The sequence below is a fragment of the Bubalus bubalis genome, chromosome 22, assembly GCF_019923935.1.
Source record: "Bubalus bubalis isolate 160015118507 breed Murrah chromosome 22, NDDB_SH_1, whole genome shotgun sequence".
NCBI classification, from domain to species: domain Eukaryota; kingdom Metazoa; phylum Chordata; class Mammalia; order Artiodactyla; family Bovidae; genus Bubalus; species Bubalus bubalis.
In genome coordinates, this window is record NC_059178.1 from 5,269,395 (window position 1) to 5,389,262 (window position 119,868).

A 119,868-nucleotide genomic window follows, 5' to 3' on the forward strand; every position below is an offset into this window, starting at 1 on the left:
TCTACCCTGACTACATTATTTAAAATTGCATCTCATTCTCCTACTTCTAATTCTTAAGCCTATTCTTTTCTTCCCCAGGTGATGCTCTTTTTTTTTTTTTTTTTAAATTGAAGTATAGTTGATTTACAGTACTATATTAGTTTCAGGTGTTCAACATAGTGATTCAAAATTTTTATAGATTAAACTTCACTTAAAGTTATTACAAAATGTTTGACTACATCCCTTGTGCTGTGCAATATATCCTTGTAGTCTATTTTATTTTATACGGACTAGTTTGTACCTCTTAATCACCTTCTCTTAGCTTGCCCTTCCCTCTTCCTTCTCCACTAGTCTGTTTTTTATATCTGTGAATTTGTTTCTGTTTTGTTGTATTCATTCCTTTTTTTTTTTTGATTCTACATGTAAGTGATAATGTACCATATTTGTCTTTGTCTGACATTTCATTTTAGCATAAGACCCTCTAGGTCTATCCATGTTGTTGCAAATAGTAGGATTTCATGCTTTCTCAATTGCTGAGTTGTATTCCATTGTGTGTGTGTGTGTGTGTGTGTGTATGTGTATATATATATATATATATATACCGCTTTTCCTTTAGTAATCTGTTGATGGACACTTAGGGTGCTTCCATGTCTTGGCTATTATAAATAATGCTGCTTTGAACATTGGGGTGCATGTATTTTTTAAAAAATTAGTGTTGTTTTTCAGGTAAATACCCAGGACTGTAATTGCTGGATCATATGGTGACTCAGATGATAAGGACTCTGCCTGCAAGGCAGGAGACCCGGGTTCAATCCCTGGTTTGGGAAAATCCCCTGGAGAAGGGAATGGCAACCCACTCCAGTATTCTTGCCTGGAGAATTCCATGGACAGAGGAGCCTGGAAGGCTACAGTCCATGGGGTCGTAAAGAGTCGGACACGACTGAGCAGCACTAACATGGCAATTCTATTTTTAGTTGTTTTTTTTTTTCTTTTTTCAGGAATCTCCATACTGTTTTCCATAGGAGCTGTACCAATTTATATTTGCACCAATATATACAGGGGTTCCCTTTTCTTCACGTCCTTGCCAACACTTCTTACCTGTGGTCTTTTGCTGATAGCCATTCCAACAGGTGGAGGTGGCACTTTATGTGGTTTTAATTTGCATCTCCCTGATGAGTAGTCGTGTTGAAGATCTTGCCATGTGCCTGTTGGCCATCTGTATGTCTTCTTTGGAAAAATGTCTCTTCAGGTATTCGTCCATTTTTAATCAGGTTGTTTGTTTTATTGATATTGAGTCATATGAGCTCTTTATATATTAACCCCTTTTGGTCACATCATATGCAAACATTTTCTCCCATTCAGTACACTGTCTTCATCTTGTCAGTGGCTTCCTTTGCTGTACAAAAGCTTTTACATTTAATTAGGTTCCATTTGTTTATTTTTGCTTTTGTTTCCTGCCTTAGACCTAATAATATATTGCCACAATTTATGTCAAAGAGTGTTCTGTTAATGTTTTTCCCAAGGAGTTTTAAGTGTCTGATTTTGGTCTTTTTTATTATTTAATTTTTTAGTATACAAATCTTAAGTACACAGTTCAATAAACTTCTCTCTCTCTATATATATATATATGTATACACACATACACACCCACCATTAATAGAAAAACTACCACCTGATCAAGATATAGAACTTTCACAGCACCCTAGAAGGCGTCCTCAGTGGCCCCCCTCCCAGCCACCGCTGCTCTATGTTTTCAAAGCATTTGTCACCTTTTATGGTACAATTTGCCTGATTGGTTCACTGATGTACCCAAGCCACTAGAACCATGCCTAGCACATAGTAGGCACTCAGTAAACATTTGTTAAGTGAATAAATCTTTGAAACAACACCCGTCATGTTGCATTGTCCACACTTTCCCATCCCCACCTCCTACCCCCTCCCTGGGGCTTGTAAGAGAAGCAACCTGGCTTGAAATCTTCAGGGTCTACTTGTCGTTTAGACGGTGTTGTGTTCAACTATTTTTTCGAGCCCGTGGACCCCTCAGGGACCTGGGCGGAGATACTGTGAGGACACTTGCTGTCCATAGGTCACTGCCGTGTGTGTGCATGTATGTTCAGTTGTGTCTGGCTCTTTGTGACCCAAGGGAGTGAAGCCCACCGGGCTCCTCTGTCCATTGGATTCTCCAGGCAAGAATACTGGTGTGGGTTGCTATTTTCTTCTTCAGGGGATCTTCCTGACCCAGGGATCAAACTTGCATCATCTGCACTGCGGGTGGATTCTTTACTGCTGAGCCACCTGGGAAGCCCCGACACAGGGAAGTTAAATGCAGCTGTGGGAATGGTGTTTATCAGATCTGGGCATGGGACTGGAGCGATGTGTCTTAGTATAGTTTATCTCTTATGCACTGTTTTCCTGGACAGATTGAGCTCTTGCTGGGATGTCTGCAAGGAGGAAGGGATCCCTCTGTTAGTCTGGAGTCATCTCTTGATTCCTAGGTTTACTGGCATTTGTCTTTCTCAGCGCCTCTCTCTCCTCCACCTCTCTTGTTCTTACTAATACCATCACCCGGTCTGGAGAACTTGGCTCATCTTCCGTGCTGCAGGTTCTGGCCTCTCTGCACCCTGGCCGTTTCTCTTCCCTCCTGTTCCAGGAGGCTTCTCCTCCTTTTCACCCCACTGGCAGCTCCTTCAGGCCCGCTTTATGATACAAGGTACCAAGTCGCACCCTAATCCTCAGTCTTATTTTTCCAAACTATCCCTGTTACTTCCCATAAAACACACCCTGATCATGTCACTGCCGTGGCCATAAACTTTCAATCACTTGCAGGTGCTGCCAAAAGCAAGCCCCCAACTCAGCCCCTAAGTTGTGTCCAACTCTTTGCGACCCCATGAACTAGGCTTCCCTGGCCTTCACCATCTCCCGGCGTTTGCTCAAACTCATGTCCATTGAGTTGATGAGGCCAGCCAACCATCTCATCCTCTGCCATCCCCTTCTCCTCCTGCCTTTAATCTTTCCCAGCATCAGGGTCTTTTTCAATGAGTCAGCTCTTCACATCAGGTGGCCAAAGTATTGGAGCTTCAGCTTCAGCATCAGTCCTTCCAATCAATATTCAGGGTTGATTTCCTTTAGGATTGACTGGTTGGATTTCCTTGCTGTTTCCAAGAAACTCTCAAGAGTCTTCTCCAGCACCATAGTTCAAAGGCATCAATTCTTCGGTGCTCAGCCTTTTTTTTACTGTTCAACTCTCATATCTGTACAAGACTACTGGAAAAATCATAGCTTTGACTATATGGACATTTGTCAGCAAAGTGATGTTTCTGCTTTTTAATATGCTGTCTAGGATTGTCATAGCTTCTCTTCCAAGGAGCAGGCGTCTTTTAATTTCATGGCTGCAGTCACCATCTGCAGTGATTTTGGAGCCCAAGAAAATAAAGTTTGTCACTGTTTCCATTGTTTCCCCATCTAATTGCCATGAAGTGATGGGACCGGATGCCATGATCTTAGTTTTTTGAATGTTGAGTTTTAAGCCAGCTTTTTTTTTCCATTGTCCTCTTTTACCTTCATCAAGAAGCTCTTTAGTTCCTCTTTGCTTTCTGCCATTACAGTGGCATTATCTGCATAACTGAGGTTATTGATATTTTTCCTGGCAATCTTGATTCCAGCTTGTGATTCATCCAGCGCAGTATTTCGTATGATGTACCCAGTTCTTTAGCCTGCATTCAATCTTGGCCTGCTTCCAGGCTCCAGCCCCCTCCTTAGTGCTGTTTTACCCCGGCACTGCCAGTCTGGTCTACCCCATTGTCACTAAACAGTCACTGTGTTTTCTGGCTTCTGGACCTTTGCTCTATTGTTGGGGTCAGAAAATCAGCACTGAAAGGAACCATTTGAGATCATCTGTTGCAGACTCATTCTAGGGATGAGAAAACTGTGAGCAGGAAAGATTAGATGACTGACCAGCACCACTGAGTCAAAGATCAAATGTAATTAATGAAAAAGAAACAAAAGGCAGTCTAGTGTTTAACAAGATCAGTAGAGTCTTTCATCTGCTGAAGATCAAATTGGTGGCCCACTTTTGGAACACCCTCCCCATGCTGCCCTGATTCCTGAATATGTGGATCTTTGAGTCCCCACTCAAGCCTGCCACTTCAATGACATCTTTCTTAAGCTCCCGGTTGGGAGTCTGAACTCGGCCTCTCTGATCTGCAGATAACTAGTTACTGGTGTCTGAGTCCTATCTCCTCTACTATACTTACAGCAGACTCTTTGATTCAGCTTTGGATTTCCTCCCTGCTTATCCCAGAGACTTGCCATAGCAGGTGAGCAGTAACATCCTGCGGAACCGAGTTTCTGATGTAAGAGAGGGGTGATTCAAGCGCCCAGACACCAGCCAGAAATCATGCACGTGAGTCCAAAAGTTCCAGTTGACACCAAACCATTTGCACGCTGCACTCCGGCTCGTTTTGACTCCAAACCAGTCAAGTCTTTTGGCGCCGTCTCTTCCCCCACCCTCCGCGCGGCGAGCCGCGACGCGCATTCGGTCACCGGTCCTGGAACGTGACTTGGCATCGAGAGGGTACAGCTCCCCTTACCGAGGGAGCTCAGGTCCGGGTCGAGCTGCGGCCTCGCCAGCTTTCCAGGCTGGCGCGGTCACCGACCCCAGGCGGCGGCCGGGCTAGCCGAGGGCAGCGGGAAAGTGACGCGGGGCGGACGGGGCGGGGTGGCAAGCGCGTCCCCAGGGAGGCGAGAGTGGCCCGGACGAGGCGGGGTATGCGCTCCGACCGCGGCCAGGGTGCCCACCTGCCGCCGGAGCGCGCAGGGCGGGGGACTGAACCCGGGCCGCGTCGGCCGGTCTCGGGGCTCGGCGTCCGGCTCCTCTCCGCCCCCGGGAGGGACCGAGGGAGGGCCGACGGCCGGGCCCGCCCCCGAAGCAGCTGAGGCTGCTAAAAGGAGACCAGAGGCACCACCCCGGAGCGGAGAAACCAGTTTGTCCGGTCCAGCCGAGCGGAGGGAAAAGGGCGGCCGCAGAGGAAGGGGGCGCGGACGCGGGGCGGGGGAAGGCGGGGAGCCATTGGAGAGCTGCGAGAGCCCTAGGAGCCGCCGCCAACTGGACACGCTTCCCGGGGCCCCGGCCAGCCCCGTGCGCCATGAAGCGCTAGCGCGGCGGCCAGCACTGGGGCCGGCGGGCGGCGGCGGGCAGGTGCGCACCGAGCGCGCGGGGAGGCGCGCACCCGGCGGATGCCCCAGCTGGGGCCCAGCGAGCGCCAGGTGAGGAGGGGCGCGGCGGCCGGACCCTCGATGTGCCCCGCAGGTCCCCTGCCATCCCCCGGGGCGACGAGCCCCGGGGAACCCGGTGGCGGGGGCAGCAGCTTTCGACGCCCGCGGGCTCCGGAGCCCACACGGGTGGAATCAGGGTGGAGGTGCCGGGAGCCTTCGCGGCCTCGGGGATGGGAAGACACAGCTGGCGGGGCAGGCGGCACCGCGGGGGCGGCCCTGGGCTCTTCACCCGTGCGCCAGGCGTTCGGGTTCTGCGCTCGTTTGCTGCGCTCAGGTCCCGGCTTAAGCGCCAAAGATCCAACCTGGCCCGGCTTGTGGCTCCTTGAGGGGCGCCGCTGGCTTCCCTGCGACGTCTGTCGCCCCTCGGGTAGCCCCCGTTGACAGGGTTCTGCTGGGGGCCCCGTTGGGAGCCGATGCCCACGCATCCGGCAAAGACCTCCAGGGCTGAACATACCGGCCGCGCCTTCGAGGACGGATGGGGAGTGAGCTCGTCGCCACCGCGCCTACTGCGGGACCGGCGCCCTCCAGACGGCTTCCGAGAACCTTAATGCTGTTTGGGAAGTGATGGGGAGGAGGGATCCTGTTTTCTGCCGGGGACTGTAGGGGCTTATCCACCAGCTCCCATGGCACCTCCAACAGCCCAGCTCCTTCCCTCTCCAGCTTGGTGCCCGGCGCTGTCACCTCTCTGATTGAGTGCGGAGTGCCACTTGCGGGGAAGGGCTGTTGCAGAGAAGGGCGAGAGTTTTACCCGCCCCTCTTGCCCACCCCTCCCCACGTTGGGGAAGAGTTGTCATTGTCCCCTCAGCTTCTCCGAGGGAGTGTGCGCGCCTGGGCCCCGCTGGAATGGGGTGAGGAGGCTTGGGACGCTGATCGGTGACAGCTGTGGGGGAGCACGAGGTGCCCGGGGGATGCCGAACGCAGGAGGCGGGTTGACAGGTTCGGAGAAGGGGAACCAGAGTTCCATTTCCGCTGAGCGAGCCCGGCTCAACCCCACCCGGCTCCCTCGGCCCGTCGCTCTCCAAGTCCTTCTTGGGTAGCTCCGGACGCCGCCAGTTTCCCCTCCCGGAAACTGCCCGCCCTGTGGGCCTAATAAAAGATTTCCCCCATCTTCCTGGTCGCATTGCCTGCAAGTCTCTTGATTCCATTCCTCGAGAATGAAATGAGACAACGCAGGCGACGCACTGAAAGACCACCCGGCGCGCCGCAGGTTAGAGGAGGGTTAACCGCGTTTAGAAACGAGCTTAAAAGGGTGTGTGATCAGTCTCCAGTGATGGTAAACACAAGGCAGATAAAGAGAGAAAACAGCGCAAAGTAGGAAGTAGAAGTTCTAATATTCATGTCTGGGGAGTACTTTTATGTTAGACCTTAAAATGCCATTCATTAATTCCGGGCCTATTGTTGAAGGCTTTATTAAAACCTGTTATAAATGCATGTACTGTGCAAAAGTTGATGAATGGTTATTAGCTGACGCTGATTACTTCTGGGGGAGACGTCTGCCTGCCTGCAATTACTCCTCTAAATCCTCTTGATAATATTCATTAGTTAGTGGAGGCTTCCTTGTTCTAATTTTAGGAAAGAAATCTTAACCTTTGTTCACTTGCCATTTTCTAGTGATCGCTTGGATAATTTTTAGGGATTCTTTGGTCTGGTATAGGGCGCCAAACAAGACTCAGACAGCTTAATACTAGTGAACAGGAACACCATGTGTGAAAGCAGCCTTGGCCACTTTCGAGTTTTCCTTCTGTGTTTTTTTTAAGGAAAATGCATATCGGTGTGCACTTACTGTGGTTCAGTGGTGAAGAATCCCCCTACAATGAGGGAGATTTGATTCCTGGTGGGTGGGAAGATCCCCTGGAAAAGGAAATGGCAACCCATTCCAGTATTCTTGCCTGGGAAATCCCACGGATAGAGGAGCCTGGTGGGCTGCAGTCCATGGGGTCACAAAAGAGTCAGACCGGACATGAGCCACTAAACAACAATGCTCTTGTTAGTGATAGTCGTTAGTGATAGAGCTTGGAGGGGTTCTTTTTATTTTTGTAATAATTGAGGCTTTAAGACAGTTTGGTAAAAAGTTGCAGGTGTAAGTAGTCTACAGGCATAAAGCAAGTTCAAGACTGGTTCTGTTTTGCCTGGGTGTCTCTCCGGTCTTGGCACTAACAGCTCCGACCACAGCCAGCTGTGGAATGTTTCTTTCCCCATCCCTGGCTTGTCCCTCATTGCTTCCTTCCTTTTTCCCCTTCTTACCTCCCTCCTCTTCCCCTTTTTCCTGGAGCAAGGAGTTGTGGAAAACATATGGATTTAGATTCCCACAGATTTCAATTCTTTTACTTTAAATTGTATTTCATCTTTACAGTTTATTCTTATCTTTATTTTTGAAATTGTGTCACTTTAGATGAATTCCTGAATTTTCTGAAAAAAATGTTTTTCAACCTCCTTGGGTTGCGAAAGATTAAATAAGAAAACAAGTAAACCTTGCTTATACATAGTAGGTGTTTATTCTTTTCTTAGTTTTCTTTATTAAATGGATTAAAAAAAAATAGTATGATGCCCAGGTATTTAGTGTGTTTTTTGTATTTTATTGCCTTACTGAAGCTTGAATCCAGTGTTGGTGTTCAGTAGACTCATGGACTCCAGGTGATTCTTACAGCTCACCTGAGATTGTAATCTCCTAGTTACCTTTGCTCTTTAGTTTCAATCATTGTGTTAAAAAAAAAAAAAAAAGCCTGTTCGCTTATGAATGCAGAGGAACTTGCTTTTTAGATACCAGAACAAGTTTTATGGGGTCTGTTCATGTTTTGTGTCTCTAAAGAGGTGCCTTTAAAGTTTCTCAGGCAGTTAATTTGAGTTTACTTCTATACCTCCCTCTAGGTTAGTCTCCTGGGAAGTTTTTTTGTGTGTATAGGTGGTATCTTTAGGTGTCTTGTGAGTTTTCAGGCCTGTTTGTTGGCATTGTTCAATTAGATTAATTGTATTCATGCCTGTAGGTGTTGTTTTGTTACCTACTAAGATAAGTAAAAATTAATTTGCTACCAGAGGAGTTTTAAGCCCCTGGTGGCTCAGCAGTAAAGAATCTACCTGCCAAGGTTCGATCCCTGGGTCAGGAAGATCCCCTGGAGAAGATTTCCCACTCCAGCCTGGCATGCTGCAGCCCATGGGGTCACAAAGAATCGCACACAACTGAGCGACTGAACAACAGTTATTGCCCGAGAAATCCCATGGATAGAGGAGCCTGGTGGGCTACAGTCCATGGGGTCACAAAAGAGTCGGACGCCACTTAGTGACTGAACAGCAACAGTGAAAATTAATTTGCTACCAGAAGAGTTTTTATAACATGAAAAGAAGATAGGTCCTCCCAAATCCCCATCCTTGTGCCCAGCTAAAAATCATATCCAGTATGAGATCTTCAGAGGTCCCATATTGCTGAAGAGCTGGCATTATGGAAGAAGAGTCTAGAAAGCACACACACACACACACACACAATTAATAGTATATATATAAAACAGTCTTGTATCTCATCTTTATTAGAAAACGAAGGATTTTTTTTTCTCATCTGATCGTTAAGGAACACATTAATACTTTTCCTAATTGTTAAAAATTTGTTTAGTCGTATCTGACTCTTTTGCAACCCCATGGATAATTGCACTTTAAATTGTCACCAAAACCATGCACAGTGGGAACTATGTTTGTTAAATGGTCCCATGGACATTGAGCCCAGAGGCAGCAGTTAGGGACTGGTGCAAGTGTGCTGGGATACTGTGATCTGGCTTGGGATCCTGGCCTCATAGCTCCTTAGGTGTATAACCCATGGCCAGTTGTTACCTTGATTGCTCTAGGTTCAGTGTACTCATCTGTAAGCTGGAAGGGGAATAGTACTACCTCAGAGTGTCACGTGATGAGTTCCAACTGAGAGAATTTAAAAGGGCTTAGCACAGACCTCAGTCAAGGGTAGTCAGTGTTACTACCGTTGTGCTGTTGATGGCTGCTTAGTCACTCAGTCATGTCCGACTCTTTGCGACCCCATTGTCTGTAGCCCCACCAGGCTCCTCTATCCATGGGATTCTCCAGCCAAGAATACTGGAGTGGTTTGCCATGCCCTCTTGCAGGGGATCTTCCCAACCCAGGGACCAACCCCAGGTCTCCCGCATTGCAGGTGAATTCTTTACTGTCTGAGCCACCAGGGAAGCCTGGTGTGCTGTTGATACTGGTCAGATCAGTAAATACTCATGGCTCAGGCCACCTTTGCCTTTCTCCTAGACAGGTCAGGAAATGGGCATCACTCTGTATGTTAGTATTCACTTGGCAAACATAGGTGTGTATTTGCACCAGGCAGTGGCAAGAAAAAGTCCTCTAGAGCTGGGGTGCGGTTCTGAACTTCTAGACCCAGGGCTTGGGTTCCGAGTCCAGGTGTCTAAGGACCAGGGGGCATGGTGACCTAGGGGTATGCGTTCCCAGTCACAGCCGCGAGGGATGGCCGCCCCCACCTGGGTGCGCCCTCCTCCTGCAGAGTTGGCGGGTGGCCCTTGGGACACAGCTCATCTTCTTCACCCCACTTCCTGACTGCTTTCATCTCCCTCACCTCTGTACTCTTATTCTTTATTTAAATTTTTTGATCATACCCCATGACATGTGGGACTTTAGTTCCCTATCTGGGGATCGAACCTGCACCCCCTGCATTGGAAGGTCGAGTCCTAAGTGCTGTATTATGGAGAAAGCCCTGTATTCTTGCTTAAACAAAAAATGAAAACTCTTCTCTGTTCCAAACTTGGGTTCTTTTTAAAGGATCAGTGCTTTCTGTTGGTTTCTGAGTTGTGGCCCCTGGTGAGCATCACTAGTGACAGAGACCACTGGTACAATCCCATTTACCTATCTGTCCACCACCCACCCGTCCATCCCATACATTCATCTAAAACATGGCTCGAGCATACTCTCCCAGCGCTGGACTGGCTATGTGGAAGCCTGCGAGGTTCCTGGAGGGCCTGACTTGTGTTTTTGTCTTTTCCTCTTTGGTAAGGCAATAGCAACCCACTCCAGTACTCTTGCCTGGAAAACCCCATGGATGGAGGAGCCTGGTAGGCTGCAGTCCATGGGGTCGCTAAGAGTCAGACACTACTGAGTGACTTCACTTTCACTTTTCACTTTCATGCATTGGAGAAGGAAATGGCAACCCACTCCAGTGTTCTTGCCTGGAGAATCCCAGGGGCGGCGGAGCCTGGTGGGCTGCCGTCTCTAGGGTCGCACAGAGTGGTACACGACTGAAGTGACTTAACAGCAGCAGTAGCAGCAGTAAGACAGTAGAGTGCATGTTTTCTCTCTTTCTGCTCTGGACTTTGCCCCTCTGTACATGGGGAGGTGGTTGCCTTAAACCATGGAGGGTGGCCTGGGCCTCTCCCAGCTCTGAAGCTCTGTGTTCATTATCAGTCTTCAAGTCCAGTGAATTTACACTTTATAAAGGAGAGCTGGGCCTCGAGGCTCTGGCGGATCAGCAGTAGGAAGCTGGCTGTCCGTCTGGGGAGAGGACTCCTGGGTTTGGGGGCCCCGGTGTCAGAGGTCACCCTTGCTCCAGGGCCACCCTTCGGTAGTGATGGCCACCTTCCCTCGTGTGGCTGAGAAACCTGGTGCTTCTCATCGAGTACATGTGTAGCCTGACCTTTGGCTAGCAGCTATGGTCCTTATTTACAGGGCTGTCATTTATGGCTTTGTCTCTCTGCTGAGTGGCTTTTGTTCACCAGAGTTGAAGTTTGTTTGATTTAGAGCAAGGAAGCATTGGAAACCAGTTTTCTAACCTTTACTCAGATGGGGCCCAGTTGGAATATCCTCATCGGAACGACTCGGGCGCTGAGCATGATTGGCTCACAGCCCCTGACCGCCCGTTCCTGCCGTTTGGGGAGGCTCCTGTGGTGGGTGCATTACTTATTTTATGGTGTGATATGAAACTGTTAGTCACTCAGTTGTGTCCAACTCTTTGCGACCCCATGGACTGTAGCCTACCAGGCTCCTCTGTCCGTGGAATTCTCCAGGCCAGAATACTGGAGTGGGTTGCTATGCCCTCCCCCAGGGGATCTTCCTGACTCAGGGATCGGACCCCGGTCCGATCTGAGCCACCAGGGAAGCCCATGGTGTGCTGTGATTCATGTACAAACCTTTACCCTATCTTCTTGTGATGCAGTGAACTACTGAAACCACTCTCTGAGACTGGTATATGATCTGTGGATCCAGAAGAAACATTTAATATTCTAAGAAAACATATAACCGTTGAACGTGGGTGGTTGAAACACGCACTCATGTGGGGAGGTGGGTCGGGGTGTGTGTATTTCACCCTGGAACAGATCAGCCCAGCCACCATGGTGGAAATCATACGTGTGGGTCCCTAAGCCAGGCACTAGCAGATGCTGTATAAGCCTTCAGAACTCTTGATAAAACAGTGAAATTAAGTGTGTGGGGTCATCAGCTGCTGAGACGGTGAGAATGAAGTGAAAATCTACCCTCTGTTTTTGGTACCAGAACAACACTGGGAGGAGAGGAGGTTCCTCATGATGTCATCCTAGAGCAGTAGTTTATTTCATGGGAGTTTTGTTTTAATCACTGTAAAATATTTATAAAATTTGTCATTTCAGTCATTTTAAAGTGTGAATTCAGTGGCATTAAGCATATTCAAAATATCTTGCGGCTCTCACCACTGTCCATATCCAGAAGTTTTTTACCATCCCATTTGGAAACTCTGTACCTATTAAACAGTCACTCTCCGTTTCGCCCTCACTGTATCCCCTAATAACCTCTGTCCTGCATGGTCTCCATGAAGTTGGCTGTTCTGAGGTCCCTCAGCTACGTCACACAGCACGAGTCCTTTTATGATGCTGATTGCGCTCAGCACAATGTCCTCAAGGTTCATCCACGTTGCGGCATGAGTCAGAATTGCCTTTCACTTCCTTTTCAAGGCTGAATGATACTCCCCGGTGTGTGTATACCACATTTGGTTTATCCAGTTGTCTGATGAAGGGCATTTGAGTTGTGTCCACCTTTGGCTGTTGTGAACATCTGTTTCTTCCTGGGAGCTGTTGAGATGTGATTCAGTTTTGTGAGATTTGTCATTCGTAGAACATAGAACCTGGCTAAGATGACCAGGGACATGGAGAATTTAGAATCATATTTTCCTCCAAAGCATCTTGGAGATGAGGATGTGGGACACTGCGTGGAGGCTGGTGGCATGGAAGACACGTGGCAGCAGCCACGTTTCTCTTTTGCACCTGAGGCTGCTCTCACACAGCTGGCGGTCCTTTAGAATTTCATCACCCGCTGACCTGCGGTGTGGATGACACCGTGCTCTATACCAGGGTGGGCTTCAAAGCTCAGAAGGCCTGGCTCCACCATCTGAAGGTTTCTGCAGGCCACAGCTGCCCTCCAGGGAGGCTATTTCCTAGTAAAGGTAAAAATCCATAACTTTCCTCCAGAATTGACTTGAATTAAAGAAAAAAAAATTTTTTCTTTTTTTTTGGTGGATGGAGGGAGGGTTAGAATGAGAGAAAAACTTATATGTAATGTTTGAAAATGGGATGCTTAAAAATCAGATTGTTTTCTACCTTAGGGTAGAACCCATGGTTTTCAAAATAGGTTTCAAGGCAAGAGATCACTCACAGGGTGGCAGAGTTGTCAGATGCTGCGTCTGTGTACTAATGTGCTTATTCATGGAGCAGGATCAAAACCAGAACCCTTTCGATCATGATTAGATGTCTATTAGGCTAAAAACATCTTACTGGGAACAATAGACTCTTACGTGACCTTTTGCTCATAGGGTGTCTTGAAAATTAGCCTAGGTAAGGATTTGCATATTTTAAAAGCAAGACTTTTTTTTTTTTTTTTAAGTAAAACATACACACATTTCCCACTGACTCCAATGTCACTATCCCTGGATATCATTCCATCTTCCTATCCTGTGCCAGTCCCAACCACAGAAAGGATATTAATCTATCGGAGCTTTGCTACTTTATCTAGTTCAACTCGGTTGAGATTTAGAATATTTTTTTAAAATCAGTCTTAGCCTTCCCCTCTTGCATAGAGAAATATGGTGAAATTTCTCAAAGGTCACATAAGTAGCATCCAGTGTGACCTGGATCCTTGAGATCATTCAGAGCAATACTTGGAAAAAAAAAAAAAGCTGAAGAAAGTTTGCTCAGGCCCTGTGCTCTTAGTCACTACTGGTCTCATTTCTTGAGTTCTAGCAGGTGGCTCAGTGGTAAAGAATCCGCCTGCCAATGCAGGAGACAAGGGTTTGGATCCCTGGGTTGGAAAGATCCCTTGGGAAAGGAAATGACAACCCACTCCAGTATTCTTGCCTGAGAAATCCCATGGACAGAGGAGCCTGGCGGGCTACACAGTCCATGGGCTTGCCAGAGGCAGACAGGACTGAGCAAGCTTCTTGAATGGCTTCTCTTAGGGAATTTCCTGTCTCCTCAGTCATTCCACAGCATGGAACTCCTCCTTAGCCTTACAAAGTCTACAACAGCTGGCCAACAGCTACTTACAAACCACATCCTTCATGCCAGGCACCCAGCGTCAGTCAATTAATCAAGGAGGTGAAGAGCCTGCCCTTAAGGAGCTTACATTCTATCGAGATGAGGACAGTGGATAATAAAGATAGTGAATAGGTAAATTACAGGCTTCCCTGGTGGCTCAGACGGTAAAGAATCTGCCTGCAATGCAGGAGACCTGGGTTCAATCCCTGGGTTGGGAAGATCCCCTGGAGAAGGAAATGGCAACCCATTCCAATATTCTTGCCTGGAGAATCCCATGGACAGAGGAGCCTGGCGGGCTACAGTCCAAGGGGTTGCAAAGAGTCAGACATGACTGAGCGACTAAGCACAGCGCACAGGTAAATTACATGGTGTGTGTGAAGATCAGTGCTACAGGGGAGGAAAAAGAGGAAGCTGAGCAGGGTAAAAGAATCTGGGCGGGGGCTGGGGGGTAAGGCAAGGGAGCAGGATGCAGTTGGACAGTGGACAGGGTGGCATCTGGGTGAAGACTCAGCAGGGAGAGAGTGAATTAGGAAGATCTTGGCAGAGCAGGGGTGGGGAGAGTGTCCCGGGCACAGATGACTTGGTGCTTGGCTGGTGTGGTGAAGGCAAACAGGTCATTGGCTGTTCCTCAGATCTGGAGTGTGGAGGGGCAGCGCCAGGAAGACAGAGCAAGGGGGTATGGCGCCCCTGGTGCAGGGCTCCCTGTGAGTGTGAGGGTTTTGGCTCTGACTTTGTGCAAGCTGGATGAGGGCGTTGGTGGAGGACATTGCCCCCTGAGGGTCGTGATCTAGCCTCTGACTTGTGTTTTAGTCACTCCAGTTGCTGTGTGGAGGCCACGCCAGGGGAAGGCTCATAGACTGGGAAGGTAGTTAGGAAGCGGAACCAGGTGAACTATATTGGAGTCTGGGACCAAGGTGAGACGTCTGGGACCAAGGTGAGACGTCTGAGAGAGAGAAGGCTGTGGATGTTTTTTCAAGGTAGAGCCAACAGGATTTCCAAATGGACTGAACTTGGGATGTAAGAGAAAGAGGAGCCAAAGATAACTTTCTTGGCAGAGTCTGGGTCACAGATGGAAATCTGAATTTTCAAAATGTGGTAAATTCAACAGGCTGTGTTCGGATCACTCGTAATAGGTTATAAAAAGGCTCTTCAGAAGACACATTTGTATAAGATTTTCATTCACAGAACTTCAGCAGAGAACTTTATCGTCAGAGCATGTCATTCTTTGCTGGGGAGAGGGGAGGTGCTGGAAAAGACGATTTCCATGAAGCAGAGGCCTTTGCTTGTATTGGAAGGAAAGTGACTGTGTTAGGTGCTCAGTTATGTCTGACTCTGACCCTGTGGACTGTAGCCCACCAGGCTCCTCTGTCCACGGGATTTTCCAGGCAAGAATACTGGAGTGGGTTGCCATGCCCTCCTCCAGGGGATCTTCCTGATCCAGGGATTGAGCAGAGTTTTTACCCTAGCTCCACCTGGGAAGGAAGATGGTCTGTATTCCATGGGGGGGGGCAGGGCATGGAGACCTCTCCTGCAAGAGAAAACAGGTGAAATTGCTGGTAAGGCCCTGATCCCTGCTCCCACCGCTCCCAACTTTACCACGCATTGTCTAGTGGGTAAGCTTCTTCTCGCCCGCACAGGCTGGCCACCCCTATCTCCACACACGTGAGTTATCTTTTTTCAAACAGTTTTATTGAGATATAAGTCCTGTAGTGTACAATTCACCCTTTTACGTGTACAATTCTATGGTTTTTAGTCTATTTACAGAGTTGTACCATCAACACTACAGTCTTTTTTTTTTTTTTAATATCTGAATACTTTTTTGGCCCCACTGGTCTTAGGTGTGGCATTCAGGATCTTTGAACTTCATCGCAGCTTGCAGACTCTTAGTCATGGTGTTGGGCTCTAGTTCCTTGACCAGAGATCAAACCTGGGCCCCCTGCGTTGGGAGCACAGAATGTTAGCCACTAGACCACCAGGGAAGTCCCATCACAGTCTATTCTGGAAGCTTTTTATAACCTCAAAAAAGGAGTCTGGTCCGCTTTAGCTGTCACTCATAGTCCTGCTCCCCTTAGCTCCTGGCAACCTCTGCTTTCTGAATCTGTGTGTTTGCAATCTGGACCTTTTCTCTAAATGGCAGCACACAACATATGTTCTTTTGTGAGCTGCCTTATTTCACTTAGCATGATGTTTCTGTGGTGTTTTGTTTAGCGTAATCATCCACATTGTAGCATTTAGCCGAGTTTAAGTCCTTAATTGCTGAGTACACAAGTTACTTTTGCATGTGACGCATTCTTGAAAGGGTCACAGGGAATGGAAATGTGTGTTAGCCACAAATAGATCGATTAACATTGTTCGAAAAGGAATTGTTTGTGCCCAGAGACCTAAATATTTCTCTGTGAAGGTGTATGTGTGTGTATATGTGTGTGTGTGCATTAACTTGTTCTTTCATAGCTAACTACAAAGTACATGGAATTTGTGGCTGACTCTACAAACTGGTGGCTTTTGAGTGGCCTTATCATTTTCTTTCATTTTAAAAAGTCAACATTTACTTATTAAATGCCGACTACATTCCAGACCACATGGCAGGTGCTGGTGGCTGATGCCAGGATGAACAAAACAGGGACCTTCCCCTGCGGTGCTCACAGGGTTGCTGGAGGAGGGTTAGCAGGAGTCAGTATTGAACCAAAGAGATATGAGATGCACTGATATTAGGATCTGTGATAAGCACTTACAGGAAAATAAGACATGACTAAGAATAATGACGGAGAAGGCAATGGCATCCCAGTCCAGTACTCTTGCCTGGAGGATCCCGTGGACGGGGGAGCCTGGTGGGCTGCAGTCCATGGGGTCTCGAAGAGTCGGACACGACTAAGCGACTTCACTTTCACTTTTCACTTTCCTGCATTGGAGAAGGAAATGGCAACCCACTCCAGTGTTCTTGCCTGGAGAATCCCAGGGACGGGGGAGCCCGGTGGGCTGCCATCTATGGGGTCTCACAGGGTCGGACACGACTGAAGTGACTTAGCAGCAGCAGCAGCAGCAAGAATAATGAGGGCTGACTTTAAAATGGCCCCAGAGGAACCCAAATGGTCATGGAAGGATGGATGGATAAATACACAGTGATCATCCATATGATGGAATATTATTCAGTCTTGAAACAGAAGGAAATTCTGACACACACCACAACATGAATGAACCTTGAAGAATTATGCTGAATGAAATAAGTCAGACACAAAAGGACAACTACTGTATGATTCCACTTCTGTGAGGTACACAGAATAGTCAAATCCATAGAGGCAGAAAGGAGAACAGTGGTTACCAGAGGTGGAGGGAGGGGGAATGGGAATCACTGTTTAGGAGGACAGAGTTTCGGTTGGGGAGGAGGAGAAAGTCCCCAAGGTGGGTGGCGTGATGGTTGTACAATGTGAATGCACTGCACACCCCTGAAGCATACTCTTGGAAATGGCTAAAATGGTCAATTTTAGGTTGTATATATTTTACCACAACAAAAGATTTAGCCCAGGAAGATGTCTTGAAGGAGATTATTCTTGAGACCTGAAGGATGAGAAGGCATCAGGTAAGGCTTTTCCTGGCCCAGCTCATGGCAACAGCATATGCAGAGACCCTGTGGTGAGAGCTTCCTGCTGTGTCCTGGGACCTGTGAGAAGGCCAGGATAGCTGGGGGGGTGGGATGGTTGGGACCAAGAAGCATGGGGTGAGGTGGGCAGGGACCAAGCTGGTTGGAAGACATCCATGTATTTGTAAGCTGTGGAGTGACATGATTTGATTTTGAGTTTCAGTTGAAAACTCAGACTATGATGTGGAGAATGGGCGGGGTAGGGAGCCAAGAGCAGAAGCAAGGAGACCAGTGAGGAGGCTGCTGCCAGGGTCTGAGAGAGAGAGATGAGAGGTGGGGCTTGGGCCAGGATGACGGTGGAGATGTGAAGCAGGGGGCGGAAGCTGCGGTTTGGTTGTGGAGTCTCCACCTGGGCGTCAGATCAGATTCCAGGATCTCGTGAATGGGAAGGAGCAGTTGATTCTTAGGTTTCTGACATAAGGGATGGGAGACGAGGATGTCAGAGACAGAGGAGCAGGATGGAAGATTACGAATTTAGCGTTGGTTGTATTCACTTCCACCCAGGAGTGGCCAGAGGTCAAGCTCTAATAAATTCAGGAATTTTGCCTGGAGACATGCAACCATGGGAACCGGTAGCGTGGAGATTGGTTTAATGAATTCCATAGGGACATTGGAAACTTTACGAAACTGAGCACTTCCATGATGGTTCAGTGGTAAAGAATCCACCTGCAGTGCAGGAGACATAGGAGATGTGGGTTTGATTCCTGGGCTGGGATGTTGATTCCTGGAAGATCCCCTGGAGGAGGAAATGGCAACCCACTCCAATATTCTTGCCTGGAAAAATCCCACGGACAGGGGAGCCTGGTGGGCTGCAGCCCCAAGGGTGGCAAAGAGTCAGCCATGGCCGAGCACAAGCACGGGTGGGCAGGGGTGCTGGAAACCTTAGGAAACCAATGCTTTCCAACCTTAGCGCCATCCTTGTAATTTTTATGGTTTTTTTGTGAAATAGTACATTCAACTATTTTTTTAAGCAATAAAGCATTTAAATTTGAGCAAAGAAAGCACTTGTGGAAATGCTCTAGTGTTGCCTTACGGACGAGAATGACAGAGGAACGCTGGTACAGTGTTATCTAGTTGGCAGGACCACCATACACAGGTCAAATGTTTGTATTAGACATGGGAAGGGGGCAGCTGGTATATTTAATGGGAACTCACTAAAGTTTCGGAGAAGGCAATGGCACCCCACTCCAGTACTCTTGCCTGGAAAATCCCATGGATGGAGGAGCCTGGTAGGCTGCAGTCCATGGGGTCTCGAAGAGGCGGACATGACTGAGCGACTTCACTTTCACTTTTCACTTTCCTGCATTGGAGAAGGAAATGGCAACCCACTCCAGTGTTCTTGCCTGGAGAATCCCAGGGATGGGGGAGCCTGGTGGGCTGCCGTCTATGGGGTCGCACAGAGTCGGACACGACTGAAGTGACTTAGCAGCAGTAGCAGCACTAAAGTTTGGGAATTTCCCATGGACAGTTGGGTATTTATTTTTTTAATTACAGATATTTATTGCAGTTTAGTTGATGTACAATATTGTGTTAATTTCAACAGTAGGGTATTTAAATTGGCTTATGTGGCCTTGTCTAAAAACCAAATTGTGCTTTTAAATATGCGTATGGGGTGTGTGGGGCTTCCCTGGTAGCTTAGCTGGTAAAGAATCCACCTGCAGGAGACCCCGGTTTGATTCCTGGGTCAGGAAGGATCCCCTGGAGAAGGGATAGGCTACCCACTCCACTATTCTTGGGCTTCCCTGGTGGCTCAGACAGTAAAGAATCAGCTTGTAGTGCAGAGACCTGGGTTCAATCCCCAGGTTGGGAAGAACCCCTGCAGGAGGGAACAGCAACCCACTCCAGTATTCTTGCCTAGAGAATCCCTATGGACAGAGGAGCCTGGTGGGCTACAGTCCATGGGATCACAAAAAGTCGGACACAACTGAGGGACTAAGCACAGCCCAGCACACAGGGTGTATGACAAAGTGGTGTTGCCTTTGTTGACAGAGTTCTATGCATTTACCCACTCAGTCCTGTGCTGTCTCTACTTGTTGTTCACTTGCTAAGTCGTGTCCTACTCTTGTGACCCCATGGACTGTAGCGCACCAGGCTCCTCTGTCCATGGGATTTCCCAGTGCAAGAATACTTAAGTGGGTTGCCATTTCCTTCTCCAGGGGAGGTTCCCAACCCAGGATCAAACCTGCATCTCCTGCATTGGCAGACAGATTTTCTACCACTGAGCCACCTGGGAAGCCCTGACTGTATTTACTGGCCTCTTTTTTTCCAAGTGAAGGAATTGTAGGTGGCTTGAAGTCTCAGAACTAGTAATTGACAAAAGCAGAAATTGAGCTGATTGAGGATTTCAAGACACCCAAGGTGAGGGTTCCCTTCAGGACCTTGCAGTTAATGGTTGGAAAAGCAGTACAAACAATTTTGAAACACAGAAGCAAATAAAAACACACAAGGCACACAAGTAACTTTGAATCTTAACTAGACAACAAATACACTTTTAACATAAGTATGTCCTTCCCATGCAATATTTGAGACATATTGAGACTAAAAAATGATTTCTCTAAAATTCAAATTTGTGCATCCTGTGTGTTTTATTTGGCAACACTACTCAGAATAAAAATTTAGGAACAGAAAGATGTTTGGAATTTAAGGACTATGTATATATTCAAGCTCCCTTTGACAACTCCTGGATCTTCCATGCATTTTAAAAAATCTGGAGCTGGGCATGAGAAGAGAATTGATTTTTCTCCCCTTAGTCTCTTGAAATGTCTGTGTTGTGCTACTTTCCTGAATTTTAGTGAATATTCCTTATTTGTGATTAGCAGCAGCCTGGTATTGGGGACAAGCTCTGAGTTCAGGAGCTGGCAGATCTGACTGAGTCCCTGACCAGTTAGTTCTTTGACCTTGTCTGGAAATAACAGTGTTTTGCAGTTTTAGATCACTTTATAGTTTTAAAACCTTCTCAGTTGGGAGTTACTAGGACAGGTATTGCTTCCATAGCACAGACGAGAAACTCAAGGGAAAGTAAGGTTTGGGTGGGTGGCCAAAACTGGGCTAAGACACTCTTTTCAACTTTTGGTTCAGTGATCAGCCCATTGTTTTGTTAAGATCCCATTTCTTTGTGATTCAAATCATGGCTCTGATGTTTTATGGGCTTCCCAGTGGCACCAGTGGTAAAGAAACCCCTGCCAATGCAGGAGACTTAAGAGATGTGGGTTCAATTCCTGGGTTGGCAAGATCCCCTGGAGAAGGGCATGGCAACCCACGCCATTATTCTTGCCTTCAGAATCCCAAGGACAGAGGAGTCTGACAGGCTGTGGTCCATAGGGTCACAAAGAGTCGGACAAGGATATCTTCTTGATGTGATTCCATGACTCTGCATGATCTCATCTGTCATAAGATTCCAGTTTTGAAAATTTACTTGGTAGAAACAATGTCAAGCATGGTAGGTTAAGAACACGATGAAACATATGCTTCTTGGCAGCCATGGAATTTGGCAGCCAGATTTCCAGGAATTATGATATTGTGGGTAGTATTGGGGAAGAATTAGGGTCCAATATTCTGAAAGGGCAAGCTCAGTTTCTTCCAGGATGAAGCATTGTCTTAATAACGATACTCATTCAGATATTTGAAATCCTGGTCCTTAAAGTGTAGCAGTCCCAGTGGATACCGCTAATACCGAGATCTGGATGGATCATACTCTATTTTGAAGGGAGTTTGTCCTTTGTTTTTCTTGGAATTTTCTGTGTGCAGTCTGTGCTAACCACAGTTCCTTCTACATGGAAGGAGCTCAACAAATGTGTGGTGACTGGATGAATAGAACACCCTATCCTTGATGACCAGCTTGGATGGTCATTAATTTCACTTTCCATACTGACTTTAGGGAGCCATGACTGTGTTAGCAATAGTCCTTGCCCTTCAGATATTTAATATTTAATAGGGGAATCAGACAAAACCACATCTAACTAAAGTACAAGGCAGTATGGTCTTCACACAAAGAAAAGAAACATGCTTTTCATCTCTTTTTAAGAAACATGTTTTTCTGGTGGCAGAGATGCCTGGTGGGTTCTGTTTTGTTCATTACATATTCGCTTTTATCAGCTTTTTTTTTTTTTTTGGTCTACATAGTGAATACTACATGTTCCTTTAGAAAGTTTATAAAATTCCAGATGAGGTCTTTTTATCTTAAATGCTTTTTCCTTCTATTTTGAGACATTTTAAATCTTCAGAAAAATTAAATAATACCAACATTTGTATACTTCACCACTGAGGCTAGACCATTTTTAAATGAAGAGACGCCTTTTTAAAAGTTGAAAATCAGTAAAGTTGTGAAATCAACAAGTCACTAAAAACCAGTTTGGGAGAAGAAGCTCAGGGCAAAGACTGAGCTGGAATAAGAAGATGACATGCCGCCCAGTCTCAATTCTAGCTGGGACTTCATGCCCACCTCTCATCTGATGAAGTGAAGTTACATCTTCTTATATATGGGCTCCTTAGCGTGTGTCATAAGGAAATAAGTAAGCATAATGTGTCTTTTATTGCACTTGGCACAGAACTCAGGGAATATAAAGGCTGGCGACATTGCAAGAACTACAGTACATTTTATTTGCTAGTAAAATTTAGTTTGCCACGTTGTCGTAGGCGTTGTGCAAGGATTTCCAGTCCAGAGCACTCCTAGAATTTAATGTTAATGTCTTAATTTATTGTCTTCAAACTTGTATCCTTGAATACTTCAGATCTTTTAAATATTCTAACATCCTGTTGGGCAGTCCTTGTATACTTTAGAATTTGTCTGACAAGCTCTGAGTTGTTGGAGAACATTTTTCTGCCTGAGCATTTTCAAAGTCAATGTTCCCTATCTGGCTTTATTTTAACCCCACTTGATAGTATCTTTCCTTTGCATTCAAGCAAATCTTGATTTTTAAAAAAGTTTAACATTTTTTGGGAGTTCCTAGTTTTCTTGAACTTTAGACACATTTCTGAAATGAGGATCTTAGATTAGAAGATATCCGGGGCTTCACTGGGGGTCCAGTGGTTAAGAATCTGCCTGCCAACGCAGGGGTCATGGGTTCGATCCCTGGTCCCAGAAGATCCCACACGCCTCCGGGCAGCTAAGCACATGCGTCACAGCTACTGAAGCCCTTGTGCCCTAGAGCCCTGCTCTGCCACGTGAGGAGCCCCTCCCATGATCAGCCCACACACCGCAGCTAGAGAGTAACCCTTGCTCACCGCAACTAGAGAGAACCCGTGTGCAGCAACAGAGACCCAGCACAGCCAAAAGTAAATAAATAAATAATATGAGTAAAAGTATCCCGCAGAATTCCCAGCTCTAACATTCCTATATTAAATTTACTAGATCCTTCCCTCTGCCTCTGCCCAAGCGCTGCTTAAAAGGTGTTCCTGAGATGTTTCTGTCTTTGTTTCAGGTCCGTTGCAGGCGCCATCTTTACACTAACTCGGGGCATGCTGTATTTGCCCATGTCTTTAGTGATGTTAAAATGGCAGGGTTATTCCTATTTAATAATCCTGGTGTTGTGATACACTTTTTAAAAGCATGGCCTGTTATTTAAGGAGGAAAGCATTCGTTGCAAAAGGAAAAAGGATGATAGTGAAATATTTGATCATTAAAACACTTCCCATAGAAAGGGAACGTTTTCATTCCTGATGTTAATTGTGTAGTTGCTTCTCCTAACCACCTGATAACAAACGGCACTCCCCTTTTACCTACAATTCTGTAGGGACGGAGCGCCCTTCCTGTGTCTCGGGGTCTTTGCCATACTGTGTCCTTCACCTGTGACATTTTTTCCCACCCCGCCTCCCCCTGCTGACCAGGTGTCCCCTCCTCCTGGATGACTTCCTGCTTCTTCACGCTCCCCGGTCAAAGTGAGCGGCCTTTCCTTTGCTCAGGTCCGTCTCTGTCTATTCCGGTCCGAGCTTGGATCACGCCATCTCAGAGAGAGGCCAGCTGTTTATTTCACACACCAACGCGTCTTGATGTGTAGTAGTTGTCTGGATACTGGTTTTCAGAGTATGGTCCCGGAGGCAGCAGCAGCAGCACAAGTGAGAGCCCCCTCCAGATTTACTGAGTCAGAAACTCAGAAACTGGGACCCAGCGTTCTGTGGCTGAACAAAACTTCCGGATGGTTCTGATGCCTTCCACAGTTACTTCTTCAGTGTATTAAGTTGGTTGTTTTTGCAGTGATCCAGGAGGTAGTGGAGGACAGGGAAGCCTGGCGTGCTGCAGTCTGTGTGGTCACAAAGAGTCTGACATGACTTAGGGACTGAACCACAACAACAGCTGGGGTGGAAAGGACCCCCTGTGGACTGATCGAACCAACTGTACGGCTTTCATTCTTTTAGAAAGATGCCAGATGAGACGATCCAAGTTCTTAGGCCTTATTACTTAGCACAACAGTCACAAACAAAAATAGATATTTTAAGATTTTGGTACCAGCTTTTGTTTCTCATTGCCATCCTTTGCAAATGCCACATAATACTAGGGATTATTTTTAGTTAACTCCTGTTTGGGAAAAATGGACTCTTGTGACATCTTGGTTTGGGTTAGAGATCTTTTTACTAATGGTACTTGGAAACGTCTAGATCTTTCTGCAACTCTGAGCTAGAAGATATTTGCATCCAAGGGAAGACAACTAATGCCTATATTCACTCACTATTCCGGTTTGGGTTTATGTTATTGTCAAAAGATGATAATGAGTTTCCAGGATCTTGAAAGTATCTTTACTTAATTAGTATAGTGTAACTACATTTGTTTCCTAGTAGGTGGAGCAAAGTCAAGTTTAATACTTGGTCCAGTTGTATTCAATTTTATGTGCTTGTCCACAAAGTCAGAACCTGAGAAAGTTGATGTTGTTTGTAGAGCCCTTATCCTGAGTTGGCTGTGAACTTGTTGAAACAGAAATGAGCACCAGGTTTCTTAAAACATTTTGCAGAAATTTCCCCAACCTAATCAACCACAGGTGATTTGGGTCACAGGGGGACATTTTTGGTTGTCACAACTTCGGGGTTGCCACTGACATTTAGTAATTGAGGCTGGGAGTGTTGCTAAACCTCTGACAGCCCCCACCACGAAGATCTCTCCCACCCAAAACATCAGTAATACTAAGGCTGAGAAATCCTGCTCTGAACGATGGACAGGAATGGCATAAAACCCCGGGGTTCCTCTGGACTCAGTCCCAGCCTTGTTTTCCCCTCCGTGGGGTAATCGCCTCTGTTTCTGTGGCTTTGTTAGTTAGTGTTAGTCACTCAGTCGTGTCTGAATCTTTGTGACCCCGTGTAGCCCACCAGGCTCCTCTGTCCATGGAATTCACCAGGCAAAAATACTGGAATGGGTTGCCGTTCCCTTCTCCAATAACTAACTAAATACTATTAGTTAAATGTGCCGATTTCTGCTGACCTTCATTACAGCCACCTTTTTCTCTCTGCCAGCCTGTTCTCTCCGCTTGAGCATCTTCAGAGTGCCCCCTCCCCCGCCCCCAACCCCAGCACATCCAGCCCTGAACCCCAATCAGTTTAGACGACGCTTCTCTACCTGGACTTGGACTTGACCTGTGACGCTTTCTCTCCCACACTCCACCATCTTGACCTCCACTTCCAGTCCATCTCCAGATCTGCTGCTTCTACTCCCAGAAGGTCTTGAATCTGCCTGCTTCTCTCCATTGCCGTCCCCTTAGTTCCAGCCCCCACCCTCCTTTTCCTGGACCACCTCAGGGGTCTCCTGACGGGTGTCTCGTCTCCACTCTGGCCCTTCCGACCCAGAGCAGCCATTCATCCTGAAGCATGTCCACACCCAGCTGCAAAACCTGTCTGCAGCTCAGCATTGCAGTTTCAAGAACATTTCCCTTCTTAAAGGGCTCACCAGGCCCGGCCCCCCCACCAGGTCCGTTCTTGTCCTCTTTCAGTTCGTGGAGCACGACGAAGCCCTTCCTGTCTCCACACCTGCGCATTTGTTGCTTTCTCATCAGGAAAGCTCTCCCTGCGAATGACTCCTCCTTATGTTACTGAAAGCAAGGTCTGGCTGCCTGCCACTCAGAGCCATTAACGAGGCCAGGTTGGTGGAAAGGAAAGTTTGCTTTATTTTGAATGCTGGCAACTAGGGTGGTGGGGGATCTTCCCTGGTGGCTCAGAGGGTAAAGAATCTGCCTACTGTACAGGAGACCCAGATTCGATCCTTGGATCAGGAAGATCCCTTGGAGAGGGAAATGGCAACCCACTCTAGTATTCTTGCCTGGAGAATTCCATGGACAGAGGAGCCTGGTGGGCTACAGTCCATGGGGTCGCAAAGAGTTGGACATGACTGAGCAATTAACACACACACAGCCAGCAAGGGAGGGTGGTTGTCCATCCAAAGGCCTACTCTACCCCATCTCCCCCCTGCCTGAAAATCGGTGGGCAAGAGCTTGTATAGACAGAGAGAGGGGTCTACATGCAGAAACAGCACAGTCAGTTCTGACCGTCGTCTTGAGATTGGTCATCGATGGTCTGACCAGCATCATCTTGATTGCTCTAGGTACAGTTAACCTGAAGTTCCAGCATCGGTTTGTTTCCATTTTTTTGAGGCCAATTCTCGGAATGATGGCAGTTTATGTATGGCTACAGTCTAGTCATCATAGTTAACTTCTCCACCTGGCATTTCAGTATCTACAAGACAGCTCACAGGATATGGCTCGGAATATTATCTGTAGGCCTTGAGGAGGAACTAAAGGTCCCTGACTGTGTTTAATGGGTACATTATCATTATTTGGCCTGCTTTGACCGTTTTCCTTTGTTTATGCATTTTTTCACGTCTCTGATGAAGCTTGTTCTTGGGCTAGCATTTTTCCACAGACAAAAGGCAAGCTGAAAATGTGGGGGGTGGGCAACGGCCGTGGGGTCCTGCTCCGTTTCACTTATCTCTTGCTTTTTGGCTGAGTGTCGTTTCTTCAGAGTGTCCTCTGACCACCTGAAGGAAATAGGCTCTCCTGAGGGATGCCCTCTGCTCTTTCTCTTGAGAGGGAGACCCCTTGTTTGCGTGTGCGGTGATTGGTGTGCTGCCCTGTGAGCCTGGAATCTTCTGTCCTGCTCGCTACAGCTCAGCGGCGGGCAGAATGGCTGAAGCTTGTGGTTTGATGACTCTCGGTGGAAGGTTAGTGGGAGCAGGTGTTGCCTGAGTGGGGAATGAATGGAGACCAGTCTGCAGGGGTGAGGGGAGGGGGACTGAAACTCAAGGCTGTGGGGGCACAGAGAAGGGAGTTATCAAACAGTAACTCAGTTTAGACGGGTTCAGGAAGGTTCCCAAGAAGAGGTTACTTTGGAGGGCCTCTTGAAGAATGATTGGTGTTCCTCAGAAGAATGACTTGGGAAATATTAATAATGAAATTCTGATTGGGGTGGGGGTGATGCTGGGAATTAAATGCATTTTAAAGACAATCTGCTGCCTGATTGCGCCCACCCATGGCTGAGAAGGACCTTCCAGAAAGTGACTGCTTCTACAATGTATACCAATGGCTTCTCAAACATAGATGTGCATGTGAATCTCCAGGGGGTTCCTGTTCATAAGTGGCTTCTGGGTTTGATTGGTGGCAAAGTTCCATAATTCTCATGAGCCCTTGATCGTGAGGATGGGGAGGACCAGACATATTGATGAGAGAACAACCGCTCTGGCATCAGAGCCCTTTGATAAACAGTAGAAAAGATGACTTTTGTATTTTCTCCAATACTTAATTTTCTTTTAGACTTTCCTGTGAATTGTGAAATACTCAAGAAGTATTTTAAGATTCATTTTCAGCAGCATCTACCAGGTGTATCTGATATTTTTAAAGTTCTTATTTTACATGGGCCTGCCTATACAATAAAAGAAATGGAAACATAAAATTGTTTTGAGACAGATGCATCCATCCTGTTTTATGACTGTCATCCTTTTCAAAGGACCCCAATAAATACAGTAGTAATTCTGTTAGATAGGAATTCACTTTGATATTGTTTTCTCCATGATTGCATTCCTCCAGGAGCATTTTTTCCCCACTCTCCACTCTAATCTGACCATTATCTATTTTATGACTGCTCTGTAGAGCATTTTTAGCCTGGACAGTCTGTTCTCTGCCACTTGTCATACTTCTGGGCAATTCCCCCCTCCTCCCCTATCAACCCGTGTATCTTCAGAAAAGACAGACTAGTATTAATCTAAGCCAGTCATCCTTCAGGGGGTAAACTGCTTTCCTTAAAGAACCACGTTGTAGTCCAGACTCAAATGGATTTCATGTTCTCTATAACCTTCGTTAAGATGCATAAACCAGAGGTGACTGTGGACTGTCTGTGGGAGGGAGGGTACAGTCCATTCTTGGTTTTGCAATGCATGAGACCGTGAAACTTGGCTACAAACTAGAATCACTTGAGGAGCATCAAATATACTGATGCTGGAGATTCTGATCACCCAACTTAGGTTCCCCTGGGGTCATTCTAATGCGAAGTCAAGGCAAAGAACTGTTCAGAAGGTAAATGCTGTAAAAGTCTGCTGTTTACAGGATGTCTTTTTAGCATATCAAAATTTACTCAGGCTTACAGAAATGTCTAGATATAAAGACAGAGGGAAGTGATTGAAATAAACGAGGGGAGTAACTCAAGGACGGTCAGACTGGATTCTGTAAAGCATCAGCTATGAATGGCTTTGATTAAATCCCTTAACCTCAGAGCTCACATCTGTGTAGTGATTTGCTGATTACCAAGCCCCTTCACGTGCTGGACACTAGATTCCCAATAATTCTAAAAGGAGGGCAGGGCCCCTTTGCCTTCTTCACCCTTTCTTTGAGGGAGCACAATGCTTTATTGTTTTCAGGTTCAGGTTCAGTGTTCTGGTCTGGAGCCCCTCCCAGGTATGTACTGGGCTGGGTCAGGTACCAGGCTGCGTCAGGTATGATTTCTTCCAAGACTGCAGTCCACCCTCTAGGGCATGCCACCTTCTCCTGCACTTTGCATATTGAACTATGATAATCTCTGTGATGGTTTCATATCTTATTCACCCCACATTGTCCATAGCCTAGTAGACATACAGTAACTATTGGAAATTTAGTTCATCCATTAATCACCACTTTACTGATGGAGACGCTGGAGTTGAGCGAGACTCAATACGGGTCCGGCACTGTCCCTTCCCCTAACCTTTCTGAGCTCCGGATTCTTCTTGTAAAAATGAAGAGTTTGGGCATTTTCTTTAACAATCCTCGTGACTCTAAAACAGGTGTTTCTATTTTAAGATCTTAACTGCTTGATAGTGGTGTAAAAACTCAACAAAGCTCTCCAGATGTGTAATGAAAGTCTGAAGGATGAAGAGTAAAGAATATGATCAAGGTACCTCATCTATTGGCAAGAACGGAAATTCGTATTAACATTTCAGCCTAGGCCAGGAACGCAGTCCTAATTCTTGTTCATCAACACAATCCGCTTTCTGTGGAGGCTGAGAAAGTTGACTGTCGTGAGTCCTTGTCCATTTCTTTTTCTGACGTTCCCCACGTGATTTCAAAATCGATTGAAATCAAGGCCTGCCTCTTGCTGTTTGGGAGATTGCTCACATCTGCCAGCAGTGGTTATGTGAATAGTCTGTAAGTCTGTCTTCTGAATTTTAGCCACCTGGCTGGCCCCAGAGCGGCCTGTTTACACAGCCAGCGTTGGCCAGGCCACATAAATTGTGCTCGCAATCCTGAGACAAGGAAGTTGTCTGTCCAAATCATGATGTAATCAGGGACGCGCCTGCAGAAACTGGACTCTTGGCCACTAAGAGATCATCACCTCCTCGTCAGTTAGGCTGAAGGAGGAGGGGCGGGTGTGCTGGAAAAGGAAAGGTGAAACCACATCTTTCTCTTAGGATAAAAGTGTTCACAGGAAAAATAAGTTGTTCACATTTTGTGTGCAATATCACTTCTGTCAAGCAACCCCTTTGGCTAAAACCAGTGAACAGATGTGGAGGGTTACAAAATGTGAAGCCTGGGCAAGCATTTCTGAAAGCTTAAATGAAATAATTTCTCACGCCAATGTAGAGGTAAATGGCCGATATAACTGTGACGCCTGCTCCCACCCATACACAGCTTCTGAGAAGTTTTCTTGCTTCACCCAGCACTGCCCTGAATTGGAAGCCAGCCTACCGTATTTCTGCAGGATGATAAGATCTGACTCTCTTAATTGTTATATTCCCGAAGCTGTTAATATATGTCAACATACAACAGGATGTTTGTGGCAGCTGCGCATGATGACCTGGGAGCTGGGCCAGAGGGAGCCGTTTCCAGAGTGAATCTTGTAAAACCCTCAGCTTTGTCTCGAGTTAAGGCAAATTTAGACATTTTCATTTTAAAAGGACTTTTGAAAGAAACTGACAAGTTGAATATTTAGTAACCCTTTCAAGGATTTACTCAAGTGAGTAAAAGAAAAAATCTCGTTTGCTTTCTGTTTTAACCTGTTTTACATAGACTGATAGACTTGTGATTTTGAGATTCATTGTAATCAAACATGGCGATCAGAAATGTGGATTTCAGGATCACTTGATTTTTTTCAGCATTTGAACTCTAGCCTTTAAATTCCACAGTGGTTTACAGTGGGCTTCCCAGAAAGATAATGTTTGGCATTATTTCTAAGAATTTTCTTTCTCTTTCATTGCACAAGGTAAGTTAAGAATTGGTAGTTAATCATCCCCAAAAGAATAAGATATAAACATCATGTCCGGTGCTGTGAACATAAATTGAACATTGGACCATAGTTGATATCAACTTTGATGTGAAAAATTAATTGTAAGTTTTATTTTTGCCTCTTCTGGGATAACCCCCAGCTCCATCCTCTAGTGCATCTGTGTCTCTCATCTCCCAAAGCTGGTCTGAGTGAAGTGTCTCCCTGGTCTGGTCTCATTTCAATTCGAGACCTCACACTTATTCCATGAGAGCTGTCTTGACCAAGTTTTGACTAAATTTGGGACCCGGCTAACACACCTCAGGATTCTCATTAAGTGTAATTTGTGGCTTACGTTTCTGGGCATCCTCTCTCCTCGTGTGTGGGCTGGACCTGGTGATGTGCTTCTAATGCATAGAATGTGGTAAAAGGGGTGGGATGTCCTGTCCAAGGTCAGGCGCAAAAAGACCCCCCTTGGATTTGCCCTGAGCAGAGCCAGCTGCCGGGTTGTGAGCTGCCCTTGGGAGAGACACATGGCAGAGAACTTCGGGTAGCCTCTGTTCAGTAGCCCTGAGGAACCAAATCCCACCAACAGCCCTTTGAGTGAGCTCAGAGCCCTCCCGGGTGGGCCCGGAGGACCGCATCCCGGCTGACACCTGGACAGTAGCCTGTGAGAGGCCGTGAGCCGTTACGGAGTTCCTGGGCTACGGACACTGAGCTAACACTTGGGCTTTTCACCGCTTCATTTAGGGGACTGTTATGGCGACTGAACTGAATGTAGCAATTGATAATTAGTACAAGGACAAAGATTTCAGGTGCAATTTAAGCGTCCCCTGCCTGCAGGGAGTTAGTTCACCATTTATCCAGTAAGCTCTTCAGGTGCCAAACTGCAGGTAAACCAGGATGCCAGGTCGTCGTCTTTGTTGTTTTCTGATGAAGGGCTCCAATGAGAATGGTTTCCAGGCTTCAGTTTTTGTCCCACGAATTTGTTTGCTTTCCAATTTAATTAACCTTCAAAAGGTATGAGAGAACGTGAAGTGTAAAAATAATTACCCTGCCCCCTTCCACCCCAGTCCCCTGTTCCCTGCCTCCAAGGTAACAGGCATTATGAGTTGATTGGCATACCTTCTAGAGCCGGTCTTGGTCTTTGCATTTACAGATGTGAACACCCATATTTCTTTTTTCCCCCAACACAAATGGCAGTGAGATTTGACTTTCAACTTCTTGAGATGGGAGTATGGTTGATACACAGCAGATTGAAAACTTACATAATTTCTGCCAGTGGCTTCTGCTTTTAATAGATAAGAAATTAACTTGAGGAAATAGTTGAGGACCTTTGAGAGAAAGGAAGATAACGTATTGCATAATGATGGGAGAGATAGGGGCCTAGAGAAGCCATCTGGTTTGTCTTCTTGCCTGTGGGTAGCATGTGTGCTTAGGTGCTCGGTCATACCCGATTCTTTGTGACCCCCCCGGACGGTAGCTTGCCAGGCTTCTCTGCCCAAGGGATTTTCCAGGCAAGAATACTGGAGTGGGTTACCATTTCCTCCTCCAGGGCATGTTCCCGACCCAGGGATCGAACCCACACCTCTTGTGTCTCCTGCATTACAGGTGGATTCTTTCTTTTGCTGCTGAGCTACTGGGGAAGCCCTGTGGTTAGCATAGTAAATATTTAACACAGCCAGGTAAGCTGCTTTTGAGAGACTTCCACAGGGAGGCATCTTGTTGATCTGTGGGAAGAGGAGCAGTGAAAATAACTCTCCATATCAGAAAATAAAAAAATACAAACAAAAACAGAAAATAAATATCAGAAAAAAATCAGTTGTTCCAGCCTTTTCTCTCCTTATCTTCCAGTCATTTTCTTCCCACGAGCCCTTTATGTTATGAAAAGTTAGATTGTGTATATGTGTGTGTGATTTGCTTCTGATCACCTTAGGGAACTAAGATGACCCTGGGTTACATGTGTAGTGAGTCTTTTTTTTTTTTTAATTGGAGGCTAATTACTTTACAATACTGTGGTGGTTTTCACCATACATCGACATGAATCAGCCACAGGTGTACATGTGTTCCCCATCCTGAATCCCCCTCCCACCTCCCTTCCCATCCCATCCCTCAGGGTCATCCCAGTGCACCAGCCCTGAGCACCCTGTCTCCTGCATCAGACCCGGACTGGCGATCTGTTTCACATATGATAATATACATGTAATGAGTCTTGAGAACAGTTAATGAAGAAGAAAGTAGCGGGGTTGTTCCTGCTGTGTTATGCCTCCTTCTTGCTGTCAGCCCCGTGGTGGTGGTCGTGGTCCTGATGGTCGTGGTGGCTGATGGAGGAGGAGGAGCCTTGGTAACTGTGTTGGTGGTGCTCCAGGCTGCCAGGACAGCGGGTAGCGCCTTCCTGGCTGGCCCTGAGCCATTGACCACACACCTTAACCCGATCACATCTCCGTTTCCGTTCTGCAAGGGGAAGGTGATTACACCGTAACTTTCAAGAATGGCAGAAACCTAATTAACTTGGTATTGGAAGACTAACCGATGCCTTAGAAGAAAGGCGCCTTATGAATTGGAGGTAGCAGCATCATCCCAGTCTTTCCCTTTAAAATTCTAGATGGCCTGTCAAGTTGCCATGGAGGCAAAAGAACAGTTGAGCAGGAGTTCAGTTGAACACAGATGTGTTCCCCTAATGTGTAGCATTGACTTTAAATGGAATTGAATCATCAGGTGTGCTGACCTGGTTTGTTATGCTGACTCATAAGACTGGCCAGTTTTTTGCATTAATTGCTCAGAGCACCATAGAAGGATGTGGCCTATTTGGTGATGCATGATTCCTTTGATTGGGATCCAATGTGTTGTCTATTTTTGTCTTGACATTGTTACTAGATACTCATTTTCAATGAATGCTTAATTATCTCACTGCTCCCTGACAGAAGCTGTTTTTCTAGGTAGAAGGACCAGTTAAGGTTTGTTCTAGGCCCCTCACCTGGACCCTGATGATAGATATGGAGTGAGAATCCATCCCTCCCTCCTTCTCTCCGTCCACCTCCACCTCTTTTTTCTCCCTTTCTTCCTTCTCTTCTTTCTTTTTCCCTTCCCTTCTTTCATTCCGTCTCACCAAATGCTATGTAGGAGCCACTAGCTGGAAGTTCTGGATGCCATGGGGAGAACAGGAGATACAGTCCCTGGCCACACGGAGCTTCCTTTCTCGTGTGGAGAGACAAAGTGGAATGTCAGCTGTCAGTGATAAATGCAAAGAAAACAATAAATTGGCATGAGGGCAGTAAAGACTTAGGGTGGGAGAGGCGAGGGCTGCCTGTTTCATACAGGTGACTGGGTGCCTCGTTTACCAGGTGACCTTGCATCCACTCAGCAAATATCCAAACCGCTCTGACCGGCAAGGCCTTCACAGCCTTACCTGGGTCGCCATCTCCAGCCCCTTCCAGCCATCTTCTTCCTACACCTGCCTTCGCTTCCGTAACTAAACTAATCCTGAGTCCTCTGGGCTGTAGAACCTTCTTGCCCGTGGTTTCCTCTCCTGAAACGTCTGGCTTCTCCTAGCCCAATCACAGGCCAACTTGACCTTCAAGGCCCCGCTCAGTCCTCTTCTCTCCTCTCTGTCCTCCCCAGAAGCCCCTGCTCTCCAAATGGAACTGTAACTGACCTCTCTCTCCCATGGATTCCCCTCCTTGCGTCTGTCACAGTGGATTACCTTCTGGTAAAGTGTGTTTTTGCCCCTCTTACTGCATGGGCTGTAAGCTTGTGAGGGCAAGGCCTGTATTTTATATCTCTGTATACTCTTCATACTTAGATAAGCTTCATACGGTATATGTACTTTACATCTTTTTATAGCTCTATCTTTATATACTTTATATATAACTAATAGCTTGTTTATTGCATTAATTTGGGGGCTAATAGAGGAAATGATCATCCCATGGACACAAGAACTTGGCAGGCTAAAGTCCATGGGGTTGCAAAGAGTCAGCACCACTGAGCACACACACACACACACACACACACACACACAGAGGAAATGGTGCAATTTTGTATTTCGGGAGGCATGTTGCTTATGATTAATCTTTACAGTTTTCGTAAAGCACTGACATAAGGAACAAAATTTTAAGTGTGGCATCAGAGAGCGCAGGAAGGTTCTTTCTGATCTTGGGGCTCTAGGATCTGGCTTATTTATCTCAAAGCCAGAGGTCTCCCCTCCCAGCTATTTATCATGAATTTCTGGGCGTCAGGCTGTGTTCCCTTTCAAATGTGGTTTTTCTGGTTGTTCCAAGCGAAATACTCAGTGTGCCTCTTAACATTACCGGAAAACGAATTTATCTTGTTTGATGACACTCAGATCTTCAGAAACTGGGTATGTTCTGATCAGCTCATTGGTTTCCATCATCAGAGATTGCAGTAAAATTTAGTCTTGAGGCCAGTACTCCAGGGCACACAGCTCTGCGTGTGGCCTGAGTGACTCAGGAGGCCCTGACAGCTCACCACGTATTAAAAAGGAAACTGTACAATGGACTTTTAAATTGCGCATGCCTAAAAAGGACTCCTCAGCTTGATTCTTGGAAGTTTAAGTAATGGAAAACTGGTTATCTCAGATCTCTTGGGAACTGTAAAGAGGCAAATTGGAGAGTCAGAATATGCCACAGAAGGCATTATCTCACAATATGAGATGATCAAAGTCCACTGCCAAGGGTGAACTGTGTCATGCTCGGTGAAACCACCTTCTGAGCACGTGAAGGATGACTGACGTATCCTTTAAAGGAGGGAATTGACTCCAATAGAAATAGTTCTATTTTGATTCGATGGGGTAGTTGTGAAAAAAGATTTACCATCTTAATACTCCCATCAGTTGTATCAGCACTGAATCCACGTTTCCTGCTGATAAAAATGAAAATTCATATTCTCAGTGGAGGGAAGACACTGAGTAACCCACATCTGCCTGTCCCTTTTCTCTCGCTAACGTGTCCAGATGTTGTCACCTGTAGGCGTGTTTCAGGGAGGGGGACCCCTTCCAGGCCCTGAGAGTGGGCTCTTGCCAAACACTCAGAAATGAATTGTCTGAGGAGACACACATGGCTGACAAAGCAAGAGGCTTTATTGGGAAGGGGTGCGCGGGCGGAGAGCAGCAGTACAAGGGAACCTAGGCAAACTGCTCTGCCACGCAGCTCACCATCCTGGGTTTTATGGTGATGGGGTTAGTTTCCGGGTTGTCTCTGGCCAATCACTGTGACTCAGGGGCCGTCCTGATGGTGCGTGCAACACTCAGCCAAGATGGATTCTGGCGAGAAGGATTCTGGGAGGTTGGCAGGACATGTGGACTGAAGTCTCCTTTTGACCTTTCCCCAGTTTTTCTGGTTGGTGGTAGCTTGTTAGTTCTGCATTCCTTACCGGGACCTCCTGTTTTAAGATAACTCGTGCGAGTGGTTACTATGCTGCCTGGCCAGGGCGGGTGGTTTCAGTCAGCGGTTCCCCCAGGTATATTGCCATGCACTTGAAGTGTGCTACGGGAGGCAGACTGTCCCTCACACCTGGCTTCCCCTGCTGGTGGTGGTTTAGTTGCTGAGTTGTGTCCAACTCTTGTGACCATAGAGGAGCCCAGTAGGCTCCTCTGTCCATGGGATTCTCCAGGCAAGGATACTGGAGTGGGTTGACATTTCCTTCTCCAGGGGATCTTCCTGTCCCCAGGGATTGAACCTGCATCTCTGGTGTCTCCTGCATTGCAGGCGTCGTCTTTACCACTGAGTCATCGCAGAATGCCATCCTGTCTTATTTCCAGACGACAATCTTACAATGTAATTCCTGTAGGCAGCATGGGTAGGTAGTGTACTGGGGAGGACTGCTGGGCTAAGGTGCTTCTGCCTGAGAACAAAGACAGCAAGTTCCAGACGTGCTGATTTCCAGCATTCTGGAACCAGACTGACTCGATGTGCATTAGGTTCTACCACATAAGGGCTGTGAGATCCTGGCTGAGTTCTTGACCTCAGTGTCTTCATCTGTAAAATGGGAATGACAGGACCAACCTCACTGGGTCTTTGTGAGCTCTGTATGCATTTATACATGTGAATGTTTAGACCAGTACCTGGCACCAAGAGTTAGTTCAATAAATGCTGGCTAGTGTTATCATTAATACATTACTAAATCAGAATTACAAATAATCTATTCTGGGAGAATACTTGCCACTTGCTGTGCATCTGGAATGCTGTAGGCATCAGACTATGAATCAGTTTCCTTCTTTGACTCCCATCTTGACTGTCTCTTCCAAGATCCTGTCTGACTTTTCCCACTTGAGATAGTCCATGTAATGACTGCCTCTTGCTTTACCCCCGCACCTCCAAGGAGCCTTACGCCATTTCTTGATGGTTGTTTCTGGTTTTAACTAAGCCAGGAATTGGTAAATAAATGGCCTTCCACTCATGGTGGCTTGTTGTAGGAAGTCTCATGGGCAGCTCTGGAAAGGCTTTAGAGCTGGGGTCCCCAGCCTCCTGGATCTCATGACTGATGATCTGCGGTGGAGCTGATGCAATAACGCGAGGGGTAGAGTGCACAGGAAATGTGATGTGGTTGAATTATCCCGAAATCACCCCCCTCTGCTCGTCTGGTCCATGGAAAGACCATCTTCCGTGAAACTGGACCCTGGTGCCCACAAGGTTGGGGACCTCTGCCCTAGATAACTGGTTTTAACGTGAGGAAGGATTCTAGTCACAGAGTGTGAAGGAGGAAACTGATTAGATCTGTCTCCGTATCCCCGCAGGACAGATCCCGACAGACGGAGCGCTGAGGAGGAGGGAGTTGGATGTTGTTGTTGAGTTGCTCAGTCATGTCCGACTCTTTTGCAACCCTATGGACTGTAGCACGCCAGGCTCCTCTGTCCATGGGATTTCTCAGATAAGAATACTGGAGTGGGTTGCCATTTCCTTCTCCAGGGGATCTTTTGAACCCGCATCTCCTGCATTGGCAGGCGGATTCTTTACTGCTCAGCCACCAGGGAAGCCTGGAATTGCACATAGGCTGGAGAAAGCAGGGCTGGGGATGTGGGTTTGGCTGCCGTCTCCTGGGCTGGTCAGCGCTTTTGAGCAATGAATTAATTGATACCAGCTCCTGTTTCTTTGTGACATGCCTGGGCCTGGAGAATGGGGAGCAAAGAGGCCACATGTGGGCTGCCTGGTATGCTTTCCAAAGCCCCCCTCCCTTGGCATCAGAACCAGAACACTTGGTGACCTGGGAGGACCCAGTTCTTCACTGGGAATTCACCCACCAGATTCTCCAGCAGGTTTGCAGGGTGGGCTCCTGGCCATTGCCTCTCTACTCAGGCTGATCAGTTACATCCTGGTCAGTTTCCCAGCGGAGAAAATAACAATGTCTCTGCATTTTTGTTTGCAGAAATTATCACCGACCTCTGGCTTCTTGGGCTTTTTAAGTGGCAAACAATAATGGCTGTTATGATTAACGCAAGGGTTAAAACTTTCTGCTGGGCGTGTTTCATTTACAACCTAACTCATTCTCTCCGTGCATCAATTTCCAGTTCTGTCCTTGGCTTGGGATTTGTTACCAACTTGGCAGACAATGCCTCTTGTTCTAAGTTATTTTTAGAACTTAGAGTAAGGATTAGCAATGTAATATTAAGAATCTGGTGAATTGAATTAGGTAAAATACACAATAGAGAAAAAGCTGTAAAAGCTTGACTTTTTTTGACACATAAGCAGTAAAAACAGCCTTTTAGAATTTTAATCTAGGGCATGTTATCAGCCCTTCAATTCCCTTGGCCAATGACTCTGAGGATTTCAAAATGGCTTTGGGGAATACGTGTGATTCTAGGATTCTTCTTAGTGACTCAGGAAAAAAGTTTCCTTGTCTCTTCTTATGGAAGTGATATGGGTATTTATAGCTTGAATATATATTACTAAGAACTGCTGATTGTCTAAGTTTTTACTCTGTGATTAAAAAAAATCAATTTAGAGCTATATGTGTGTGTGTTTTCATGAATGAAGGCTCAAACCAGTTGTGTGCTGGTTTCCTACAATAAATCCAAGTTTCTGGCAAGCTCTGGATCCCGTCCTGCCTAATCTCCCAGACTAGTGTGTCTCATCGAGCTTCCTGTGGTGATGAAAATGTCCTTTATTTAGTCACTAGACACACATGGCTACTGGGCACTTGAAGTGTGGCTCCTGCAACTGACTGAGGAACTGGCTTTTAATTCGGTTTGAGTTAATAGCGTGTAAATACCCTCACATGTCCATGTGGGATCTCGCCCTGGGCTTGGACAGTTCCTATCAGAAACGGCCTGTAACTCAGGCAGCAGCCGGCTTTCTGAGGAACTCGAGTTCCCTTAGGGGTGGGATGAACCAAAAATCAGGGGGCAGGTGCCACTGTCCCCTCCGCAAACCCCTTACTTCTTTGCTGGATGTAAGCCTCCTTGGGAAGTGCTTTTCTACCCTTAGTCCTCTGAGCTTTAATACTGAAAGCCCTCCTAAGGCTCCGCACTGCTCTGAGGATAAGCTCTAGGCTCCTAATGACTTTTATTATCTGCTCACCTCTCACTTTGTTGCCCATCACTTTCCCCGTCATCTGGTGATTTCTCATCACATGGATAGACTACCGTTCCACCATCGGGCTGTGTGCATCCTTACCGCTAGAGCTTTGCAGACACTGTGCCCTCTGCCTGGAATGCCCTTTCCCTCCCCTTCACCTGGCTCACTCCCCCCTGTCCTGTGGGTTTCAGATTGGATGTCAGTTCCCATAGCATCTCCTCTGGGAAAAGCTTTCTGGAGCCTTCCTCGGACAGGTAGGTGTCCCTCCTGGTATGCCTCCTAAGTGGATCCCCGTCATACCACCTACCACACTTGATTGAAGTAACTTATTTTCCTGTAAGTCTCTCCCTTTATACTGTGTGTGCATGCTAAGTCACTTCAGTCATGTCCTATGCTTTGTGACCCTATGGTCTGTAGCCCACCAGACTCCTCTGTCCATGGGGATTCTCCAGGCAACAATACTGGAGTGGGTTGCCATGCCTTCCTCCAGGGAATCCTCCTGACCCAGGGATCGAACACAAGTCTCTTACGTTGCCTGCATTGGCAGGTGGGTTCTTTACCACTACCACCTCCTGGGAAGCCCCCGCTCACACTAAAGCTTTGCAAAGTGTGGTCCCTGGACCAACCATATGAACATCACCCAGGCATTGGCTAGAAGTGCAGGTTCTCAGCTCTCAGCCTAGATCTCCTAAATCAAAAACTCCAAAGACTGGGCCTAGTAAGCCCTCCAGGGGAGCCTGATGCCTCTTCAAGTTACTGAACCACTGAGCTAAACCATACGCTTCATGAAGGTGATGACTTCCTATTCGACACTGTGTCCCTTAGCACACTACATGGCTTGGAGGAGTAGATGTTCAGGAAACACCTGCAAACACGGTACTTTGGTTATGCTTTGGGCTGCTTATCCTGTAAGGAGATCTTACCTGAAACCAATTTAAATCTCTTCTCCTTTTGCCAGAGGAGATGAAGAACTGAGTACTTTTTCTAAAAAGAAGTACATTCTATATATGCATTCTAATATATTCAATGTATATGTATATTATTTTTCATATTCTTTTCCATTATGACTTCTCACAGGATATTGAATATAGTTCCCTGTGCTATATGGTGGGATCTTGTTTATCCATTCTATATATAATAGTTTGCATCAGCTAATTCCAAACTTTCAATCCATTTCTCCCTCATACCAACACTTGTTATTTTTTGTTTTCAATACTTGAGTACTTGAAAGAGAAAGTTAACCAGGATAGCGTCAAAGAAAGAGCCTTTAAATTCTTTAAATGTATTTCTTTGATCAATTAAAAGTTATACATCGAGTACCTATTGTATAATAAATTGCTAAATTGAAAGAAATAAAATCAATAGAATTTATTCCAGTTGCTCCTTGAAAATGTTTGAATTTGATTAAAAAAAAAAAGGCATGTGTGTTTGTGCTCAGTCACTCAGTAGTGTCTGACTCTTTGCAGCCCTATGGACTGTAGCCCACCAGGTTCCTCTCTCCATGGGATTTTTCAGGCAAGAATACTGGAGTGGGTTGCCATTTTCCTTCTCCAGGGACTCTTCCTGACCCAAAGATTGAACCTGCATCTCCTGTGTCTCCTGCATTGGCAGGTGGATTCTTTACCATTGTGCCACCTGGAAAGCCCCCTTACCATACTTGATCTTAGCCAAAAGGTCGAGAAATGAAAAAAGTATATGAAAATGTAAATGCTGACATGTTACTACTAGTTCCTGATACAACCGGTGGCAACAGAACTCCATCTTTAGAGATTTTCTGGACAACTATTCCGGCCTTAGAATTTATCCTAAGGAAATAACTGGATAAGTGACTCTGTAGAGGATGTAAGAGAATATAGAAAGATTCTCTGCTTTTAAGGCCTGAAAATGATTAGGGTATTTATGATGTTGACCACTTCTGCCCACTCTTCAAACAGTTAAAAGTTAGACAGTCCCTCTGGGAAGTTGCCTGTGTAAACAGGTGAGTCCATGCAGCTGACCAGGGAGGGAGCCCCGCCTGGGATCCATAGATAGTGAAGAAATCAATCATTAAACATGTAAATAATCAAGGATTAACTTGATGAAGTGGTTGACGTGAAATTGCCAAAACCATAGGAAATTTTACCAAGGATTTTTATCTTGGTAGGAAAAATAAAAATTAGAGGAGTCAGCCTGTGGTCTAATCTTTCCCTTCCCCAAAGAAGGTATGATTATATAATGCGTGAGTTTTACTACTGAAGTAGGATGCTATCATAGGAACAGTCTAATAAAGCAGTTCCGGTGCGAGTGTAATAAGTGAATATAAGAATACATTCAGCTTGGGGAATCTCCAATGTACGATTACACATTGTTGATAAACAACCCGAGACTATTTTGGGCTGGCGGGTATAGCCTGTCTCTGGCTGGCAAGATACACACCGTATATGGTGGCAGAGGTGTCAGATGTCAAGACAGCTTCTATTTCTGAAAATAACACTTTCTCATTCTGAAAAATCCCACTTTTATCCATTATGCAGAGATCCAGGCTGGAGGAAGTATTGCCGAGATTATTTTGGGTTCCAGAGTCTGGTTTCTGTGACATCTTTTTCATTTCCTTGGGAGAGTTGAAAAAGCGGGTAATGGATACGCCCTAGGCTGCTTTGTTGTGAGCGGCTGGGAGAGTGAAATATTTAATGTCTCCCTCACTACTAGGGTGACATTTTCCTGCGGCCTGAGCACGGCAGGTTACGAACTAGGCATTCCCCTCCCCATTAATGATTCAACAAATGAAGGTGAATTTGAGCCTCAGCCTGGGCTGTAGTAACTGCTCAGCTGTTCCTGAACTGTTGCTTTCGTCGCACGTTTCTTCCAGCGTTTACTCCTCTTGCATAAAAATTAGGACAGCTAGTGTTTATTGCACCCTCCCTGTGGGTCTGTTCCTGGAATTCCTATTCCGGGAATTTCTAAATATTCTCTCATTTCAGCCTCATGGCAACCCCCAGAGGCAGACGCTATTATCTGGCCCATTTGACAGATGAGAAAACAGAGGAACAGCAGTATTATTGATGAGCTCTTCTGAAGTCTGGCGGCTGCAGGAGGTGTGTCTCCGGAGCCCACGCCCTTTGCTATGCATGTGGTGGGGACGCTGGGTCATGGCACCGGGACATGACCTTGGCAACTGAAGAAATGGGACTTGGTTCCAGTGTCAGCCCTGCGGCAACCAGCTGTGGACCCTCAGTGCTGCCTGTCACCTTTCTCAGCCTCTTTGTGAATCCTGGAAATGGGGGTGGTGCTGATATCTACTCAGTTATGGGGGAGAAAAAAACTAATAAAGGGTGGGACAGTGGTCAAGAGTCTGCCTGCCAGTGCAGGAGACCCAAGAGATGTGGCTTCCATCCTTGGGTGGGGAAGATCCCCTGGAGACGGAAACAGCAACCTGCTATTTCTTGCCTAGAAAATTCCATGGACAGAGGAGCCTGGTGGGCTACAGTCCACGGGGTCTCAGGGAGTTGGACATGACTGAGCAACTGAGCACATGGTATTTGAGCTAAAAGTGATTCTTTAAAAAAGTTGTGCAGGAGGGAAGGGGTAAATTGGGAGACTGTGATTGATAAATACACACTACTAAATATAAAATAGATAACTAATAAGGATCTATTGTATCACACAGGGAACTGTCTTCATTACTCTGTAATGACCTATATGGAAAAAAAGTCCAAAAAAGAGTGGATATATGTACATGTATAACTGATATACTTTGCTATAGAGCAGAAACTAACACAACATTGTAAATCAGCCATTCTCTAATAAAAATTTTTTTAAGTTATAATGCACTAAAGCAAAGTAAATGCTAAATGTTCTTAGTGATCCAAAGAGCACACGTGCCTCTGCGGGTCCCATACAAATAGGGCAGCCCCAACCTAGAAAGAGTTCTCCGTGACATTTCACTTTATGCAATATTCAGTGAAATTCACTTTTCTCTTTAGGAAATGTGAAATATTCAGCTTGGCTTAAACATACTCTCCCTTTGACCATGAAAAGGCTTCTTTCATGAGTTATTTAATACGTCTGAGTTCTCATGACTGCGCTAAGCATGCGGTCCCTTCAGAGCCTATGTTATGAATTAGGACACGATGCACTGCATACAATGGTGACTTAATGGTAATACATTAATTTTAAGGCTTTTTTGTTTTGTTTTGTTTCTTTACTTTTAATTGAGGAAGATTGTAAACATGTAGAAAAATAGAGTCGTATAATCAACCCTCTTTGTACATGGCCGTGGTCGGTGGTCTTTCATCTATACCTCTGTTTCCTCCCTTCCCGATGTTATTTCAGAATAAACTTAGTCAATGTATCTTTCCATCAAACCTCTTTTGAAATGTGTTTGTTTCACTTTTTCCTATCATGGTTGTTTGCCACTCAGACTTTGAGAAAAGCAAACATCTGCATTAAAGGTAAGTAGTTAGATTACTAGCTGTAGCTCTTCCCTAGATGGTGCCAGAGTGATGGTTTTGTTTGTTTCAATGCAGTCCACTTTTAGGGGGTCTTGGAGTTATTATCCTCTAGAAAATACTTAGTGCCTTGAAAGATCATAGTTTTCTGAAACCTTACCCCAGTGCCCAGGGACGAGGTGATGAGGGGAAAGGATACAGGATTTGGATTCAGATAAGATCTGGTTCTGGGCCCCTGCTTGCTACAAGCTCTGAGAGTGTGGATATAACTGTGAACTCTTAGCTTGATTCTTTATGTATAAAGTTCATTCATTTGGTAGTTCTTCTATTCAAAGGTCCACTGTATGTCAGACCCTGTTCTGGATCATGGCAGTATCACAGAGAATAAAACAAAAATAATTTACTTTTCAGCGACGTTGTATAGCTCAAGGGCATTAAGAGTATGTGAAAACTTGCTGCACACTCTCAAGTAAAATATGATGGTTATTATTACCTTTATTTTCTTGGATTGCTTTTCACTTGAAAACTTCAGTTCACAAGTATTCTAGGCTTATAGTAGTTTTTAATAAAGAAGTTTTATTGACGAGAAAAATATTCATTCTCTCATAGCTGGAATGTCTTGCTTAATTTGTTACGAATGGTTACTTGAGTCTGAGCTACTGTGTACTCGGCTAAGGGTTTTACATAAGATCAAGATTGAGCTTCACAGGGACCTGTAAGGTAGGCCTTGCCTTTACTGTACAAATGAGGAGACTTAGGCCATTTTCCCCAAGGTCCCAGGAGCATAAGAGGTGGAGCCGGGATGTTAGCTGTGTCTGTCTCTTGGTCTTCAGACAGAAGCCCTCAACCGTCCCTTGATCCTGCCTCACTTGGGAAATAAGAGAAAGAGGGCTTGGTCCTGAGCCTTTGGAATTTGCTTCTCCATGTGAGACAAAAGCAACCACAGTACTGGGCGGAATACAAAGGAAGGGTTGGGCAGACAGCAAGTTGTTCCTAAATGAAAAAGCCACTGCCTCAGGATTTGAGGATCTGCAAAAGGGATGGAAGTGCTCTGTTGCCTTTGCGAGTGTGTGTGCCTGGGTGCTGGGAGGAGGCCGCCATGGGGTTGGGGGTGGGTGGGCCCGATGGGTGAGGCCCGAGCAGACAGCCACACAGCCTTTCTCATTTCTGGTCTGATGTGAAACTGATCATTTCCGGAACAGAGCGTGACAGAAACCATTGGTCCACAGCTTTTGAAGACAATCTGAACGGTGGCCCAGATTCCCCCACTGGACCTAGGACAGCTGTTTCTTGAGAGTTACTCATGCAGATTTCAGAATGTATTTTTGTATTTGGTCTCAATGCCAAAATTTTCATCTCTAGAAATGATTCCTCTTACTGATAGCCTAAGTGTTTAAACTGTGGCAAGCATTCATAAAGGTAGATCCTCATTGGTATGTGCAGACATACTCAGAATTAGCCGTATCAGGGCCGGGCAACATTGTTTTCTGTGTGTGGTGTGTAGACTTTGGAAATCTAACACGCAAAGTCACCATCGCCAGGTATCTGAGGTTGGAAAAAGCAGAGGAGGAGAGGGCGTGGCCTCCGAGTCTGCCTGCAGCCAGCCCGGAGCCCTTGGGCTGACCTGCTAGGCAGGTCCACCTGAGGAGTGTTTGGAGGTGGCCTGTTTTGTGGCCAACAACCAACTTTGGGTCTTGAGCGTAGCTTGGCTTTTTGTTGACTGTAGGATGACAGAGCATGTGTGTCACAACTCAAATATTAAGGACTGGCTGATTGTAAATCCAGAGCACAGGCTTTTAGAGTGCTTTAAAACACGCTTTGAAAAGATCTTAATTTGTTCCAGATATCTAAAGTTCAAATCCATGTAGTACTGAAAGGCTTTTGTGTAGTTTTTTCTTGGATTGTCTGCCACATGCACATATTCATTCCTGACTTGCCTATGGAGGTTGGTGGATTATTTAAGCCTCTCATTTACTGATTGATTGATTGGTGCTCTTCTCTTCATTCTTACACTGTTTTTTCCTTTTCTTTTAAAGAGCTCTGGGCAGTCAGGAGGATTATTGGGTTGAAATGTTAAGTTCAGGACAGTGAGGTTTGCCACTTGTTGGGTGTTTGTCCTTGGCATTGGTTGATGATGGACAGTTGAGGATCTACTCTGGAGAGTGGAGGTGAGGGTGGGAGGTGATGGGGAGAGTCCTCTGGACATCTCAGTCAGAGGCTGCTTGCTCCCTAGACCCAGAGGCGACACTGGCCATGAGCCTTCTTTCCTAAATAGAGGAACCATCCTCCCGCCTCAACTCAGAATTCCAGAGCAGGCCTGCACCTAAAGCAGGGGAAGTCACACATTAACTATTACAAAACTTTATAGCATTTGTAGCCGTTAGGATAAAAGTTGTGAATAGTATGTCGATAACAATAGGGCTGAGGAAGTCAATTTTCTGTTTGTTAGGGCAAGTCCTTGCAGGAGGTGGGAGTTGAACTCTGGGCCCTCAGAGCAGGGGGCATGGGAAAGAGCAAAAAATACTCAAATGTATTTACTTTTTATTTCACTTCAGTGTTTTAAAAAGGAAATGTTATCTCTGTATTACAATGCCTTTCTGTTGGGGGTGAGGCTGGAGTGGGGTCAGTCAGTTCAGTCTCTCAGTAGTGTCGACTCTTTATGACCCCTTGAACTGCAGCACGCCAGGCCTCCCTGTCCATCACCAACTCCCGGAGTTTACTCAGACTCACGTCCATTGAGTCGGTGATGCCATCCAACCATCTCGTCTTCTGTCGCCGCCCCTTCTCCCGCCTTCAATCTTTCCCAGCATCAGGGTCTTTTCCAGTAAGTCAGTTCTCCGCATCAGGTGGCCAGAGCGTGAAAAGGCAGAAAGGGAGGGGCAGGTATTGCTCAATCCAGCGCCAGCCTGGCCACTGAGTGCTCACGCTCCCAGAAGGCACACAGGGACTTTAAAGAGAAGCAAGTATTGATCGAGAGGGGAAAGAAAAGCTCCAGAATGAATTGGCATTTTTCCTGGGGCCATGTTTTTTACGAGATGGAGTGGAGACCTTATTTAATTGGTACTTTTGAAAACCTTGGAGCATTTTGAGGCTGTTTTAATAAATGTTGGACGTCTCTATGGGTTGGTGTTTTCTCTTATAATGCAAATCAGAATAGCTGTTTGTGCAAGGCCTGCGTTAGTCATTTCTGTTTGCGCAGGCTGCCCTTCTTTACATTAAATACCAGTTGGGGCACATGGACATAGTTGCTCTGCGGCATAAAGAGTCTTCCCAGATCAGGGATGGAGCCCATGTGCCCTGCACTGGCATGCAGATTCCTTACCACTGGGCCATGAGGGAAGCCCCCAGAATCCCACATTTACTGAAGAAAAACTTTTTTTTAAGTTTACTTCTATATTATTGGGGGCTTCCCTGGTAGGTCAGCTGGCAAAGAATCCTCCTGCAATTCAGGAGACCCAGGTTCAATCCCTGGGTCAGGAAGATCCGCTGGAGAAGGGAACGGCTTCTTTACCACCAAACCACCAGGGAAGCCCCCAGAACCCCACATTTATTGTAGAAAAAGTATTTTTTAAAAGTTTACCTCTATATTATTAAAATTGAGCAGGAACTACAATAGAAAGATCTTTGAGGAGTATTTTATCACTGACATCCTTTCATGGCAATAATAAAGTAATAAAAATTATGACTTTTTAGTTGGTTTTGCTACTGTTTTTGAATCTTCTACAGGGAATACACTTCCTTATTACCTGAAGGCTGGGCCAACCAACCCATCCCCTTTGTAGGTCTCTGCGGTTGCAGCCTGCCCCTGACTAGCTGTGAGAACTTGGATGAGTCATATTAAACGATTCTACACCCAATTCTAATGTGTGTGTGCTTTCTCACACCACCAAGCAATTCTCTGACCCCAGGTGGCTGTCCTGAAGTTTGGCATAATTCTGACACTATCTGCCTGGAGAGAGCCTCAGATCCCGTGGGTTACGGGCTCAGCCCTACAAGGCGGCTCTCTCTCCAATTCAGACACCAGAGGCAAGTCCAGCTTGCCACCTGTGCTTCTGACCTTCCAGCTGTAGATGGGAGGTTCCAACGACCTCCTTGTGGGGTTCAATTAATTTGCTAACACAGCTCACAGGACTGAAATGATTTACTTATTCTAGATTACTGGTTTATTACAAAAGGCTGTAGCTCAGGAACAGCCAGATGGAAGAGACGCACAGGGCAAGCCATCCTCCCCCTGTGTCCACCTGTTTCCCAACCCAGAAGCTCTCCAGACCGTCTCCTTTAGGACTTTTACGGGACTGCATCTTAACGGCGTGATTGGTAAAATCGCTGCTGGACAGGGAGGCCTGGCGTGCTGTGATTCACGGGGTTTTGAAGAGTCGAACATGACTGAGTGACTAAACTGAACTGATTGGCAGTTGATTCGATCAATAGTCCCTTCCCCAATCCATGGATGCTTTCTGAAAGTCACCCCATTAAATAGCAAAAGATACTTTTATAACTCTCACCACTTAGGAAATGCCAAGTTTTTAGGAGATCTATGGAAAATCCCATGGACAGAGGAGCCTGGTGGGCTGCAGTCCATGGGGTCACTACGAGTCAGACACGACTGAGCCACTTCCCTTTCACTTTTCACTTTCATGCATTGGAGAAGGAAATGGCAACCCACTCCAGTGTTCTTGCCTGGAGAATCCCAGGGATGGCAGAGCCTGGTGGGCGGCCGTCTATGGGGTCGCACAGAGTCAGACATGACTGAAGCGACTTAGCAACAGCATACCAGGAATAGGACAAGGACCAAAGAGCTACTTCTTCTTATTTAAGTCACGATATCACACACATCTCTCATTCTTAGTTTCTGGGAGAATGGGTCAGGGCAGTGGTCATTATATCCTTTTTTTTTTGAAAGCCACAGTTCTTCAAATAAAAATTCTATTGTGCACCATAGATTTAAAAGAGAAGGCGGCCGAACTGCTGGCTCCTGCTGCCCCAAGGGCTCTGCTAAGGACGCTGCCAGTGGGCACCCTGGGGAAACCAGTGTGGGAGGCTGGGCAGGAGAGAGGGCGGGAACCAGGCAGCTCCAAGACCGGCTTCCCTCCAGGTGAACGGGGGGCAAAAGGCAGTTCATGTAAAGGCAGAGACCTGGGTTCTAGGTGGCACTGAGGAATTCCCTGGCAAGGGTGGACCCTGCTTGCTCATAATGACCTCCGTTTTATGCTCCTCCCATTGCTCAGTGTCCACAGAAGTCGAACCCTGAGTGGAGATATCGGAGGATGTCAAAGGCATCCAGACTGGACACGCTCCCATCCTAGCTCCAGCACAAAGTTAACTGTGTGTCTCTTAGTTATGTGTCTCCTCAGCTATAAATTGGATTAATTATCTCTTCTCCAGCTTAACCCCATGGTAATGTTATTAGGCACAATTAAGGCATTGAGTGTTGTGACTAAGAGCATAGGCTTTCAACAAGGATTCTGATCCCACGTACTGCCTGTATGCCCTTGGGCGGGGAACTTAACATCTCTGTTAGTTTTCTCATTTGTAAAATGGGGCGAACAATTGGACCCTGAGCAAATGAAATAAAATAGTACTTGCCAAGCATTCAGCTCATTGCCTGATACATAGGATGTGTTAGTTTTGTTTTTGGTCACTCAGTCGTGTCTGACTCTTTTGCGACCCCGTGGACTGAAGCCCACCAGGCTTCTTTGTCCGTGGGATTTTCCAGGCAAGATTACTGGAGTGGGTTGCCATTTCCTCCTCCAAGGGATCTTCCTAACCCAGGCATCAGACCCGCATTTCCTGCATTGCAGGTGGATTTTTTTTTTTTTTTTTTTTTTAACCACTGAGCCACTGGGGAAGCCCTTATAGAATGTGTAATGAGCTCTTTTTAAATGCTCACCACCATCATCTCAGGAAAACAGAAGCTCTATATTATAAGACCCTGATGCTGGGAAAGACTGAGGGCAGGAGGAGAAGGGCGCGACAGAGGATGAGATGATTGGATGGCATCACCGACTCAATGGACACAAGTTTGAGGAAATTCTGTAAGATGGTGAAAGACAGGGAAGCCTGTCCATGCTGCAGTTAATGGGGTCATAAAGAGTCGGACATGACTTAGTGACTGAACAACAACAATATTATAAATATTCTCATAAATCCTTAAACCTATTGAATATGTAGAAACTTAGATACTTCTGTTAGTTGACCTGTCCAAAAATCTGAAAGCCAGAACAGATAGTATAGCTGACTGTCTGTGGGAAACTCTGGAGATTGTTCGGACCAAATGAGTGTCCAGGGGACATATGAAATATTAACCACATGTTTGCAGGACAATCCTGGTCCCAAGCTTTGGGTGTGAATTCAGCTGTCTGGGTGGAGTTTGTAATCTAAGCTGAGTCTTCTAAGCTGACTTTAAATATAGTAGAGGAGACATTGATTAAATATCAGGTGTGGCCTTCATCCCTTAAACCTCTGGGACCCAGAATTTGTGAAGATGTTAACATTCAAATGGACCAGGAAGTAAGACTCTGTGACAGAGTGTAGACATTCATGAAACCATGACAGTGTCTAGAAAAGATACCAAATATGTGCACTGATCATCCTTGAACCTTTAAACATCTTTACATATGAATATTTGGAAATTTTATAACATCTTTATATTAGAAAAAAGTACCAGGAGGGGGTTTGTATTTTCAGTTGAAGCTCCTTGGAAGAAAAGCTATGACAAACCTAAACAGTGTATTAAAAAGCAGAGACAAAAAAGTAAAAAGCAGAGACATCACTTTGCCAACAAAAGTCTGTATAATCAAAGCTATGGTTTTTCCAGTAGTCATGTATGGATGTGAGAGTTGCAACATAAAGAAGGCTGAGGACTGAAGAATTGATGCTTTTGAACTGTGGTGTTGGAGAAGACTCTTGAGAGTCCCTTGGACTGCAAGGAGATCCAACCAGTCCATCCTAAAGGAGATCAGTCCTGCGTGTTCGTTGGAAGGACTGATGCTGAAGCTTTGGCCACCTGATGCGAAGAGCCGACTCATTGGAAAAGACCCTGATACTGGGAAAGATTGAAGGCAGGAGGAGAAGGGGACCACAGTGGATGAGATGGTTAGATGGCATCACTGACTCAATGGACATGAGTTTGGGCAAACTGTGGGAGACAGTGAAGGCCAGGGAAGCCTAGCATGCTGCAATCCATGGGGTCGCAAAAAGTAGGACACGACTGAACAACAACAGACTTCAGATGCAGACTATAGTGGGATGAGGAACAACTAACATTTTAAATCATCTTGTCACTGGACCTCTGCCCAGGGCTCTTGAGGTCTATTGTGTTTATTGCAGGCAGCCTGGAAGTTTAGTGAAGGCTAGTGGTTTGGGGTCTCCATCCGCACAGAATACAGGTCAGCCAGGGCTCTAAGGAAAAGAAGGACCTAGACTAGATGTCATGGCATCCCATAATCCTTCAGTCCATGGGGTCGCAAAGAGTCAGACAGGACTGAGTGACTAACACATGCACCCACACGATCCTTGGGAGGGAATTGGGATTTTACATTGACTAATGCACTGGGAAGGTGATTATGATATGAAAGATAAAAAGGTAGGTTTCATCTCTCCTGCCTGCCCTGACATGCCAAGCATCCCTTTTTTGGTCTCAGACTGCCTCTGGATGAAAGCAACCTCCTTTCACGCTGCCACTTTTGGCTTTGCAATCATTTACAAAGAAGTAGGATTGATAGTAAGAAAAAAAGGTATGGGTGGGTGCTCTGACGCATCTTTTCTCTGCCTTTGACCAGCTCGGAGACAGCTCTTAAGAGATTTGAGGGCAAAAACATCTGATTGAAATCTCATTTATGACCCTGGAGCAGTTACCTAACCTCTATAAAGCCTGCAAAATGAGGATAACACCTGCTTTTTAGTTACCTCGTGAGGTTTTCAGGAATTGAGCCCAGCACCTAAGTGACTGCTGAATGGTCTTCAGTTGTAAGCGGGGTCGGGGTGGGGGGTCGGGGGACCATCAGTTGTTGAGTTATCACTTACTTGGCTGTGCTGGGTCTTCACCGCTGCTCGGGTTTTTCTCTAGTTGCCGCGAGCGGGGGCCACTCTGTCCGGGGGTGCGTGGGCTTCTCACTGCGGCGGCCTCTCTCGTTGTGGAGCAGGGGCTCCAGGGCGCGTGGGCTTCAGTAGGTGCGGCTCCTGGGCTCTAGACGCAGGCTCAGGAGTTGTGGCACACGCTTAGTTGTCCCACAGCATGTGGGATCTTCCCGGAACAGGGATGGAACCTGTGTATCCTGTGCTGGCAGGCAGATTCTTAACCACTGAGCCACCAGGGAAGTCCTTGATTCTTGATTATTCCAGAAAAATAAACACACACATTGGGTTTCTTTCTCCAGCAAAAATTCTTTTCCAAAATATACATGTATGTATTATTTATAGAGATTCTGTAATAGGACACAATTCTGATTTCAGTCTTTCCTCCAATTTAATATTGGATTTAAGGCATTTCCTGTGTTTCTAGGGCTGTCATTTTTTTGCTACTCTAAAATCATAACTTATAAAACTATTATACTGGTGGACATTCAGGTGGTTTCTATTCCAGCTTTATATAGCTGACAACAACAATCTAAAATTTTTCTGTGAATACTTATTTTACTTGTTGAATTGTTTTTGTTGGAAATTTCTATGAATGAGCTTACTGGGTCACATATTACAAGTATCTTTAGTGTATTGGTACAGGAAAGTGGAAGTGTTAGTCGCTCGTCGTGTCCGACTCTTTGCTACCCCATGGACTGCAGCATGCCAGGCCTCCCTGTCTATTGCGGACTCCCGGAGTTTACTCAAACTCATGTCCATTGAGTCGGTGATGCCATCCAGCCATCTCATCCTCTGTCGTCCCCTTCTCCTCCTGTTTTCCATAGGAATGTATCGATTTCATTGCCAGAAGCAGTGGTTGTGCGTGTGTGTGTGTGTATGTAGGTGTGTGAGAGAGAGAGCTTTACAACTGCCCAGCATTAGATATAGTCACTGAATAGTGTTAACTTAATAGGCATAAAGTGGTGTCTTACCGTTTCATCAGTATGCCCTGTGATTACTTGCAAGAGTAATCTTTTCCTGTGTGCTTATTCCCATTTACTTATCATATCTGCCCTTTTCCTACCCTTTTATTCAAACAAGCAGTTCCTCTTGAATCTGAATGGGGAATACAAATCTCTTTTCAAATTTTTTAAGATTTATGTTCAGTTTTGCAAAATGATGTGCATTCTTATATCCTTTGTAGTGTAATCTTTTTGTGAATTGCATCCATCCATCGATAGGCTAGTGATTCTTCAAATATTAAAATGAATTCAACTCAACAGATTAACTTTTTATTTTACCTTGGAGGTTTGGCTTCTAGGCAACTGTCAGTTGTAAAGCCCCAATGATTTTATATCATTCAAACACGAACATAATTGAAAAGCCTAATCATAGAAGCAACAGTAATGAAGTAAAATGGGACCATTGTCTCTAATAAGCAAGGATGAAGCTTGAATGTAAAAATAACCATGCTTTTCTCCTGGTAACTTTCAGTATGTGTTATAAAAACACGTTGTGGATTGAAGCTGAATCTCCAAAGTAAACATACGGGGAATTCTGGCATTGTTTTCCTATGAGAATCCATTCTAGTCTTTATTTTACTTTTTTCTTCTTAGTTTTCCAGACAAAAGAATGGCAGCCCCACCCGATCTTAATTTGAAACACATTTTTCTAGTTGCCACCACACTAAGTTAGGCCTATGTTCCTTCTTGCTGCAGCTACATCCACTCACCGAGCGTTACTGCTAAATGTGTCTGCAGAGGTCATCGGACCGAACTGGGTTTGCAGGTGACAGAACTGTGCCTGGGAGATGCTCAGTGTCCGATGTGACCTCGGGATGGTCTCCCTGCCCGGCTGTCACCTTTCTGGCCACCCACACCCTCTCTGCTATTAGATTCATCTTCATGAGGCGCTGGGCAGATCGGCTGTCTCTCCTTGTAGATACGCTCAGTGCTTGCCTCCAGTCACTAGGATGAAGTCCATGTCAGGCCCTCTTAGGCTGGGGGAGTGGACTCCAGCCAGCCGCTCATAAGCCCAGTGCCCTAAATCTTTCAGCCGGGTGGGTATCTTATACTTCCCTGTGACTGGGTCTTCACTCCAGCTGTTCCTCATTTCTGAAAATCTCTCTTCCACCCTGAGTACCTGATCTGCTCTGTGACTCCCACATACCCTGCCCAGCTCAAGACAGCTGGGAAATGATTACTGATGTCAGTATACTTGAGTGTGATATAAAGGGAGAAGCTTTTAAATTTTTGCAACTTTTTGGTGTAGGAGAAACCTGTCTGTAGGCGTCAAGGTTGGCTTTGTTTGGTCAAGTTCTCCGTATCCTTTGCTTACATGTTTCCTGTGACTTAGGAGGCGCTAAGATGGTTTGTAGACAAGGAGAGCAGTCGCCACCTGCAGTTGGGAAGTGGGCTCTGATGCTTCCTGCTGTGCATGCGTGCTCAGTCATGTCTGATTCTTTGTGACCCCATGGACTATAGGATGCCAGACTCCTCGGTCCATGGGATTCTCCAGGCAAGAATACTGCAGTGGGTTGCTGTGCCCTCCTCCAGGAGATCTCCTCAACCCAGGGACTGAACCCTGAGTCTCCTGAGTTGCAGGTGGGTTCTTTACCACTAAGCCAATAGGGAAGCCCGATGCTTCCTGGATGGATCTTCGATTCCAGCCTGAAGCCTCGATGCGTGTTCTGCATCACACCTAGCACCGAGCTGGGGATGTGCTGAGGGGGTGAATCCAGTCGGAGCTAAATAACCTCGGAAAGATTCCTTAAGGACTTTAGTTTTCTCTTTGGTAAAAAGACAATGGTAGCGCCCGACCACCCGTCTCAGAATAATTCCATGTTGACTGTGCGCGACGATGTGTACACAAATACTTGGGAGTGAAGGCGAGGGGCAGCCTCATGGTAACATGAAGTGGCCGCCGTTCCTAGGCTGTGTTAGGGAGCCCGCGACAGAGCTGGGCTCGCAGTGTCACCAAGAAATGCTTCTAAGTTTTATCAGGAAACTGACAAAACTGCCCTTCTCTGAGAGGCAAAATTTCCAGATTCCTCTGCGCCTTTTTTAATGTAGTCATCCCAGTTGTGTGATATGAAGTGGGAGTCAGTCTTTTGTGAAAAAGGGCTCTGGGGTGGTCTTTCCGAGGAACAGAGGATGAAGCTGTGGACCCGGAGAAGCCTTTTGTATTGTGAGTAAAGGCCTGACTGAGCTGTCCCCACCACGGTGGTATTAATGGGCCCTTAGTTTGATGCTGGCGCTTTTCAGGTGGCGCTAGTGGTAAAGACCCCGCCTGCCAGTGCAGGAGACACAACAGACCCCGAGTTGGGAAGATGCCCTGGAGTAGGAAATGGAAACCCTCTCCAGTATTCTTGCCTGGAAAATTCCATAGGCAGAGGAGCCTGGCGGGCTATGGCATGGTCCACAGAGTCGGATGCGACTGAGCACAATTTTATGTTAGTTGTCCCAGACATCTAGGTTTTCTAGGCTTCAGTTTAGAAGAAAATAAAAAAATATAACCTTGTTTATCCTAGGAACGATAATCGTGTTGTTTCTAGAACAGTGTAAAGTTTGAATTTAATCTAGATCTTAGATACGTTTTTATTACTCTTGGTTTATGAGATTATTCTTGTCTAATTACAACGGTCATCAAGCTTGTCAGATTTTGCTCTCAAGAGAATTGAGTAGATTCCAGATAGGGTGTGTGGCCTGTGTCTGGACTGACTCAGGTGATAAAGATTGCTGCTGCCTCTTTAATGGGGCTCCTCTTGGAATAAATGGAAACAATAGCAGCCATATTAGGTATCTTACCATAGAGTTCTCATTATTTGTGATTAATGGTATGTGTATTAGTTTTCTATTACTACATAACAAATGACTCCAAAACAGCAGCTGAAACTTATCTCACAATTTTTGTGGATCAGGAATATGAGTGCTGCTTAACTGTGTCCTCTGCTTTAGGGTCTCTCTGTTGTTTACTCACTAAGTCGTGTCTGATCTTTGCATCCTCATGGACTGTGGCCTGATAGGCTCCTCTGTTTGTGGGATTTTCCAAGAATACTGGAGTAGGTCCCCTTCTTCACGGGATCTTCCTGACCCAGGGATCAAACCCTCAGCTCCTACATTGTAGATGGATTCTTTACTGCTGAACCACCGGGGAATCTGCATATCATGATAATATCTCATGTTAAATATTTTGTAATATTTTTCTGTAATAAAAAATATCTGTATCTAATAATAATCTGCTTTATCTGTAAGAGTAATAATAATGAATAGGCAAATGAAATAAAAAATCCATGTCAGAAATACCCTTTCTTGCTGAGGACTTTACAGAGCCATAAAAAGATGAAGAAGAACAAACATGACTGTCGTGAGTCTCCCTTCCTGGTTTAGGCTGGGCCACTGTGGACACGAATCCATTTGTACCACAAAGATATCATTGATCAGGGACTCTTGGCCTCCCCAGCCTCTGAGTGTGTCTGTGTACAGGTCAGACCCTGGCCATGTCAGGACGCTCCTTGTTCCTCCTTTCCCTTCATTTGAATCTAGGAACCTTATAATCTCAGCGAAAGTTTGTACTTTCGTTACTTCTGACCTCAGAATTTTATTGCAAGGGCAGAAAGGTATTTCTTTGTGCCTGAGTCCCCTTTTTTTCTCTCCTTTAGCACCCCGTCCACTACAAAAGGAACAGAGAATTTCAGGCATTCAGTCACTTGACAAGTATTTCATAGCCAAGTATTCAAAGATGACAGATGATAGATGTTAGGGGTTCGAGTTTGGAAATCCTGCCATTTACTCCTCCTATCTTCTGGGGTTTATGACCAAGAGGATTGAATACTGCAGAAGGCAGGACGGAGAATGAAGCATCTTCTCCTCTTCCCTTCCAAAATGTTAAACAACCCATCCAAGTGGTAAACTGGTGAACGGCAGAGCCAGGGTTTGAATCCAGACCTGTGTTCTTTTCAATGAAGTTATGCTGCTTCTCAGCCTGAGCAGGAACTAAAGATCCTGTTTTCCTAAGATCATGTGACCAGAAAAATCCTTGAATGCTGTATTACGTTGACAAGTTTTCAAAAATCCTGATAAAATTTTTGCTGCCTTGCTCCAATGTTTATTCACCTTTCCATCTGCTGCCATGATTATAAGCACATGGATTAATGATGAAATGCTGTATTGGACTGGGTATGAGAAGACACATAACCACAGCTTCCTCACATGAAGCCAGAGATGACGGTGCATTGTTTCCTCAGTATTTGGAATTGTGCGTCCTCTCCAGTTACACGACTGTGCTGCAGCTGAAAGAGTACCATTAACAATCAGTAGGGCGAGTGTATGGTTTAGGGATGTTTTCCCACCACCGCCCCTGGTAGTTTATTTCACACCTTCAGAAAGCATCCATGATGTGTCCAGGTCGGTTATAATTATATCTGGCTGAGGGCATTTGTTGTTGACCACTTGTTTTGTTGTTCTCTTATTATCTTTTGTTTTAGTTTGGGGGTCAGCAGACTTTTTGTGTGTAAAGGGCCAGATAGTAAATATTTTTACCATTCATTGTCCATCACAACTATTCAACTCTTATTGTGTAAAATTGGCCATAAACAGTACATGAAGGAATGAGCAAGGATGTGTTCTAATAAAACTTTATTTACAAAAACAGACGATTGGCCAAATCTGGCCCTCGGGCTGTCACATGCTGACTCCTGTCTAGACTGTAAGCTCTCAACGGCAGAGACAGAAGTGCCTCCTGTGTGGTTTTTGGAGAGGATGCTCTCCTTGACTGCCATTTTGCAGTGTCCCCACGGGGCCTTTCCTCTGTGCATACACAGAAAGACAGAGCTCTTAGGTGGTTTTTTCTCTTCTTATATGGACAGGAGAACTGTCTGATTGGGGCCCCACACATATAATGTTGTTTAACCTCCATCACTTCTTTAAAGGGCTTCCCAGGTAGCTCAGTGGGTTAAGAATCCACTTGCAATGCAGAAGTTAAAGAAGACATGGGTTCGATCCCTGGGCAGGAAGATCCCCTGGAGGAGGGCATGGCAACCCACTCCAGTATTCTTGCCTGGAGAATCCCATTGACAGAGGAACCTGGCAGGCTACAGTCCATGGGGTCGCAAAGAGTGGGACACGACTGAAGCGCCTAAGCAGCAGCACCTCTTTAAGGGCCCTGTCTTCAAGTGCAGTTACATTAAGAGTTAGGGCTAATCTTTCAGTTTGGCGGAGGCAGTTCAGTCCATAATCCACAAGAAGGGTCTAAGCAGGAGGAAGGCATGACTCTGAGGGACATGTGGAAGCTGATGGTGGGAAGTCCTGTTAGATTGCACCTGCGGCATCTAAGGAGCAAGACTGTGGTGTCCTGCGTTACGGTGGTGGCTGCGGGGATGAAGAGGAGGGAGTGGGTTGGAGGTGTGTGTTTGGGGAGAAATGTCTCAGGACCCACACATAATTTACTTATCTGTATCCCTCGGTAGGAGACATAAGAGACGCGGGTTTTCGAACCCTGGGTCGGGAAGATCCCCTGGAGGAGGGCATGGCAACCCACTCCAGTGTTCTTGCCTGGAGAATCCTGTGGACAAGAGCCTGGTGGGCTACATAGGGTCACAAAGGTCAGACATGACTGAGTGCCTAACACTTTCACTTTCATCCTGCAGTAACCTGGGTGGCAGTTCAGTTCCTAGTGCCTGAGGTCGCAGCGTGTGCCCAGTAGATGCTCAGTGAAGGTTGAATAAATTCACAGGTGTCTGTGATGGGCTGAAGTGGTGGGGAGAGACATAAAGTTTCCAAATCTGTATTTTACGTAATGCCTGCCTGACAAGGATTATGATTTAGACCTTCAAGGAAATGATTTCTAACAAATTTTTCTTTGGTAGTCTAAGACAACAGAGTGTCTGCATATCACACTCTCACACACACACATCTGCATAACACACACACACACACAGAGCAGAGAGCTTCCTGCTCAGCTTAGAACTCCCCGCCCAGCCTTGCAAGGCAGCCACACAGATCTGGCCTGGAGTGGATGTTTGGGTCGTGAGTGGGCGGGTTGTGCAATGGCTTATTTTCTTTGGATCACATGGCTTGTGGTTATCAAGTCTATTCCTTTTTGTTTGTCTCCTTCAAACTCAAAGGACTGGATCCAATCTTAACATGGGAAATAAGCACACAGGCACTCGGCAGTAATGATGACAAAATGATCACTTACGAAGTGTTTCTATAGAAGGCATTTATGCCACTAACCTGCATACTTAAACATGGTTAGAATGGCCAATGCATGTTGTGTGTGTTTACTATTAATAATATGGGCTTCCCTGGTGGCTCAGATGGTAAAGAATCCGCCTGCAATACAGGAGACCTGGGTTCGATCCCCGGGTCAGGAAGATCCTCTGGAGAATGGAATAGCTACCCACTCCAGTATTCTTGCCTGGAGAATTCCATGGACAGAGGAGCCTGGCGGGCTCCAGTCCATGAGTCACAAAGAGTCTGACATGACTGAATGACTAACACACTTTCACACACTTACTATTAATACAATAAGGAAACTTTCTCTGTGGTGCTTTCAGATCTTTGCATATTGTGTGTGCCCTTACAATGGAGAGATGAGATCCTGATTCTGTCACTTACCAGCTGAGCCCCAGCCTCCTTATCTGAAAGATGGGTAGATAATATCTACCTCACGGGGTTGTCCTGCTTGATATAAAATGGGTGTCCAGTACATGGTCACCACTTTTATTATTTTTGTTCTGAAATATTTCTGATGAAAGTCTGCTCTTAAGAGTTTGAGAATTTTTAAAAGTGTGTGTGTGTGTTAGGCGTTCAGTCTTTGTGACCCCATGGCCTGTAGCCCACTAGGCTCCTCTGTCCATGGAATTCTCCAGGCAAGAATACTGGAGTGGGTAGCTATTCCCTTCTTAAGAGAGATTCCCGACCCAGGGATTGAACCCAGGTCTCTTGCATTGTAGGCGGATTCTTTACCGTCTCAGCCACTAGGGAAGCCCTAAGGAGTGTATTAAATTTAAATACTAGCTAAACCATAAAACTGCAAGTAAGGCCAATTAAGCAAGTGTAACATCCCAAGAAATAGCCATTTACTAACCCATAGAAAATTAGGAAAGAGGGAAAATGTTTTACTTGGCAGTTAAAGGTTTTAACCCTGAATCTGCCTGTCCTTAAGTCTACTCATGTTTTGCAGTAGTCTGGTATTTTACTTGGCTTCCCTGGTGGCTCAGTGGTAAAGAACCTGCCTGCAAATGAAGGAGTTGTGGGTTCAGTCCCTATGTCAGGAAGATCCCCTGGAGAAGGGAGTGGTAACCCACTCCAGTATTCTTACCTGGAGAATACTGGAGGAGCCAGATGGGCTATAGTCCGTGGGATCGCAAAAGAGTCAGACACAACTTAGCGGCTAAACAATAGCAATAATCGTTGGATGTCCATGTTGCTTCTGGGTTTTATTTTAAATAATGTTGGACAAAATCCTCACTTAAATATTTGAACATTTATTAGATGTACACTTATTATAAAAATTTAGATGTTTAAGATGCTAGATTTGGTAAAAAGTGTGCAGCCAGCTAAATAGTTCCACTCAAGGCAACTAACCCTGATTAAAATATCTAAAAACTAAAACATGAAGGTGGAATATAAAAGATGAATCCTTGGAAAGCAATTGTTCTTACCTCCAAATTTCAGTAAATATTTTACAAGTTGTCCAGTGTTGTAAAGGTTTGGTTTCCCCCTCTGTAGACTACAAATAGCAATAATACCTTCACTATGCTGATGTGGAAAGTTTCAAGGAGCCAGTGTTGATAAAGCATTTCATTCAGAGTCCCTCATGCAGTTAACACGAAATAAATGTGAGCTGCCACTATTAATGATATTGAGTACATGTAGGTATGATGCTTATGTATCAGTAAATAATGCCGGGAAGTATTAGTGTAAATATATTCCTAATGTAAATAGAACTGAGGTTGCACTTGGCACTTGTGTGGTGTCACTTTCTGCAGTGGTGTATACACAAACACAAATTCTAAATATAAGGAGTGGGTGGTCACAGGAAAATAGGCTAGAATGTGTTTTCAAGAAGCCATTAGGAAAATTTGAGGACTAAGCTGGTATTTAAAATACATCACACAGTAGAAGCTCAGAATATTAATGTTAATTGCAACCAGATATTGTAGGACAGTGGTTTTCAAACTTTGAAAGCAGGGCATACTTCCCAAGAGAAATTCAGTTCCATTAAGACCCACAATGCAAATAAACATATGTATGTGTCAGCTTTGTAAAAGTGTTTAACCAAAAACAGTACTCTTTCTATGCCTGCTGTACTCTGATATTTTTAAATCTGTTTCATTTTATTTTAATGTTGGTTGTGAACCAATTAATTTTGCTGGGTAGAGACACACAATTTGAAATAAAACCTTAAAGCTTGTATACTCTTAAAAAAAGTTGGCAGCTACATTATTGTTGTAAATTCTCACCCAAGCATTTAATCAATAATGAATGATTTTGTTCTTATTTGCATGATAAGTTGAACTTTGGGGGTCCTTCATCAGTCATATTTCCATGTGGGTAAATAACGTTCTGTCAAAAGCGTCATAAGCGAATGCAGGAAGAATTCAACCAAAAACTAGGCACGGGTCCTATTTCACTCTGGTTTCCCTTTCTTTTAAACCAGGTAGTTCCAGTTTGCCAGCAGAATGAGTACAGAAAGAGACTCAGAAACGACGTTTGACGAGGATTCTCAGCCTAATGATGAAGTGGTCCCCTACAGTGATGATGAAACAGAAGATGAGCTTGAAGACCAGGAACCTGCAGTGGAACCACAGCAGAATCGGGTTAACAAAGAAGCGGAGGAAACCCGGGAGCCGTTCAAAAAAGGTAACGTGCTGGAGTCAGGAGACCAGGCACCTGTCTGTCCTCACGTGGGCAGTAGCAACAGGTGCAAAGGACGGCTGCTCCAGGAGGCATCTTCTTTCTCGGCTTTGGATGAAACTTGATGGGCTGGGACAGGTACACAGTGTCCTCAGAGTGGTAGGGCTGGTGGACCATAGCTGTCAAGTTCTGCAGAGAAAACAGAAGGTTCTTGCTGCATGTCTCTATTTCTAGAAAGGAGCTGAGTGGGGAAGAATTTGCTTGTTACCACACCCAGGAACCTTGGAGTCACCGTAACACTTGTTCAGTCCTTTGTGAATATAAAATGGTTTTGACTTTTTAGTAACAGGGGGAGAATGTGTAGGTCTCTGTCACGGGGGGCTGTGATGCAGCAAAGAGTGCTCCCTGCCCCGAATCAGGGCTGCTTCAAGGCCAGCTCTGGACCACGGATTGGCAGACATTTTCCGCCAAGGGACAGGTAGTAGCTATTTCAGGCTTTGTGACTCATATGGTCTCTGTCGCAACTTACTCAGCACCACTGATGTTTCTTGAAAATGGCCATAGACAACCTGTCATTTGGGGTTATAGAATGTAATTGACTTTTATGGTTGTGCTTTTTTTCTCCCATGACTTTTCTATTTCATTTCCTACAAACACATGCGGTCTTTTCTTCTAGCTCTTCCACTCCAGGAGGAAGCCAATCCTTTGGTCTTTACAGCCCAGATTTGCTCCATAGTTCAAGCTGAAAATGTTTTTCCTCCCCGGTCCCTTCAATTCCAGCGACATAACTGGTTTCCCACTCACAGAAGTCGCCAGGAAGTTGTTCTGTTTCTGCCTCTCCCGCTGCACCTCGTTCCAGCCTCAGTTAGAATAACCTCTGGTTTTGTCTGGTTTCCCCGTCATTGCCAACCCACCTTCCAGGCCTACCAGAAGCCAGCTTCCCTTGTGTTTCCCTGCCCCCAGGCTCTCCCTCCAGGATTCTGTGGCCTGTTAAGCTGATTTGTTTGTTTGTTTGTTTTCCAAAGAGATTTCACCTGTAGAAAAACAGATAAAGCACGAAATCTCCCTGATGTAATGATTCCTCCTGCTCTGCTCAGATGGTCTTCTGCTCTTCTGTGATGGGGAGGTGATGTGTGCGTGTGCCCACGAGGGCCGCCTCCCATCACAGGCTCCGAGACCTAGGGAGGGCGTCTGCTCAACGACATCGTTTTCCCCTCCTCAGTTTTCTGTATCAAACCCTGAGCAGGATCAGGTCTTCCTGTGGATGTGTGGCTGTAATTTTAAGCTATTGAGTATCAGCGCCTCCTGAGAAGGCATTGAAATCACTATAGTTGGGCTTCATTGAAATGGAATCACTGCCAGTCTGATGAGGAATGTGGCCTCTGTCATAACAGGTCCAGACTGGATAGTGTTTGAATGGGGATAAGGCTGGAGTCGCCGGACGAGTTAGCAAAGGGAGGTCTAGTTGATTGCCCAAATAGTAAATAATGTATTTCTTCCTCATTCCTTCTTCTGCTGCACTTTTCAAGTTTTGTATAACCATCATGGATTCGACCCTATGTAGGTATCTGATGAGCTGGCTGAGAATGGGCTTGGTGCGTGTAGGGGTGAACTTTGCTGTTGGGCTTGCTGCCATGTTATCAGATGTGTGGTCCAGGACAAGGAAATGTACAGGGTTGGGTGTCTGTGGAATTGTCAGAGGGGCACGTAGTGGGTGGAAATGCTCACCTCTGTTTTTTTCCAGCTCTGCCTTCACATTCTACTGCCCAGGGTTCTTTGCTGATCATGCGGCTCCCAGGTCATATTTCTTGTAGATTGCTACCCTCAGAACACAGGCATTGCAGGGAGCTCAGACTTGATCTTGGCTCTTCAGAGTCTTTTCCAAGGATAGGGGAATTTGGTGATTCTCAAAACCCCTTTCAAATGACTTTAAAAATATCATTATTATTATTATGTGACCGAGAGACCACTAGTTCTCCACCAGGGATGAGACCCAGGCCCCAGTGATGCCAAGTCCTAACCACTGGATGGCCAGTGGAATTCTCCCCAAGTATTATTATTCTGACCCCTCTGTATGCCCTTCCCAGACACACAGAGGACACTCAGCATGTGCTTGACCCCTTTCCTTTCATTCCTGCTTCTACCCTGCACCCGAGCAACCAGTCTTCATCCTCTCCTGCACCCCCACTTCTCTCCCTTCTTCCTCTGCGTCCTTCTTTCACCCTCTTAATTTCACCCCCATATCCCTACTTGGGCATTTTCCCAGTCATTCTGACTTCCTTTTTAACTGTCATCTGTCTATCTTGACATTTTACATGAAGGACAGTTTTCTCCAACGAGCTCACTTCTTTAGAACACAGAGCGTGAGTCACTCTGTGAAGTACCCTCCAGCTGAGTGATACCAGGGACCTGGGCCTCTTCCAGCAGAGCAGTGTCTAAGAGTGCCAGAACCACGTTCATTTTTCTTAACCATATTTTAGTGCAGAAAGTTGGTTCTCTTTTTTTAAAAGATGCTTAGCCCCACTTTAGTAAGCAAGTGTTTTGAGAGACCCATTGCAGGTACTTTTCAGTGGAAGGACATTTTTTGCATGCTGCTAGAATCGAGAACAGATGTAAGCCTGTTGTCAGAATGTGCCTTGAGGGAAGAAAAACCTGCAGATTTTACTACCCTTGGTTTCCTTTGTGCGGCTGTTGACAAAACTAAGGGGAATGTTTCCATGCAATGGGATGGACATTCTCTTGTGAACACACAAGAATGGTATGTCCCAAGTAGGTTCTGGGAAACACTGTTTCTACCAGATATTTCTGGACACAGAGATTCTTTGGTCCCTGAGACTGGAAACCCAGAATTCTTTGTCCTCTTGAAGTTTAAGGTTATCCATTAGCATATAAGAATCCCGGAAAGCTTTGACTCTAAAGAAACCAGTTTAATTTTATTCAGTCACAGGTTCCTGAAATTCCTTGACTCCAGGTGGTTTGTGGGTTGGTTTGTGAATATAGCTTACCCCTCCACCCTCCTGGTAGCTCCAGGTCAACTCCTTGGGTAGTTCTGTGCCAGTCAGGAACCAGTGTAGAGATGGAAGTACTTGGGAATGAACACATGCTCTGCCTTAGCACACTGGCTTACTTTTCTGAGCCTGGGGATGGGATGAGAAAGCCGTCTCCTGCCTCCTCAGCCACGTTGCTTGGTGAGTTAACCCTCCCCGCTTCTCGCACTGGCAGGCTTACAAATGCACGTAACCGTTCCTTTCCTGCAGCAAACTCTCACCTGGATCCTGCTTTCTGCCTCGGGCAGCTGTCCTGTCTCCTGTTCTCCTGACTGAGCTTCTGGAAACCCATTTCTCTACCATCACAGCCCTCTGTTCCCTCGGTCCTTCCCCTCTGGGGGCCGCCCCAGCTCCCCAAGGATGACGCTTTCGGCAAGATCACCAGGAACCCCAGTGCCCAGTCCAGTGGGCTTTTTTCACCCACCCTCTTCCCACGTCAGAGCAAACATCCTGCTTTGGATGGGAGTCAGGGAGTGCTTCCTAGTGGAAAGGCATGCCCGAGCTGCCAAGAGAAAGATGAGGAGGAGTTAACTAGGGGCGGGGAGAAGAAGGAGGCTGCCCAGTGGGGGGCCACATCCAGACGCCCGCCGTGGCAGGAGGTAGGGTGGCACGCCTGTGGCACGTGGAGGAGCTGGAATTCAGCCTGGGGGAGCGAGGACCTTATGGGGAGAGGACTGTTGTAATCTCACGCCCCTCCTTTTCAGCATGCATCACAGTGTGACTTGGAAACCACTGGTTTTTATTTTACACTGCTTGTACAGTGCCCTTCTTCCAGCTAATCTGCAAGCGCTCCAAGGACCCAAGGTCCAAGCTGTCTTGTTTGTTCTGAGCTGGTGTCAGGGCAGCAGGCTTGGGGGGCATTTGTGACTGACAGCAGGAGAAGCTTCAGCAGAGGTATGAGGGAACCAGGCGAGGCCTCCCCTGGTCAAGGAAGGCTTCCTAGAGGTGAGGACACCTGTGCTGAGTCCTGAGTAAAGGCGAGTGGCAAGTTGACCCCTGTGGTCTCAGGGGCGGGGCATGCCAGGGCAAGGCAGCAGGAAGGAGGGCTCCCAGGGGCTGAGAGTCCAGGAAGCCTCGAGCCATTTTGGAGCTTGATGATGGGTGGGCGGTGGCTGTGCTGAAGAGTTTGGACACTTTGCTGAGGGCCAGCAATTTAGGCTGAAAACAGTGGGTTCCTCCCGCGGCTGCTGTTTCCTCCTCTCAGTCCCGCCTCCATCCCTGTGGAAGACTGCCCTACCCTGGGATCTGATTCCACCTGCTTCCCCTGGCAGCTCAGGCCTGTGTGACGGGGCTCTATTTTCCTCTCCAACCGAGACGGCTGCGTGCAGCTTGCAGCCTTAGTCACATGTTTGATTTGGAATGGAATGCAACATTTGTGCGTGTATGTGGACTTATTCAAAGATACTTTTAAGATTTACTCATTGTTGAATGTAGGTGTGTTTCTTCCCCATGACTGCACAGGTTTCCATCTTTTCCTGTCTTCTCCCCTCTTGATTTATTCCCATTCACCATCCCGTTGCCTTTCGGGATAATATTTTTTTTATTGACTTTTTTTTTTTTTGGCAGCACCATATGGCTTGCGGGATCTAATTTCCCCAACCAGGGATTGAACCTGGGCCCTTGACAGCAAAAACTTGGAGTCCTAACCACTGAACTGCCAGGGAATTCCCTTGAGTAATATTTTCAAAAAATTAAACATAATGGCATCCTGACCATAAGAAAATTGAGCAACTTACATATATTGATTTAAATCTATTTATTATTTAATTAACCTATTATAAACATATTTATTGTCATCCAATAAAGGGAATTACAAATGATTTTTCCCCCCAAGATAATAGTATTGATAAAGGGCTGCACTATTGCACATAGTATTGATAAAAGGGTGCAGAGTGAAGATGAACTCCCACCTGCCTCTTCTGTCTCTGCTCTTGGCCATTTCTCCTGTGTCCTTCTGGAGATACACAGACCCCACTTTTTGCAAAGAATACTTACAAACACGAGACCTTACATAACCATAGATACATATACACATAGTCACACATGTGCAAGTGTGTGTGCATGCCGGCATCCCTACTGTGCGCTCATTCTGTGCACTCATGCCTGCACAGTCAGGGTAATTTGATGATCTCCCCTGTCCTGATGTACATGTAAAGCCACCTCATTCTTGTTTGTGGACCACAAGGACTTTCATTGTGTGGATATTTAACCAGCTGCTCATAGTGGTATTTAGGCTGTTTCTAATCTCCCTGATAAACAGGGCTGCATTGAATAGCCCTGAGATATATTATTTCTTTATCCAAGAGTGTACACACACTCAGTGAGCATGTCTGTGTTGAGGTTTGATAGATGTGGCCAACTTGTTCTCTGCAGAGACCACCTAAGAGGGCCTGTTTATTTTGCCTTTGTGGGATAAAAATGGGTACCTCATTGAATTTGTCCTTGTTTTTTGATGAACTTGGGTATCTTCATATTTTTAAGAGCCATTGAATTTCTCTTTGTATGAATGATCTATTTGTCCTTTACCCATTTCCCTCTTGGGTTGCTTTTTGTTTGTTTTCTGATGCTAAAACTTTTGATCATTTAACTCTGCTGGTTTGCTGTAGTCTGTACCAACCAATACAGCTTTTTAGTTGCAGAGTTGTCCATAATCAAGAGTTCAGAATGAGGGGTCAGGTAAAACTGACTTTCTCTGCCAGATGGTGATGATCAAAGGACTTGGTGACCATGAGAACACCCAGCATCATGTAGCCATACTTATATGTATTAAATACATGTTTTCCAGGTGATTTTGAGCCGGTGGCTGATGGTAAATGCATTGATGGTTTTAGTAGGTACAACCCTTGGGAATTAATTTCCTTCTTGCTTTTAACCAAAGGGTCATCAGGTGAAGGTGACATTTTTTTGTTGGTTAGTATATTACTTCTCTTTTCTTGGTCAATATTTCCATTCTAGAAAACGGTACAAGATTTCTACTTTTTCTATAAATTAGCCTTGGGGTCCAAGTGTCCAGGAAGGTTCTCTGTTTTAACTGAGTACTTAGTAAATGTTTGATCCAAAACGTAAATATTTCCAAGTGCTATTTTGCCTCCTTTCTTAAAGGCATATGCTTAACACAACACTTCTCAAACGATATTAATAGGTGTTCTGTGATATTTTTTAAAAATGTGCCCTGGTCACATTAATTTTGAAAAGATTGAATTAAATAAGTTCTTTACTATAGGATTTCTCAGAGACTTTAATACACCAGTGGGTCCATTGAATGTCCAAGAGGAGGATGTTGGATACTGTGTTTCACAAATGTGTTTGACCACAGAACCCATTTTCACTTTCTTTATGGTCTCTCATTGAACTACTCCTCAAGCAATTAGCATGAAACTCAGGAAAGCATCAGGAAAAGGAATCGGTTACTTTGCCAACTGAAATTAGGCCGAATTTGTCTGAATTGGGCCAAATGAGGAACTCGGTTAGAAATAGTTATTTTGATTACTTGACAGCAATCCAATTTCTGAAATTAACTATAGATGCTGCTGTAGTTAAGCTCAGGGTGCAGCAGACGAAGACACCAGTTACTTTCTCCAAGCTCTCCAAGGTATTATTCACAGTGTAAAATGAAGAGACCAAGGTCATTTCTGATAGACCTCTACTGCCCTACTTGAGGTCAGATACCACCTTCAATCTGAAGCATCCCAATCAAATCGGGCTGAAGGTGAGGGGGTCGTGTGGAGACAGGAACCGTTGGCTGGAGGACTTAATTATGAAGCAAATTTAAGAAGCCACAAAGGGGGCGAAGAATCCAGCGCATGAACAGGGTGGCTTATTCTTTCCTCTTGAGCATTTCTGACTTTGGTTTTTATCCCTTCTCATTGGTCATTTCTCCCTTTTTAAGGAATCTTAAGTATTTTTCTTTTCAACCTTCCTGAATTTTCAAACAGCAGTTCTCAGAGGTGTTCTAGAACACTGGTGACCAGGGATATGTCACAAGTCATCTGAGAGCCAAATGAAACTGTTAACAATTTGCAGATTACCATAAAATAGAATGAGGAGGGCATGGCAACCTACTCCTGTCTTCTTGCCTGGAGAATCCCATGGAAGAGCGCGGTGGGCTACAGTCCATGGGGTCGCAAAGCATCGGACACAACTGAAGCGACAGCACACACACACGCAATTTATAAACCAAGTAAATGTTTGAAGAAATAATTTAACTTAATTTAGCTGTGACCTTGTGGGGCTCTGGGGTTTTTGTTCAGGCCATGTTTAAATGAGGATTTTCTTTTAGAATCAAATGTTCTATGAACAGTGGTCAATTTATAACATGGTCATTGGTTTGCTGAGGCTGCCCTAACAAATTACCACCAACTGGGTGACTTGAATGCAGAAGTGTGTTATGTCACAGTCCTGGAGGCTAGAAGTCTGAGATCGGTGTGTTGAGGTGTGTTGATTCCTTCTGAGGGCTGTGAGCGAAGGGTCTGTTCCAGGCCTCTCTCCTTGGCTTGACTGTCTTCCCTCCATGGGCATCTCTGAGTCCTGGTTTCCTTCTATTCTAAGGACAACAATCATATTGGATTAGGGTCCTCTCTAATGACCCTACTTTAACTTGCATCTGAGTGAATCTTGTTCCCAAATAAGGTCATACTCTGAGGTACGGGATGGGGTCAGAGCTTTAATGTGTGAATCTAGGAAAGACATAATTCAACCCATAGCAACAGGCTAATTTTCTCTTTCTTTTTTAAAGACTGTACATGGCAAGTCAAAGCCAATGATCGACGCTTCCACGAACAACCTCAGTTTATGAACACAGTATTCTTTTGCATTAAGGAGAGCAAATATGCGGTAAGTTGATTTTAATTAGTTAGCTTTATTAAAGGCCAGTTTTTTTCCCCCAATAGCCATGATGCTTACTCGCTTTGTGTGACACCTGTCTTCCAGGTAACCCCTGGCCTGGGGCCATTGACAGTCATTGTTAGTTCTCTAGAATGTCATTTTTTACAATGTTGTATCAATGTCTGCTATACAGCAAAGTTATTCAGTTTATACATATATACATATATATATATATATTTCTTTAAAAAATTCTTTTCCATTCTGGTTTATCCCAGGACATTGAATAAGACTTCGTTGTTTACCCGTCCTGTATGTAACAGTTTCCATCTGCTAGCTGCACACTCCCAGTCCCTTCTCCCTGGCGGTCCCAAGTCTGCTCTCTCTGTCTGTGAGTCTGCTTCTGTGTCACACATAGGCCCATTTGTGTCTTATTTTAGATTTCCTAGAATGTCCTTTTTTCTCATTGCGTTAAGATGACCTCCCTAAGGGTGTATGGGGCAGTGTGAAACAAAACAAAGTGGATTGAAATTTTCCCTCTGAATATACAGAGCTCTTTTTAAAAAATTTTATAAAAGAGCGTACAGTAATATCACAGATGCCTCGCTTTTTGACAGTAAAAAGAGTTTGAAAGGAATCTTGGTAACTTATCTCTCCATCCTTGGCCTGTGATGGATTCAGAGACTTTGAAGATATTTTAGCCCCCAAAATGCTTATTACCATTGAAATATAAAGAACATGAGCTAAGTCTGGGCTGATATGTTGTCTGTTAGATTCCTGGGACTGCTCCACAGAATACCACCCACTGGGTGGTGTAGGACAACAGAAATTTATTCTTTTACAATTTGAAAAGGCCCAAAGTCTAAAATCAAGGTGTCAGTGGGCTGATTCCTTCTGGGGGATCCGCGGGAGAGACTGCTGCAGATTTCTCCTTGGTTTCTGGCTAACAGACCTTGGTGATTCTTAGCCACACACCACTCCAGTCTCTGTCTCCCTGTATGTTTCTCTGTGCCCAATTTTCCTCTACAAAGGCCAGCAGGCCTAATCACTGGATTAGGCCTTAATCCACCTTAATCCAGCATGACCTCACTGTAACTTGATCACCTTGGCAAAGACCATATTTCTAATATTTGGTTGGCCAAAAAGTTCGTTCGGATTTTTCTGTCCCATCTGATGGGGAAACCCAAATGAACTTTTTGGCCAAGCCAGTAAGCTGACCATCGCAGGTCACAGGGTCAGAACTTGACTGTATCTTTGGGGGGCACACAATTCAACCCACACCTGTGTCTTTTACTCTTACACACCCTCCATTGCTCTTACAAGAATGTTCCTTTTCCACCCATGTTGACACGTCTCATTTTCTACTCATCTTTGCCCTGTTTTCTAAGAGGCTCTAAGGATCAAGGAACCCAACAGCAGGATCTGTTTGGTCACAGTGAGAGTTGCCACAGAGACCTTAGAGGTGAAATCTCTGTGTCTTGTGACTCTGACATAAGCCTCCAAGGCGTCATTTTGAGGCCCAGTTAGAAGTAAAAACTTAAAGAAAATCTCAGTATCTTTCAAACAAATCATAGCCTTGTGTGCCTGTAGGCCATAGGGCTGATTTTTGTCTGGGCTTCGCTGGTAGCTCAGCTGGTTTAGAATCTGCCTGCAGTGCAGGAGACCCCGGTTAGATTCCTGGGTCAGAAAGATCCCCTGGAGAAGGGATAAGCTACCCACTCCAGTATTCTTGGGCTTCCCTGGTGGCTCAGCTGGTAAAGAATCTGCCTGCAATGCGGGAGACCTGGGTTTGATCCCTGGGTTGCTAAGATCCCCTGGGGGAGAGAGTGGCAACCCACTCCAGTATTCTGGCCTGGAGAATTCCATGGACTGTATAGTCCTTGGGGTCACAAAGAGTCAGACACAACTGGGTGCCTTTCACTTTCACTTCATACATTGTGTATTGTGGTAAGTGTGGGACCTTTTAGAATGATTTTCTCATTTTTTCCAACAGAATAATGCAATTAAAACATACAAGTACAATGCGTTGACCTTTCTACCAATGAATTTGTTTGAGCAGTTTAAGAGAGCGGCCAATTTCTATTTCCTGGTCCTTCTCATCTTACAGGTAATAATACCCTTTGATATCTTAAATCCGTTTTGAGTTACAATGACTCAGTAACATTCAGGTTGTTAGTGTTTAAATTGTACATAAAATACAAATAATCTTGAAAGTTTTCTATATGGTCATCTGGGTTCTAGATGTAAGACAGTGTGACTAATACCCAGAATCAGTTCATGAACAGTGTTATGAACCTGAGCAAATGCGGATGTTATTTTAATTCTGTATTTTAAAAAGTTCAGTTTCATACTGATGTCAGTTAAAACATATTGATGTCATTGTTGAAACTGGTTTTCCTAAAGTGAGTCAAGTTCAAATGTTCACTTTGTGAAACAGTTGTACCTTAAAATTAAATCTATTTTTTATGCTTGGCTTTTATTTTTTATTTAGTTGCCAAAAGGTTATTGATTTTTATTAGGATTTTGCTCACAATTCTCATAATTATTTTTCTGACCTGGTTTTACACTGGTTTTACACTTTTTTTCCTCCTACTTGGGGCAAGAAGTCCACTTTATCTGGAGAGCATTACTTTTATCTGTCTAGGAACTGTTTTACAATCAAAGAAACTATATACCCTCTAGTTGCCACTCAGAGTTTCTACCTTTAGCACTTGATGTGCCGGTTACAAAGGATGGCATCTCCACTTGGTTTCGTCAGATTCTTTATGTCAAGCATTTGATTTGGAGAATAGTCTCACCTGCTGGGATTCACCCAGTGTAGTTTTGGGAAACTGTAACCTGTGTGTCTGAGTGGAGATGGCGGACGCATGGGTGGAGGGAAGACTCAGGAGGGAGAGCTAGACCCTCAACAGGTTTAGAGGAATCTGAGACCTGCTGACTTGATCATAAGGTGTGGTCTTATCGAGCGGGGCATTAGAGACAGGCTCGTGTAGAGAGAAACACTGCCAAGTTTACAGTGCTGCTGCATGACGAGTGGGCCGCTTTCCCTTCCTTCCTTCCAGAAGGAAAAGGGGCGTTCTGCCTTACTATAGGCACAGTAACGTGGGAAATGAACTTCCTCCCTCCATCTCCCCACACCTTGATTATCTTTCCTGAAGGCACAGCGATCCAGGTGCGGGTACCGGTAACAGCCTTAGCCCTTTCCTTGCACTGTTCCTTCACGTAATTCTTGTAGTCTGCGAGATTAGTATTGGGTTGGCCGAAAAGTTGGTGTGGGTTTTTCTGTAACGTGTCTCTGTCTCGAGGCTCCGTTCCAGGAAGCCAGAAGCTAGAGAGAGAGGCAGGAGAAGGGTTAGCTGGATGCTTTGGCACCTTCCCATGCCTGCTGTGCAGGATGCCAGCTGGATGATGGTGGAGATTAGGCTTAACGTTAGCGGTTGCCTATAGCTCTGCCGTGTCTTCCTGGGCACACATGTCTGCCATTTTTCAATCTCTTTCAGGCAATCCCTCAAATCTCGACCCTGGCGTGGTACACCACGCTGGTGCCCTTGCTTGTGGTGCTGGGCATCACGGCCATCAAAGACCTTGTGGATGATGTGGTAAGGATTGCTCATGCAACCACCTTCTCACCGCTGCAAGCGTATTTTCTAGTGGCATTCATACTGGCCATTTTGAGATGATTAAAATAACCTTTCCCCATCCCTCCTCTCAAGGCGCGCCATAAAATGGACAAGGAAGTCAACAATAGGACGTGTGACGTCATCAAGGATGGCAGGTACTGTGCCTTTCTGAACGTGTGACTTTTCATCCAAGGATGTAATATACAAATACATCTAGAAGCAACCTTAGAGATAACTAGTTGAACTTGGAAGTCTAACGGCGCGTGAACCTCTTCCTTGTAAAGGCCTTCTCCACTTCCCGAGACAAGGCTGTCCCCAGGTTGGAGTCCAGGCAGTTGCCTGCTGGAGGGCTGAGTCCTTAATCCTCCTGGGTTTCCTTCAGCCTGGAGTGTGCGACCCCATCTCCGCTGTCCCCCAGCGATTTGCCCAAATGTCCTGAAACCCTTCAGGAATCCCCAGCTACAGTGGTCTCTCCCTTCACTGGGCTTTCAGAGCATTTTGTTTTCATCTTTCTTGTTATGAGCTGAGTTTTATTAGAATTAGTTATGTTGAAATCTCATCATCTGCAGTATCTGTGAGGTCTGCCATACTATATTTAAAATTTTTTTAAATGTTCATTTGTTAGACAGTCAAATGGGTGTTTCCGGGAGAATTTAATACCAAAGGAAGCAATCTTTTTATTTTATCAATATTCTTATGAGGTTTATTTGAAAAGTGATACACTCATTAAAAAGATAAGTTTAAACACTAGAGAGGAGACAAGTTAAGAACTAGAGTTGGGGACTTCCCTGGTGGTCCCATGGCTAAGGCTCTGGGCTCCTAATGCAGGGGACCCAGATTTGATCCCTGGTTGGGGAAACAGATCCCAGATGCTGCAACTAAGAGTCTGCATGCCACAACTAAATATCCCGCATGCTGCAACGAAGATCAAAGATCCCGAGTGCTGCAACTAAGACCCAATGCAGCCAAATGTGTATAAAAACCAAAGTATCATGAGCATTCCAGATGGCCATGTGGGGTCCATAATGCTTCCCTCTCCTGGGATCAGCAGGCAATGGATAACTGAGTGGAAGGAAGCCGAGGGGCTGGGAACACAGGACATGAGCAAAAACAGAGGGGTGGCACATGTCTCCTTCCTGCACATTTAAGGCGCCCCCACTGACCCCCGATCATGCAATGCAGGAGGGAAAGGAACACATCAAAGTTAGCACTGCCTTTGTTTCTTCCTCCAGAGGAGAAGATGATTCTCATGACCCCTTAATCATCAGCTGGCTGACCTTCTGGCTGACCTTCCCCTGGGATATACATGTTTTCCCAGAATTTTTGGCTCCCAGACAGGGTAATCCAAATCCCCTGCCAGTAACTTGAAGAGTGCCACTGAACTATCATTCTTTTCTACATTCAGGTTCAAAGTTGCCAAGTGGAAAGACATTCAAGTCGGAGATGTCATTCGCCTGAAAAAAAATGACTTCATCCCAGTAAGTGGGCTCAAGCACTGCTGTCCCATTCCTTATCCTTCCATCTGACTGGCATTCTATTCAGCCTCGGGCGTGGGGGTCTCTGTGTTACTGGTGTGTTTTGTTTCAAACAGGCTGACATCCTGCTGCTGTCGAGCTCCGAACCTAACAGCCTCTGCTACGTGGAAACGGCCGAACTGGATGGGTGAGTGGGTCTTAGGCGGGCAGGTTGGGAAGCTCACCTTTGGAAGGCTGACTGTTGTTACGTGAAACTTGTGCACTTGGACAGGAAGCCCTGAGGTTTGGCCTTACCTCTACCCACTGGATGCCCAGCAACCTCTCCTTGTAGGAGACCAGCTCTCGTTGTCTTTGCCTTTTTCCCTAGTCAGAACTGGTAGGACAAGCGAGAAGACGGCAGTGGTCCGACTCCCTAGTAGACCAGCTTCTCTTTACCTTATTCTGTATTTGCGCGCCTATCTTTCAGGGAAAGTAAAGCTCTGATTACAGAATGTGTGCCTGAGCCCTTTACCAGCTGCTGAGCAGTGTCAGACTGACAAACGGCTGCTAGTAACTATTTCGGGGGGGAAAAAAAATAGATTTTTAAAGTCTTTGCCAGTAGAACAGTTTTCTCCCTTTGCTGGTTTTTTGTTACTATGCTACCACTTGAAAGGATTTTTTGGACCATTTTGACCAGTTTTCAGTACATTTATGGAATACCGGCTGGGTTACATTAGTTTTACATGGTAGGTCATTTAATCTTTTTTTTTTTAATTAAAAAAATCAGTATTCTTTCTTATTATTGGGCTGCACTGGGTCCTAGCTGCAGCATGTAAGATTCAGTTCCCCAACTAGGGACCAACCCAGGCCCCCGGCATCTAAGACGTGGAGTCCCAGCCACTGGACCACCAGGGAAGTTCCTCATTTAATCTTTGCAGCAACCCTATGAGATGTGTGTTATCACCTTGACGTAACCCATGAGGAAACTGAGGCCCTGGAGGTGAGGTAGCCTACCCAAGATCACACAGCGGGTGGCAGAGTTGGGGCGCTGCTCCCCTCTGCTCACCCCCAAGGCTGCTGCCTGTGTTCCTCTCTTGACATCAACCCCTTTCTCACACCCACAATGAGCATAAGCTTCTATGGAGACTGAGATCATCTGAGTAAAAACAAGGTCTATAAGTCAGTAGGTTGATCATTCAACCTAAACTGTAAAACAGCTCTTATTCCCACAAGTGAGAGATCATTAAGTTTTGCAAAGATAAACTCCTGTCGGAGCAAACAGAATGGAAAGTTGAGAACTGCTGGTCCACTTCTTAGTAGATGGGAATCCCCAGTCCGTCTTCATGGGGCTTGAAATAAGTGACTCGCCGCAGGAAGCTTGGCTTGTTCCCCAGAGTGCATGTGCCCAGCCTGGCCCTGGGGGTCCTCTTGCCTGTCTTTTGCCTTCCACTGTGTGGGGGTGGGGGTGGGGGGGTGGGGGGAATGTGCTCAGTACTGGGGGTAAGGTGACCACCTCCTTCCTTAGATAGAATTCATCTTTCAAAGGATCCTGTTATTCACTCTGGGCAATATTAAGTTGGTAGAGTCTTGACCCTTTCTGTAACAAATATGTATCCTAGAATTATCTTAGTGTGATTAAATGTTAGAAAGAAAGTTTTAAGTAGCAGTTTGGTAGTCTTGGCTGGTGGTAAGGCTTAAGTTAGTAAGGAGAGAGACAGGAAGCTTCTGGGTGCCTCGGGCCTACCCAGGTTGCCTCATAGTAACTGACAGTAAAAGGGGGCCAACGTTTCCTGGGTCAGGAGTTTTTTTCTAGTTCAGGGGATAACTTCATCCAAAGCTGAAGTTCCAAGGAGAACAGAGAGTTTGAAAACAGAAAAGGCTGATTATTTAGCTTTCACTTCCTGGTATACCTAATGTTACTTCGTACAGTGTTCTTTATATTCCTTTTCCAACTCTGAAATTTGTTCATGTAATTCTTTTTTGCTTTCCCTTTAGAGAAACCAACTTAAAGTTCAAAATGGCACTTGAAAGCACACACCAGTATCTCCAAGAAGAAAATTCATTGGCAACATTTGATGGTTTGTGCAAATATGTCTTTTTGTTGTTGTTTAGTCACTAAACTGTGTCCGACCCTTTGCAACTCCGTGGACTGTAGCCTACCAGGCTCCCCTGTCCATGCAATTCTCCAGGCAACAATACGGGCGTGCGTTGCCACTTCCTTCTTCAGGGGATTTTCCCGACCCAGGGTCAAGCCTGCGTCTCCTACATTGGCAGGGGGGTTCTTTACCACTAAGCTCCCAGGAAAGCCCTAACATGTCTTACTTTGTATTAAATTTTCATTGCTTGATTCAGTCTGCATATTAATTAAAACCAGAAAATCTTTCATAAGTGAGTACTTATGTGAATCATATCTCTTTTAAAAGGTTTTATTGAATGTGAGGAACCGAATAACCGACTAGATAAGTTTACAGGAACACTATTTTGGAAAAACACGAGTTTTCCTTTGGATGCTGATAAAATTTTATTACGTGGTTGTGTCATCAGGAACACCGATTTCTGCCATGGATTGGTCATTTTTGCAGGTACTTTTGAAGTCTCTTGGGAAATTGATCTGTAGGCTCATTAAAGATGTAAATGAGGAAATTGATTGTCCTTTCTCTATTGAAACCCAAGAGAGTTATTTTATTGACATGCTAGTGAATTGATTTTCCCAATTGTTGATCAGATTGAATTTTTTATTTCTAGGTGCTGACTCTAAAATAATGAAGAATAGTGGGAAAACCAGATTTAAAAGAACTAAAATTGATTACTTGATGAACTACATGGTTTATACGGTATTTATTTTCTGTTTTGGTAGATTGCTATCTTCTGCTCTAGTTTTCTTGTACGTTTTTCTAATGCAAAGAAATTTTACCTCTGTGGGCCAAGTAGAAAAATTCACAAGGTGGGGGAGAAGAGAGTCCTTCACCTTGTCTCAGAAATGCCACATTTCTAATAGGAGACTCTGTCTGGGAATGTGAACCCCAGTTGTAGGGTGCCCTGAGTTGATGCCTGAGTTGATGACCCTATAGAGTCATCAGCTGGGAAACTAGGGAGTCTTAGATAAGCCCTTGAAGTCAATGTAGGATTGATTTTACTGCTGTTAATTTCCCACAGGGATAGTTCTCTTAAAAGCAAACCTTTATCCCCCAAAATATACTGTGTAAGTCCAAATATAAGGCAAGTTTAGGTGTAAGATGAGTCAAAGGTCTATCTCCAAGACCACTCCCAGTATTGATGATTCATGAGGAAGACTTGAATTCAGTCTATAATTGTTCTCATAGTTAGGACTTACTATGATAAGTATCACCTATTACAAAGCAAGATAGCAAAGGAAGGAGGTTCATGGGGCAAAGTGCAGAGAAAACCAGGGATGAGCTTCCAAGAGTCCTCTCCCAGTGGGGTCACTCACAACAGACCCACTGAATCCTCCCAGTGACAATCTGTGTCAGCCCATGTGAAATGTTGGCTCTCTAGGAAAGTTCATTAGAGACTCATTACCTGGGTTTTATTGCGGTCTGGCCATGTAGGCACTGTCTGCCTGGCGTGTACCAAAATCCCAGACTCCTTAAAGGAATCTGGGTAGTCAGTATAAACCATATTGTTTTACACAAACAGCTGGGCACAATGAGTCATTCTTATCAGAGAATAAGAAATAAGGAACCAGGAAGCCCTTCCAAAATCTGTTTCCTGTTGCCAGCCAACAGCCCGCTGTGTAAACAGGCCTCCAAGGATGGAAGTCTTAAACCTGCTGTGTCCACTCTTCTGCACATAGAGGGGCCCTAAACATTAGACAGTCCTCCAACTTGCCAGTAAGGGTTTTTTTTTTCAAGTATTTAGTTTTGATGTGTTCACGAGAAAGGTGACGTCCCTGTCCCTCTACTCCAGCATCTTATCTGATCCAGTTTAATTTGAACACAAAACATTTTAGGGCCTTATAATACTTCCAATACTTTATATGGTCAAAAGCATATAATAGTAATGTGTTAATTTAAGAAAAAATTCTTTTTTCCCTGCTCTCACATTTCATGAAATCTTCATTTGAACTTTTCTGGTGCATCCTCCATGTCACTGTCTTGCTTATGGCTGGAGCCCTCACAAGGAGTTTGTCATCTCTCCTCTGTGCCAAGTTCTTTTGAAATACAGCACTTTTAGAATCTGTGTCCAGAAATTTAAATTTGCCTTGGAAATTTTCTTCCTCCTCACAGATACCCAGTGTTCGCAGTTACCTTAAATACCCAAATAGCCCTAGGGCTGTTGACTTTTTTATTCATTCCTTAGGTATATACTCAGTTTTCACAATAGAATACTTACTGTATTGCTTCTTAAAGGATCTTAAATGTTAAGTGATCATTAAACCTTCAGGAATAATTACCCAAATTTGCATAAAATTTCCTTGCCTCCTTCTTCTTCTTTTTTTTTAATCATTTCCATCGAACATTTTCTATAAGAATCCCAATTTTGCCTTCTTTGAAATTGTTCATGCTAAAGTAAGGTTATCTTCCCCAAACATTATGTTATTGCTCAAAGGAAAAGTTGTTGAGATAATGTTCCATATTATGAGAATGTTTAAGGATTTGAATATAAAACACCACCTTCTCTTCTGAAAGATAATTTTAAGAATAAAACCTTACCCTGTATATGGTAGGTAGGATAAATTAATCAACCACAAAAATAAATAGGCTTTGAAAGCATTCTTTCTGTTTATTTATTTACCTTTTGGCCTTGCCACATGGGGCATATGGGAGCTTAGTTCCCTGAGCAGGGGTCGAACCTGCACCCCCTGCAGTGGAAGCAGAGTCTTAACCACTGGACCACCAGAAAAGTCCCCTCAAGGTGCTGCTATGGCAGTGTCTCTATTTTAAGTGTGTTTGTTTTAAGTGTGTTTGTTGTTGCTGCGGAGAAGGCGATGGCACCCCACTCCAGTACTCTTGCCTGGAAAATCCCATGGACGAAGGAGCCTGGAAGGCTGCAGTCCATGGGGTCGCTAGGAGTCGGACACGACTGAGCAACTTCACTTTCACTTTTCACTTTCATGCATTGGAGAAGGAAATGGCAACCCGCTCCAGTGTTCCTGCCTGGAGAATCCCAGGGACGGGGGAGCCTGGTGGGCTGCCGTCTATGGTGTTGCACAGAGTCGGACACGACTGAAATGACTTAGCATTGTTGTTGCTGTTCAGTCGCTAAGTTGTGTCCAACTCTTTGCAACCCCATGGACTCTGTCCTCCCCTGTCTCCCAGAGTTTGCTCATATTTGTGTCCATTGAGTCAGTGATACTATCTAACCATTTCATCCTCTGCCTTCCCCTTCTCCTCTTGCTTTCAATCTTTTCAGCGCATCACCATCTTTAGAGTTGCTTTTACAGCGTACTAAATTATCATACACATGTAAAGTATTAAGGTAAATTAGAATCTATACAATGCATGGGATTGGGAATGTGTCCTTAGAGTTAAACCTAACCATTGTGTGTCTTTCAGATCTTTGTTGTTCTCATCTTGCTTTCTGCGGGTCTTGCCATTGGCCATGCTTACTGGGAAGCTCAAGTTGGCAATTTTTCCTGGTACCTCTATGATGGAGAAGACTCTACGCCCTCCTACCGTGGATTCCTGAATTTCTGGGGCTACATCATTGTTCTCAACACCCTGGTGCCCATCTCTCTCTATGTCAGGTAAGGCTGTCTTCTCTTTGGCCTTCTGCTTTAAGAGAAGAACTTGGTACACCTTGCCAATTCAGCACCTTCAATATTATCAATGCTTGTTTTAAAGGTCGTAAGGAACAAATAAGAAAAGAGCTTTCACTTCAGAATTGAGGGTGATCTGGGCAAAGGAAATTAACACTGTATGTCTGCTCTGTGCTAGGCACAGCATCTTGTATCTTGACCTCTTGACAGATAAAGCTACTGGAGTTCAGAGGTCAAACTCCACTCCTGCAGTCACTTTCTTGGCAGGATTCTTCTGACTGGGTTCCAAAGCTCAAGCTCAAGCATCAGAAAGAGCTGGATGAAGATTTAGAATGTCATGGAATAACTTAGTTGTTCTCCATTTCAGGAGCCATCCTAACCTCTTTTCTGTATCTTCTGTATTACTACCTGGTATATCTCCAGCTTGTAAAACTCCCTGGGCTTCCTGAATGCTGCCTCCCACATTTCGCCTCTCAAAATGTTTTCTTTCTCATCTCAACCCCAACTGTGATAAAAGAGTAATAGAAGAGGGATGTCTGATAGATGGTCATCACCTTGTTTTCTGCTACTTTTTCCTTTTTTACTTTTTTAATATCAAGTTTCACTGTCTCTGGTCAGTTGAACTTTAAACCACTGGGAGAAAAATTGTGCTTTGAAATATACCCAGCAGCCAGAGTCTGCTCTTGGTTCCAATAAGTAATAGCCCAGAGGCATATAAGACTGCATGCACACCTGTAATTAGAAGCATTTGCTTTATTTTAATTTTATTACATGTGCATTTGTTTTAGTTTTAATTTTATTAGCTGTATTACTGTCACTCTTTTCATGTGAAGTAAAGCCCTGGGGACCTGTGTGTTTGCAGTTACTTAAAAAAAAAAAAACTAAGATGACTTTTACCTTTGTTAGGGGAACTATTATACAGACTATTTTGTCTGTATTTGTACATATGTATTAGGGCTTCTGTGGTGGCTCAGATGGTGAAAAATCTGCCTGTAGTGCAGGAGACCTGATTTCAATCCCTGGGTCAAGAAGATCCCCTGGAGAAGGGAAAGGCAACCTACTCCAGTGTTCTTAAATGTAAAAGTGTTAGTTGCTCAGTCCTGTCTGACTCTGTGACCCCATGGACTGTATCCCACCAGCTCCTCTGTCCGTGGAATTCTCTAGACAATAATACTGGAGTGAGTTGCCATTCCCTTCTCCAGGGGATCTTCCCAACCCAGGGATCAAACCTGGGTCTCCCGTATTGCAGGCAGATTCTTTACCATCTGAGCCACCAGGGAAGCCCCCAGTATTGTTGCCTGGAGAATTCCAGGGTCAGAGGAGCCTGGCAGGCTACAGTCCATGGGGCCACAAGAAGCTGGACATGACTAAGCGACTGACACTTTCACACATGTATATTATACATAAACCATATATGGAGTTTTAGGTTTTAAAAAGTCATGTCATGTGATTAATATGATTTTTTTGTTGGTTTGTTTCTCTTGGAAGCAAAGGTCCTTTTGAAGCATATGTCAGTCAGGTCGTTTCAGATAGTGTCTCTGTTCTGCTTTTAGCCCCACAGTAGCTTTCTGTCTCATTCAGAATAGACCCGTCATAGTCACACTGCACCCACAGGCCCATGGGACCCACTGCACTGCCCTGCTTTCCATCTCATTCAGAATAGACCCCCCCATAGTCACACTGCACCCACAGGCCCACGGGACCCACTGCACTGCCCTGCTTTCCGTCTCATTCAGAATAGACCCCCCATAGTCACACTGCACCCACAGGCCCACGGGACCCACTGCACTGCCCTGCTTTCCATCTCATTCAGAATAGACCCCCCCATAGTCACACTGCACCCACAGGCCCACGGGACCCACTGCACTGCCCTGCTTTCCGTCTCATTCAGAATAGACCCCCCATAGTCACACTGCACCCACAGGCCCACGGGACCCACTGCACTGCCCTGCTTTCCGTCTCATTCAGAATAGACCCCCCCATAGTCACACTGCACCCACAGGCCCACGGGACCCACTGCACTGCCCCGCACACCCATTCGTGACCTCCTGCGCCTCCACCCACTCCCCAGGCTCCCTCACCTTGAGCCTCTTTGAACGTCTCAGTGGTATCAGCACCTGCCCCTGGGCCTCTGCACTTGCTCTGACCTCTCCCTGGAATATCCTTTCCCCTCCGTATCTACATGGTTGCTCTTTCATTTCCTTGAGATCTCTGCTCAAAGTTCACCTTATACCCCTGGCTATTCCTGACCCTGTCTGTCTTAAATATCACTTCCTCTGCCTGTCGGTCTCGACCTGTCTTTATGGTGCTTTGATTTTCTACAGACGATTCTCACCATCTAATATCGTATATGTTTACTTGAGGGCAGGGAGTTTTGTCTCTTTTGTTTATTGGCGTATCCCCTGTACCTAGGATGATGTCTGGTAATTCTAGGCACTCACGAAGCATATAAGGGAGCAGAGAAGAAGGGAGTTATTTTTCCATCTGTTTAGTTCCATCCTTTACAGACATCCTTTGCCCGCTGAACAGTGGTTAGATGTGTAAGCACCTTCCTTAAAACTGAGATACATTTAATCAGTTATAGTTTTCAATTAGGAATGATCCTTTTAGAGTACTGTATTTTGGACATTCTATAATCTTATAAGAATTTAGGACTATACACAAAATAAGCTTCTCTGGTGGCTCAAATGGTAAAGAATCTGCCTGCAATTCAGGAGACCGAGGTTTGATCCCTGGGTTGGGAATATCCCCTAGAGACGGACATGGCAACCCACTCCAGTATTCTTGCCTAGAGAATTAGATGAGCCTGCTGGGCTTCAGTCCATGGGGTCCCAAAGAGTCGGCCACAACTGAGTGACTAACACTTTCACTCACAAAATGGGTAAACAACAAGGACCTACTGTTTAGCACAGGAAACTAAATTCCATATCTTGTAATAACCTCTAATGGAAAAGAATCTGAAAAAGAATATAAAAATATATGTACATGTTCCTCAAAAAATGTATATTGCTGAATCACTTTGCTATATACCAGAAACTAACACAGCACTGTAAATTAACTGTACTTCAATTTAAAAAATGTTTAAAAAAAGAATTTACTTTTTAACAGTGTGCAGTTACAATTTGTGGGTTATCTGCCAAAAGTCCTGTGTGCTACTCAAGAGCACACGGGGTGTATAACCTAATGAACTCTCACTCCTTTTGCCTCCGATTGAGGGCAGAGTTGAACACACCTTTCCATCATCCCTGGGTGCGATGGGACTGAGAGAAGAGAGTATAAATTGTCCCATGGCGGGGTACCCCCTGCAGTGTTAGCTACCATGTCACCCACATGGACTGTGTGTTCTGAACAGAGGCTTCCATGGCTGGATGTGCTCAGGAGTTTGTAGGAAATCATCTTGAGAGGACACTTTGACCTTGAAGCTGGAGAAAGATGTGTTTGGTCAGGAGAACCCAGAGGCTGGGCACAGGGGTCGCTGCAGGGCTGGTCTCCTTGTAGATGAGTAGCTTGATCCTATCGCAAAGCGAGGACAAAATCCACTGCTTGCCACTCGTATCTGAGAGCTCGATCGAAAGTAATCTTTTATCTTGCTAGTGTGGAGGTGATTCGTCTTGGCCAGAGTTACTTCATCAACTGGGACCTGCAGATGTACTATCCTGAGAAGGACACACCTGCAAAGGCGAGAACCACCACGCTGAATGAGCAGCTCGGGCAAATCCATTACATCTTCTCTGACAAGACGGGGACCCTCACGCAGAACGTCATGACCTTTAAGAAGTGCTGCATCAATGGGCAAATTTATGGTGAGCAGAAGCTGTTACTCCGTCTCTGGATGTATGCGACCAGAGGCTGCCTCCCTGGAGTGGTCCCCCCCAGTGCAAAGCTCTGGTGGTTATTCTGGTGAAGTTTCTCAAGCAGCATCACTGGTGCATTGAGACCACACATGTGGGGAGGTGAAGAGTCAGAATTAGGTACATATTCCTCAAAAAGTTAGCTTGCCACATGATCCAGCAAGTTCGCTCCTGGTTACACACCCAAAAGAACCAAAAGCAGGGACTCGAACAGGTGTTTGTACATCCATGTCCGTGGTAGCATTATTCATAATAGGGAAGGTGTAGTAGTAAGTTAAAGCGTCCATCGGTGGATGAATGGGTAAGGAAAATGGGATGTATACACACAGTGGAATATTATACGGTCTTGAAAAGGAAGGAGGCTGTGGCACATTACGACATGGATGAACTTTGAGGATATTATGCTACGTGAAATAAGCCAGACACAAAAGGAATCGTACTGCATGATTCCATTTCTTTGAGGTACTTGGAGAAGTCAAATTCAGAGAGCTAGAGAGTAGAATGGTGATTGCCAGGGTGTAGGGGAAGAAGGGAATGAGGAATTAGTGTTTAATGAAAACGGCATTTCCGCTTTCACGGATGAAGGAGCCATCGAGAGGGATGGTGGTGAAGGCTGCACAGCCGTGTGATTGCACTTAGTGCCTCTGAACTGTCCATCTACACATAGTTGAGATGAAATTCCCTGGCGGTCCAGTGATTAGGACTCCGTACTTCCACTGCTGGGGGCCTGGATTTGATCCCCTATCAGGGATCTAAGGTCCCACAAGCCTCGAGCCACGGCCAGAAAACAAACAACGAAGTAGTTGAGATGGTAAGCTTTGTTTTTCATCACAATTATATTTTAAAGATTGATTTCCATTCTAATATTCTGAAATGTGCTATATACTTATAAAAATAACAAGGCTAGTGCTTCATTCAAAGTGGATGCCCCTAACATTTAAATATTTAAAAACATATAATTATTTTAAAAGCTATGAGAACATCCTAAATTCCCTCTTGGAGGAAACGTTTTGCTGTGAGCTGCAGATTCACAGAATGTCAGTGAGGAAGGGGAGATGCTCAGGGCTTGAGGAAGGGGCTCTGCTGACGGGCTCCCAGAAGGGCTATGAGACCCATTGATTCAATTTGTTTTGTCCTGTTTATTCCCAGGAGACCATCGAGATGCTTCTCAGAATAGTCATAGCAAAATAGAGGTGAGTCCTTTCACAGACGAAATCGTTTGGGGTGTGTATGACTTTCCTGGGCTGTAACAAGCTCCCATAGAATAGGTGTCCTACAGCAATAGGAATGTATTCCCGCATAGCTCTGGAGGCCAGAAGTTGGAATGGAGGAGTCAGCAGGCGCACGCTCCCTCTGGAATCTCTGGGGCAGAATCTGTCATTGCCTCTTCCTGGGCTCTGGCGGTTGGTTGCCTGCAGTCCTGGGCACTTGGCTGGCAGACACATTACTCAGAAGTCTGCCTCTGTCATCACAGGCCTTCCTTCTCCCTGTGTGTCTGTGTCCAGATTTCCTTCCTTTTATAAAGATGCCAGTCACTGGATTGTGTGCGTGTGTGCTGTGTGTGTGCTCAGTCGCTCAGTCATGTCTGACTCTTTGTAGCCCCATGGATTGTAGCTCACCAGTCTCCTCTATCCATGGGATTCTCCAAGCAAGAAGACTAGTGGGTTGCCATGCCCTCCTCCAAGAGATCTTCCTGACCCAGAGGTCAAACCCACATTTCTTGCATTTCCTGCATTGCAGGTGGACTCGTTACCACTGAGCCACCAGACCAGTCCCTAGTCACTCATTAGGGTCTCTCTAATCCATTGAACCTCATCTTTGTTTTTTGTTTTTTACATTGGGGTATAGTTGATTAATAATGTGTTAGTTTAAGATGTACAGCAAAGTCATTCAGTTATTTAATATATACATGTATCTATTCTTTCTAAAAATCTTTTCCCATTTAGGTTATTACAGAGTATTAAGTATAGTTCCTTGTGCTCAGTATAAACTTCCTCTTGATTACATCTACCAAGACCTTATTTCCAAAGAAGGTCCTATTCCCAGGTACCAGGGGTTAGGACTGTAACCTATCTTTTTTGGTGGGGACACAATTCGACTCACACCAGGCTATGTTAAAACAGATACGAGCCTCTTGACACTTCAGAACATATTAAAATCCTAAGGTGATGTTTGGATGAAGACACAGCTTCCGAGACAAGTTCCTATCATCTGTGAAGCCCGAGTCGTCTGTTTTAAATGACCATTTTTCCTTCTCCGTTTCTTTCAGCCAGTGGATTTTAGCTGGAATGCGTTCGCCGATGGGAAGCTCGCATTTTACGACCATTATCTCATTGAGCAGATCCAGTCAGGGAAGGAGCCGGAGGTGCAGCAGTTCTTCTTCCTGCTGGCCGTGTGCCACACGGTCATGGTGGACAGGCTCGATGGTGAGTGTGGCTGTCGCATCTCGGACACTGGAGACCAGTTTTTGTTTTTTTTGTTTTTAGTTGACCGTGAACTCGTGCTTGGGACTCGAATGCGTATGAAGAGTTGCACGAACTAGAGGTGTTTCAGTTAGGTTTCAGTTAGGTTTCACATCTTCATCTTATACCCCAGAGAAGTATATGGCTTATGTGGCATCCTCCAGGGAGAATTGCCTTCTAGATCCTGGGTTGTATTTCCTATGGGTAGGTCTTTGCCATAGATATCCTGCAGAAGGCTTTTCAGATGTAAGGCTTCTTCTTCCTAGCAAATGTCATTGGTCTGTTTACCCAGAAGGCCAGCAGACAAAACAACTAGACCAGATCACCAACTCCTTTCTCCCTGCACCTGGAGAAAAGGACCGAATGGATAGCAGTCCAACCGTCGTCAAGTCCTTCACAGAACCCAGATACCTCCAAATTAAGTGACTTCTGAAAATTAAGTGAATTCTGAAAAGCAGAATTCTTTTTTTTGTTGTTGTTAATTTTTAAAGAAAATTATAGTTGGTTTACACTGTTGTGTTAATTTCTGCTGTATAGCAAAGTGATTCAGTTACACAGGTATATACATTTTTATGTTTCATAGTGTTTTCCATTATGGTTTATCATAGCATATTGAATATAGTTCCCGGTGCTATGCAATCAGACCTTGTTGTGTATCCATCCTATAGAATAGTTGGTACCTGCTGACCCCAAACTCCGAATCCATCCTCCGCCACACTCCCTCTCCCTCGGCACCCGCAAGTCTGTTCTCTCTCTGAGTCTGCTCCTGCTTCCTGGATAAGTCCGTGTTGTACTTTAGATCCCGCATCTGAGTGACACCACATGGTATTTGTCTTTCTCTTTCCGACTTTCGTCACTTAGTATGATAACCTCCGGGTTCACCCGTGTTGTTGCAAATGGCATTGTTTTGTTCTTTTTTGTGGCCGAGCAGTATTCCAGTGCATGTGTACACACACCACATCTTCTTTATCCATTCATCTGTCGGCGGACATTTATGTTGTTGCCATGTCTGCAGAATTCTTAAATGCAGCTTGCGCCAGCTTTGTTACAGCAAGAGGGCCCAGTATCAACGCCAGCTAGGTATCTTATCACCTAGTCACACAGTGATACATTACATAAATACATATGTGCATACTGGAAAGAGCCAAAAGTGCCCCTTTGTTATGTGCATTCTCCACCTGTGGGCTGCCCTGGTGTCTCAGGTGGTGAAAAAGCTGCCTGCAATGCAGATCAGGATTCGACCCTTGAGTCAGGAAGATCTCCTGGTGAAGAGAATGGCAACCCACTCTAATATTCTTCCCTGGAGAATTCCACAGACAGAGGAGCCTGGTAGGCTACAGTCTATGGGGTCACAAAGAGTCAAATCCAACTGAGTGACTATCACTTACTTATTCCCCACTTCAATCAACCCAGCATAGGAACGGATGTCCTTTCTTGTTTTCTGATTCTGAGGTTTCATATGTAGAGGATGAACTCTTCAGAGGAGACATAAAAAACTAAATGTATAGAAGCTCTGTGTATCTTGCAGCAAGTTTCAAAGATACTCGTTCTCCAAGGATGAATCTAATTGTGCAATAAAGCTGAGATAACAGCAGAATTCAGGTTGGGTAGATACCTGGAAGGGGCTATTAACAGGCCAAAGCAGGGAGATAGAAAAGGGTAAGATCAGGTCACGAATAACTGAAGCAGAGGTCAAAATCTGTTTGACTAGCTAAGCACATTTTACCCGTATGATAAGAATCAAGTATGATATTTTTAAGCAACTGGGTTCTCTTAGTTTTTGGCTCATTTGTAAATTTATTCTACTTTTTTTTTTTTTTTGGCATGTGTGATGGTATTATTTTGAAAGTTAACCTGCCAACTTAAGCAAGTGTGTATACATCTGCAGTCTCCATTTCCTTCTTTCTCTGCTGGGATTTCATGGGAAGAGTCCTGGGCTCTGTGCTGGAGGTGGGCCGTCCCCGTCTGGGTTCTTGCCATAACACACAATGCAGACCAGCGTTTTCTGCTGGGCAGTGGTTTCCTGCATGTCACGGGAGGAGGGCTGGAGTTCAAAGGCCTTTCCAGCCTGATAGTGTGCAGCTCTTTGTCCCACTGTCCACCGAGGCAGAATTGTACCCCCTGAGGCATCTTGCCCCATGCAGCACATCACAGGCAAATTGCTCTGGACGCTGAAAGTGGAGGGCAGTTGGATTTCTAAGCACAGGAAGTAAAGGAGAGACTGATTTTGTCTTTGACCAATAAAAGCACCTTGAAAGGGTCCGTGGGAAGGGACCTTGGGGATAACAACTCCCAGTGTTACAGCTGAGAAATTCAGCCCCAGAAAGCACCCAATACCTCCTTGAGCTTGGACGACAGGTTAAAACTCATTTTAGCCGAGTCCTCTCGCTCTGCCGTGCTGGTGTGCCTTTGCTCTTTCCCTCTCATTTTCCCGCTTTTACAGGAGTGGAGATTGGCTCTTCGGTCATTATGCATAATATGAGCAACGAGGGGACTGAATTCTTTCAGGCACACTCAGCAGACAGTGGGTGTGGCCCACGTGTTGAGTATGTGTAGGAGGGCACGAGGCGGCTGAGTGTGGAGCAGCTGTGTTGGTTTTCTATGGCTCTACACTAGATGCCTACAACGCAGTGGCTTGGATCATCCATTCTTTCACCCACAGCTCTTTAGATGAGATGTCTGCACAAGGCATGATGGGGTTCTCTGCCAAGGACCTCCCTAAAATCCAGGTCCGGCCACTCTGTTGTCCGGAGATCAGCATCCTCTTCCAAGCTGAGAGCAGGATCCATTGCTCTGGGGTCGCAGGACTGAGGTCTCCATTTCCTCGCTGGCTGTCAGCTGGGGCTGCTCTCTGCTCCCACAGGCCTCTCTCTCTTTCCTTGCCTCATGGTTCCCCCCCATCTTCAAAACTAGCAACTGAGAATCTCCCTCCCATCCACCCCTTTCATGCTTCAATTTCTCTCTCCCTGGGAAGAAGCCAGTCCCTTTGGAGGACTAGGGCTTCCCTGGTGGCTCAGCTGCTAAAGAATCCACTTGCAATGTGGGAGACCTAGGTTCGATCCCTGGGTTGGGAAGATGCCCTGGAGAAGGGAAAGGCTACCCATTCTAGTATTCTGGCCTGGAGAATGGGGTCTCTGTGGTCTATGGTCCATGGGGTCTCAAAGAGTCGGACATGACTGAGCAACTTTCACTTCACTTTGAAATTAAAAGACACTTGCTCCTTGGAAGAAAAGCTATGACCAACCTAGACAGCATATTAAAAACCAGAGCCATTACTTTGCCAACAAAGGTCCCTCTAGTCAAAGCTACGATTTTTCCGTTAATCATGTAGGAATTTGAGAGTTGGACTATAAAGAAAGCTGAGCACAGAAGAATTGATGCTTTTGAACTGTGGTTTTGGAGAAGACTCTTGAGAGTCCCTTGGACTGCAAGGAGATGTAACCAGTCCATCCTAAAGGAGATCAGTCCTGGGTGTTCATTGGAAGGACTGATGCTGAAGCTGAAACTCCAATACTTTGGCCACCTGATGCGAAGAGCTGACTCACTGGAAAAGACCCTGATGCTGGGAAAGATTGAAGTGGGGAGGAGAAGGGGACGACAGAGGATGAGATGGCTGGATGGCATCAGTGACTCAATGGACATGAGTTTGAGCAAACTCCAGGAGTTGGTGATGGACAGGGAAGCCTAGCGTGCTGCAGTCCACGGGGTCACAAAGAGTCAGACACGACTGAGCACTGAAAGGAACTGAACTGACTGAACTTGAGACTAACCCAATTAGTTAAGGAACACTCAGATAATCTCCTTATCTTACAGTCAACAGATTTGGACCTTAATTATATCTGTAAAATCCCTTCCCAGCAGTACTGTGATTAGAGTTTGCTTGAATAACTGGGAGAAAGTGTGTGTACACAGGAGCGGGGTGGGGGCCATCATCGACTCTTGCCCTTGCAGAGGCTGAGAACAGAGTTTGAAAAGAAAGAAGAAAGAAAGTGAAGTCGCTCAGTTGTGTCTGACTCTTTGCAACCCCATCGACTGTAGCCTGCTAGGCTCCTCCGTCCATGGGATTTTCCAGGCAAGAGTACTGGAGTGGGGTGCCCTCTCCAGAGTTTGAAAGGCTTGGAGATATTGTCTCCACCTGAAGGCCTGAAGTGCGGATGCACTGTGAGATTGTGGTCAGAGAGATGAGTTTTAGAAGTTTGGAGCCAGGACACATCAGAGCAGTAAGGAAACTTAGGACCTGGATTAGTGGGAGTCTTTAGGAAGGACAAGCAAATTACAAACAAGGAGGATATTCAGTCTGAGGGGTAACTTGTTTTAAGACTGGTGACTAGAATTATCAGCCAGAGAAAGCTATGGAGTCAGGATAATAAGAGGTGAGATTTGTTGTTTGAGCATCTTTTTTATTTGAATCAGTTCTGTGATCCACAAATTAGCTTGTACAAGAAAAGAAAGTCTCTTTGGTTGTGCCTCGGTGTGGGGTAAATAAATAATTTTCCTACAGGAAAGGTTTCTGGGGTTAATTTTTAGTCTGGATTTCCTCCTGCAAACATTAAGTTGGAGTTTGGACCAGATCTCTGAAGTTCCTCCCATCTCTGTTAGTTGGCAATCCTGTGATTCCATTACTAGAAGAAAATGGAAGGGTTTTCTTTTAATGATAAAAATATCAGTGTTTGCTCCAGATAGGATTGTCTTTACTCATGGGAACTTTACCACCTTTTATCATTCTGTTCCTTTTTTTTTTTTGGAGTAAGTTTGCCTTCAGTATGATGTAATATATCCCCGCCAGAGAAACCTGCTGATGGGAGGGGACTGATCTCACTGCTGCTTGTTTAGCTCTGGTTAAATATTTTACCGTCTGGCATGTGTGTGTGTTTGTAGAATGACTGGATTTAGCAAGTACATTTGTAACTTCTGGTGTGTGTCTTTCTGGGTGAACAAACAGATACCAGCCTCATCTTTAATTAGTATTTGGGAGTGATGAATATAGGCTTAGAGTGAACCATCTGAGTATGTCTGTCAAGGGAGGAGAGTGTGGGGATGGGGCATTTAGCTCTACCGATAGCCTGCTTCCCTGGTGGCTCAGATGGTAAAGAATCTGCCTGCAATGAAGGATACCTGGGTTCGATCCCTGGGTTGGGAATATCCTCTGGAGAAGGAAATGGCAGCCCACTCCAGTGGAGAATGCCTGGAGAATCCCCATGGACAGAGGAGCCTGGTGGGCTACAGTGCACGGGGTCGCCAAGAGTCAGACACGACTGAGTGATTTAAGCACACAGCCCTTCACCCTGGAGCATCCGCCCTCCCCTGTGGACAGACGGTGTAAAGAGATGCCCGTCTGCGGACTGCAGCCTGGTCAAACCGTGGTGGGAAATGAAATGCCTTTTCCTGTGAAAATTCATCAGACCATAGACATACTTTTCATTCTACTTGGAAGTGGAAGAATGAAGAGTTGAAAAACACAAACTCTTGGACAGGGAGAGCTTTTTTAAAATAAATGTTTTTGTTTTGTTTTTTTTAACTGACGTACAAAGATAAGCATATAGCTCAGTGAATTTTCACCAGCCCAATACTCCCTTGTCATGAACGCCCAGATTTTTACAAACACAACATCATACCTCCCTTAGATGCCCTTCCCTGTTCCCTCTCTGTCATTGCCCCTCCAGAGGTGAGTACTGTCCTGACTTTGAATAGTGCGGGTTAGCTTTATCTGCGGCGGGTTCGTGTAGATGGAGGTAGGTGGTCATGTACTTGTGCCGTCTGGCTTCTTCACTCAGCATTGAGAGGTTCACTTCTGTCGTGAAGCAAGTTTGCAAGTTGTGAAATAAATGTGGTTGCCCATTATTTAACTTTCAAAATCAAGATATTGAACAGATTGATACATTTTGAGATTTTTTTAAATTAGGAGACTATAGCTAAGGTGAAGAAGGTTCTAGAGAGAAGATAACCTGGTACAATCCTTTTAGAGAACAAGTGAGTAATGCGTGTGACAGCAGGCTTAAAAATTCTCAGTGTTGTTTACCTCAGTGTTTTCATTACTAGGAAGCTCTCCTTAGAAAATAGGAAAACCCTTATACACATATAGAATCCTTATTACAGTGTTATTTTGGGGAGTAAAAATATTATAGAAAGGCGGTCACACATTACATTCACAGGTTACATTTCTTTAAAATAATGCATAGAAAGAATTTTTAAAGCTGTGATAACATGCTCAAAATACAATGTTAAAATCACCAGGATGTAAATGTATATTTAGCAGGCCAGAAACCATTAGAGAAACAGGCATTTCTAGAAGGACAGAAAGAAATTGTAAAAAGCTATCAATATGTCATTCTTCCTCTGGATGGTGGGGTTATGAGATTTTCTTTTTTCCCTTATTCTTGGCCAGATTTTTTTTTTTTTTTCACTTCTAGTTTATATTACTATTTATAATCAGAAATAAAAGCTTAAAAACTGTGAACGTTGGCATACTCCTTAAGAATCAGCGATGTGCTTTCTTGGGGATGTTTTGGGCTTTGCAACAGAGTTGGCCCTCTGTGTCCATGATGCAGGCTGCCAACTATATCTACTGTAGTCTGCCACTTTCTAGAAGGGACCAGAGCATCCATGGCATTTGTTATCTGCGGACACTCCTGGAACCAATCCCCCATAGGTCTCAAGGGGTCACTGGACATCCTCACCCCCGTGTGAACTGCACTGGTGAACACTTGGTGGCCAACTCAGCTTTTCTGGTTTTCTCTCTTGCCTCTTCTGTCAGGTCAACTCAACTACCAGGCAGCCTCTCCTGACGAGGGCGCTCTCGTAAGCGCCGCCAGGAACTTCGGCTTTGTCTTCCTCGCCAGGACCCAGAACACGATCACCATCAGTGAGCTGGGCACGGAGAGGACCTACCATGTTCTTGCCCTTTTAGACTTCAACAGTGACCGGAAGCGGATGTCTGTAATTGGTAGGTCTCCCTCAGAGTATGTCTTTCAATCATTCACTGAGATGCTGCCTCTTGCACACTTTACTTAGCAACACCAGGATAAAACAGGCAATGAATGAGCCCCTTGGCTCCTGGAGGACTTCCTCAGACTTGTTGAAACTAGTGTTTCCTCGCGTCATTCTACACGATGTCCATCACTCAAAGGGACAAACGCAGTAGATCTGAACCTTGCATCACGTCTTCAATGATGTGGGCTGTCAGCTGTGAAATCTGGGTGGCAGCTCCATGGCTGGTAGACCCACAGCACGAGCTTTTCTATCGTGAGTTGCTCCACGCATTTCTGCTGGGGCCTTGCGGGATGTCTGGGACAGGAGAACAGCGAGGCTGTGCTTACGAATGAAGATTCTCCCTCCAGCTCAGGCGCAACGTAACAGGAACCCAGGAAGAAGCAATGATCACTTCCTGATATTGAAATGTTTTCAGTTCATAGTGTGAAATCATTGCAAACTTACAGAAAACTTGCAAGAACGCTTTAAAGAGTCCTGTAGTTTCTTCCATATCCGGTTGTCAGCATGGGTCACAAGTTCTTTGTCATTGTTATTTATAGGTTCTTGTTTTCTGAACCATTTGAGAGTCGATTAAGGGCATTGAGGTCTAATGTCCCTTTCCCCCAAATACTTAAGTAGGTTTTTCTTAAGATCAAGAAACTGCACTTATTGTTATGTCCAGTATGGTGATCAGAATCAGAAAACTCAACAGTGCAGTGTTATTATCTAATCTACACAGTGCTTTCAAGTTTCACCAGGGATTTTCTTTCTGATTCAGGACTCCACCCAAGATGCCACACTGCATTCAGTGATCATTACTCTGGTCTCCTTTATTCTGTGAGAGTTCCACAACCTGATTTTGATCTTCTGCACATTGACATTTTTGAAAAGCACAGGGCTGTTACCTTGCGGAGAGTCCCTCAGTTTGGGCTTGTCTCATGTTCCCTCATGACTAGATGTAGATGGTGCCCTGTTGGCAGGAAGGGTACCTAGATCGGTGCCGTGTCCTTCCCAGCACAGCATATCAGAAGGTACATGATTGCAGGTCACATCAGCTTGGATCACTTGGTTAAGTGACGTCTGTAAGATTTTCCACCATGAGACTGAGTTTTTAATTTTTATTTTTTAATTGGAGTATAAGCAGTTTACAATGTTGTGCTAGTTTCTGCTGTACAACAGTGTGACTCAGCCTTAAGCGTACACATATCCCTCCTCTGGGCCTGCCTCCCATCCTGCTGTCCCGCCCTATGTGGGCTGCGCAGAGCTGAGCCCCCTGACCCTAACCCTCCCCTCCCCTCCCCTCCCCTCCCCTCCCCTCCCTTCCCCTCCCCTCTTCCACCACGCCCACAAGCCCGTTCTGTTTGCAGGGCAGGAATAGAGATTCACTTTTTAACCAATATAAAAGTTTAGCTGCTTCCTGATTTAGTCTCATCTTACTGATACTATTACTGAATTAAATGATTAGTCTCATTTTGACTGAGTGCTTCCTGTGGGCCTAACACTGATCTGGGCTGATGATCATGCCTGGCAAATACCTTAAGAGAACTTAAAATCTAGTTAGTGGTGAGACACGTAATGCAATTAAAGTACTTCAGAGATCAAAAAAGCCCAGAAAATGGTCATAAGGAGTCATGTTAATGGCTGAGAATTAAAGGCATTGAGTGTTGTGGATTTATAGATAAGAAGGGTTTCTGCTGGCTGGCATGGACCAAGAAGTCTATATGGAAAAAAACCAACACACAGTAGGGAGCCAATAAATATTTGCTCAAAGAATAAGCAAGCATATGGAAAACTGAGCTGACTAAAGGAATCTTTTCATATTTATTTCACTATTACATTCTATGTAGGCTTACCAATTGTTGAGAGCAACATTTTTCTAGGTCCATTGCTTATTTTAAACTAATTAGGAATGATTAGCACTGTAACCGTTCAGAAGATTAACTGTATAGTTTTCTTTTAAGAAGTCAAACATTAACTTGATTATTGGCTTTTCCTTCTCTCTCTTACTTTTTACTAGTAAGAACCCCAGAAGGCAACATCAGGCTTTACTGTAAGGGTGCCGACACTGTGATTTATGAACGGTTACACCAAACGAACCCTATGAAACAAGAAACGCAGGATGCCCTGGATGTAAGTCTCACTTCCACTCTTTATGCCACGGATTGCAAACTTCCTTTCTGGTACTATCTCTGCAGCTGGAGTGAAAGCTTTATGCTACCTGTTGACCCTTCTGCTGTCTTGGTGTAGTTGAGTGGAAAGAGCACCCAAGTAGGAATATGGCAGGCTGGTTCTGATTCTGCCACAGAGGCTGACTTCCTAGGAAACCACTAACGAGCTCAGTGCATCTAGGTTGGCAGGACCTGCAGGACTGACCCAGGAGAAAGGCTGGTCTTTCTTCCAGGGACCTTAAGCAAGTTACATAAACATCCTGTGCTCTCATCTCAGTATCTGTGTGGCCTCCAAGAATTCCAGTGTCCTATGTACAGTGAAGTCAAGAGAACATTCCTATAGGATGGGACATGAGAAAGCAGTCCACTGGATAATCGATGTCTTTGTTAGAGAATCAGTTTGGTCTTTGTTACTTCAAACTCGCTATTTTAGGGGATGATGTGGGCGCGAGACAGTCGACACGGGTGAGGAACTAAGCATGCACACGTGTGCTTGGTTCAGGGATACTGCCGTTTTTCAGAAGGCTTCTGGAAATCTGAGAACTGTATGCCCACCCTCATGTTGTTTGGTTTTTATATAATGATGGCAGTGAAGCCTGGAGGGTGAATCATTAATTGCCAGTATGAACCATCCCCAGTCCCATCACTTCATGGGAAATAGATGGGGAAACAGTGGAAACAGTGGCTGACTGTACTTTTCTGGGCTCCAAAATCACTGCAGATGGTGATTGCAGCCATGAAATTAAAAGACACTTACTCCTTGGAAGGAAAGTTATGACCAACCTAGACAGCATATTAAAAAGCAGAGACATTACTTTGTCAACAAAGGTCTGTCTAGTCAAGGCTATGGTTTTTCCAGTGGTCATGTATGGATGTGAGAGTTGGACTGTGAAGAAGGCTGAGCACCGAAGAATTGATGCTTTTGAACTGTGGTGTTGGAGAGACTCTTGAGAGTCCCTTGGACTGCAAGGAGATGTAACCAGTCCATCCTAAAGGACATCAGTCCTGGGTGTTCATTGGAAGGACTGATGCTGAAGCTGAAACTCCAATACTTTGGCCACCTCATGCAGAGAGCTGAGTCATTTAAAAAGACCCTGATGCTGAGAAAGATTGAGGGCAGGAAGAGAAGGAGACAACAGAGGATGAGATGGCTGGATGGCATCACCGACTCAATGGACATGGGTTTGGGTGGACTCCGGGAGTTGGCGATGGACAGGGAGGCCTGGCTTGCTGCGGTTTGTGGGGTCGCAAAGAGTCGGACACGACTGAGTGACTGAACTGAACTGAAGTATCCCCGCATGGGGATAGTTCATACATGGAGCAACTTGCCCAGTCCCCAGCACTTAGTCAGTGCTCAATAAAGGGGTCTTTTTCCCCTCCACTTGAAGGGTCTGAGTTTGGGGGCCAAAGATCCTTCAGAAAAAGTCCGCTAAATATGTTGTTTCCTAGGAGAGGTCACATTTTAAGGTTATATGTGTGTTGCTGAAACAGTTACAGTGGGTAGTTCCTCATGAGAATTTGAATGAGGGCGGTCTAATCAAATACATGCAGAACTTGCCAGTCTTTGAAAGCAAACCCTTACTTGGGCGAACCCGTTCTGCTATTTTGACCGACAAGATGTGACTGTGAAGTAATGAAACATTTTTACTGGTTCACATTTTAGCTCTTTTAAAATGGCTTAAATCTGTTTGCCATGATTAAACTTTACATACTCTTTTTCATGAAAATGTTTTATCTCAGCTTTAACCATGGCGTGTGTCTTTCAGAATTGGTTTGAGGGACTAAGGCTTGGTTGAGAGTTCATAGTCTTTGAACTTGTAACTGTTTGTGGGAACAAATTGCAAAGTTGTCAGGTCTGGTTTACAAAACCTTTTACCACAAGGCACCATCCTTGGTCTCTTATTTTCTTAGTTGTTAAGGGTTTTTTGTTCATTCTCATGACTTGGTTTACAAGAGAGTTATACTATTCCCTTTAATTAGGGAACCACAAATAAACACTCCTAAGATTTTGAGAATTCTTAGGAAAACAAAGTATTAGTATTTGTTTACTCTCCTCTATGGAATGTATGTGTACAGAATCATTTCACAGTCTCTTTTTAAATTATCTTATCGTATTACTGCAAAATGAGATTTCAAACGTACATAAAAATAACTGTTCTTTGGGTGGTTGGATTGTCTTTTAAATTAAACAGATCTTTGCCAGTGAGACTCTTAGAACACTGTGCCTTTGCTATAAGGAAATTGAAGAAAAAGAATTTGAAGAATGGAATAAAAAGTTTATGGCTGCCAGTATAGCCTCAACCAACCGGGATGAAGCTCTGGATAAAGTATATGAGGAGATTGAAAAAGATTTAATTGTGAGTTTTAACCTTTGTAACTTTCCCCTTGATATTCTGAACAGAATTGGAGATCTTATTAAGTTTTATTCATTTTTAATCTCACTCTTGAAATACAATTCAAACTGCAGTATTTGAAACTGGTACAGTGGAACTCAGTCATTTGAATTTTTTTAAGCAAGCAAAATAGCAGTTGCCATTATGAGAAAACAAAAGACAGAAAACACTATGAGATTCTGATTCTATTATTTTAATATCACTTATTAAAATTCATTTTATACAATAATAAGCCAGCATATACTTATTACACTATGAGAATTACTGAGGTGATTTATGTTGTGCAAAATCTTGAAATAAGAAAAATAAGCCATTCGTAGAGACTTTCCAAAGTTTAATACTTATTGCTTGTAGAGTTTTGATGAAAAGGAAATGTTCAACAGATAGTAAGCACTGACCTTTAGCAAAAGAAATTGGTTTGTATCCGTGTAAAGTAGTATACACACAACAAAATTATATATTTTTATATTTTTAATGTCCTTGATTGGTACTTACATTTTTGTCTTGGTGAATTACTGTAAGGAAAAAGACTTGGGCTGCTTGGTTTTTGGTGAATGTGGAACACGGCAGCCTTCCCAGTTAATGCTGGCCGCTGGCCCCTATAGCGCAGCAGCTGGGGTGTATTTAGCCCATCTGCTTTTTACAGGTTGGCCGACTGCAAATACAGAACATTTTTGGCTTATTTGCTAATTCCTTTCTGTGAATGTACATTCCAGCTATTAGGAGCAACAGCTATTGAAGACAAGCTGCAAGATGGAGTCCCAGAAACCATTTCAAAACTTTCAAAAGCTGACATTAAGATCTGGGTGCTCACTGGAGACAAAAAGGGTAAGTCAGTTTGCAGGGAAACCTATCTGTTAATTCACAAATATCCATAGCTCCTGTCTCCCCTGCTTAAGGGGACCTTCTCAGACTTCGCATCCTGCACAAGCACCGTCTGTTTCCCTTGGGCAGAGATGCTTTCCGTAAGAAGTCCTTCTGTGTTGCTCCAGCCCGCCCTGGCCACCTCCTTCCCAAAACTCCCTCTGCGGCAGAGTCTCTTCCTCGTAACTGAGCTCCTGCTCATGTGCTGCTGGCTGTCTTCAGTCTTCTATCTCTGCCCGACATGGGGTCCCGTTCTCAAAGGGCCAGCTCTCTGGGCCCTTCTGTCCCAGCACTGTACCGTCTGTTGGGCAGAGAGCAGAAGAGCGTAACATGCTGACCAGCAGCTTTGGTTTTCTTTCCTCTTTTATTGCTTGAAAATTGTAATTTTATCCCCACGGGAAGATTCTAATTTTTAAATTCAGAGCTCAACAAGGAGTTGATTGTTGTGTTATCGTTTCTGTTGATTTTTTCACTCCAGAAGCCTTCCATGGGAAACTAGATCATTTGTCTTATCCTGACATTTTGGTGGATTACACACTCTGATAAGCTAAGGAATTAAGTCCCGACCTCAAACAAGTGGGGGTGGGGGTGGAAAAGGGGAGAAAATGCCCAGTAGGAGCCACATGTGAGGGTTTGTGGAAATGGCTACCCTTCCCACCTCGTGTGTGTGTTAGTCACTCAGTCCTGTCCGACTCTGCGACCCCCTGGACTGTAGCCCACCAGACTCCTCTCTCCATGGAATTCTCCAGGCGAGAATACTGGAGTGGGTGGCCATTCCTTTCTCCAGGGGATCTTTCCAACCCAGATTAAACCACATGAACTAGATGTGTTCAGTATTTCAATGAACATTGATTTTATTAAATAACCAGCTTACACATTTGATATTATATTTCATTATTAAAAACATCTTCACCAGACGTTGGCTTATTAGACTTATTACAGAGAAAAGGATTTGTTTCCTTTAGTGATGTCTAGACATTGCTGCAAAAAAAAAAAAATCAAAAAGTGTATTTGATTGAATCTGGTTGTTTTATTAATTGAAAAAATTGGTACTAAATGAAGCCCATTATTAAATTCATCAGTAGGAATGACATTTGGCTTCATTTTTTTCTATTGTAGAAACTGCTGAAAATATAGGATTTGCCTGTGAACTTCTTACTGAAGATACCACTATCTGCTACGGGGAAGATATCAGGTGAGTAAGGGCCTGCAGTGAGAATATGTAACATCTCATTTTTATAAAAACAAGACTGGACAGTAGACACAGATTCAGAGAGATGGAGCTAGAACATGTCACTTGAGACAGTTTCCTCAAGTTTAAGTGAAACAGGAGACAACAGGCAGCTCCAAGTCACCACACTTCAACCTTCTGTTGTAGTGAAACTTGAGGCCTTATTTGCCTTTTCAGGGGCTGTTTTTCGGTATTTCTTGCAAGCCCTCAGCGCTTGCCTGCTGAAAAAGGAAGTGGGCTTGAGATATCACTGACTAATTATGAATTAGATTTCATATTTTTTCTCTTCCAGCCTTTAGTGATTTGTCTTGATCACTCCTTATATTCAACTTGAAAATGAGAAGTTAATGTGGAAAAAGAACAATAGCTACCAGATCTCCTAGTGCAGTGGTTCTCAAGCGGGGTGAGGGAGGTGGGGACTCTGCCCTTGGGAACATCTGGCGATGTCTGAAGACATCTTTGGTTGTCGCAGGGGGAAGGAGGGGTGCTCCTGGCTTCTAGTGGGGTAGCGGCCAGGGGTGCTGCGAAGCATCCTACAGTATCTGTAACAGCCACATATAACAAAGAATCAGCAGTGCCAAGGCTGAGAAACCCGTTCTTGAAGGTGAAGACTAAAGACTCTATGCGTGTAAGACGGAAAATCCTGACTGAGAGTTAGGAGAACTGAGTCCTCGTTGCATTCTTCCCATCAACTTGTTGCAGGCAAATCACAATATCTCTCAGACTTAATTTCCCTGTTTGTTAACATGACGAGTTGGGTACTTACAGTCCCTTTTACTCCAGGATTCCATGCCTCACTTTCATATCATGAGCTGTATGTGGTCTTCTCAATAACTTGTTGATAGAAAGCACAGAGAATAACTCGAAGGCAGACGTAACTTTATGTGGAAATAAGGTATTTTTCCTGCCCAGCAGTACTCACTGTTGACAGCACACTAGGCTTCACCCCATATTATAGTTCTGATCAAGGTTGCCTTCCTTCTGTTGCTTGTGAACACATTTTCAACTGTATCTTCTTTTAGCCACCTTTGGCAAATTAATAAAGTACCCAGAACATGGTGCCTCTGTGGTAGAGGAATCAAGATTTAGTAACATTATATGTCACTTGATTTAAAAAAATGGGCAAAAGGCTTGAATAGCTATTTCTCCAAAAAGACATATAAATGGCCAATAAGCATATGAAATAATGCTCAACATCACTAATCACTAAAGAAATGCAAATTAAAACCACAGTTTGACTTAACATTGATTTAGGATGACTACCATTTAAAAAACACAGAAAATAGTGTTTGTACAAGTATATGGAAAACTGGGAACTTGGTGCACTGCTGGAGAATATAAAACAGTGCGGTCACTGTGGAAAACAGTGTGATGATTCCTCAAAGCATTTTAAAATAGAATTATCATGATCCAGCAGTCCCACTTCTATATACATATCCCAGCGAATGAAGAGCAGGGACTTGAAGAGAGATCTGCAAACCCACGTTCACAGTGGCATTGATCACAATAGCCAAGAGGTGGGAGCACCTAAGGGTTCACTGACGGATGAATGGACAAACAAAATGTGGTATATCCACATGGTGGAATGGTGGGGCTTCCCTAGTGGCTCAGACAGAAAGGGTATTATTCAGCTTTAAAAAGGAAGACCATTTTGACAAATGCTACAATGTGAATGAACCTTGAGAACAGTGAAATGAGCCACTATTAACTGAAATAAACCAATTACAAAAAGGCATGTACTGTATGATTCCATTATGTGAGTTACCTGGGGTGGTCATATTCATAGAAACAGAAAGTCAAGTGGTAGTTACCAGGAGCTGGGGGAAGGGGAAACAGGGAGTTGTTATTTAATGAGTATGGAGTTTCATTTTGAAAGATGAAAAAGTTCTAGAGATTAGCAATGTGAATATACATACCACTACTGAACTGTATACTCGTATAGTTAAAGATGATAACTTTTATGCTAATGTGTTTTTTATTGCTATTTTTAAAAGATTATATGTCAAAATTATCTCCCAATCAAGGGCATGTTCTTGGTCTTATACACACTTAAATTTTTCCCCAGTGCTCTTCTTCATACAAGGCTGGAAAACCAGAGGAACAGAGGGGGAGTCTATGCAAAATTCGTACCCCAAGTGTATGAACCTTTTTTCCCATCTGGTGGAAACCGTGCCTTAATAATCACTGGTTCTTGGTTGGTATGTATCATTAGCGTCTCTCCCTTTGGCTCAAACTAAAGCAGGTCATCCTGAACCAATTTTAGACGGTTTCATATTAATTACCAATGTTAAAATCTGTTAGCCTATAAATGAAAGGGCAATTTCCTAAGCCTGAGAGTTAATATTATATAATACATAAAATAAGTGATACATACAATAATATATGATATATATAATATTATGATATGTATATGCTACATATGATCATATATTATATGTAATATTATTATATGATATAAACTGGTAGCAGTGGTTACTACTAGTTTGTCAACTAACAGAAAATTTTAATTTTCTCCATTGTACATTTTAAAATTTTCTGTAATTTTATAGAAAATATTTTATAATCAGAACAGTATCATCAATAACGTAGGCCCAGAAATATCCCTCAGATGATTAAAATCTTGGGAATGGCACTCTTGATATAAAATCCCAAACAGACTGTAATCTTTCCCCCTCCTTCATTTCACAGAATGAAATCCTTCTCGAGAAAAAGTCCAAGAGAAGTAAGATTCTGAAGCTGAAGTTCCCCAGGACAGAAGAAGAGCGGCGACTGCGGACGCAGAGCGTGAGGAAGCTGGAGGTGAGGAAGGAGCAGCAGCAGCAGAACTTCGTGGACCTGGCCTGCGAGTGCAGCGCGGTCATCTGCTGCCGCGTCACCCCCAAGCAGAAGGCCATGGTGGTGGACCTGGTGAAGCGCTACAAGAAGGCCATCACGCTGGCCATCGGGGATGGCGCCAACGACGTCAACATGATCAAAAGTGAGTCTCGCCCACAGGCCAGCTTGGCCAAACGGGCCAAAAAGCTTGATCAGATTTTTCCATAGCGTCTAATGGAAAAACCCACACAAACTTTTTAGCTAGCCCAGTAGCAGATGAGTTTCATGTGGGTGGCCTATCCTTGTTTCCTTCTATTGCATATGTTTGGATTTGGTGTTTTGTTTTCTCTTGCTGCTTCCCCTCCTGTATTTCTTTAGGATTTACTGAAAACCCTACTATATAATACGTTTTGCAAAAATCTCTGCTGAGGTTGGCATAAATTGTTGAATTCTGTTATTTGTTTGGGGAATATTACTCTCCCACACCTAAGCATTGTTTTCTGGGGCTTTCTTCTTGCTGTTGGTAAACTGTTGAACTTCACCATTGGGTGACCTTGTGTGAGCTCAGAGTAACACACTTGGCATTGAAGCAAAGTTCCGATGTGGCCACAACATTCTCCTGGCCTCCCAAGGTCTTTTTACCTTTTGGAGGACCCTCAGTTCAGTTCAGTCGCTCAGTTGTGTCTGACTCTTTGCGACCCCATGAATTGCAGCACGCCGGGCCTCCCTGTCCATCACCGACTCCCGGAGTTCACTCAAATGAAAGGATTGACTCCTATCTTGTGGAAACAGTTTTGCTGGTATTAAAGCATTCAGAACCAAATCCACAGCAATATGTCTGAATCCTGGTCCTTTTGTTTCCCTGTAGAACTTGTAAGGGGTATCTTGTAATGAAAATGCCTGAATGAGATCTGAATACTTGCCTTCATCCTAATACCAACATGCTGTGTCACCCTGGGTTCATGCTCAGGCGTCAGCTTTCTCATTTGAGAACAAGAGAATTGTCTCTGATGTCACCTCTAGGTTTGTGATATTATTGAGATGAACAATCCATGGCATGTAGGCACATGTCCTGTAGTGCTGGGTAGCTTAAACGGATTATGTATATAAATAGACTTTGAATTCAGCCTATTTTGTAACTCATGCGTCTCTTTCTTTCCTTAGAGTCTCTTCCTCCTCCTCCTTGATATATACTAAGAATATTCCAACTTTACCTTCCTCAACAGAAGTCGGCTCTATGATGTACGTCTTCTTGCTTCTTTACCATGTGTATGTCTGTGGTCTCTACTAGTTTAATTTCCCTGCACTGTTTTGCTCATGCTCATCCTGCTGTGTGAATGGCATTCCTTGCTCTGAATCAGATGTTTCTTTCCTCTGCAGCTAGTTCTAGTTTGTTTTCCATTACGTACCTTAACATAAATGCCTCTGCCAAAAAAGTAAGTAACTCAGTTACTTACTTCAGTTCTTCAGTTATAACGAAGACTTATAGATACTGGGGAAAGGGGATCCCCTTACAGACTTACCGTCTGATTATGTGAGAGACTTGAAAACTCTTGTGTTCCTCTGGGTTCACTAGTTGATAGCAAAAGGGATCACAGAGAATCTGCATAGATGAATCTCCTAGAGACTGTTTTTTCTTAAGTGGTTTTAAGCATTTTATTAATCTGTGTTATATAGTAGATGCTTTTGTATATAATGTAGGAGGCATCCTTTGGGGATGAGTCAGAAAATTTCAGGTCTCCCTGGAAGTCCATAGCTTAATCCAAGTATTGTTAAGTACCTCTTTGAACTTTGTGAAAACTCTTATCTCTTTTACCTGCTTCAGGAACAAGGTACAGAAAGAAATCATTGTTTATAAAGAAGTACAGTGGAATTTAAGTGTCTAAAAAAATCTGACCATTCCCTAATGTTTCATGGTTAGTGGTGTAGTCCAGTAGAAGTGCAGGGAATTGCACTCTACCAGTTTGCCCCTAGCAAGGACCCAGGGACCCTCAGGGGCTGCCCTCTCCCTCCTTTGTGCCTGAAGATGGCTGGTAGGTGGTGTTTTACTTGGCTGAAACTCTGAGAATGAATAAGAGGCATTAAAGAGGCAGGAAGAAACTATCAGTTTGTTAGGGAATTATGAAGCAATCTACTCGGAAGGCATTTAAAACCACATCTGAAACTTCGGGAAAATCTAGATGTCTATATTTAGTTTTCAGGAAAACACAAGCAGTGCGGCCTTACAAAGTCCGCCTGCCTCGTGGCCTGGAATCTCCCTGTGAACTGTGCGATGCTCACTTCACACACTGCCCTTGGTCTGCACCACAGAGGCTGGCCGGGATGTCACAGCCTAGCACAGGGGCTCCTCGTCCTTGGCTCTGAAAGAATCACATTTCCCTGTTACTTGTTCAGGAAAGAAGGCCATGGTTTGGTAGGAAAGAGCAGTCTGGCAACCATGACTGGTCATTAAGAACTATTTATGTGTTTAGAAAGAGGTCATAAATATTGATTGAGATGCAGTTTATTCTATTTTTTTTTTTAGAATTGCAGAGTGTTATTAAAAAATGGAGGTTTTGGACAAGTCACTGTGTTGTCTCGAACTTGTCAGACCTTGTATTCTGCAACTGGGGCAGGGGTTTTGGAGCTTCTTTTAGTTGGAAACTGCTGAACTGGCAGACACGTCTCAGGGTCTGAGCAACAGTAGACTGTGTTCTCCAACACATGTTCTCAAAATGATCTATTTGTCTTCCATGACTTTTAAGACCTAGATCAAACTCATAATTCTCTAAGTGGAACATATAATGACTACTGGAAAGATGGATAAAACTGGGACTATTATTTTTATCCATTCTGGAAACTTTCCTCCCCTTAAAACGACTGTCCGTCCTAAGGTCTCAGTGGGCCATGAATAAGCCTTTGAAAGTTTAATAGTATCTAAGTTAAAACACTTTTGATTGCAAGTCTTGGAGAATAATTAAAGTTAGCATACGAGAAAAATAAACCTAATTTAAAAGCTACAAATATGTGCTGCTCAAGGACCCAGGCCTCTGGATAATACTAGAACCAAGAAGCAGTACCAAGAACCCAGAGTCTATCTCTCTCATCCTTTCTCTCAGTTCAGTTCAGTTGCTCAGTCATGTCCGACTCTTTGCGACCCCACAAACCACAGCACACCGGGCCTCCCTGTCCATCCCCAACTCCTGGAGTCCATCCAAACCCATGTCCATCAAGTTGATGATGCCATCCAACCATCTGATCCTCTGTCATCCCCTTCTCCTCCTGCCCTCAATCTTTTCCAGCAGCAGCATCCTTTTTCTAGATTACTTTCTCAGTGCCTCAGAAAGAAGTATATCCATCCCACAACTCAAGAATTTACATGCTAACATTCCAGGCAAACACACCCAAATCCTAATTCCAAAACACCAAGAGAGACTGAGGGAAACAAATCCCTCTAGGTACTCAAAGTAGGAAGTGATTAATACAGGGGACTAGGTGCTCATAGAAATTCTGGATGGACTGAGGAAGGTTGGTTCCAGGTGGTGTCTCCAAGTCTGGGTCACTTGCCAGAGGAGTTTTGAGAAGTTGAGGCTCCTCTGAAGAGCTGTCCAGTTGAGAAGCCCTTGCAGTTGTTTATCAGCATCCAGGAAGCTGGAGAATGGATATATGGAGTCTGTTGCAGGAATGCCAAACAGGGAAGGGATGCTGGGCTCCCATCTACTTCTGCTTCTAAGTCACAAGTGGGGCCAAACAAGTGGAACCTAATTCACAAAGAGGACCTAGTTGCAAGGGAGTCTGAGCAATGTGGGGGTTTTATTTGCTTTCCCACCTCTCTAATTAAAGTAAAATTTTAGAATGCAGAATGAGAGCCAATTCATAGTAACTACTACAGATTACATATCTGCCCAAGGCTGACTCAGCTGTGGCCAAGGAGGCAGGGAGACATGGTGTGTACATGGGTGTCTGGGGCTTGCCCTGTGGTTGGGAAGGATGGCTTATGAGCTGGGCAGATAATCCAAATGGAATTCCTCACCCATTGAGATCCTTACACAAATATTTATGGAGGCCCAACCATGTGCTCTGTGTAGCAACCTGTACCTGTGACTTTGAGTTCAGAAGTTGGGTGTAGAGGATTGTGAGCAATAGCTTTCACATTTATTGTTTCATAAACGTCAGACTGTTGTTGTTGTTGTTGTTTTTGTATTGCCATAGAAACAGTTTTATCATCTCAATGTTTTGTTTTAAAATAAGCTTATGATTCACAGTATCTGCTTCCTCACCCCATAGCTGCCCACATCGGTGTTGGAATAAGTGGACAAGAAGGCATGCAAGCGGTCATGTCCAGTGACTATTCCTTTGCACAGTTCAGATACCTGCAGAGACTGCTGTTGGTGCATGGCCGGTGGTCTTACATAAGGATGTGCAAGTTCCTGCGATACTTCTTCTATAAAAACTTTGCATTTACTTTGGTTCATTTCTGGTACTCCTTCTTCAATGGGTACTCTGCACAGGTAATATACCACCATCATCATTATTATTAAATGAGTAACGCTCTTCTCTTACATGAATAAAACTACTTTTGAAAAAAAATGTATATTTTTCCCTCCCATGTTCACAGTTTTGATGCTGTGTCTCTTAATAATTGAGACATAGATCAATTAAGTTTACGAATTTTCTAAAATGTGTCTGGTGCTTTGAACTTACTTTGCCTTTAAAAAAGGCAGGATTTGTTCCTGGCCTGTGGACTTTTGTGTGTCTTTGCCTTCACCTTAGTTTTTTTTTTTTTCCAAGTCATCTTACCTTTAAGAATAGTGATAACAAATTGTTCAGCTTTGAACAAACTCTTCAGATTTAAGTATAAAATTATATTGTGACTAAAGGGATTATATAAATTTCAGGTGATCATAGACCCATTATGTCTCCATTGCTGCTAGTTTTTAAATTTTTACCTTTTGCTGAAATAGGAATGGGAACATATCTAACATGTTAAATTGGTGATATGGCAGAAAAATACCATTAGTAAAATATGAGCCTAAGCCAGTGCCTGTGGTTGTCCAAACCTCTTTGATGCTATGCCGCAGACAACTGGCATAAGAGGAGGGCCGATGTAGAAACTGGGCCAGGAGGTCTTGAGCAAGACTGGAACCTTCTTCCTGCTTCTGTGCAGGACTATGCATCAATGCTGGTGCTGAGTCAGCCTGTTTCCTCTACCCATCCTGATCCTCCCCCCCGCCCCCCGAGGGCTGGTGTGTGCGCAGTCTTGCTTATCCCTTTCAGAAGCCTCTTTCTTATATTCAAAATGTTTTAGATAATATTTAACTGGAAATGCTGAACCAGCAAGATAAAAGCAAACTTGAATGGTACATAGGTACTTTTGAACCAGTTGGATGTAACCTAATTCATTAATAAAAGAGGATGAACATGGATTTGTTTTCCAGCATTTTTCAAATAGACCAGATTCTTTTCCCCACTTATTTGAGGAGGGAGATGACTGTGAGAAGCCCTTTGATTCTGCCTACTCCATCCAAACAATCTCATGCCTACTGTGGGTATAGCTGGCGGAGGCGGGCGGGGCTCTCCCTGGGGATGTCCCTGCTTTGAGACGGCAGGTGCGTGCACACTGACTAGCCTGGCAATGTTTCTTGGTTGGTGACACAGAGACCTTGTCATCCCCTCACAGACCGCGTACGAAGACTGGTTCATCACCCTCTACAACGTGCTCTACTCCAGCCTGCCCGTGCTCCTCATGGGGCTGCTCGACCAGGTAGGATCCCAGTGCAGACAGGGATGCTCTGCACAGACTGAGCGCCTGTATCAAAGCACACATCTCAATGTCTTCTCTTGGTTTTCACTTCTTCCTGAGTGAGCCCTATAATATTTCTACTGTCAGGTGCTTCTAGTTTTATAGTAAGAAAAGATTTCTGTGCCTGGGTTGAATCCATAAACAAGTTTGTTATCCTCATTTTGGATGCTGAGGTTTTCTTGTTAGATACCTAACAATATAGTATGTCTCTATGATAATGACGTATACATTTTTAAAGTAAATTATTTTAATACCTCCCCAAACTTCTTGGTTAATTAAATCTACATTCTATCATTACAATTTTTATAGAAGCTGCTTTAAAGAATAAAAAGAATAATCTGGAATTAGCTCATCATGAATGTGAAAATGCTTTCTCAAAGAATGAGAAACAATAATCTCTCAGGAGGTAAAAATAGGCTTCCTATACTTTTTAACATTACTAATTTGCTTTCTGTAAGTAGAAAACAGTAGTTTACCTAGTCTCTTAAAATTAAATATCAAATAGTGGTGGGCTACTTCCCTGGTGGCTCAGATGGTAAAGAATCTGCCTGCAATGTGGGAGACCTGGATTCAATACCTGGGTCAGGAAGATGCCCTGGAGAAGGGAATGGCTACCCACCCCAGTGTTCTTGCCTGGAGAACATCACAGACAGAGGAGCCTGGCGGCCTACAGTCCATGGCGTTGCAAAGAGTGGGACACAACTGAAGCAACCTAGCACAGTGATGAAGCTGCTGTCTGCACAATGAAATTATTCAGGATTTATCTTTAGTTTCTGCCTCCCTAAAACTTAACAAGTCGCAATTCTTTGTGACATAGAAGTTGTGACGAATGTATCTGAGTTCTTCGATCCTGACAGGCAATACACTCAACTCCATGTTTTCCCCTTAAGGACGTGAGCGACAAACTGAGCCTCCGCTTCCCCAGCTTATACATGGTGGGACAGAGAGACTTGCTATTCAACTACAGGAAATTCTTTGTCAGCTTGCTGCACGGGGCTTTAACCTCGCTGGTCCTCTTCTTCATACCTTATGGAGCCTATACGCAGACCATGGGGCAGAATGGAGAGGCGCCCTCGGACTACCAGTCTTTCGCCGTCACGATTGCCTCTGCTCTCGTAATAACAGTCAACTTCCAGGTATGTGGCTTTAGCTGACCGTGTCCAGGACCTACTGATACTGCATCCACCTCTGTGTGTAGACCAGCAGACACATCTGCCTGGCTCCCACTCTCCCTCCAACCGAGCCTCTGCTGCCCTGCAAGTATGAATGGATGCTATTTTCATCCCTTATAACAAATGTATTTCCTATTTCTTGCCTGAACCAAGAGCAGCTTCTGATTGTTCAGAAGCCAAATCATGCCTAAATTGCTGAATTCTATTTTCAGAATCCTTAGATCCTTTATTTCTTGCTAACTCCCCAAAATGAATGCTCTGTTTTTCTCTGGTTTCCCAACAGATTGGCTTGGATACTTCTTATTGGACTTTTGTGAATGCTTTTTCAATTTTTGGAAGCATTGCACTTTATTTTGGCATCATGTTTGACTTTCATAGTGCTGGGATACATGTTCTCTTTCCATCTGCATTTCAATTCACAGGTTGGTATTTTCTAAATTCCAAAAATAAATATATAGAAAAATGTCATAATTTAGATTCTGACATAATTTCAGGTTAAGTAAAAACACGAAGTGTGAATTACTGCGAATAAAAATTAATGTCCTGAGTAGAGACTGAACGGTGGTTAGTGGGTTGGAAGCAGGGTAACATGATGGGAGGAAAGCAAATTAAAATAACTTTAAGCTATAACTGTGCTTTTTATTTCTTCCATAAAATCTAATATTGGAAGGCTACTGGGAAACTAGGGATACATGTTTCCCAATATAGTACATGCTGATAGTATGATAGTGTAATTTTTCTAAACACTACCTAGAAATACATAATAAATTTGGGGGTACATTTTGATTTAGTATTTCCACATGAGGAATACACCCTAAGATGAAACACACCAAATTTTGGAAAGGTAATCTGTACAAAGATTGTATCACTGCAACACTTCTTTTAAAAACTGGAAATAACCCAAAGACCTAAGAATATTAAATTAGCAAAAGAAATTATGATGGAATTCTAGAACTTAAAAGTGGATTGTATCATCAGAAATATGTGCACAGAGCAGTAAGTAAACTTATGAAAAACAATAGTTTACAGCTGTATAAAGTATGACAAATGTTAGAATGAACTAATACCATAAAATTTATAAATAGCATAAATTAGCATTTATGAACTTACTGTGGATAGTGTAGCTTGGATTCAAAATGGAAAAAAAAAATGCCCATAAACTTGTTTCCCTGTAAAAGAATTTTTTTTAAATGACCAGTTGTTTGGTTATAAAACGCAGTAGCTGTGGTAAGAATCCACCTGCAATGCAGGAGATGCAGGAAATGTGGGTTCGATCCTTGGGTCCGCAAGTTCCCCTGGAGGAGGGCATGGCAGTTCACTCTAGTACTTTTGCCTGGAATATTCCAGGGACAGACCAGCCTGGCAGGCTACAGTACATGAGGTCACAAAGAATTGGACACAACTGAGCACGTACGTGGTAATAACCCTTTTCTTATTGGAATTGAGCTCATTTTTGGGTCTGTGTTCTTCCTTACTGTGACTGTGTTCTAAAATTTTAGTACCCAGTTACTTAGGATATTCCCATAGGGAGTGTTTGTTAAACCCATACACATTTATCAGTGTTAAAACCACATTTAAAAAATAAACACTATTATTTTTATAAACTCACAGTATCAAGTACAGAAAATATTGTAACAAATTTGGCTCAGTTTTAAAATTAAGTAGTATATATGATTACCTGGTTGTATTAACAGAATTGAATTGTTACTTCTTCTGACAAAAAAAACTAGAAGCCGAATTCAGTGGAAAAAGCCAAGCTCTAGCTGGATGGATATGGATTTTAATTCAGGAGTTGCATAGCTAGTTCTATACCTTGGACCAATTTTTTATTAATACTTCTCCACTACTTGGTTTCTTCATGTAGTAAAGACAGCAATACTCACCTCTCAGAAATGAGTAAATGGCATGATCTGTATAGAACACCTGCATAAGTCTTACCCACAAACAGCAGTGCCTGCTGTTAATATGTGGAGTTTCAAACCAAAGGTATAAATTGGAAAGTGCTTTTTAAAAAAATTTATTTTTAATTGAAGGATAATTGCTTTACAGTATTGTGTTGGTTTCTACCATACATCAACATGAATCAGCCACGGGTATATAGAGGAAAGTGCTTTTTTAGGTTCCTGGAGAAAAAAAAAATCCAAAGGTATATACTGCCTACTTTTGCATTTCTAATTAATTCACTGCCAACAAATGTACCTTTTTTCCTTATTTATTCACTTATATACATTTGCCTTGTTCCAAAGAATTTATGTTCCTAATTCTGCTTTGCTTAGTCTGGTTTTAAAATGTTCATTCCTTGAGCGGTGATGAGATGTTCTGGGGAGGGCAATCTGGTTGTAAAAGTTTACCAGAGAGAATCCATTTGTGGACTGCAGAATATTAGCCATGCCCTCCCCGCCCTGGGATGAAAGGACCATTGTGAGTCATTCTCTGCTTTTTCCAGGCACAGCTTCAAATGCTCTGAGACAGCCATACATTTGGTTAACCATCATCCTGACCGTTGCTGTGTGCCTGCTGCCCGTTGTTGCCATTCGCTTCTTGTCAATGACCATCTGGCCATCAGAAAGCGATAAGGTATAGAAAAAAATAGACTTCTCCTAACTCGGAGTGCCTCCCCCAGAAATCAGAGCCTTTCTCCAAAGCAGCTTTCCTGCAAAATTCTCAGCTCTTAGGAAGTTTGGTCTGTTTTTAGGACTACTTCTCTTTAACTTCACCTTGCAAATAAGTCCCTTGGGGTTGGTATTTTTGTTTGCTTGTTTTTATTATAAAAAAGGAAGAACAGTATGTACATCTACCCTCTCGATTTAGCAATTATACTATTAGTATTTTGCCCTGCATACAGGTTGGGATTTTTTTCCCCCCATTTAAAGACAAATGTCACCTCTTATAGCAGGATCCTTTGAGCTGCAAGTATCAGGAAGATAGGGCTCAAAAGGACTCAGTGATAAGGTACCACCTCCACTCACAGAACAGGCTTCAGGCTCAGGCGATGAGCAGCGGGCTGGGTTTCTTTCTCTCTCTCCCCTCTGCGGTCTCCACTGTTCGCTTCATCTTTCTGAAAGATGGCTCCAGCGGTTCCTGGCACTGCATCCTGCCATGTCAGTATCCAGGGGAAGATTAGAGAGTGATTCTCCTGGAGCTTTCCCTTAGGAGCCTGGCGACTTTGGGGAGGGCTCAGCACACTCCCTTCATGTCTCCTGAGCCAAAATTAGGGCACATGCCCATTCCTGGACTAGTCGAGAACAAGGGAAATCAATCGGTCCCACCCTGCGGGTGGAGTCCACATCCCAGGAGGAGCCTAGCTGTGAGGAAGAGGAGGGCACCTCGGTAAGCTCCATCTCCGTCAGAAAGGAGGGGAGAGAAGCTGCCAGGCAGGCAAGGAACCTTCATGTCCTCTGTATCTCCCTCCCCCACTGACCAGAGTGTGCATTAAACACCCAGAGACACTAAGGGTCTTTTCTAAAACTGTGCCAGTCCGCCCTTTGAACTGGAAAGAGCACCAGCTGAGGAGTGGGAGTCCTGGCTTCTAGCTCTAGTCCTGTTTCTAGCTCTGAGAACTTGCAAGCCTCATGGAACCTCTGCCTCCGCTTCCTCCTCTCTAAAGCCAAGCTGGAGATGCCCACCCCTCAGGGAGGCGGGTGTGGGGAAGCCTGGTCCAGGGTCCCTGTCAGTTCGAGGGGCTCCCTCTGCGGCCACAGATCCGCGTTTCCATTCGGCCTCCCGCCTCTCCCGCTTCTGCAGATTCAGAAGCACCGGAAGCAGCTAAAAGCCGAAGAGCAGTGGCAGCGGCGCCAGCACGTGTTCCGCCGGGACGTGTCCACGCGGCGCTCGGCCTACGCCTTCTCGCACCAGCGCGGCTACGCCGACCTCATCTCCTCCGGCCGCAGCATCCGCAAGAAGCGCTCGCCCCTGGACGGAGTCATCGCCGACGGGTCGGCGGCGTACAGGCGCACCGTGGAGAGCTGAGGCACCGGCTCCCGGGTGACCTGTAGAACAACAATCGCATGAAGGAAACGTCTTTGTCTTTTTTTAATGAGAGACTGGGAACTCTTTGTAAAAAACTGAACTTGTCACGAGGATGCCGAAGACAAGAACCTTTTCAGCAAACGACTTGGTTTTGCTGTGGCAATCGTCCAACCTAAGAAGACCTTTTGAAAAGTCAGATTATTCAGATGCTTATGTTTCATTATGATTCAAAGTGAACATTTTAATCTAGGACAAGAGAATTTGAAAACGTCTTCTATTTCAGTTCAAATGGTATCGTTTTATAAAATTAGTAAGCTCTTCCTGTCTGGGATCTTTGTCAGGAATTCCCCAGAGGCTCCTTTTTCTTCCTGGAGTCTACCTTACTATAACAAAGACCTTATAATAGCAATGACAGAAGACTCATGAATGTTCATCTCCTAAAAGCTAAGTGCTCTTTTTCAGAGTTGATAACGGGACTGCATGATTTCATGTTCTCATGTGGATTTAATTCAGCCCAATCAACAAAAATGACTTCACATTTCATAAACACAAGGTCTGAGTCTGTTTCGGTTTACTACCAGGTTAAAAAAGGACATTACGTGCGTTTACTCTTACTATTGTATATTATTTCAGCCACTTCCTGTAGAACCAAGTGAGTTTATTGTCTATTATCGATTTAAAAAAACCATGCATTTAAATATTTATGTTTTGTTTTTTTTTAAGCTTTTAAAAACTGAGGGTATCAGTGATAAATGGCAGAATATTCTGCAAAGCTTTCTTTTGAAAAGCAAACTTTTGTGCCTGCCTATGTGTAAAGTGTTTTATAAGGGACATAAAACAGACCTCATTCTTTTCTACTTAAGAGAAATGGCTGTTGGTAGCCATATTCCTAATAGTGTATCCTTCTAAAATTGAAGATGACTTTGGCAATTATGGAAACTGGCCTCCAAGAGGTAAGAGTGATTTATCCAGGGGCTTTTCTCATCCTCTGTGTTTCACACTTTCATTTTCGCATTCCAGTGAAGATACAGAAGTGTCTTCAATAATTCTGTTCCTTACCATTAGGTTGTGAATGTTCACAATATTCATTCGAGTTCTTTGTGAGGAAATCGCAGTGTGTAAATAGCTCATTGTCCAGGTATAAGCAAAGAATGTTTAGCTCTTTATTTTATGGACGTAAATTTCTGGAAGTTTACAACTTTTATCTTGTAAATAAACAAAAAATTGTAAGTTTTTTTTTTTTTTTTTTAAAGAAAAGTTAGCTTGTGTAATTCTGTCAGTTTCAGATTTCTCTCCTGTTTTGCGAATTGTGGGAAAGGTCGACAATGCAAATGTGTCAAAGACTTCCATGGTTGGGTGCAATATTAATTTTAAAATGCAAATTGTTTTGGATAAATTATTTCTATATTCTGTAAATCTGAGATTAATGTATATTTTTGTTTAAAAAAATAAACTCTTTGGTAAAATTTTGGGAAGTACAATCTGTTAAAGTATTGTTTAAGTTCTTTAATTTAGAGTGGGGCAGATGATAGAGAATCTAGGCCTACCTGGTTTCTAAAGGAACACAGGGGTCCTTTATGGTGAGAAGTAAGCTGCAGACGGGGTACTAAGTGTAGGGGCGAAGTGGCTGAGACAAGAGGCTCTGACTACAGAGTCAGAGTATGGATTAACAGTTGGTAAGAACAACTGTATCCAGGGAGAGTGCATCTTAGGATATGAGAAGGGAGACAATTCATCCAAGTGACCTCAGCTCTCTGGAGGTAGAATAAAAGCAACAGTAACCCCTGACCAAAAGCAGGGGCTGGCAAGTGGGGAGACAGTTCAGAAATACAGGGTGAAGGACTGGCAGAAAAATAAGCAAAGGGATACTATCAGGATGTTGAAGGGCAGGACAGCAGGTAGGGACCAGGAGGGCCAAGTCTGACACACGGCTGCGGAACAGGTGGTCAGCTCCTGGGCAGGAAGGCAGGCTGGGACCCCATTAGGGAAATGGCCCATCTCCCTTGCAGAGGAGGAGGTTCTCTGAAGGACAGCAATGGAGGACTTTGGGGGGGGTGGTATCAGCAGTAGTAGCAGGTGATGAGAGAGTTCTAGTTCTAGGGGTGTTTTGTAAGGTACAAATCAGGACCCCGCTCTCTGCTCTTCTACACCGGGTAGAATTTCATGTCTGCATCAGGGCAACCCACTGAAGTGGGGCGGGGGAGGAGACAAGACAGATTATTAGCCTCTGTGAGAGGAATGGTATGAGAAAACCTCAGCAGACCTGGGGGATGGCCCCTTTAAAAAAAAAAAAAAGGCCACTTTTCCTTAGGATATGCTACTGTATTTAAACTGGTGAGGAACAAATGTTTCTAACAAGAGAGCACCACCTAAAGGTTCCTGCTGACGCTCAGGACCAGAAACTTGAGTAAAGACAACTGGTGGAGAGAAAATGGATCTTAAGAGACTCCGACGTGATAGCAAAATGTACCCTGATGGCATCTAAATGTTTTAACAGTTGCTGCCTCATATGATGTGAACGAAGCTTAGGAAAATTTTAAGACAGCTTCTAAAAGTCTTGTCAGAATCTGCTAGTAAGTTAGAGCTGCAATAAAACTTGTGGTGCCTTTATAAATACAAAAAGGCCTGGCAAAACACCGAGAGGGAAACGAAGCACTTCCAGGAAGAAGTCGAGATTGGGTTGGGCCCTTAAAAATAAACACTGTAAAAATAATTTTCTTGACCTGAATAGTCATTTTTCCAAAGATTATAAATGTCTCATAAGCATATGAAAACATCCTCAATATCATTAGTCAATAGAGAAGTACAAATCGAAACCATAATGAGATTCCACTTCACAGCCACTAGAATGACTATTAAAACAAAAGAACATGTGTGGACAAAAATATGGAGAAATTGTAACACCCCCGCCCCCCATCTATTGCAGATGGAAATGTAAGACACTGAACACACTTTGGCAGTTCCTCACAAGTTAAACAGAATTACCATATGACCCAGCAATTCTCCTAGCTGTGTGCAGTGTGTATATACATATATCCCCAAACACTGAAAACAGGTACTCAAATACTTACACCTGAATGTCCACAGAAGCACTATTTACAATAGCCAAAAAGGTAGAAACAGGGACTTCTCTGGTGGTCCAGTGGTTAAGAATCTGCCTGCTAATGCAGAGGACACAGGTTCAAACCCTGGTCCGGGATGATTCCACATGCCATGGGGCAGCAAAGCCAGTGTGTCATGGCTGAGCCCACACGCCCTAGAGTCCCTGCTCTGCAACAAGATGAGCCACCGCAATGAGAAGCTCGATCACCCCGACTGGAGAAAGCCAGCACATGGCAGCAAAGACCCAGCGCAACCAAAAGTGAGTAATATCTTTATCTTTTTTTAAAGGTAGAAACAATCTGGGGCTCCCCTGATGGCTCAGTGGTAAAGAATCCGCCTGCCAAAGCAGGAGGCACTGGTTCCATCCTTGGGTCAGAAAGATCCCCTGGAGGAGGAAATGGCAACCCACTCCTGGATTCTTGTCTGGGAAATGCTATGGACAGAGGAACCTGGTGGGCCAGTCTGTGGGGTTGCAAAAGCGTCAGACACGACTTAGTGACTAAACAACAGCAAGAACAACCTAAATATCCACCAACAGGTAAACAAATGGGGTATATCCATATAATGGAATACTACTTTGCCATAAAATGAGGCCAGTTTAAGACAGTGGCATTGGAAGACCCTGAATTCACTTCCGTCTGCAAACACACCAAATCTGTAGTTACATACGGAACAATTTCCTCTGAAAACAAATCAAAAACAACAACGTGCTAAGGGACTCAAGGAAAAACACAACAGGTGGGAAAAGCTGAGACATAATTTTACTGAAGAAGCCCACCCCTGGTACCCTAAACTCAGAGCTGCTCCACAAGGAACAGAGGGTGTAACTCACATGGGGCATCCCAACATTTCAGACCTGTGCCTGAGACAAGGCCCGGACACATCCAGCTTTGAGAGCCAACGGGACTCACACCTAAGACCCAAAGGTCACAGCAAAGAGAAATCACTATTAAAGAGCTCATACTTTCAGACTCACCCGCACCAGGGCCCAGCAGAGAAGGAGCCGACCGAGATGCACCCGGACTTTATGTAAGAGGCTTACTGCTTATGTTCAAGTGTTGGCCCGAGGGGTAGGCGTCTGGTTTAACGCCCGTGTAGGGGCCTGCTGGGGCACCCTCCCAGCGCAGAGGCTGGCGGACACCATCTTTGTTGGCTCCCTTTGTCTCACTCCTGCTGGCAGGACACCATCCTTTTTATTTTTTTTAATCTAGGCTTCCTTTCCTCCCCGCAGTTGGCACCATCTTTATGCCCTCCCTATGCCGCAGTCTAGGGCACCAGTGTGTCCCAGAAGGGAGCTTCCATATGTATCTGGTGTCGTGCTTTCCATCAGGGACCCTGGTTTTTGTGACTACAGCTTAGGGGACATAAGGGACACCCTTGATTATCTGGCTATGGTGCCAAGTGGGGCTTATGCTCAGTAGGTCCCACAGGACTGTAACCAACAGAGAAAGCTTTTCACCGGCTCCCACCTCCAGGGCACAGCAAGAGGCAACAGTCCGTGAAGTCGTACTATGAGAGTCCCACTACCCTATCTCACTGTCTCTTAGTAAGTGACTTCAATACCGCAGTTTCATGAATGGATAGATCACCCAGACAGGACACCAATAAGGAGACATTTGTTTTAAACAATACGTTAAAGGAAAGGGATCTAACAGATACACACCATTTCATCCAAAAGTAACAGAATAGATGTTTTTCTTAAGTGCACACGAAACTTTCTAAAGGGTAGATCACAAAACAAGTCTTCTTAATTTAAGATGACAAATCATACCAAGCATCTTTCTGTCCATGGTGGTATGAAACTAGAAATCAATCACAAGAAAACTGGAAAAAAATCACAAATATGTGAACTTCAAATGAACTACTACAGAACAACCAATGAGTCGATGCCAATGATGTGATATACATACAGAAAACTTCAAAGACTTCACCCAAAAAACTGTAAGAACTAATAAACAAAAAATAGTAAAGCTGCAGGATACAGTATCAATACAGTTGACTCTTGAACAGCAAAGGTTTGCACTGAACGAATCACTTATACGTGACTTTTTTCCAATAAATACACTATAGTACCATACAGTCTTGACAGCTGAATCTGTAGATGCAGGGGGCCAGCTGTAAAGTTATACAGACTTTTGACGGTGTGTGTGTGTGTGTGTGTTGGGGCAGGGGCGGTTCTGGGGGGTGTCAGTGCCCAACCCCCGTGGTATTCAAGAGTTTGCTGCTACCGCTCGGCCACACCTGTCTCTTTATGACCCCATGCACTGCAGCCTGCCAGCGTTCACCGTCTCCACATCCTTGCCAACATTTGTTATTTGTTGTCTTTTTGACAATGGCCATTCCAACAAGTGTGAGGTGGTACCTCATTGTGGCTGTGAGTTACATTTTCCTGATAATGAGTGATGTGGAGAGTATCTTTTCATGTACCTGTTGGCTATGTGTGTCTCTTTTGGAAAAATGTCTATTTTTTAATTGTTTTTGGGGTTGTTTTCCCTGTTGAATTGTTTATATATTTTGTATATTAACGCCATATAGAAAATGACTGGCAAATATTTCCTCCCATTCAGTGATGTCTTTTGCTGTTCAGGAGCTTTTTAATTTGACGTAGTCCCACTTGTTTGCTTTTATCGCCTTTGTTTTTGGTGTCAAATCCAAAAAAAAAAAATTATCACCAAGACTGACATCAAAGAACTTACCACTTACGTGTTCTTCTAGGAGTTTTATGGTTTCAGGTCTTATAGTCAAATAGTTTGGTCCACTTTAAGTTAATTTCTCGGTGCGATGTTGGGCAGTGGCCACAGCAGCCTACCCTAACCGACGTAAAATTAACCAGCGCGCCGGGAATGAGCAGTGAGCTAGCCAGTCAGCAGTGCCCATCAGAGGCGTCAGTACTTCTTCATGTTTATATGCAGAGAAGACATTTAAGCTGATCCCCAAATGAGCACGCATAACCCTGAAATCTATGGTAGTTTTACCATTGTTTTTGTTTTGTATAAAAAGAAAATCCGTTTTTCTAGTAGTTTTTCAGTTGATGTGAAATTCATGTAACTTAAAAGTAAGCATTTTAAAGTGTGCAGCTCAGGCATTTAGTACATGAGTTCACAGTGCTGTGTAACCACCATATAGATCAAGTTCCAAAACATTTTCATTACAACAGAAGAAAACCTCACACCCCTTGTGATGGTTAATTTTATGCGTCAACTTGGGTTGGCAGATGGCAGAGGGAAGATTAGATTACTGACAAGGCTGAACTGCTAACTGACTGCTAACCGACCTCCAGACTACTTCCGTATGAGAACAATAAATCCTTCCTTGTTTAAGCTGTGTTAGGGTTTCTGCTACTTGTGGCTGAAAGCAATTTTAAATAACACAATGCAAAAAATAACAGCAAATACACAAAAAGGAAGAAGTGTAAAGGAGGGGAAAATGGTCTCAATACAATTCGATAAAAAAAAAATTAGATGCATAATAACGTGGGAAAGGAAATATATCTACAATTGTTGAAGGTGATAATGGTT

At 44.6% G+C, this 119,868-nt stretch overlaps 1 protein-coding gene across 3 annotated transcripts; it reads left to right on the plus strand.

Moving 5' to 3' along the window:
* Nucleotides 1–5,110: 5,110 nt before the first annotated feature.
* Nucleotides 5,111–114,729, plus strand: ATP8B1 (ATPase phospholipid transporting 8B1). 3 transcript variants are annotated; one of them, XM_025273620.3, is made up of 28 exons: nt 5,111–5,244; nt 60,716–60,918; nt 68,695–68,792; nt 70,774–70,887; nt 72,281–72,379; nt 72,494–72,555; nt 73,806–73,878; nt 73,992–74,062; nt 75,850–75,932; nt 76,278–76,436; nt 76,600–76,688; nt 79,371–79,561; nt 83,168–83,376; nt 84,574–84,617; nt 85,694–85,850; nt 92,641–92,829; nt 94,873–94,985; nt 97,216–97,380; nt 98,133–98,244; nt 99,400–99,475; nt 101,577–101,709; nt 102,200–102,488; nt 106,592–106,815; nt 107,985–108,068; nt 108,998–109,243; nt 109,563–109,701; nt 111,726–111,856; nt 113,024–114,729. In XM_025273620.3, exons 2-28 carry the CDS (start codon nt 60,738–60,740, stop codon nt 113,246–113,248), a joined length of 3,756 nt encoding a protein of 1,251 aa, XP_025129405.1. In that variant the 5' UTR covers nt 5,111–5,244; nt 60,716–60,737; the 3' UTR covers nt 113,249–114,729. The 3 variants fall into 3 exon arrangements, with proteins under 3 accessions (XP_025129405.1, XP_044790513.1, XP_044790512.1); XM_044934578.2 differs by lacking the exons at nt 5,111–5,244; nt 60,716–60,918 and adding an exon at nt 61,004–61,390; XM_044934577.2 differs by lacking the exons at nt 5,111–5,244; nt 60,716–60,918 and adding an exon at nt 63,598–64,100.
* The last annotated feature ends 5,139 nt before the right edge of the window (nt 114,730–119,868 follow it).

Coding starts and splice junctions, on each gene's coding strand:
- ATP8B1 (XM_025273620.3), top strand. CDS start 60,738: ATGAGTACAGAAAGAGACTCAGAAACGACGTTTGACGAGGATTCTCAG. Junction 60,919..68,694: donor CCGGGAGCCGTTCAAAAAAG/GTAACGTGCTGG, acceptor TCTTTTTTAAAG/ACTGTACATGGCAAGTCAAA. Junction 72,556..73,805: donor GACGTCATCAAGGATGGCAG/GTACTGTGCCTT, acceptor TTCTACATTCAG/GTTCAAAGTTGCCAAGTGGA.